We start from the raw sequence: 141675 nt of genomic DNA, 5'->3' as shown, positions 1-141675 counted from the left end.
CTTCAATCCCTGCACTGTGGGTTTTTAACTGCATTGTGTCTCTAGCCTGTCCTCACATTTCAGAGTTCATGTCAACATATTTTTGAGCATCTACTGTATGCCAAGCACTGGTTTAGGACTTGTTTCCTGATTTTTAAGGATCTGGGTGACCCAGTACTTGGTGGGGAAGGGGGAGTTCCGAAGATGGAGGTCTAGTCTCAGGGCACACACGTTCTAATAGGTGGGAAACACAGGTGCTATCCCCAGTGGGCCCCAGTCTGAGGGAGTGAAAAGATCCACAGCTGAGGGGTGAGCAGGAAAAAGATACCTCCTTCCTCTAGGAAAGGTTGGTAATAAGCCAACAAGAGATGCTCTGAGGGGTGGGGCTCCCTGGGAGGATGGTAAACCGGCAGTCCCTCACCCCTCCCCGCAGACGTTTCTATGACTCGGGAGCCATCATGCTGCGGGAGGAAGCCACGGTCCTCACCGGGATGCTGATCGGACTGAGCGCCATAGACTTCAGGTGGGGCCTGGGTGGCCGTGGCCATGGTGGGGGGTTGAGGTTGTTTCTCTGCGAAGGTCCGCACTCCCATCCCCTCATACCCGCCCCCAACCCTGTGGCTGCTCTGCCCCCAGCTTCTGCCTAAAGGGCGAAGTGCTGGACGGGAAGACCCCCGTAGTCATCGATTACACGCCCTACCTAAAGTTCACCCAGAGGTGAGCAGCCCGATTGCGGCGGGGGTTGCTGGGTGCGGACAGACGACGGCCCTGAGGGGCGGGGATTGCGGGAGACGGGCGGGCTGGGCGGCATCCTGGTCGCCCTGCCCAAGGGGGTGCCCACTGCGCCCTCCTTCCAAGCTACGACTACCTGACCGACGAGGAGGAGCGGCACAGCGCCGAGAGCAGCACGAGCGAGGACAACTCGCCCGAGCACCCGTACCTTCCTCTCGTCACCGACGAGGACAGCTGGTACAGCAAGTGGCACAAGATGGAACAGAAGTTTCGCATTGTCTACGCGCAGAAGGTGCGCGGTGCGCGGCGCGCGGTGCGCGGCGGGGGCGGGGCGGGGGGGGTGCTTAGAGCCCGGCAGAAGGCGGGCGGCCGCTGGGACCCCCTCCTCTCGCCGCCGGGGCTGAGCCGGCGCCCCCGCAGGGCTACCTGGAGGAGCTGGTGCGTCTGCGCGAGTCGCAGCTGAAGGACCTGGAGGCGGAGAACCGGCGGCTGCAGCTGCAGCTGGAGGAGGCGGCGGCGCAGAACCAGCGGGAGAAGCGGGAGCTGGAAGGCGTGATCCTGGAGCTGCAGGAGCAGCTGTGAGTGCCGCCGCGGCCCTGACCCCGGTCCTCGGCCACCCCGACCACATCACCCCAGGGAACCCCCGCCATCGCCCCCATTGAGTCTAACGCCACCTTTCCTTATACCAAGCACCAGCATCAACCCCCCGAGTCCGTCACTGCCACCCGGAGGTCCAGCCCCCTCCCCGCCACCGCGACCTAACATCATGCTCGACATAAGGCCCCCCACCAACCGGCTCCCCACTTCACCCTCAACTACCCGACATAAGCTAGAATGGCCATTGAACAGTACTCCTGGGACCCCAAGATTACAATTAAGGACCTCTAATGTGACTCAACGACCTTCAACATGACTGCATTATTCCCTCTGTTCACCACTCCTCTGGTCTGCAGTGTAGGTCCACTGACCATCGTCACCCACCGTGACCCCTGACCTCACCCCTACCCATCCCTCTAACCGTTCCCCTTGAAACGCTTTCATCACTGTGACCTCCCAGCATGATTGTGGCACCCCACCCTGACTGAGCCCTGCAACATCTCATTATCCCCCTAGCCCCCAGCACGAGTGCACTCATTCCTGTCACCACCGTGGCCCCCCCAGTACCCTCCACTGACTCCCAGGATCTGCCCCACTGAGCCTCAGCGTTCATACCCATTTCTGCTACCCAGGTTTCAATCCTAACCCCTCCCCTCACCTCTTGCTGAGCCCCTCTTCCCCACTTCTGCTCCCTCTTCCAGCCAGGCCTGACCCCCCCTCCCCATCCCAGGACAGGTCTGATCCCCGGTGACCATGCTCCCCTGGCCCAGGGTTCCAAGGACGTCACCACACGCCTGGTCAACCAATGGCCGTCACTGGGAACACTCAATGGGGCCGAGGGCGCCAACAACCCTAAGCTCTACCGGAGGTAAGCCCCAGGCAGGCTTGCCTTGGCCTTAGTGCCACTCCCTCCTCTACCAGGGAAGAGGGGCACTGGGGCTGTGGGCCTCTGCCCGCACACCAGCTCTCTGCTTTGCTACAGACACAGTTTCATGAGCACGGAGCCGCTGTCGGCTGAAGCCAGTCTGAGCTCAGACTCCCAGCGCCTGGGAGAGGGCAAGCGGGACGAGGAGCCCTGGGGCCCCATTGGTGAGCCCCCCAATCCAGCACCCATCCCGGAAGGGCTGAGGCCAGGCCTTGGGGCTTGTAGTCAGGCCCTGGCCACTTCCCTCATTCATTCAACTCTTCCCAAGAACCTAGCACAGCAACTGAGAGCTTGGTTTGGGGCGTCAGGCAAATCCCAGCTGCGCCTCTCTGTGCGAGCTCGGTCACTGATTCCACCTTGCTGAGTCCTTCTCATCTGTAAAACGGGGATGTTGTGTAAAATGATCACCAGTGTTGGCATATGGTGAGGGCTCCGTGGATTTGGCATCATGGCGTCCTCGAGAGCCCCGCATGTCCTCAGGGAGTTCTTCGCCTAACTAGTTTGCTCTTAACTCAGGCGCTCTGTGAACCAGTCGCCTGATCGTTGTTTCCCCCTTTTCTTTGGCTGCCAGGAAGCTCAGAGCCAAATTAGTGGCTCCCTTCAAGAGAATGTCCAGGACTTCAACGCATGCATTTTGTGTTGCCCTCCCCCCTCTGGCTTCACCTTGGTTTCCCACCCTAGTTTTCCCGGTGCCTGGACTACCTGTCTTTTCTTTCTAAAAACCACACTGTACTGGATGACCCTAGATCTTCTTTGACACAAGGCAGGCTATGGACATGGAACCCCGCCACACTGTGTTTGTGATTGTCCGTGTGTCTGTCTCCCCACCAGACTGTGAGCTCCGTGAGGGCAGGGACTGTCTCGTCCGTTCTCTGTATCCCCCGTGCTTGGAACGGAACAAGTGCTCACCGTGTGTTTAATAAATGGACAAAGAGAGAGGATGAACCCTCGGGGGGAGACAGAGACATAAACTGACGATTACAATACAGTGTCCCAAGCTCTGTGCATGGAAACGGGCAGGAGCTTACCAGGGCTTAACTGAAAAAGGCAAGCGCTCCAGAAACGAGGAAGGTCTCCGGATGGGTGACCTGAGGGCTGTCCCTTCACCGCCTGCACCTGTGCACACCCCTCACACACGCAACTCGCACACACAGACCAGTTGGCCCCGCCTCACCCGCCCTCTCTCCCCAGGGAAGGACCCCACGCCCTCCATGCTGGGCCTCTGCGGCTCCCTGGCTTCCATCCCCAGCTGCAAGTCCCTGGCGAGCTTCAAATCCAACGAGTGCCTGGTGAGCGACAGTCCCGAGGGCAGCCCGGCACTGAGCCCCAGCTGAGGAGCGGCATGGGTGGTGCCGGCCCCCCTGCCACCTTTCCTCACAGTCCCCCAATCCAGGCCACCCTCCAGAGAATGCTACCCACTCAGCCAGGCGTCTCGGGAGACACCCTTTGCTTCTAGCCCGGTTCAGCTTCTTGCCCGTGGAGGCAGGAGCTGCCAAGGGAGGCAGCTTGGGCCAAGAGGCAGGGGCACCGGGGCCACAGGGAGCCCTCAGGAAGCTTATTCTTCTGGCGACCCTGCTGCCTGGCTAGCTCCCTACCGGACTCTCCTTCGCTCATCTCCCCGCCCTTCTCAGGAGCTGGTGGCCCAGCCTGGCACTGCCGCCTCCCTTGCCTCTCCTGTCTGTCCCTGTGTATGCCCCCGAGTCATTCCTTCCTCAGCCCCCAGGCTGGGGCGGGGGCGGGGGGCAGCTATGAGGGTAGCAGGCAAATAAAAACCAGAGGACTGCGAGCAGCCTTGTCTGTGGGGGGACTGGGACAGGGCCCTGTTCTGAGGTTGGCAGGATGCAGCGGGGCTAGTGCTGGGCCCGTAACCAAGGTGATGCTAGACCAGATAAAATCAGGTGTGCCCCCTGGGAGCAGACTGGTCGGAATAATTCAAGAAGTGGGGGGCTTCTGTATCAAGTGTCCTAAATATTCGGTCAGCCCAGGGAAGGATAAAAACATGTAAGGACCCTTCAACTGATACTCTTTGGTAACTCATTTACCCCAGGCAGAGAAGATGCTGGACATCCTGGGTGGCAGGATGGAGAAGGCAAGGCCTGGCAGGGCCCCGTTTCCCTTCCATCATCCTGAGCAATACAGCTTCGGCCTAGAGATCCAGACCCTTCCATTAGGCCAAAGCCTGGCAGTGAAGCCACCCTCCCTCCTGGGTTGTCGCTTAAGTGTACCCTTGGGGAGAGGTCTCACCACCCTCTCAGCTGAGGGTCCTTATCCCCACCTGCTCTCACTACACTGTGGGAGGGGTCCTCTACATGGGTGCCACTTGGGCAGCCAAAGTCAACATCAAGGTCCCTTCCAGCCCTCTTCTGTGCAAATCACTCACCAAATCCTGCTTCCCACCCGCCCCAGAGACCCCCACAATCAGAGGCAGTGGAAAGAAGTTTATCATCTTTACACTCAAGGAATTAACAAGGGTGGGTGCAAACTATGCCGGGCGCAAGGTTTCGCGGCTCCTGGGGGCAGGCCCAGCTACAGCAAACCCACAGGGAAAAGAAGGGGGGGAGAAGTTAGCAAATTTGGTCTTGAACTTGAGAGGAGGGCGTGATGATTCCTGGGGCTGGGGAATGGGGAGCAGCAGGAAGAACGTGGTCTGAGAGAGGAGGGGTCGGCGTGGGCCCAGAGGGGCAGCCGCCTACCCCTGGGGCTCAGAGTGGGGAGGAAAGAGAAATGAGGCCCCTCCCCGCAGTGTTGAGGAAAAGGCACTTGGCTCAGTCTCCTCCTGCCCCACTCCCACCACGGAAGAGGTCGGGTCCTTGTCCCCTCGTTCCTTTCAAGGGCCCAGAAACTGTTCCTGGTTGAGCCTCTGGAAGAAGCTTTTACCGAACTCATAAGTGCTGATCATGATGGCACAGGACGGGGCGGCCTTGATGATCCTTGGGAGGAAGCCTGCGGTGGGAGGGGGAGGCTGGGGTCAGAGGGTGGGTCCCCGGGAGCCCCACCTCCACCAGGGAGTGGACACACACACAGCCGCTCACCTGCAAAGAGGCCCCTGGTGCCCGACTCGGCCCGGATTCTCCGCAGCAGCAGCCAGGTGGAGTCCGCGTGCGGGGGTGTCACTGCAAACCAAGGCGAGGCCCTGTAAGACCCCGCTGGGACCCCGCCTGCCCTGCCCCGCACCAGCCAGGGCCCCTCACCTCTCACAGCCTCCACCGCTCCTAGCGCGACCTGGCGCTGAGTCTTCACCACATCGAAGGGTAGAGTCAGGATGGCCGCCACCTGGTGGGGTGGGGAGAGGGCTGGTCTCCGTTCCCAGGACCCCCATCCCCTGCACGCGGCCAGGGTCTGCCAGCCCCAGCTAGAGCTTCAGAAGGGCAGGGGGAGCGCACTCCTTGACAGGCAAGCAAGGACTCTTTTCCGGAGCATCTGCAACGGCCCTCAGGTCACCCCAAGGACACCTCTACTGGCCACACTCCCAGCCTGGTCAACTCACCGTCCCTGAGATGCCGCCAGCCACAAAGCTGATGCCCACGGAGGTCTGGTCCTTCGGCCTGAGCCCATGCAGCCAGCTCTTCACCAACTCATAGTTGAACCAGTACAGAGCTTGGGGACACAGGGGTTCACGCGTTAGAGATGGGAAGGGCAGTGGGACAGGCCACGAACCTCCCACCTTTCACAGACCTATATCACAACCACTCCCTCCCAGCTACGAAGCCTGCCTGCCACGTGCCAGTTCCCGTAACAGGCCCTCTGCAAGAAGTATCTTGTGGAAACCTTGCTGAATATCCCGCCCGCTGGGGCCACTTCACAGATGAGACGTTCTCGGCTCCGAGAATTTACGTGACTTCAAGGTCAGTAGTAGCAAAGCTGGGACTCGGCTGTGGACCTCTTGGGCTCCCTTACCCCAATCCCTGCACTCCTGGTGCCTACCTGAGAAGGGCACATCCCGAAGGGCAGTGGGACCCCAGCCCAGCCACAGTGAGCGCCAGCCGCCTTGAGCCACAGCTGCTCGGACGCAGGTGCCCAGCTCCCGGTATGACAAATGCTGAGCCTGCAGCTTCGTCCGCACCAGCTCCAGGGGACTGATCACAGTCACGGTGCCCACTGCGGGGACCAGTGAGGAGGGGTCAGTTTACAGGTCCCAGGGGCAGCCTGCCCAGAGTCTGGGGGCCTTGAACGTCCCCCCCCACCCCTAGGCTGGCAGAGGTTGGAGCTGGGAGTCCAGACTGGGCTCCAGCACAGGTGGGGTCAAAGGAAGGTGGAAAGCCCAGGGCTGTGCTCACAGCGGGCCAGTGCGCCAGCCACCATGGGTGCGTAGAGATCAGAGGTCAGGGCTCGACCACACAGGAAGGCCTTGAGTTGGTCGTAGGCGGTGAAATAGATGGCAGTGGCTGGCACAGTCATCACCCTAGGGGTGTGAACAGGTTAGCCAAGACTCCCCGAAGTTCCCAAACCTCCCAAGCTTCCCCTGCCCCACCCAGCCAGCCAACAGGGGAGTAAGGGGTCAGTGGGGTATCAGGGGAAAGCAATACGCAGAACTGGGGTACTCACAGGGTGGCTGGGAGGCCGCTCCACAGGGTCCTCGTGCCCTCATGTCTCACAATCTTCACAAAGGCATCCTGGCCAAGCAGACACCAGCCCAGGAGGAGGGAGGATGAACATGAACAAGGCTTGTGGTGGGGCTGGCCCAGGCTGGGCCCTAGCCTGATGCCCTCGCTCCTACCCAGTAGCCCCTCAGGCCTCTACACATGGAATTCCCTATTTGGCTCCAAACAGACTTCTATTCACCCTTCAAAATCTTGTGATGGCCCCACCTCCTCAGGAAAAACCTTCCCGAACTGAACTGGCCACCCCTACGTGCTTTGCGCTACCCGTTCTTTCCTGGGTCTGCTGCCCACCAGTCTGAACCCCTCAGGAATGCCAGCAGACCCGGCTAAGGGCACAGCTGCTCCTCACCACGGTGCCGGTGAAGCGACTGGGGTCCTGAAACCAGGTGGCACAGCGGGCACCATCTGGGCACAGGTACAGGGGCTCTAGGACACCACTGCAGTACAGGAGGCATTTCCCTGTGGATTGGAGAGAGGAGGGCACTGGGGAAGGGGAGGCACGTTAGCATGACAGAGCCCTGGAACCTCACAGGGAGGTGGTGAGCTCCCATCCCTGGAGGGCCAGCAGAGCCTGGGGTCCCTGGGTGGACGTTCTTGTGTAGGACAGAGAGCTAGCTAATACGATCTAGAAACGTGTACCAGTCCGTGGCTGTGAGGCCCCCGTGTGCCCTGGGGAGACTGGGACATCCCTCCCCAGGACACTTACAGGTTCCCCGTGGCGTGGGGCACTCACATTTGGCGTAGGAGAAGCTCCAGAGTCTGGAGGAAGACATCAGCTCTAAAACACAAGGCACTACCTCAAGTCACAAATGTTCCCCACCTGCCCCAGGGACCTCATCTCTGGGGACCCCTGACACCACTCTCTATTGGCTTCAGGGTCAGACACTCACCACTGGCCACCGAGGGGCGCTGAGACTGCAAGCGTACCTTCACCACGTCCAGGGGGGTCACTGGGGGAGGAGGGCAGGTCTGAAAGCTCCTTTCAGGACCCTGCCCCGAACCCCTCTTCCAGAGACAAGTCATTTCTAATCTCTGGTCTGCCCCAGTCCCAAGCTGCCCTCACCCCACCATCCCAGGTCTTACTGAAGAGAGAGGTGACCACGGCCCCAGTGCCGGATGCCACCATTTGCTGGAGGGGACTAATGCCCCCAGGGTCCTGGTCAGCCATCTCGTAGCTTCAGTTCTGAAAAACAAACGTCAGTCAATTGGAGCACAAAACCGGAGTCAGGGGGAGGGAGAGAAAGGAGGCAGAGGCTCTTGGGGACACTAGCTGGATCCTCACCCCACTCACTCACTATGAGTTTCGCATAACCACTTTATAGCAGTTACTGTCAACTCCACCTTGCCAAAGGGGAAAGAGGCTCAGAGATGAGGTGACCTGCCCAAGGTCACCGTGAGAGTAGTTAGGAAGGAAACTGGGAGAGTCATCCATCAGTTAATGGACGGTAATGACCCACCGCCATTCCTCACCCTCGCCATACTGGCTTACTGTGCACCTCTTCAGTGCAGGTGCCCGGGTTGGCCTGGGGGACCCAAAGATCAAAACGCCTGAGCCGCCCCCCTACGCCCCCCACTCCAGCACCCAGCCCCAAGGCAGGCGCATGCGAGCCTCGAGTCACCGGACGTGGAGAGGTAGAGCCCGGCCGGGAGAGAAAGGTAACAAACCTGAGGGCGGCGAAGGGTCCGTCCACTCTCTGGGACTGCAGGCGGGGGTGCCCGGCCCTCCCCCGCGCCCGTCCTCCCGAGGCCGGAGGGCCAAGCCCCAAGCCTGGATGGGAAGGATAATCTTTCTGCTCCCTCTCCCTCAAAATCTCTTTCTCGGGGGAGCCGGTCGAGAGTGCGGGAAGTAGGGATGGGGAGACAAGATCGCTCTTCGCCCCTCGGCGACACTCTCTGTCCTGGCCCCGCGCGCAAGGGGCGCCCGGTGGGGCCGACTAGGTCGGCCCGCGACTCCCGGCCCCCATCCAGCCCCGGCTCAGGCTCCCGGGACCCCCAGAGACCCGACTCCCGCCTCCGCCCCCCCCTCAGCCCAGGTCCAGCCCCGCCCACCTGGCTCTAGGCCGGTGCTTGCGCGGCGCGGCGCCCGGGGCCGAGCGGGCCCATAGCGGCTCCGCGGCCGGGACCAGCTCCGCGCCCGCTCGCTAGGCACCAAGGCCGACTCGGAAACTGGACGAGCCCGTCCCGCCCCTGGACGGCGGCGCGAGGCCCCGCCCCCCACGGGCCGACCGGCCGCCTGCCCGGAGTGAGGCCGGCCCGCCCACTCGCGGCCTCCTCTGGGTCCCGCGCTAACGCGGCCCCGCGCCGCGGGTGCCCCGCCGGGCCCGCGCGCCAAGGTCGCGAGTCTCCACGCCGCGCTTGACCTGGCGGCAGCACCATACTGGACAGCGTATTGTCGCCAACACCACCCCACCAGCATCCCGGCCGAGCGCTGCTCCCGCAAACTTTCGAGACGAACGTGGGTAAAGCACTCTTCCCATTTCCCTCATTTGTTTGGTGGCGGGGGTTTGAATCAGTTCTTCCAAGGCCATGGGGGGCGATGAAATAGTGCTGGCAAACATTAACCCATCGGGCTCGTTGCTGAGGTTTTACATCTTTACGGCGACCGTATCGAACAGGGTCGTCCCTGTTTAACAATCCATCGAGACTGCAACTGCAAAACCACTTGACAAAACTGAGGGGTACCCTGCGGGTGTGGGTAGTGAAGTTGACGAGTAAGTAACCCGGGCCAGGCAGGCTGGACAGAGAGGAAAGCCTGGCCCGGGAGCCGGGAGAAGTGGGTTCAACCGGGTTTAACTTGGGCTTCGTCCCACCTCCCTGTGACCCTGGGCAAGTTACAACACCGCTCTGGGTCTCGGATTCTTCCTTCGCACAGGAATAGGATTGAGTAGGGGAGAAGGAGACCGACATTTCTGTGTTGGTTACTCTCACGAAACCTATTTCTTCTACGTCTCAGAACTTCTAGTAGATCATTATTAACCCCGTTTTACAGACGACGAAACGGAGGCTTAAAGTTAAGAACTGGACAAGTACCTCCCCCGCACCACATTGCCTCCCCGAGCGACAAGTGGGCGTTAATCCTGGACGTCTCTGATCCCGCTTCTCAGGAGCCGCATTTCTGTCCCGGGCCAGCCCCGCACCCGAAACCCCATAAGCTGCCTCGCTTTTAAAACTTCCGTGCGGCGAAGAGTGTCCTAAGAGAAAAAGAAACACCGGCCGCGAGCCTGCGCCTTTAAGAAGGGTAGGCTGTGATTTTGACGTCACCAGCTCTTCCGCCCCTCACCCCGAGAATGGTCGCGTCCGGGCCTGGAGTCGCCCGCCAGCCGGTGCACGCCGGGTTAGCACGTGGGTTCTAAGGGGCCAACCGTGTGCTTTCCCTGAGAAAAGACTTTGCGGCTCTCCACCGCTAGGAAGCCCGAAATGGGGGGCGGGGAGTGACCCGTGAAATGCTGCTGATCAAAAGGGCCCTGAGAGAAGGCGCCCTTTACATGCCCTTCCCATACCAACCGAATTCTGAAATGACACAAAATAATTTTATAAACTGACAGGGCGAGAACCCAGCCCCTATTAGGGTCCTTTACTCCCTCAAAGTTATGACTTACACAGTTTCACAGCCATCAGCCAAGAGATAACTCCCCCCCATTTTACAGAGGAGGAAACTGAGGCCCTTGTGTGTAATGACTCCTGGTGTGGAGTAGAATCCAGACTTCTCCTACGCACTCTCCCATTTTTCACATGAGAAAATGGGGACCCCAGAGGTCAAGTTGCACCAAGACCACACAAATGAAAGAGCTAGAATTCAAACCCCCTCCTACCTGAGTCCAGAGGATCTCCCATCCCATCCCATTCTCAACCAGGGCTCTCTGCTCCCTGCAAATGTTTACTCAGGCCTCAGGCCCCAAAGAACTCTAAGATACAGCGTGGTGGGGCTGCACTACTTACCTGCCTCCAGATCGGAGCACTGGGAGGGCGGGACCTGGTTCCAATCTGGGCTGCCTGCTGCAGCAGCTGTGGGACCTCTAGCAAGTATCTAGAGTCCTTTAAGCCTTCGTTTCACCCATTTATAAATGAGCTGATGGGGATCAAAATACCCCTGCCTCATGGGAATTTGAGGATGTAATGAGTTAATAGCTCTAAAGTGCTTTAGAGCCCTGTCTGGCACTTGGCAAGCAGCTGGTGACCACTACTATTATTACTGATTGCCCCCCAGCCCCACTCCAGGACCTGTGGCACAGAAAGTTCTGGAAAGGGTCTTTAGAGCAACCAGGATTCTGGTCCCACCTCTGCCTCTAAATGCAGGCACAGATAGTGATAACTCCTTACACACCTTCTTCCCCAGAGCAAAGTAGCACAGCCAGGAATGAAACATGGTGACCTCTGAGCCTCAGTTTCCTTCACAATAGAATGAGGGGCTTGCACTCCATTTCTGGTTTTCTTCTTGCAATAGGATGCCTTTGAGATTCGTCACTACACCTCAGTTTCCTCAACTGAAAATAAGGATGAGTTACCCATCCTGCTAATTTACAGACTCTTAGCTAAAGTCATGTCTGTGAAAAGCTGAGTCGACAAACAGTTCTGCAGTCCCACCCAGAGCTGAGTAGATCTCACTCCCTGCCATCCCCTACCTGTAAATGCTTGGAGGCTGAGAAAACCTTGGTATAACCAAATGCCAGCATGCTGGCAACCGTCTGGGCAGAAGGGAGAAGTTATCCACCACTGGAGCTGGTGGAGGTGTCGTCCAAGGACGATCATAGCGACTGCAGGGTGGATCCAGAGCCTTGAGATGCCCGTGAACCTGTGGGGCTCCGGCTAGACTGGCCTGACCTGAGAAGCAAGCCTAGAGGCCTGAGGAGGAGGCGGCCACTGTCCTGGCTGTCTCAGCCGCGGTTCGCGCTGACCACACACCCAGTGGTCCTACTAGAGGCAGCGTGTGGCTCCATGTGGCCATCACCGGCCTCCTTGTCAGATGGAAAAACAGAAACTCCTTCCAACTGTAAAAGGGGAGAAAATAGTACCAGCCCCAGGGATTATCTCAGGGACTGATGGACAAGTCCTTGCCTGGCAAGTGAGGTAAACAGAAGATGGTTTATTGTAAGGCTGAATTCTTCCAGGGCAAGCCCCAGCTTGCACCCCCAGGGCCTAGGAAGACATTTATGGGGCTGAAGTAGGGCTCAGGTCCCTCCCGTGGACGCTACCAAGAACCTCTGAGTTCAGGGCCTGAACCGTTCCCCCCTAGAGGTGCCTTCCTGTAGGCAAGGCCCCAGGCTGCAGGACCACTGAACAGGAGAAGAGAAATCCAAACTCTAGGCCTCACGTTAAATGCCAAGTCAGATCTCTGATTGGGCCCTGGGGGCAGGGAGGGGTGGGGAAGTTATAGAGGACTTTATTGTGACAACTGGAGAAAACTGAATAAAGCCTGTAGAGTTGATATTACTTTATCAATGTTACATTTCTTGAGTGTGGTAACCATACAGTGGTTTTGTAGGAGAATGTCCTTGTTCTTAGGAAATGCACACTGAGTGTTTAGTGGCACATGTCTGCAACTGTCTCAAATGGTTCAGCAAAAATAAAAAGATAAAGCCAACGTAGCAAAACGTGAACAACTGTAGATCAAAGTGAAGGGTACATGGTGCTCGTTGTACCATTCTTGCAATTTTTCTGAAGTTTTAAAAGGTTTAAAAATAAAAAGTTGGTGGGGAAGGGGATTTCTCCCTCTGAAATACATATATATTATGTATAGAATCAGAAAGCAACAAAGCTGGGGATTCCCTGGTGGTCCAGTGGTTAGGAATCGGGGCTTTCACTTCGGTGGCCTGGATTCAATCCCTGGTCGGGGGAACTGGGAGCACGGAGTCTTACCCACTGGACCACCAGGGAGGTCCCTGTGCTTTTTTTAATTTTTTTTTTGAAGGTTAAAAAAAGAAATAAATGTAATAGCTAGAATCAGCCCACCCAGGGAAAGGCCTCTCTTGTCTCCCCCCAGCCCCTCCCTGGCTTAAGAAGATGAGCTGGGAAGTTTCTGGACACCCAAGTCTTCATTGGGAGCACCCTGGGTGTGGTCTGAGGAGGTGGCCTCCAGAGGTGAAGGGTCCTGGCGAAGACTGCAGAACTGCCTTCCCCCCAGCCCCCCGCCGGATGCCTGGAACTCTCTACTCTGCTGGGGAGTGTGGATTAATCTGCCCCCGAGGAAGGAGTTTTGGGCCACAGCCATCAAAATTCCAAATGCCCAACCCTGTGACTCAGCCAGGCCACTTGTAAGCATTCCTCCCTGATTGGCTTGCTCATGTGCGAAATGACCCGCCCTTACCGTAGCCCTGTTTGTAACAGCAGAATGCCATGCAAAGGGACTGCCTGACAATATCCCCATATAACAAATACCACCTTGAAAGGGATGCTGACTTCCACTTCCGAGTGTTAAATTAAACAGCGGGGCGGGGAGTTGTTCTCGATCTGAGCTCTACCGCCCCCTAGGGGAAATTTGGGGAATCTATGAGGCCATTTGTGATTGTCACAAGATCAGAGCCCCTGGCATTTGATAGAGGTCAGGGCAGGGATGCTCAATGTCCTATCAAGTGTAGGACAGTCTGACATTAACAGGGATTTATCCCCGTACACCTCGCGGCTTTCCTCTGTCTTTCTGGACAACCACATACAGTCGTCCCTCGGTATTCATGGCAAATCGGTTCCAGGAGCCCCTGCAGATACCAAAATCCGGGGATGCTCAAGTCCCTTACATAAAATGGCCTAGTACGGGGAATACAGTCGGCCCCTCTGTATCCGTGGGTTCCACATCTGCAGATTCGAGAAATCTGTTCATAATTATCCGACCTCGAAGCCAGCTCTATTTCACCCATATCTTTTTAAATGGTTTTATATTGATAATCTATAGAATTTCCCAGGAATAAAACTACCATGCAGTCTTCAGGAAGATGTGGCTTTGTCTCCGTTAGAACTTTACCAAGGATCATTCACCATTCAGAACATCTCATCCTGTTGGCCACCTGGCTGGTGTGAGCTGAGTTACTAACAAAATACTCCAGCGCTGAGCCTCCATTTCCGGTTCTCCATCGCCAGTGATTCATGGGCATCTGCAAGCTTCTGTTCTCTCGTGGAGTCAAGCCTGAGCTTTCACACACAGAAATACATATTATTTCATTCTAAATTACTTTCTTTTATTTTTCCTATTACAGTTTGAATTTAATACAGATTTTTAAAAACGTGCATAGGAAATTACACTCTCTGTGAATTTCACTTCGGAAAATTTATTGAAGGAGAGTTACAAACTATATTACCAAAAGAAGACTTTGGATCTGATTCTGTTGAGAACCTCATGAGCTCACCAAGCACCAGGGGTCCCATGTAGTGTCACTGCCTTCTGGGGCTGCAGGTTCTGCTTCTCAGTGTGCCTGAGGCTGCCTGGAGCATGTCAGCCTCCAGAAAAGCGTGGCCGTGCCAGGGCTGAGCCCGTGTCTCAGTGACCCAAACTGAGGAGGAGCCATCCCAGCTGGGCCTGGACCAAAGGCCTGACCTGTGTTCGTCTCCCTCTCTCTCTCTCTCTCTCTCTCTTTTCGATTTACTGTTTCCCTCTCTTTTTCTCTTTTTAAAAATGTTTGAGTGTTGTATGCTAAATACCGTTGTAGGTACTGGGATATAGCAGGGAACAAGCCACACTGGGTCCCTGCTCACACTTTTTAGTGCAGGAGACACACACAAACAAGTAAATAAGACAATTGCAGACAGGAAGGACATCTGTGAAGGCACTAAAACAGGTCACGTGATGGAGAGGGCCTAAGACGGCCTAGAACAAGGGGGATGTGGGGGGGGGGGGGTCAGGAAACATTGATGGAGATTAACCCATAGTGAAGGCCAAGGGAGGGCCGAGCAGGCTGGGATGAAGGAAAGTGCTCAGATGAGAGCTGGGCACTCACACTGAAAGAAAATCTGGCATCGAAAAGAACAACTATGATGGTTACGAACACAGGCTCTGGACCAGGCCTGTATTCAACTTCTGGCTTCTCACCTTTCCAACTGCACAACCCCAGGAAAGTTGCTTAACCTCTTCCTTTCATTGTAAGATGGGGATGATAACTGTACCTACCTCGCAAGCCTGTGTTAAAGATTAAAGGAGCGCTTAGTACAGAACCTGGCACGATGTGAGTCTCAATAAACATTAGCCAGACCTACTTTTTAAAACCATGGAAATCAAGTATACCAGCAACCATCCTAACGTAAGAAATTGAATTAAAGTCCCCTGATGTGCATTTGAGTACAGATTTCTCTGCTAACTTGTTGGGGGAATTTGCCTCTTTTCTGGGCCTTGCTCTCCTCATTTTTGATGTCCAGGACTGCTGAGAGGTTTAAGATGACAGATGAGGCGTGTGAAGGAGGTTTGCGACCCGGAAAGCGTGCCCCCGGGTTGGGGGGGGGGAGTCCCCTCCTCCTGTCCCGCCCTACATGTAGCTGCTTCCTCTCTCTGTTTCTCCTTGGGCTCCTGGAGATGACTCTGACCTGACCTCTCTGAATTTTCTGGAGAAGACAGCTTCCTCACCTAAGCCCTGGCCCAGTGCTTCAGAGACAGATCATCAGATTAACAAGAGGAACCTCTTTGATGTCCTAAAAAGAACTCCTCCCATTTTATGTGCCACCTTACAAGATCTCTTTACATCCATCATCCCATGTGAACCTCTCATGACTGTGTAAGACGGCATGTGGGGGTTATCGTGGACCCATTTTACAGATGAGGAAACAATCTCAGAGGAGTTAAGTGACCTGTCCAAGTGATTCGAAGCGGGTGTCTCCTGACCCCTAGCGGGCCTGCCTGGAGAGGGGACAGGAGAGCTCAGGTGGGCTGGAAGGGCTGGGAGGGAGGACAAGGTGAGCTGGCGTCAGCGTCCAGTGGAGCCTGGCGATGTGGGCAAGCTCTGATCTACTGGGACTCAGATACTGACGCCACTGCCTAGTAGCCGGATGACCCTGGACAAGACCCTCAGTGTCTCATACATCGCGAGGCGGAGCTAACACTCCGCAGTGTTGTTAGAAGGACTCAGTGACGTGCAACAGAGGAGGCTGGCAAAACATGGTCCTGATTCTTCTCCTTTCCACTCCACGCCCTGCCCCCAAGTTCATTAACATTCCAGCCCTAACAGTCAACGAGACAACAGTGCCCACAGCCCAAGCTGTCCTCCCATTTCCGTGACCCAACCTGTCCACTTGCTGCCCTTGACAACGGCTAGGCTCCAACTCCTGGAGTCCACAGGCAATGCAGCAACCACTGAGGGGGCACAGCTGCCCCCAGGGCATTCCCAAGTTCAGAAAAAGGCACAGGATGGGGAAAGTTTCTCCCTGTACCCACAGGGAGGTATGACACTGGCCAGACCACCATCGGGGCTTAGCCCCTCCCACGCCTTCCAGGGGGCGGACGGGGTGTTCTTAGATGTGGTGCAGGGCCAGCACCCTGAAGGACCTTCAGAAGGGTTTGGAGGATCTGAGCCCCTGTCTTGGGTTTGGCTGGATGTTTTCTTTTCCATTTGAGTGGCGTCAGATTTTACATCATTGATCTTGTAAATTTTAATAGGAAAATGAATTTTAGTCCTGAATAAATGTAGTTTAGTTGTCAAAATTCTCTCGATCGTAGGAGTAGTGGAGAAGGAGGTGACAGCTTATGAGGATCGACTATGAGCCTGGTACTCCTTTTTTTCTTGGCCGTGTGTGGCGTGTGGAATCTTAGCTCCCCAACCAGGGATCGAACCCGCGCCCCCTGCATTGGAAGTGTGGAGTCTTAACTACTGGACCGCCAGGGAAGTCCCCTGAGCTTGGTACTTTACATACGTGTGCAAGCACATTCCATCCTCCTGAAACCCTGGCAGGTAATTATAATACAGCTACTCTATTTCACAGATCAAAAAAATAAGGCAGAGTCACCCAGCTGGGAAGAGGCCGAGCTGGAATTTGAGATCAACAGGCAAAGATGAGGTCCCACCGCCCAGATGCCAGCCCACTGCCCAGGTTTCCAGGAAGGAGCTGGCTGCTGTCCTCCAGCGCCTGCCACCTGCCTGTCCCAGAGGCCCATTGGGCTTTCTGGAGACTCGCTGGGGTCAGTCCTTGCCTCTACCAGGAAGTTCTCCTCTGGATCACCCCACTGCTCTTAGAATGTAAGAAACTGAAAGTCTGATCTGGGAATGTGCCTTCCTCTCCCACAGAAGGCAGATGCTGACTCCACGTCTGGATGGGAGGAGAATTCAACCCAGCTCACCCTACCCTGTGTCTCCCTGCCCCGACCCCATCCCTGAGGGGTTGAGTCTTCCTCTGCCCCCTCTGCCCTGGTCTGGCTGAGGGGTCCTGATGTTTTCGGTCTGATGGGGTGCCCTTCTCAGGAGTCTGAAATGGACCAGGTGCAAATAGACCCTTCTGGACAGGGTTCTGGACCCTGGGCCAGAAGGATGCCATGGGGTGCAGCCACGTGGGGGGTCCAGGTGGACTTCTGGGAAGAGAGATACATGGGCCACGGCTCGAGAGGAGAGGGTGAGGTGGGCTGAGGGGTGGGTGGGCAGTCTCCCAGGCTAAGGTATGTGTGAGGGGGAGCTGGGGAGGGCCCAAGGGGAGGAATCACCACAACCAACGGTGGCAGCTTCGTTAATTGAGCTTAGGCCCTGAGCTGAGGGCTCTGCGGGCATCATCTCATTCCCGAGGGAAGCGCCTTATTGTCGTGTCCTCAACGTAAAGACCAGGACGCTGAGGCAGAGAGGTGTCAAGTCACACAGCTTGTAAGAGGGAAGGGGACCGGAGAGGAGTTTCCTCGCTGGGCGCTAGGTTCCTCGTTGCATAGAAAGGGGGTTCAGCGAGATGAGGGGCTCTCAGACCTGCACATCAGGATCCCTGAAGCTCCCTCCATGACAGGGCAAAGCCAAGTAATCCACTTCCCCTACCTGCCTTCCCCCTTCTCCCCTCTCTTCCCTCTCGCTGAACCCCTACCCTGCATCCTGCACCCCACAGTTGGATTTAAAGATACCATCCAGCATCAGTCTACCTGCACCCGGGGCCAGGTGGAGTCGCCACAGCTCAGTGTAGACTCTGAATCTCCCAGCGGACAGACAGCAGGGCAGTGCTCACCCACTGGATGAACACACTGAGGCCAAAGGCGAATTAAGAATTCACATACAAGCACACAAGGGAAAGTCACAGAAGAAACGGTTAAAGGGTTTGGAAGTGGAAGCCTGGTGCAGGAAAAGAGAGAGGATGAGTGCTGCTTTGTGTTGGGACTTCCCTGGAGGTCCAGTGGTTAGGACTCCGAGCTTCCACTGCAGGGGGCACAGATTCCATCCCTGGTCAGGGAACTAAGATCCCGCATGCCATGCAGCACAGCCAAAAAAAAAAGAAAGAGTGCTGCTTTGTGTTATAACTTGACTAAAATTTATTTGCACGGTATACTTTGTTAAAAATAGTAATTGATTAAAAAACAACAAGGGAAGTGGCCTGCCCACTGGCACTGGGCAAGTTCACGGCCTATGCTAGGTCAGGAATCCAGGTCTGGTGCCTCTGTTGCCAAATATCCCACCACAGCCTCGGGCCTGGGTACTGGCCTGCTCCTGCCTCCCCTCCCCCACACCTATCCAGGCAGGCTGGAGGGCCAAGCAGAGCCCCACAGACACCAGTCAGGTGCCCGATGAGGAGGGCAGGCGCCTGAGCAAGTGGGGCAACAATTACTCACCCTAAGGTGACTCAGGCAGGATGGGGAAGGAAGGAGTAGGTGTGTTTGAGGCAGGGGCTGTTTCTGTGCCCTCACTCCAACCTTAGTGTTCAGGGCTGCCAGATTTAGGAAATAAAAATATAAGATGCCCTGTTAAATTTGAGTTTCAGATACACAAGGAATAATTTTTTTTTTTCTTTTTGGCCACACTGCACAGCTTGAGGAGATGATCTCAGTTCCCCAACCAGGGATTGAACCCGGGCCCTGGCAGTGAGAGTCCGGATCCTAACCACTAGGTCACCAGGGAACTCCCAGGGATTAATTTTTAATTGAAGGTATGTGTCAAATATTGCATGGGACATAATTATGCTTTAAAAATTTGTCTTTATTTGAAATTCAAATTTAACTGGGCATCTGATGTTTTATCGGGCAATTCAAGATCTTGGGGGGAAAGGCCCCTGGCCCTGGGGCAGCTGTGACTCTTCTATGAGAGCAGGACTGGAAGACTGAATGAAGAAAACCCTGAAGGGGTGATGGGAAGAACTGGGGAGAGGCTGAAAGAAGCAGAAAGAGGGAGAGAGAGGGAAGCTGTCCAACCCTGACCTTGAGGAACCTCTTAGCCAGTCACATCCGGGGTTCTCTTCATGTCAGGCCTCTCAGTGGAATCTCCTATCACTGTGGTACCTTAGTCCAGGGTAGTGCTGGCATCCGAGGTGGGACCACAGCAGGAATTGTCACAGACCAGGAAGAACATATTTCTAACTTCTTAAGCAAGTGTGGGCTGCGGGAAGGCAGAAGCCACAAAGGAAAAGATCGATTGCTAGATTTCAGATGACATAACCACACAACTTCTGACCACAAAAGATACCATTAACAAAGATAAAAGACAGATGACAGATTGGGAGGAAATATCTGCAACACATATAATATCCAGACTATATAAAGAGCTCCCGCAGTTCAACAAGAAAAAGAAACATGGGAGAAAAATGAACAAGGGATAATGTGATGGTTAGTTGTTTTTGTTATTGAACTATAGTTGAATGTACTATATCAACTATACAATATCATGTAAGTTACAGGTGTACAACGTAGTTTTTAGAAGTTATACTTCACTTATAGTTATTATAAAACATTGGCTATATTTCCCGTGTTTTACAATATATTCTTGTAGCTTATTGTATATATAATAGCCTGTACCTCTTAATCCCCTATATTGCCCCTCCCCCATTCCTCTCTCCACTCATAACCACTAGTTTGTTCTCTACATCTGTGAGTTTGTTGTGTGATGATTAGTTTTACGTGTCAACTTGGCAGGTGTTTTTGGATGAGATTAACATCTAAATCACTGAATTCTGGCTAAAGCAAATTGACCTCCATAATGCAGGTGGGCCTCATCTAATCAGTTGAAGGCCTGAATTGAACAAAAAGACTGGCCTCTCCGGGCAAGAGGAAATTCTCTGGCAACTGTCTTTGGACTTTCATCTGCACCATCAGCTCTCCTAAATCTCCAGCCTGCTGGCTCACACTGCAGATTTTGGACTTACTAGCTTCCACAGTCATGTGAGCCAATCCTTTTTAATAAATCTTTTTCTATATACACATTACCAGGTTCTGTTTCTTTGGAGAACCCTGACTAATACGGATAAGAACAGGCATTTCACAGAAGAAATACATATGCAGAATAAACGTACACAAAAATGCTCAGCTTCCCTTGAGATCAAGGAAATGCAGATAAAACAACCATGAAATATCTTCCGTCATTCGAATGGCAAAAATTTTTTGAACTGGCATATCCAACGTTAGTGAGTATATGGGAAATAAATTCCCCCAAATATTGAGCCTGGGAGTGTAAAATGGAAAAATGTTAAGGCAATTTGGTATTAATATTTCAACATACCTTTTACCCAGCAATGTTACTTTCAGGAATTTAACCCCCATATGTGCACTCAGAGACATGTTCAGAAATATTCGTTGCCTAATTATTTGTAACTGCAAAAACTGGAAACACATAAAAGTCCATTAAATGAGACTGGTAAAGGGAATTCCCTGGTGGTCCAGTGGTTAGGACTCTGAGCTTCCATTGCAGGGGGCACGGGTTTGATCGCTGGTAGGGAAACTAAGATCCCACAAGCTGCACAGCGTGGCCAAAAAAAAAAAAAAAGAGACTGGTTAAGTAAACATGTAACACCTATAGTGTGGAATACTTGGCAACTGTCAAAAAGAAACTGATAAATAAATCAAGACAGCCCATATTCATGAATAGGAAGACAATATTGTTAAGAAGGTAATCCACCCCAAATATTGATTCAGTGCATTCTCTATCAAACCGTCAGCTGTCTTTGCAGAAACTGATCCTAAAATTCACGTAGAAATTCAGGGGACCTAGAATAGCCAAAACAATCCTGAAAAAGAAATTAGAGGACTCCCACTTCCCCTATTTCAAAATTTGCTAAAAAGCTATAGTAATTAAGACAGTGTGATACTGGCCTTAAGAATGGACACATATATCAGTGGAATAGAATTGAGAGTCCAGAGTCCAGTCCTCACATTTACAGTCAGTTGATTCTATCAAAATCTTCTCTACCCAGACTCCCACCACCCTTGAGTTTGGCTATTTGTCCCCAACCCCAGCCTCACCCCCAGCTCAAGCTCTTTGTTTAACCTGCAGTGCTCCCCAGCCACTCGGCACAACCAAACGCGGCCCTTCCTCCAAGACCCGGCACCAGGCTTCCTCTGGGCCTCTCATCTCTCCTGGTGCATCTCCCATCAACCATCTCTGCCAGGGAAAGACCACTTGGCACTGAGCAGTCTAGCTCCTGCTGCTGGTGAATCTGTTCCGTGTGGTATATTTTCTCTCTTCACCGGCATGTCAATTCCAGAAAGGTAGGGCCAACCGAAACTAGGAAGCCATTTGTGCTATGCACGCACAGCCAGCCCAGCCTGGTGCCACACACCCAGCAGCTCCTCAAGTCCACTCCATTGAACCTGGCACTCAATCCCTGCCCAAGGCTGCCTTTCCCATCTGGTTTCCTAATGCTCTTCTCATTACCCCCTATCTAGCCACTTCTCCAACCCCTCCCCACTTGACAGTTTAAATCCTCCCAGCCTCAGCTCAAAAAAGTGCCCCCACGGGGCTTCCCTGGTGGCGCAGTGGTTGAGAGTCCGCCTGCCGATGCAAGGGACACGGGTTCGTGCCCCCGTCTGGGAGGATCCCACATGCCGCGGAGCGGCTGGGCCCGTGAGCCATGGCCGCTGAGCCTGCGCGTCCGGAGCCTGTGCTCCGCAACGGGAGAGGCCACAACAGTGAGAGGCCCGCGTACCACAAAAAAAAAAAAAAAAAAAAGGGGCCCCCAAGGTTGAATTAAACCTCTTTTTCCCTGCCTAGAGCCAACCTACTACGTCTTCCCTACACACACCTAGAGCACCTGGCCCCCGATTCTCCAACCCCACCCCACCCCCTGCTGTGAGCCCCTTGAGGAAGGGGCTTGAGGGCTGTTTATCCTTGCCCTCACTACTCCTTCACTCCCCTTTGGGGCCCGGCTGCCCAGCATTAAATCTGAGTTGGTTGACTAGAACAGAAATAGGATGCACAAATGTTCCAAATCCAAGAGACATCCTGTAAATGCTCTTGTACGCACCCTCTAAGGGACAGCTCTTGGCTCTCAATGTCCCCTGACAGGAGCTGGCCCATCTCGGGATGGGGCTGCAGGAGGCAGCGAGGCGGGCACCAGCAGGCAGGCTTAGCCGGCGACGGCATCACATGATTGCCTAATCACATGATCCCTAGAAATGGGGGGTTGGGGAGAGAGAGGAAGGGAGGGAGGAGAGTGAATTGAGTAGGAAAAGCAGCACAGCCTCCCAGGTTGGCCCCGCCTTTACGTCGACGAGGAGCCAATGGGAGTGCGACAGCCCGGACACCTGGCCAATGGAAACAGAGGTGGGTGGGCCAACGCGCCGAGGGGGCCAAGTTGGTGAGCTGCCCGGTTGCTGCTCCCCAGGGATCGCCGACCCCGACGCAGGTAAGGAGGGTGGCTGCGTAGACCTCTCGCTTGCTCCTTCCCAGGGGCCCAGCCGGGAGGAGGTGGGGGCTTCAGGCTCCTCTGTAGTTTCATCAGGGAGACAATAAAAGACTCCCTTAGAGAAACTCCGATGCACTGGCAGGGGTTTTATGGGTGGTGGGAATAAGCAGTAACTACAGTGACCCCCATTAGGGGCTTTCTCCCTCTCCAGCACCCCTGGGGCCTGCAGCCCCTTCCCCCAGAACAGAGACTACTCCGTTCTGGAGCCGACTCCGCCCCCGTCGGCAGGTGCTGGTGGTGGTGCTGGTGGGTAGTCCCCGCGGCTGCCGGGAGCCGGCGAGGCGCCCGCCCATGGTCCCCGGGCTCGGAGGGCTGGGAGCGGGGCTTGAGACGCTGGCCTCCTCGAAGACAGTAGGGACTTGGGAGTGGTGACTGAACCCCTGGGTTGTGTCTGCCTCTCTCTCACTTCCTCTCGCGGGGGTGGGGGTGGGACGAGCTAACTTCCGCCTCCCCCTGCCACTTTTTCCTGCTCTCTCGCTGCTGGGTTGGCTCACCTTTTGGGAATCTCTCTCTCCTGACACTCGGAGTTGGGGGCTGCCCCCTAGTGGAAGATGACGGAGCTGGGGCCTTGAAGAGGTTCCTGTCCCTCTCTGCGGTGGCAGTGTAGGGTGGGGAGGAGGAGAGAGGCCACCACTTGGAACCCTGCTGAGAGGACCTGGGTCCCCTCCTCCCCCATCCCTGGTCCTGAGTGTGTTTGGGCGCGTGCATGCACGTATATTCGGTAGAAGCATACACTCTACTCCTGAACCTCAGGACACACAGGAAGGAGGATATATGTAAATGAATCACTAGGGCGCTGAGCAGTCTGAGATGTGTGCAGACAGGCACTCCTACAGCGGCCAGCTGTAGATGCCTTGCAGGGTGGGGGGCTGTGGGCATCGGTGTAGAGGGTGAAAGGGGCCGCAGTCCAGGACCAGTCTTCTTCAGCCTTACCTGGCCAGGAGGTGGCCTCCTGGGGATGGTCTTTGAGCTGGAGAGGGGGCACTGAGGAAAACCAGGTGAGGGAGAGAGGATGTGAGTGACTGGGTGTGTGCGATTCCCTGCCATACAAAGTGTGCAGTGTCCACACACAGACTAATGGGGAACTGAGGCCCAAAGACAGGGAGCAACTTTTGGGGCTCTCATAGTCAACGGTGGCAGTTCTAGGACTAGGACCCATGTGCAGTATCCAGGCAGCCCCGTACTCTGTGTTTCTGTCCTGGCCTGGTCCACCTGTCCAGGAAGCGCTTCTGTCCCTCTTCTCAGCTTGGACCCCAGGCCTCTGTCCTCCTGGGGTTTGGGGTCCCATTCCCAGGCACTACCCATGGTCCACTTGTGAAATGAACCCAGGTCCAGTGTAGTCTGGAGCCATCAAAGCCTGTCATCTCTATGTCTTGATATATGACAGGGGGGAGTTACTTCACATCTCTGAGCCTCAGTCTCCTCCTTTGAAAAGTAAAGGTAATAATTTCTACTTTGGACAGTTGTTGCAAAGAAGAAAGAAAATAATGTAGAGTGTTGTCACTGGCTCCTAAGAGGCTCAACGAACACGACTGTTTTGGCCCCTCTAGGCAGAGTAACATCTCCCGGGCCCACCCCATTGAGCTAGCAGGGCTGGCTGAGCTTGGGGGAAGTTGTTGAAGAAGTGAAAGCCTGCTCCCTTCCAGAGACCGAGGCTTACTTCCCTCTAATGATGCAGATCGGCAGCCCAGTGGGCACACGTGGTCTCCCCACATGCAGCTGGGTTTCGGCTCCAGGGCAGGGAGAGGTGGGGGGAAGGGAAGGGGGTATGTTTGGGGATTCTGAAAGGGCCTGGTGGTACTGGGGGGGCCCTTAGAACACAGGTGTCCCAAAGGTTGACTCAGCCTGTGTATCCCCTTCCTTGGGTGGGGAGGCGACAGTCAGTGGGCAGGTGGTGGCTGGCCTCTGGGGAAGGCAGCCCAGACTCCACCGGCACCCTACTTCCTTTTTCACAACTTTCTCAACCCCGTGGTTGCCAATGTCATCAAGTGTCCTCCCCTCCCCTTCCCCCGCCAACAGGCCTTAGCAGGGTGCAGGTGTGAGCACAGCATCGGGCATCTAGAGGGGCTGGCTCGGGAAGTGGAACCCTGGCTTTTCTTCAAGGAGAGACTCCCTCCTTGCACCCCATCCCTGTCCTCTCATGGCTACTGATGCCTTCCGCACCCCTCGGAGGTGGTCCACGTCCCCACAGATCAGACCCACAAAACCTCCTGACTCTCACATACCCACGTCTCTACACACTCAGCCACAGAGACTCAGGTGTTAGGCCGCATGTGGGGACACAGATTCACACCCATGCTCATGCCAGCATTCATGCTCATGGGTGTACACGCGCCGGTGCACGTGTGACACACACACAGGACACACGTAGGAAACTGAATCTCAGGCCCCGCATCCTTCTTCCTGTCTGGACAGGGTGTGGCTGGGGAGGCTCAGCTAGGCCTGGGCCTGGGGCGGGGGGAGTGACTGGGCCCAGAATCGAGGGTGGCCTGGGCTTCAGCTGGTTGCCGAATGCCTCTAGGGATTTTGCAGGTGGACCATGTGGACTCTGGTGAGCTGGGTGGCCTTAGTGACAGGGCTGGTGGCTGGAACACAGTGCCCAGACGGTCAGCTCTGCCCTGTGGCCTGCTGCCTGGACCTGAGAAGAGCTACCTACAGCTGCTGCAATCCCGTTCCGGTGAGTGCCCTTCGGCCCAGGCAAGAGCTAGCAGCCTGGGATTTCCCAAAGGTTCATCTTGGATTGGCCAGAGGAGGGGGCCGGGCTCGGGTCCTTCGGTTTATCCCTTCCTCTCGCTTCCCAGGACAAGTGGCCCACGGCGCTGAGCCGGCATCTGGGCACACCGTGCCAGACCGACGCCCATTGCTCGCCTGGCTACTCCTGCGTCCTCACTGTCTCGGGGACCTCCAGCTGCTGCCCGTTCCCAGAGGTGAGGGTGCCATTAGGTCGATGGAGGGCTTGGGTCTGCGTTTACACTTTTCCTGCACCCTCTTCCCACCCTCAGGGAAATGGGCCTAGCCAACGAAGGCATCTCTGTGACCCACAGGCCGTGTCATGCGGGGATGGCCACCACTGCTGCCCCCAGGGCTTCCACTGCAGTGCTGACGGGCGGTCCTGCTTCCAAAGATCAGGTGAGCCAGATGGGCAGCACATAGAGCCCGGAGCACCCAGGAGTGCAGCCAGCTGGGTGACCTTGATTCCTGCCCTTGTGTCCTCATTCACGTGACATCTATACTAAGCAGCCCCCCTGCTCTGGAGAGAGGGGCAGCACGGGGCCGAGGAGGGGTCAGGAGAGAATGTAAGACTCCAGACCCACGGCCAAGCATTGTGTGGGTGGGGAGAGGCCAAGCTGGCCTGGTTTAAGGCCTACCCAGTCAGTGGATGCCTCTGCCCTGTGCCATATTGCTGGGGCAAGGACTGGCTTGGGGGACAGTGGGTTAGGAAAGCCTGGGGGAGCCCTGAGCCCTAGTGCCAGCCCCCGAATCCTCCTGTAGCTGGGCCTGCAGGATCTGGTGCCAGCAGCTCCTTGAGTGGTGGGAGGAATGACCTTCACTGACTGGGTGGAATCCTGGGTCATCCCGTCCACAGATACCAAGCCCTTGGGTGCCGTCCAGTGCCCCGACAGACAGTTCGAATGCCCCAACTCCTCCACATGCTGCAGTATGCCTGATGGCTCGTGGGGATGCTGCCCCATGCCCCAGGTACAAGTTTGGGAAGATGGGGGGAGGGAGGAGGGCAGTGGGGGCAGAGGAAGGGCTGGAGGGAGCAAAGACATAGTCAGGGCCATCTCTTCTCAGGCTTCTTGCTGTGAAGACAAGGTGCACTGCTGCCCTCATGGCACCTCCTGTGACCTGGCTCGTGGCCTCTGCCTCACGGCCACAGGCACCCACCCCCTGGCAAAGAAGATCCCTGCCCAAAAGACTAAAAGGCCAGGTAAGGAGGTGGGAGAGTGTCGGGGTGTGAGCTGGGAGCGAGGAGAGGCCTCATCTAACTCCTAGCTGGGGAGACATTCCCCTCCACCCTGGCTGCCCCTCACCTTTCTCTCTCCTTCCAGTGGTCTTGTGCCCAGATGCACAGTCCCAGTGCCCTGATGGTTCTACCTGCTGCAAGCTGCCCAGTGGAAAGTATGGCTGCTGCCCGATGCCCAGTGTGAGTGAGGGGCTGTAGCCAGTTGGGCTGTGCGTCCACAGCCATCTGGCCTGGACACCTACCTACCAGGCAGGGACTCCAAGGGGTGGGGCTAGCTGGCTGGTGGCTGGCTGGGAGCCTGGCTGCTCAGGACTCATGCCACCCCCTAGTGGGGGATTGGGGCAGTGCCAGCTGTCGGCCTGGCTGCTCCCTGAGCTCTAGGGAGACTGGAAATCCCAAAGACCACTTCGCCCTCACCCAGGCCATCTGCTGCTCCGACCACCTGCACTGCTGCCCCCAGGACACTGTGTGTGACCTGATCCAGAGTAAGTGCCTCTCCAAGGAGAACGCTACGGACCTCCTCATCAAGCTGCCCGCACACACAGGTACCGGGGGAGGCGGCAGACGCCGCCATTCCACCTGCACCATGAGGAGTGAGCAGAAATGGGGCTGGGGACTGATGGCCGCACGGAGGGGCCAGGGCAGGGACAGCCCCCTTTTGTCCACATTGGGCCTCGCCTTAGGATCACTGCCGGGGTGGCCTGAGCGGTACCCTCCATCCTTCACATCCGGTTCTAGCTGTGGGACTGACAAAGGGAGGGCACCCCCGAGGGTTCCCAGCACCACTGCCGACCCATCCTCCTTGCCTGCCTCACAGTCCGGGAGGTGAAGTGTGACATGGAGGTGAGCTGCCCCGACGACTACACCTGCTGCCGCCTGCTGTCCGGGGCCTGGGGCTGCTGCCCTTTTGCCCAGGTACCGAGGAGCGGTGAGTGGCCTGGGCTGAGCAGAGGGTGGCAGCCAGCTAGGCCCCCCAGGCCCACCGTCCCCTCTCCCTCCACCCTAGGCTGTGTGCTGTGAGGACCACGTGCACTGCTGCCCGGCTGGGTTTAGGTGTGACACAGAGAAGGGTACCTGTGAACAGGGGGCCCGCCGGGTGCCCTGGATGAGGAAGGCCCCAGCCCACGTCAGCCTGCCGGACCCCCGAGCCGTGGAGAATGATGTCCCCTGTGATAACGTCACCAGCTGTCCCTCCTCCAGTACCTGTTGTCGACTCACGTCTGGGGAGTGGGGCTGCTGTCCTGTCCCAGAGGTGCACGGAAAGGGGGAGAGTATTGGGGGGAGGGACGGTGTCTTGGCCTGAGCACATGGCCAGGCTCCTGTTGCCTCGCTCTCCTGCCCTCTGCCTGGCCCACGGGTGGCACCAGCTCAGTCAGTCATTCCCAGCTGGAGGAGCTGTGAGCAGGAGAGGCAGAGTGGAGGCAGCGGCGGCTCAGCGCTCCGTCCCATAGTGGCTTCCTAGACCACCCTTTTCTGCCACCTCCCCAGGCTGTCTGCTGCCGCCAGGGCTACACGTGTTTGGCTGGGGGGCACTGTAAGAGAGGGAACAAGGTGGTGACCGGACTGGCCAAGTTGCCTGCCCGCCGGGCTTCCCTGTCCCACTCCAGAGACATGGGCTGTGACCAGCACACCAGCTGCCCGGTGGGGCAGACGTGCTGCCCGAGCCTGAGCGGGGCCTGGGCCTGCTGCCAGTTGCCACACGTGAGTGCCCACCTGCCTGCTTCCAGACAGGACAGGGGAGTCCAGTCCCAGGTGGGGGGACGTTAGGTGGTCGAGAGTGTAATGCCCCTTTGTCCCCCAGGCCGTGTGCTGTGAGGACCGCCAGCACTGCTGCCCGGCTGGGTACACCTGCAACGTGAAGGCCCGATCCTGCGAGAAGGAGGTGGACTCTTCCCGCCCTGCTGCCCACCTGGACCGCGGCCGGCACGTGGGTGTGGGGAACGTGGACTGTGGGGAGAGGCACTTCTGCCACGATAACCAAACCTGCTGCCGAGACAGCCGAGGGGGCTGGGCCTGCTGTCCCTACCGCCAGGTCAGTGCCACCCCCCGCCCTGGGGCCGGGTGTGGGCCTGGGCCGGGTCCTGCCACGCGCAACTCTTACCCCCCCACTCCCACCATCCAGGGCACGTGTTGTGCGGACAGGCGTCACTGCTGTCCCTCTGGCTTCCGCTGTGGGGCCAAGGGCACCAAGTGTTTGCTCCGGGAAGCCCTCCGCTGGGACGCTCCTCAGAGGGACCCGGCCCCGAGGCAGCTGCTGTGAGGAGGGACTGAGGACTGAAGACACTCCGCGGCCTTTGAGACCCTGCTCAGAGGGTGCCCACTGCTCAGGCCTCCCCAGCACCTCTCCGCCGCCACAGTCTCCCAGACCCCCATTTCTGAGTACCCCTGTCACCCTGGGAGGCGGGGCCTCAGTCTAAGGCCCTCCCTATCCCAACGAGGGCTGTGGCAAAAGCCACGTTTCCAGCTGCCATCCCCTCCCCCCATTTCCGTGGACCCTGTGACCAGGTGCTGTTCCCTATCCACAGGTGTGCGTGTGTGTGTGTGTGTGTGCGCGCGCGCGTGCGCGCTGCAGTAAAGTTTGTACACTTTCTTAACAGTGTCTGATTTGGCCACCCTGCCTGCCCTCCCCAGGGGGCCCTGGAGCCAGGGCCCCCATCCAGTGTCCACATTTCCCCCCCCTCACAGAAAGACACACAGAAGTTTATCTCACCAGTTTTATATTTGCTGTTGCCCACAGCGATCCCATCACATTATCCCCTAGTCCCCAGAGCCACCCCAGCCTCCAGCCCTGTGACATCGTAGCCCAGAGGTGGGCTAGTCCGCAAGCGGCACCCCCTCCCCTCCCAGGGGTCCACTAGAACGCCCCTCCCTTCCCAGCCCTCACACTAGCAGCTGAGGCCCAGGTGCCCCTCCTGCTTTCCCACAATAGAGCTTTCTATGTACAGCCACGTTTATACAGGCACTGCTTCCCCCCCCCACCCAGCCCTCCTTCCCAGCACCTCCCGTCGGGGGTCTGGACTCTCACCTCCCACTCGGAGGCAGACACGGGTCCCTCCCAAGACATTACCCAGCACATACCAGCGGACAGCTCCGCAGGCCCCCGGGCATCTTTCCAGGCCGGGGCTGGGGGCTAAGGGCGAGGGGCCCCGCGGCCCCCCGGAGCACGCACCCTGGGGGCGGGCCCGGGCGGAGGAGGCGGCGCCAGGCCGGGTGCTACTTGACGTTGAACACCATGAGCGGCCGCTCCTCCCGCCGCTGCCACGGGCTCTTCTTGTCGCCCGCCTCGTCGCTCACTTCCGCCCCCAGCTCGTCCTCCGGGCTGGTGAGCGAGTCGCGCCGTAACTCGCTGGCGCTGCTGCGGGAACTGTCCCCGCGGCTGCGGCCCCGCCCCCGGGGTACCGTGGCCGCCCGGCCCTCGGGCGCCGCCACCTCGTCCAGCAGCGGTGTCAGCGAGTTGTCCTCCGGGGAGCAGAGGCCCGTGCGGCTCTCGCTGCTGCTCGGCTCCGTGTCCTCGCTGAGCGCCAGGCGCGGGGGCGCGGGCGGCGGCGGCGGCGGAGGCGGCGGTGGCGGCGGCGGGGCGGCAGCAGGAGTGCGCTCCCGCTCCTCCCGCAGGGGCCGCCGGCGCGGCGGCCGCGCCTCGTGCACGTCGACGCCCGAGTCCAGGCTGGCATCGGTGCTGCGGCCGCCGCCGCCCGCCTGCAGGTCGATGTAGGAGTGGCGCACTTGCGAGTTGGAGCGCCCGTCGAGGGACACGAACCAGGCGCGCGGGTGAGGCTTCACGCCCAGTTCGAGCAGCTTCTTCTCGGTCAGCGCCTGCAGCTCCCCGTTGAGCTGCGCCATGGTCGACTCGTTGAACAGCACCGGGATGGTGACCGAGCCGCTGACCGGTGCCGAGCGCCCACTCCCCCAGCCCTCGCTGCCGCCACCCCCGCCGCCCTCGCCCCCCGCGCCCGAGTGGCCCGGCATCAGCGGGCGCTGGGGGTCGGGCTGGGGAAAAGGGCGCGCCGGGCCGGGGGCCGCGCCCTCGGGCGGGGCCGGCTCATCGCTCGCCCCCGTTGCGCCCGCCTCGCCGCCGAGGCGCACGTAGTGCGCGGGGATCACCAGGGTGGGCATGACGTTGCGGTAGACGCTGTCCTTAAGGTGGTCGATGGAGCCACAGAAGATGAGCTGCCCCGCCTGGCTGAGCGACGGCGGCCGCGCCAGCTGGTCCACCGACTGAGACAGCAGGAAGTCGGGGGTCTTGCTCTCGGCCGCCCCCTTGTGGCCCAGGTAGTGCTCGAAGGGCGGTGGCGGCGAGGGCGGCTCCTGCAGGAAGGCCGCGGTCCCCGGGGGGCCCCGCCGGTACTCCTCCAGGCCTGGCTCCAGCCCGCCGGGACCCTCGACGGAGCGGGCGCCCTTGAGCCCGGCGCCCTCGCCCCCGCGGGCACCCGCAGGCTCGGCGGCTGGGCGGCCGGCGGAGCGCGGCTTGGCACGGAAGAAGTCGTCCCGGGAGGCGGCCAAGTCATGGGAGCTGGAGAAGGCTGAGTGGAGGGGGCCTGGAGGCGGAGCCTCGGGATCCCCCGACGGGGCTGGCTCCAGGGGTCCCCCACAGATGAGATGCAGCTGGGACATAGAGGTGGCCTGGTCTCGTCTGTTACCGTCAGAGGGCCCGGAGAGCTGCAGCTTGCGGTGCTGTTGCCTCGGCTTCAGGCAGCGCCTCCTGGAGACAGGGGGCAGAGCGGGACCGTCAGGAAAGGGTGGAGGCCAGAGCAGCTCCCTAAACCCGCAGTTGGAAGATGGGGGATGGATATAGTTGGAGGGGTGGGGACAGTGCCTGGGACTCAAGAGAGAGGTTGGGGGGCCCAGATGGGTTCTGGGAGAGGTGTGCGGAAAGAGCTTGAGAGTCTGGGGGGGGAGCAGCCAGCAGCTGTGCCCATTTGGGCCTCCCTCGGCATAAGCTGCACTCCTTGGGACATAGCAGGTGCAGTGAGAGCCGGGGAGAAGCACCTAAGCTTACCCAGGGGCATGTGTGGCCTGAGGACCCCTGAAAGTGAGGGCTGGGCGGTAGAAGCAGCTGCAGAGTGTCCCTGGAGGGGCCTGGCCTGCAGCTCCTGCTTCCTCTCTCCCGTCTTTCGGTCTTTGCATGTGCATATGCAGTGCTTTCCTGTCGGGCCTTGAGGATCGAAGTTGTGTTTTATGCATCTCTGGGGCCTCGAGCACCCAGCACAAGACCAGGCATGGAGCTGGCCTCAGTCAGTGCCTGGGATGAGAGGAGGCTGGGGGATTGGGAAGCAGTCGGAGGGGATGCGGGGCACTCACCGGCAGTAGTAGATGAGCAGACACAGCAGAATGAGCACCAGCAGGGCCAGGGCCGCCAGGATGGTGAGCAGGAAGATGGTGTGGTAGGTGCCGACGTCCTGGAGGCCCGACGTGATGGTGACCAGCCCTGTGCGGGGCAAGAGCTTAGCATTCCCAGGTGTGGATGTCCCTCCTGCCGTTCAGAAGGAGGCCACTCTCCCAGCCTCCCTTTCTACCACCCACCACCCCTGCTGTCCCCCCACTCTCACCAGCCGTGGGGGAGGCCATGGCAGCCGCCCAGTACCCCAGCTGAGGGGAGATGAAGGTCCAGTAGAGCTGCCGGCCTTCCTTCCGGATCACACCAGTGCCATTGCGTACCCACAGCCCTGGGAGAGGCAAGGGTTTCATCAAACTCAGTGTCCCCCCAACTTAAGTCCTACTTTCTTTCCCCAAACTCTAGCACCTGCACCTCCTTGAGGCACTCACCACTCTTGGGGTCGAACCTCCAGGCTGGAATGCTGGTGCCCACGGTGAGGGCACGAGGCCCCGAGGGCACAGGCAGGGACAGGTGAATGGGGCCTGAGAGCGGCACCTCTGTCCCATTACCTGCCAGCAGGTGCACGCTCACAGCAGCCACGGGCATCAGCTCCAGCCAGGAGCCATTGCCTGCAGGAAGGGGACACAAGGGATGAGGGCTAAATCCTGGTGGGGGGAACATCCCTTCCATGGCTGGCACCCAGCATACCTGAGCTGGAGGCCTCCGTGCCCAGGAAGGCAGGGAAAGCCCACATTTCATGCTGGGTGCTGGCAGGCGTGAGCGAGGCCCAGAGCTGGCTGTAGGTAGAGCTGACAGGTAGGCGGGCAGCCCGGCGCTGGAACTGCACCCAGGGCTGGGAGCGGGCACCTGGATGGAAAGAGGGGCTGCAGTGGCCTGGCCAGGGACAAGGGTCCCCAGGGACCAGAGCAGAAAGCAATTATCTAAAGAGAAGGGGAGCCAATGGGTTAGGCCACTTGGGAAGGCCACGAAGGGTGGTGACTTGGGGAGAGAACTGGGCAGGCTTAGAATGATAACCTAGAAGGGACATGGACCTGTAATCTTCTGGTCCTGGCTGTGTGACCCCCGAGCAAGTTACTTGCTCTCTCGGAAACACTCTTTCCATGTTAATTTATAAAATGACGAGGTTCAGGTCCTCAAACAACTATTATCGCCTCCTGCGTGGCAGGCACCGTGTTAGGTGCTGAGGATACAAAGAGGAATAAGATGCAACTTACAATTCCCTGCCTTCAAGTTCACAGTCCGGTGCGTCACTGTTCATTACGGTACCCGTTAGAGCTTCCTGCTACGGATGGAAGTGTTCTGTGTCCTGCTGCCTGTAACAGTACCCACTAGACACGCAGGGCTGTTGAGCACTTGACACGTAGCTAGTGCGACTGGGGAACTGCATTTATTTTTAATTCTAAAAAGTTTAATGAACTTTTAATTTATTCAAATGTAAACAGCCACATGTGGCTACTGCATTTGACAACTTAGGGTGTGTGTGTGTGTGTGTGTGTCTGTCTGTCTGTCTGGCTTGGAGCAGAGCGGATGTATAAACAGTATTCCAATATAATATGGTAATAGCTAACATTTATTAAGCTTTAAGATATGCTGGCACTGTTCTAAGCAGGTTACTTATATTAACCCCTGAAATTAGCACAACAGTCCCTGAGGTAGGTGCCTTTATTATCAGCCCCATTTTATAGATGCAGAAATGGAGGCGGGAGAAGTTCAGTAACCTGCCCAAGGTCACTGGAGCCTGATTGAAGCCCAGGCAGTCTGGTGCCAGGGCCCCTCCTCTCACCCACCGTTCCATCCTGCCTCGGTGGTAAAATAGCGTGGTGCAAGGGGAGCTTGGCCTGCCCAGCTTGGGAATGCCCTGTGGAGCCCTGCAGTGTGAGTAAGAGTCAGCCGGGAAAGAAAGCGGAAAGGGACTTCCAGGAGAAAGGCCCAGGGGCACGAGGCGGCTTGCTGGTCGGGGCACTGCAGGTGACTGCGCCAGGCCCTGGAGGGCGCTGCCAGCTTTGTGAAAGAGTCTAGGCTTTCTGCCAAAAGCAGTGGGAGCCGTGGGAGGGTTTAAGCTCGGGTTCGTTTGGCATTTTAGAAACCTCCAAAGACATCTTAGAAGCCTCTGGTTCAGGATCAGAGAGAGGAAGAGCAGCAAACCAGAAAAGTAATTGGGGACAAGGGCTCAAGATAAGAATATAAATTGGGGAGGGGAGGCTCTCCCTCCAGAACCCACAGTGGCTCCCTAGTACTAGCCAGATGGAATTTACCCTCTGCCTGGCTTCGTCAACCAGTCTGCACCACGTCCCCATCCTGCATAGCCAGACCAGAGCATCCCCTGCACCCTCACGGTCCCCTTCTGCCCCTGCATCTTGATTCCTCTCCAGCAAAGGTGCCTTTGCTCCGCCTTCAACTCCCGAGTTCCCGCGTCCCACAGCTCCCTTCGCCAAATCCCCTCACCCTGCTATTCTCCCACGTGAGGGTCCTCTCAGTATTGAAAGCAGCTGCCCTCCGCCCCCCTGCGCTGCCTGATCTGTAATTATCTCAGCGTTTGCAATGCTCTGTCTGTCTTCCTAGTCGTCGGGGAACTCCACCAGGTGGGGGGCCGCTCTGCTCTTCCTTACCATTATTCCCCAGCACCGGAGACAATGCCTGGCACAGCACAGGTGCTGCAGGAAGTATTGGTTGGGTGAGACCAAAAGCCTGGTGGGTGGACAAGGGCCACTGTGGGATTGCTCCAGTCCTTGCACTTGATAGGTGTTCTATGCCTGTGGAATGACCCTGGCTTCTGACATAGCCAGGCACCCAGTAGGTGCACAAGAAATACGTGTGGATCCACTGAAGATAAGGCGGCAGGAAATGGGAATTCTAATGGTAGGAGTAGAGGGAGAATAGAAACCACGAGAAGCCCCAGTAACAATCAACATTTATTGACCACCTTCTATGAAGTTTTTCACATGCTTGATGATATTTAATCCTCACCTAAATTTGACGATGTAGATACTATCAATTGTTCACATCTTACAGACGAACAAACTAAGGCTCAGAGAGGTTAAGTGATTTGCCCAAGGGTACCCAGCTAACATGTGGCAGGCGAAGTTCTCTATACCCAGTCAGGGAGAGGGAAGAGGAGCTGGTGTGGGCGGAGGGGTGGGGGAGTGGAGAGCGGGGAGTCTTACCAGGAGAGCCCAAGAGGATGTGCACCAGGTCCTCATAGAGGATGAGGGTGGCCGGCCGCTCGGGCAGCAGGTAGAGGCTGACTGACGCGTACACTGCAGGAGGGATGGTCTGTCAGCTCCAGAGAAAGCCCCCCCCTCCCCTAGGCTGGCACTCCCACCATCTGAATCCCAGTGGCTTCATCCTCCCTCAGCCCCCTGTGCATACCCCAGCCCAGGCAGCAGCTGCTGGAAAGCCTGCCCTCTCCGCCCCCAAGGACTATTTTGGGAAGGGGCTGATGAGGTCAGCTGCTCCCCACCCCCTCCAGCTGCCCCTGCACTCACGGGGCAGCTTGTCAACACGCCAGGGCACAGAGTTGGTGAGGAAGCCAGGGCGGGCAGCAGTGACCAGCACCCAGGTGCCCAAGCGGTAGCTGAGGGGCACTGTGGCCACGCCCTCTGAATCCGTGGTGCTGGCGGCCAGCAGCATCCGGTTCCCAAATACATCCACTGAGGCCCGGGCCAAGGGCACAAGCTCCCCGCTCACGTACACCTGCACCTTGATCAGAATCTCTGTGGGCAAGATGGGGTGAGGGGAGTGAGGAGGAAGGAGGAGGCATGAGAGAACTGGGCGGAGCCTCGAGATCAGAGGAGGGGGCTGTGGGTTGGGCGTGGCCTTGGGGCCCAGGCTAGACAAGGTATTATAAGAGCCAGCATTTAAAGAGCCCTCATTTAAACCTCACATCAGCCTGTGAGGTAGGTGGTACTATTAGCATATTTCATCAAGTCTGACACATGCACATTTTGACATTTTAACACTTCTGGACTCAGGCTACACCTATGATCGATATGTCATAATCATAATTGGCAGCATTTTTTTCCCTCTTTTACTGGCACATGAAATAAATAATGGTGTAACTTACAGTCAGTGATGTATTAGACTCGATGTCTTAGCCCATACGGAAACTGAGGCTCAAAGAGTTTAGATACTTGTACTACAGTAAAGTGGGAGATCTGGGATCCAAACCAGGGAGTCTGTCTCTAGACCCAAATTCTTAACCACTGGACCCTGTGGGGCTGGTGTCAGGGAGAGGAGAGGGAAGGAGGGCTGAGAAAGGCTGAATAACCGGAGAACCAGGGATCTGCAAGTGGAGAGGAGAGCGGTCAAGTTTCAGCCATTTGGAAGGGAGGAAGGGGGGTTGGGTCAGAGTTTGGGTTCTCAAGAAAAAACTGAGAAGGGGACACCAGCAGGTTGGCCATTCCTATCATTCATCCTCTGCCCAGAATCCTTTGCACACACCTGTTTCCCTTCGGATTTAGGGACTCACACAACCCCTAAGGCCAAACAAGTACCTCCTGACCCCTCCCCCTCACATGGACTGCCAGCCCCCTCCCAGCTGGTCAGCTACAGTCAGTCACCATGGCAACGCCCTCATTCCTCCCAGGAGATGGGCAGAGAGCTGGGGCCCTGGCAAGGGGAAGGAGATCTGGGGGGGCCGACCCAGGCCCAAGGGTAACCAGTGTGGAGGAGGCTGGGAAGGGAAGTCCAAGTCTTTCTTTCCAGCCACCCCTACCCCTGGCCTCAAGATGGTCTGGCCAGGTTGGCCTGCAGGTGTCCCGAGCTCAGATGGGATGACAGGGTAGGGACCAGCCTTGAGTTGTTCTCATGGATTCTGCAGGCAGCCTCTCTGATCCACAGCACCATCTACCTCTTCTCACTCAGCACAGCCCCTCCTCAAGAATGTGACTCACCCCTACCTTGCTGCCAATAATGGGAGTGGGTGTCGTGCCTGGAAAGGTACAGAGGCCTCAGTGTGGGGCCCAGGAGGGAGGTGGGGAGTGGGCTGGGTGCTAGACACAAACCTAGGAGAGGCCAGGTACAGGAGGAAGACCCCGGAGCCGAGGGCAGCAGGGCATGTGGAGGTCACGGGGCCTCACGGGTGGACATTCAACAGCGACAGGTGTCTTGTCTCAGGCTTTCAACCAACCCCAGGGCCAGCACCACGCCTGCCCTTGGCATCCCATCCAGCTGTTCGCCTGAGCCCACCTCCCTGTCGCTTCCCAGGCCAGAGCCCAACTTGGCGGGTGGCTGCACACACTCGAACCTTTCCTGCTTTCTGGTTCTCCAGGGAACCGGTAGCCTCCCCGCACCACCACCCCCTCTCCCGGCCACCCAGCAGGAATTTTGAGAAGCTAGAGGGGCCTGCCGACTCCCCACTCCTACCCCAGGCTAGGAGCAGCTGTATAGAGCAGCTGGGAAGACGGGACCCAGGAGTCTGGAATATGGTCATTTGAAGGAATGCCTTGGGTTCAAGGGCCAGAGCATTAGCAAAGGGGAGGGGGCTTAGGGAATAACACAGGGGTGGGCAGGTAAGGCCTGAGGAGGCATCAGTGCCAAGCTGGGGAGGGGGTGGGCAGGTGCCCTTCCCCCTTTCCCTCAACTTGGGCCCCCAGCTAGCGGCCTGGGAGAACCCCCTCTCCTGGCTCTATTCCAGCCAATTCCCTGGGCCACCTCCCCTGAGGTGCAGGTCATGAGGGAGAGGTTTCCTGAAAAAACAGGGCCTCTTCCTACCCATCAAAGCCTCCTCTCCTGCAGAGAGCAGGGAAGACTGAAGCCGAGGAGATCCTTCCCCATTCCTCAAAGCCTGACATTCCATACAGGATCCGCCTGTCCAGGCTTCAGCCCTGCCTCATTCCAGGAGGAAATCCGACCCCCTCCCTTCATCCGGACCCCACTTCCCTCATCCAACCTCCCCCCCCCCCCCCCCCCCCGGCTTTTCCTGTCAGCTCCTTGGTGGAAAGGCGAAGAGTGGAGAGCAGGGATGGGGCTAAGAGGCAGGAGTGGGGAGAACAGTGCCTGGGGTGCGTGGCCAGGGGCTGGGAGGCAGGCGCGGGCTGGAGTGGGTGGAGGCCCCTGAGAACCCAGGCGTCGGCAGGGAGTCACGGTCCGGCTCTCCCACCTCTCCCGCTACAGGAGCCCGCCCTGCTCCCACCTCACACACCCACCTGGGCCCGTGAGGCGCTGGGAGGGTCTCCTCCACTGCGATGCAGAGGTGAGATGAGGAGGGGGTGACCTGGGGGGGGGGCTGCGGACAGGAGTGGCTGGAGGCCTGCTGGACGGGGACCCAGGCACCTGCCCTCCCAGCCGGCACTGTCCACGGCCAGTTAGCCAGCTCAGCATGGCTCCGCCACCACAGCCCTGCCATGCGCCTTGAGCTGGGAATCACAACGTACCTCTTTTTCCAGACAGCCCCCCAACTGCAGCCCCTCCTCCATCATGGGCCCATCAGCGTTTCTTTGGTGCACCCCAAATTCTGAACCTGGGAGGCCGTCTGGGGGCTGTCAGACTCCGGGACGAAGAACCCCATTCGAGCAGCCGATCCGCCCACCGCCTCACCCACTCCCCCTCTCCCCTCCCCCCTTCAAACCCAGCTCTAGGCGCCCAGCCCCCGTCCGGGCCCAGGGTGGCAGCCGCTGCCTGGGCTCCCACCCAGCCGGGTCGGGAGCGAGGAACCCGCTGGGGGCTGCAGAGCGGGCGGCCGCCCCAGCCCGCCCCTGGGCGGGTGTCTTCGATAGACAATGGCTCAGGCAGCAGCGCCTCGCGGACCAGGAGGGAGAAAAACAAGGCGGGAGGGGGCGACGGCGCGGAGCCTGGGGACCCCCGCCCTCCCCATTGTGTCTCCCCGAGACCCCCGCCCGGCGGTCTCCCTCTCCCTCCCTCCTCTCCCCCGTAAGCGAGGACCCCAGGTCGCCTAGCTCCCCCCACCCAAATCCAGGGAATAGAACACCCCCCAATTCACGAGCGCCGCGAATAGGGGGCTGGCGGGCGGGGGCCCGATCGCGGGGGTGGGGGGCTCAGGCCCGCGATCACTGCCCCTCCCGGCCGACACTCACCCTGCGGGCTGGGGGACTCCGGCGGCGACTTGCCGGGAGCCCGGGAGGCGCCGCCGAGCAGCAGCCCCAGCAGCGGCAGCAGCCGCGCGAGGACGCTGGGGCCACTCGGCGGCGGCATCGCGGGGCTCGGCCCGGCCCTAACGGCCCATGGCTCCCGCCCGGCCCCGCTCGGCCGGCCCCGCTCAGCCCCAGTTCTGCGCCGCGCCGCGCGGCTCGGGCTCCCGCTCGCGTTCCAGCTCTTGCTGCGGCGGCCGCTCAGTGCGATTGTCTCCGCCAGGAGCCGCCGCCAGCGCCCCCTGCAGGCGGCGCCCCACCACGCGGGACTCCGGGCACCGCCCCCTCGCTGTCCACAGCCCACCCCGCAGCCCCCGCCGCGTGCCCAGAACCCCAGCTGCTAGGGAGTGTAGCGAATAGGGTCCAATCACAGGGGTTCTCAGAGTTCCTGAGCCCCGGAAATCTGTTGCAGAATTTTGAGAGGGAGAATGACTGTTGCTTACAACACAAAGGGTTGGTCGTAAGTGTCTCCTTAAACTGTAAGAACTACCCAGTTCTCTCCGCACAAACACCTGCTCAATGTTGGGGAGGTAGGGCGCAGCCCCCTTGGGAATCACCCAGTCTGGGTTCTCGTCTAGCTTCTGCCTCTTCTTGAGCCGTAAGCTAGTTACTTAATCTTCTGCTCCACAGCCTTCCTTTAAAATGAGAGTTGTAATAATCTCTACCTCGTGGGGTTATTGTACCAATTAAAAGAGATAATGACGTAAAGGGTCTAGCATGTGCTTGACTGGAGCAGGGGCACAATAAATGGTGCTACTGTTGGCCCAGCGTGAGGTGGGGGCTCACCACCGCCCAGGTAGTAGCAGATCCATCGCTGGGCAAACATAATGCTTGGAACCCCACGTTTGAATCCCACACTGGAAGCTTGCCCGGGCCCCAGCCAAGCGCTCTTTCTTCCCAGTTTCTGGTTGTCCTCATCATTCAACTTCTGGGTGGTCAAACCCTCATCTAATCTGGTTATCCCTCTCCCGGTTCTCTCTGGCTTGTCACCTCTTTCTCACAATATGGTGCCCTGTATAGGACTGGATGCTTAGGGCAAGGAACTCCGTCCCCCAGAGGTCAGGCTTTTCTCCTGGTTAGGTCCTGGTTGGGTCTCCTGACATAAGGACACATTGTTGTGAGCTTGTGAACAAAACCACCTTTCTTTCTTTCATTCTTTCTTTCTTTTCTTTTTCTTTCTTTCTTTCTTTCCTTTCCTTTCCTTCCTCCCTCCCTCCTTCTTTCCTTCCTTCCTTCCTTCCTCTCTCTCATTCTCTCTCCCTCCTTTTCTCTTTCTTTTATTCTTTCTCATAAATTTCCATCTTTTCAGATTTCCCAGTCTTATGTAACCAATTTTTTCACAACCTCAACGCAGGATTTAGCACTCATTCCTGGTGAATTTCATCTTGTTGGTTTCAACCCAACTTTACAATCTGTCAAGGCTGCCTTGAATCTGCTTCATCACCCATTGTATTGGAGCTGCCTCTCAGCCCCGAGCCATCTTGCAGGGTGAAGAGCAGCTTCGCTGCCTCCATTCAAGGGACTCATGACAATCACAGGCAGCGGAAGGATGGAGCTTTGGGACACCCCCATAGAGATCTCCTTCAGCTTTATCAAAATTGTTCGGTTTTAAATCTGAGTCTCTATCATTCAGCTCACATTTCTGTCTTGTTTATAAGGACAAATGCCAAATGCTTTGCTGGATCAAGATAAATTGCCTGGGGCCATCCAATTACAATGGTGGAGGGGAGAGGGAGTTTGGCTGGTGTTCAAGGATCACAGCTTACTCTTTTCCTAAATGGTCACAGTCACACAACTAGAAACCTGTTCTGGAACTTGCCATGCACGGATGTCAAATTGTTCTCTTCTTTTCAGAATTTACCTTTTACCCCTTTGGGTAAAGTCAAATACCAGCAGCTCTTGTGAGGTAAGTCTGTATACCAGTGGCTTCCCCCAACACTTAGCATCAAGTCCAAAGTCTTCCCCATGGCCACAGCCACCACCCCTGACCTCGTCTGGACCCCTCTCCTGCCTCCAGACCAGGGGCCTCCTTTCTTTTACTTGAATACATCAAGCCTGCTCCCACTTCAGGCCTCTTCATTGGCTGCTCTTTCTGTCTAGAACACTTTATTCCCTCCAGCTGCCTGCGTCATTCATTCATCTCTCTGCTCACCTCATTAGAGAGACCTTCCCTGACTACTCTCCCTAAAATGTCAGCCCTCTCCCAACACCCACTGAATTCGATCACTATCTCCTTATCTTTATTTCAACTCCCAGCATTGACTGCCACTGACCATACATTAATTTGTTTATTCTTTACTCCTGGTTGAATGTAAATTCCATGAGCTCAGGGACCTTGTTTTGTCCACTGCTCCACCCCAGCACTGGAACAGTACCAGGTCCATGGTGCTCAATAAATATTGAACTCATGAACCAACAACCTCTCAGGACTCCAAGAGGACCCCCCACCTCTATCCGCTGACTCCAGTCTCTGCGGTGGGACAGCTGTCTTCCACTCCCAGCCCTCCTGTGAGCTCCCCACCTGTGCCCTTGTTCCTAACTGAAGACCCTTCCCCTTGGCGGGGAAGAAGGAACAGCAAACAGCAGGTGGCCGGAGAGCAATGCCTGCTCTCCGTCCCTGCCGTGACTCTGCCTTCCTCAGACTGAGGGCTACTCAGTCTCCTTCTGCCCCTCCTCCCTCTGAGCACAGCTTTAGGCACCTTCTTTTATGAGTGGGGACAGTGTGTTATTTCTCCAAATCTCAGATCATCTTGAGGTTTGATTCCCTCAAAATCATGGAAAAAATATTGTTTAAAGCCACCCACCAGGGACGCAGCCTGCCTTCTCGATGCTCCCAACCCCCATCCCACCCAGTCACCCTCAGACACCCCATCCCCCTCCAGTCTCACTTGGAGGCTCTGCCACCCTTTCTCCCTTGTTCCACCCCCACTCTCTACTCCCTGACACTCCCCCAAAGACAGTAAATCGCACCCTTTGCCCTGGCAGAGGCCCTCTCTGCTCACAGTTCTGCCAGCCCTAGATTCCCCATCCCAACGTCCCCTCAGGCCCCCTCTCCTCCTCTGACCCCAAGAGGAGGCATCATGCTGGCGGTTGGGACTCAACCTCTTTATTAGGCAGCAGGAAAGGGGGTGACCTGGCTCTGATGGGTGGGCAAGGACATCAGGAGCCCGCCATGAAACAGCTCCAACCCATGGGTGACCAGAGCTGGGGGCACTTGCTGGAGAAGACGGGACAGAGCAGGCATCACCCCCAGCCTTCCTGCTAGGACAGAGATGCATGGGCTCATCACTCCTCTTCGTCATCTTCTTGTAAGGGTGGCCGATTCCGCTTGAAGAAGCCAACCTGGGGGTGCACAGGGGCCGGAGACAGGGTGTAAAGGTGATCTCTAGGCCCCAGAGCAGCAGTGGAGGATGTATGCTGGAAACCAGCCCGTCACGAGGTCCTCGTCCTGGACCAGCACAGAACACAAACCCCACTATACGATCAAATGGAGGCCTTTCCCCATTTAGAGATAATGCATGTAACAAATTTTTTTTTAATGTTTTGTTTCTTCTTGCCTGAATTTTTCTTAAGTACTGATGATTATGTCTCTATATGACTCAAGCATGTGATGGTATATATTTGATTATTATAAGTCTAATGTGTGGTTTTCCCTAAAAGCACTATGGCTTTCCAGGGTTTGGACACGTGAGTTTGAGAAAGGCTCACATGTTGTCCGGGCGCAGAGGAGGGAGTGACCCAGCAGGGCCTCACAAGGAGCAGGAAGCGGGGTCTGGATCAGACCTGGGTCTCCCACCTCAGTCGGGGGGGTGGGCAGGGGGTGGGGGGAGGACAGAGCAGGGAGGAGGTGAACCTGTCTTTCTCGGTGGCCAATGGATTCCTGAAGGCAGGGCTCATTCCCCGGGACTCCTGCCCTCAGAGGGAATGGGTCTAAAGGCCTTAGAGTTTTTTCAGGTGCCACCTCACCCGGGGATCTGTGCCCTAGAAGAGGTCCTCTAGAGAGTGACATTCTAATAGTGGAGATGGAGATCAGATGGACGCTGGGTCACCTACTTGGGCCACCATCTCCCTCTGCCTCCCTGCGGGGTTCCCCCCCCACCCCGAAACCCACCCTCCCTTCCCGCCTCACCTTCCACATGGCCAGGACCAGGACCGAGAGCAACAGCAGGCCACCCAGCACGCCTAGCAGCACCCACCAGATTGGAACGTCTCTCTCCTCCAAGACCCGAAGCAGCTGTGTCTGCACCTGAGGGGAGACCCGTGGGTCTCCTCAGTCACCGGGATGCTGACCTTCCCAAAGGCTCAGACTTGCAGGGCTGGTGACCCCCAGCTAAGCCACCTACTTGTCCCACCCCGCAGACCCAGGGAGGCCCCGCCCCCATCCTGCTGGGCAGGGACACAGGGGAAGGCCAACGGGAGACCCGCGGGACCCCTTTCTGCCACCATCCTTCCACACTCACCAGAGCTTCCCCGCTGGGCAGGCTGAGGGCGGGCACGGCGTAGGGAAGGGAGGAGACGTTGAACCAAGCGTGCGACTGCAGCACAAACTGATCCAGGGGCCTCTGGATGGGGTGGCGGTGAAAGCCATTTACACGAGGCCTATTGGTTGCGGGAGTACCGGCCCCAGACTCCCCTCTGGGGAGACCTGACCCCATCCCCTCCAAAGTAAACTCTGCCCTCACTCTCTCCCGCCCCCGAAGCCCCGCCCTCCCCCAACACACTCAGTGCCCGCCTCCAGAGGGCCCCGCCCGCCCGCATCCCGGCCCACCTGGCGGAGGCTGGGCAACGACAGGAAGGCCAGCACCGTGACCATGACCCGCTGCCCGCGCGCCATCTCCTGCAGCTCACACTGCACCACAGTACAGGGCGCCGAATCGCAGCTCTGAGGGGATGTGTCATTGGTCCCCAGCCCCTCCTGACCCATCACCCTCTCACCGTAGGACCCAAGACAGAGGGGGCTGGGGGGTCAGGGAGCTCAGGCCGGGCCTCCTCCTCGGGAAGGGACTCAGATTCAAGCTTGGGACGTTATCTCTGAATGAGATTGCTCCCACAGTCCCGGAGATGCAGGGAGAGGGAGGAAAGAAGTGGGTCAATCACACAGCGTTCAATACCCAGCCTTTTTGTAAACCTGCTTTGGCGTTTATTCATTTTCTTCAATGTACTGGAAACCTTAAAATATGCAAGTGCCCCCCACCCTGCCCCAGACACAAGACCAGCACAATCCTTCCTATTCACTTGGAGGACTCTGTGGGACCACGGTGGCCCACACGAGGCCTACATCACACCCCCCGCCCCTCTCCGTCCCTGCCTCCCATCCTCTCTGCCCCTGGGCGCCAGGGAGGCCGCAGCTGGAGACCACAGGGCCTGCTCACCACAAAAACTGGGCCTTGAAGCCTCGAGGGCTGTTCCTGCTCCGGCAGGAGCGCCTGTCTGCGGTCCCGCTTGTGATAGGCCTGGGAAGGGCTGGAGGTGGGCAGCCCCCAGTCCAGCTGAGGAAGTAAAGAGGCCATCAGGTCCGACACTCTGCCCATCTCCCAGCCCTCCTAGAGTAGAGGGGCCCTGTTTGTTGGGCTGGGGAACTCACCCAGGCTCTCACCTTAAGGGGGTTGGGAGATGGTTGTGGGGAGCACTGAAGGCCTCCCCGGGGCTGTATATCCAGGATGTAGAGAAGGTCGGAGGGCTGGGACTGGCCGGGGAGGCGGAGGTTGAGGCGGAGGCCGTTTACAGCACCAGGGCCATTGTTGTGGAGCTGGCGGGTGGCGGCGGCAGGATGTTAGGAGGCTCGGCACCCAGCCCAGCCCCTGGGGCCCGCCCACTCCAGCCTGGGGCGCGGAGGCTCCTCCGTACCTCGTAGGTGTGCTCCACTTTGGGGCCCCAGCTGTCCGAGCTGTTCTCCCTCTTGCTTTCTTCAGCTGCCACCACCAGGGAGGCTGGGAAGGAGTTCCTGCAGGGGCCCGACACGCCCAGAGTGAGCTTGATCCCCTGACTTGGTGGGGGGCTTTGCCCAGGACCCCGGAACCTTAGGGCTGTGCCTACCAACTCCCTTTTCCATCCCTGGCCTCTCACCCCCTCAGCTCCACATGGGCCTCTGCCCGAACTGGCACATCCAGCATCACCATCTCACTGTTTGGATTCTGGCTGTTCTTGCTGTAAGGGAGGGGGATGAGGAGAGACAGATCAGGGACACCAGGCCAGTGAACATGAGGACTCTCTGGGGCTGGGCCAGAGTTTCAGAGGTCTCAGGAAGAGCTAACTCCACAAACAGCGTGCCACACTAAAGTCAGACCTAGACAAGAACTTCCTCTAGGGCTCCAAAACTCAGAAACAAGTCTCTGAGGAAGAAAGGGAAGAGGGAAGTCTAAAGAGCAGGCATCCCAGAAGACCCTTATGTATGGAGGGTGTCTGAGGATCTCTGTGTGGAGATCAGATAGGGAAACGGAGTGCTTCCCAGTCTAGTACCTCCTGATCTGCAGCCGGAAGGACACGTGCTCCCCAGCCTCTTCCAGGTCCCCCACACTCACCAACATCGTGATTCCTATCTGAGACATGGGGAGAGCCAAAGTCACTGCCCAAATGCCCACTCTGAATGTGGCCTGTGGACCTCATCCTCCAAGGTCACCATTATTACCTCCATTTTATTCAGAAGCCCACTCAGAAAGGGTATTACTCACCCAAGAACACACAGGGAGTGGGAGGACCAGGATTCTAGCCTGGAGCCATCTGACTCTAAACCCAGCCCCTAAAACCCAGCTGTCTATGAACCCCTGGTGGAGGAGATCCAGCACCCAGGACTGGGCGGCCTCACCTGGGCGTTCCTCTTCATGGGGTTGCCCAGCTCACACAGTACCACCTTGGTCTCATTCTCCCTCTTCTGGTTACAGATGATCCTCTCAAAGCCCTTCAGAGAGGCAGTTCCGAGCAAGAAGATGGTTACAGAGCATCCCATATATAGTTAAGCTCCCTTGGAAAGTCAGGGAGAGGAGGATGCCAGGGTGGGAGTTCAAGGACTGTCACATTCCACTCTATGTACTACTGCAGCACCTTATTCTTTTTAATGATTTTTTGTTTTTTGGAAATAAAACCCACAGAACATTACATGGAGCATAACCCCATTATTATAAACTACGTCAATAAAATAAATAAATAAATAAAGTGTTGATGCTGAGAAAAAAGACTGGAAGGAAATTCACCAAATGTTAACAGAGGTTCCTGTTAACATTTATTTGCTGAGCCGTTTTTGGTTTGCGTTTTATAATTGAGTTCTTGAATTTTTTGCCATTAGCAAATGTTCTCTTCCAAAGAAAAAAGAGATCACAGCTTTTAAAGGAAGGCATAAGAGAAGTGGGAGCTCTCAGGTGGGAGATGAGAATCAAGGCTCCTGCACCTTCCAGGTCCCCGACTGTGCCCTGGGGTGGGGCCTCACCTCGATGTTGCTGAGGGCCCGCATGTAGTGTGCGCCTGGAGGCAGGTGCACAGCCAGCTCGGCCTCGTAGGCTCCCTCCCCGTCGTTGGCCGCTTCCATCTGGAGCCGCAGCATGTTATCGGCTCCAATGAGGAGCGGGGAGCCTGTCCTGTGGGGAGAAAGGAGTAAAGCCGAGGAGGCCGGGTCCAAGCCCAGGGTCTGGGAGGAGGAGAGGGGCTGAGGACAGAGTATCAGGAGCCAGGTGGGGAGGAGGTGTCATAGGGGTAGACAGGGCCAGGGTTGGGTAGAGCGGGCGGTCTCCTCACACGCTGGCAGTGAGCTGGAGCTGTGGCACACACAGGTCGTCTTCCCCACAGTCCAGAATGATGCGGGTCTAGAGGGGGCACATCAGGTGTGTGGGTAAGTTTGGGGGCACATCAGGGCTTAGGGAATTAGAAGGTCTGAGAAGGAAAAGGAGGTTGGAGATGATGTCAGAGCTTTGGGGTTTGCATCAGGGTTTGGGATGATGTCAGGGCTTTGATAATGACATCAGGGTTTATGGGTTTATATCAGAGTTTAGAGGTGACATCGACATTTGGGGTTTACATGAGGGTATAGGGGATATTGAGATTTGGGGGTTTTCAGCAGGGTTGAGAGTAACATCAGAGATTAGAGGTGACATCTAGGTTTGGGGGTTCACAATACGATTTGGACACTAACCCTAACCCTGACTTTCTGGGTGGAGGGGTCCTCCACCTCCCTTGCCTGCACCTGCCCACCCCTACCTGTTCCTGGATGTGGGTGTCCCCATGCAACACGAGAGCAGGGGCTAGTCCATCCTTCTCAGGCTGCAGGGACACATTGAGGCTGAGCACGATGGGGCTCAGCTTGTCCCGGAAGTCGGCCTCATCCTAGTGAGGGGGCAAGAGTCAGGCCATCTTGCTACCATGTACCCTAATACGTGTGTCCCCCTGACCACCCCGTGCAGCACCCAGCCCAATGCCCCAGGGCTGGATGAACAGGCTCTGCACACCCAGCCCTGCCCATTCCCAGCCAGGCATACTCGGAGGAAGGCCTTGGTGGTGTGGCAGGTGGGGCCGTGCCTTCCGCTCAGATCCAGGCCCAGGATGGTGCTCGCCTGTTGAGAGGCCAGCAGTAGCACCCGCCGGCCCTGGCGGGGCTTCTGCCGGTCCAGCTGCAGCTCAGCATTTAGGTCTGGCCGGGCAAGCAGGGAGTGTCAGGGTCTCCCCGGCCAGCCTCCAGGGGAGCCCAGGCCCACCTCCCTCCTGTCCCCATGGTGCCACTCACGCAGCTTCTTGGGAACGCTGTGTCCAGTGGCTCCCACACACATCTGGATGTTAAAGCTGCAAAGATGTGAATGGGGCTCAGGGGCTACAGGGTCCCCACACTGAGGTCCCAGATCCTGCCTGGCCCACGCCCTCTGTCTCCTCACCAGCTCACTGGTGTCTCGGTCAGGGGCAGGACACAATTCTTCACAGCAGGATTCAGCGAATCTTGCACCAGCAGCTGGACAGTGGCCATCACCACCGGCTGAGCCCTGGTGGGATGCAGGAAGCTTGCCTTGTGGCCCCGCCTGGCCTAGTCTCCTCTGATGGTGTGGGTCCTCCCTCTCCCCACCCCTGGAGTCAGTGCTCACCTGTACACAACAACCTTGTTGGCCCCGTAAGCTCCCACCAGCAGGTCTATAGACATTGTGGGAAGGAAAGGAGGTGTCAGAATTGTTAGTTAGAGGGGGTATGGCGTCCTCACCTCATCTTCCCAGCACTTCCCCACACTACCACCCCCATAGAAGGTTTGTTCTGTTCCCCCCAGCCCCACAGACAGGTCAGAGCTCTCAGTCGGGCACCAGGTCAGGTTCAAGCCCCCGGCTGTGTCTCAGCATCTCCAGCTAATGCCCAAGAGCCCTTCCTGTCTAGCTGGAGGCAGTCCAGGGGCACCTGGGTATCCATTGTCATCGATGTCTGTGGCACCTCGAAGGGAGAAGCCAAAGCCAGAGCCTGTGGGGAAGGGGCTGTCCAGGACCTGGGAAGGGTGTGAGTTAAGTCCCTCACTCTGACCCAGGAACACCAACACTTGGCCTCGACCGCTGGGACCCCCATAGGGGGCGGCCACAGCAACATCTGGAAGGAGCAACAGAAAGGGGGTGGCTGTTTGTTATCCAGTCTCTCCAGATGTAAAACTTTCCTGAGCTCCTTCTCTAGGCAGACTCCAGGGGACCAGGAGAGGAATGCAGAGGTCTGGGTCAAGGGGAGAGCTGCCCCGCCCTCCAGGAGTTTACAATTGGGTAGGAGGGAGACCCATCAAGTCCGATTACTGTAAAAACAATAACAGCCCTCACTATCTATTGAGGAAAATATAATGACATGATTTCACTTAATCCTGAAAATCAGGCATTATTATTCCCATTTTAGATGAGAAAATAGAGTCCCAGAAGATTAAGTAACCAAGACCTATTAAATATTTGCCCCTTCTTCACCTGGGGGTCTTCACCCCATTCCACTCCCACCATGCAAATCCAGAGTCATACCATGGGCTCGTCATCACTAATAACTTTTAAGATCACTCTTGAAAATTTAATAATGATCATAATCTTATTAATCTGGAAGAGTTCTTTGCATGTGATAGCAATGAAAATCTTTGATATATATGTTGTAATTGTCTTTCCTTTGTCTTCTGACTTTATGCTATATTTCCTGTGCAGTTGTTTTCTTTTAAAAATCTTTATTGATTTTTCTGATCGAGGTACACAGAATTCATCCAAATAGACCATCAGACCAGTCTCGTCCTCAGGCCCTGGGCCTCCACTGTCTCCTGACCTTTGGCTTCCTCAACTCTTCATTGATTTTCTGATCATTCAGTCACCCTCGCTGTATCCTCAGCCATCCTGCCCCATTGCCAGTCCTGGGCAAGCCTGGCCAGACCCCACCATATGGAGCACCATGAATTCCTGACCTCCAGCCTTCACTAGGGACCTTGGTGCTGCCCAGCAGTCCCTTGGCGTTTTCTGCTCAGCACCCATTTCAAACCTTCTCCACTCAGTCAAGCTCCTAGCCCCCCACTTCATTCACAAAGAGAAGCAGCCCGACTGTTGTGTTATAACTCCACACCCACTTCTTCCTCCTCTCCCCATTTGACCCTGGAATAGGTGTCCCTCCTACACCTGCCACTGGGCTGAGCCTCCCACCCCTGCATCCCTCAGGCATTGCAGGGACCCTCCTCCAGCTCACTGCATGCCCCCATTTCCCCATAAGATCATTTTCCTCCACATTCAACTTACTCCATATTCTTTGAAATTAAAATAACCTTCCCTCGACCCTCATCTCCTTTCAGTAATCCACTTTTCTCTTTTTCTGTTCACAGACTGGTTGAAAGAGTGGTCTACCCTGGCTGCCATCAGTTCTTCCCCTCCATTCATACCTTGTCTCCTGGCATTCTGGCTTTGGTCCCTACCCAGCCCTGAATTGGTTCTTGTCACTGTCACCAATGACCTCCTTCTTGTTAAAGCCCATGAATACTTCTCCAGCCCCATCTAATTGTACCTCTCAGCAGCATCTGGAGCCACTGACCCAACTTCCTCCGGCTTAAAGCACTCTTCCTTTGGGTTCTGGGCTATCAGATCTCCTGGTTTCCCTCCTACCTCTCTGAACATTCCTCTGTCTCCTTTCCAGACTCACTTCCTCTGGGAGTCCCCTAAATGCTCTTGCTCCCCAGGGCTCTGTCCTGGGCCTCTTCACACTTCGCAAGCTCCCAGGACCTCATTGACTCTCCCCAATCCCCTATCTCCCGCTCAGACCTCTCTGCTGGAAGTGGGGGAAGCCACACCCAGATGTTCTCTGGATTCGTCTGCCTAATGCTCCCATGCCCTTCAAGATCAAACAAGTACAGAGAATTCCCTGGCAGTCCAGTGGTTAGGACCTGATGCTCTCACTGCCAGGGGCCCGGGTTCAATCCCTGGTCAGGGAACTAAGATCCCGCAAGCCACACGGCACAGCCAAAAAAAAAAAAAAAAAAAAATCAAGCAAGTTCAGAGCTGAGTTGCTGATCTCACCCCAGACTTGTTGCATGGCTTGAGTTCCAGGCAGTGAAGAGAACTGTCACCCACCCAACTTCTCTCTCTCTTAGCCCCACATCCATTCACCCATCAAGTCCTAATAATCTAAGTAGTAAATATCTTGAAATCACCTTCATCTATAACTCTGCTGCCAAAGCCCACATCTGGGCGGTCACCACCTTTTGCCTGGACTAATGCAAACAAACCCCAATGAGTCTCCTTTAACTCTCTCCTGCTCAAAGCCCTTCCTGGCTCCTGCTGCCCTCGGGTCAAATCCATGATCACTGTGGCTGTAAACCCCTGTGTAGCAAGTGGGGCTCCTCTCATCCCTTACCGTTGTAGCCATCCCGGTTGAGGTCGCCCAGAGGCGCAATGGCTGAGCCAAATCGCCCATAAAGCTGCGTGCCGGTCAGCAGGAGGCTGGGGGCGCCCAGCGCGTGAGGGCCTCGAGTCTGCAGGAACAAGTACACGCGCCCCACCTCGGCCAGCTTGCGGTCAGCACGGCTCTCCATGTACAGTGGCGCGCCCACCAAGAGGTCATGCCTCCTGCAGGCCCGACGGGTGGTTATGTGGGGAGGGGGGCTAGGGGGACGCTGCGGGCCAGAGCCCAATCTCGCCCACCCTCGCCTTCCCGCTGCCCTCGGTGGTCACGTGGGAGTGAGGGCTAGGAAAGGAGGAGACCGAGGGCAGTCAACGCCTCTGGTAATTTGGGACCCAACTGGGTAGGGGTGGGGGCGCCCAGCTTCTCACCCGTCCCTGTTGACGTCAGTGACGGCCACTGAGTGCCCGAAATACGAAGCCATCTGCAGGAAGCCCGGCCGCACCTTACTTTCTGTCCCCGGACTCGGTACCCTCTCTTGGACTTTGCCCCCACCATGTCCCGCGGAATATTCTAGGGTCGCAATCCCCCAGCCTTGGCCACCCCCCAAGGGGACCCGACCCCCACCTGCTCTCCATGCAGCCGGTGCAGCGTCTGGTGGTACGAGCTCAAAATTTCCACCTGCGCGGACAACGCACAGGAGCGCGTCATTGTCGCCCCCGCCGCAGAAGGGCAGGAGGTTTAGGTTGGGGGTATCAGGCTGAAGAGTAAAGTCAGTGCCTTCGGGACACTGAGGGGTGGGCAGAGGGCACTCACCGCTCCCAGGGTCCAGCTCCAGGTAGGGGCACCGAAGACAAACTCTGGGGAGAGCCAGGCCCAGCCAGGGAGGTCCTTAGAATCTCTACCAGCCTCCCGCCCGCCATTCCTCATCCCAGGGAGATTTCGGCGCGGGTCTTGGAGGTGCTCCTTCCCGGGCTTCCCCAACCCCCGCCCCTAAGTGAATTCCTTGCCTGTAGTGTTTGGATTCCCGTCGAAGTCGCCTACAGCCACCGAGTACCCTGAAGACACAGCGCGAATTAGCCTTTCCGGGAGGGTGAAGCAGGGAGGGGGCCGGGAGGGAGGAGACTCTCTAAATCCTGCATTGTGTAGACGGGAAAATCGAGGCCACCGAGACCTGCCCTAGGCCGTGAAGCGAATCCAGGGCGGGAGGTCGAGGTGGGGTGTATGGGAGCTGGGCGGTCTGCAGAGGGTGGGGAAGGGGAGCTGCGGGAGCAGAGGATGGGGACGCCTTAGCGCTGGAGCTGGCCAGCCAGGGTTGGCAAGGGGTAGTTCCCACAGGGGCAGGACGTGACCGGCGGTGACACGAGTGCTGGGAAGCCTCGAAGGGAGGTGCCAGGGTTACCCCGGTAGCCGTCGAAGTACTCTGGGTGGCTGTAGTCGAAGGTGAGCTGCTGGGTGGGCACGTGCCACAAGAGGGTGCCCGGGCGGTAACTCGAGATGATATCGGCAATTGGAGCCCGCGCCAGGAGACCTAGGGAGCGAGGGACAGCTGGTGTGGGGCCCCAGACGCCTGGGGTCTACCCAGGCCGAGAGAAGGGAGGGAGGTGTACGGATGGGCACGTACCTAGGAAATAGTAGCCGCCAGGGGCCCCAAGCACCAGCTCCCCAGCCTGAAAAGGAAGCCCTGGAGGTGAGAGGGGTTCCTGTTTGGGAGCCTCCCCCACGCCGTTTATGATCCTTACTCGCCTGAGTGACCACGGAGCTGAAGCCGGCTTCACAGTAGCGCTTGTCTCCGCCTAGAGGAGGCAAGAAGGAAGGGTCTGTGAAGAAGCAGGCCCTGGGGCCTGGGCGGGGCCGGGAGGTGGAGTCATATGGGGGCGGGGCCCCGGGGTAATACGGTGGCGTGGCCTTTAAGCGGCTCCCGGGCCGGGGGCGTGCGGGGTGGAGCCAGGAGCTGGGTCACTGGGCGATGCCAGAATGAAAGCAGGGTTTGGGGGAGCTGGTGAGAGGGAAGGATCAGATTAAGGGCGGGGCTAAACCACCGCGAGTGGGCGGAGCCAAAACGGAGAGCGGAGCTCACTGAAGTAATTTTTCTGGTAAACCCGGCTCATGGTGTTGGCCCGGCAGGGTGAGTACTCTGCGCGGCCGCTGTTCTGCAGCTGAGCCACGAAGCATCCACCTACGGGCGTCTTCTCAGCCTCCTCGGCCTTTTCCAGGACGTTCCAGTGCTGCCAGGGGGCGCAGGCCTGAAGCAGGGCCACAGGAGAGTGGGGAAGGGGCGGGACTCGGGTTCCCCCCCTCCACGTGTCCCCGCCCTCTGTCTGCTCCCTGAGCCCAGTCCCGTAGCGCCCACCACAACGATGTCGCTCCAACTAACGACCGACGCCCCTAGTCCTTGACGGGCCTTGAAGGTTTGGAAAGTTTGGGTGCCTACGCTTCGCGTCTCATCATCTGGAGGGCACAAGAAGGGGTGGGGTGCTGAAGCCCAGCTGTCCGCTCTCCCTGTAGCCCCTCCCTTTCCCTCCTAGTGCGAGACTCACTGAGGTCGAAGGGCAGCGAGGTACACTGGTCGCCCTCGGCCTTCCAGGGGCACAGGAAAACGCCGCCTGTCTCCTCCTGGCTGCGGCCCAGGGTCCGTGGGGCGCCCACCACGATGGACACGCTGCATAAGAAAGCTAGGTGAGCGCCGCGCGGATTCCGGCGTACCGCATTCCCCAGTGCCCGCGCTGGGAGCACTGCCCGGGAGGGCAGTGTGCCTTGCGGGGGCGGGGTCCCTGGGTCATCTTTTCCTCATTGAAACCTCACAGACCATAGAGGCCAGTCTTTTCACTTTATGGTCAGTGAAACTGACTTCCAGCGAGGGAAATCATATGCCCACAGCAACCCGCGGAATTAAGGGTAAAGCTGAGGCTATAACCATCTGGTTCCATTTGAACACCAGGGGTTTGATATCCTTGCCTTTAGAGACCTCCTAAACTCTTTACACATCTACATTCCCCAACACCTGCCGCCAAAAGTCATGGGTTTATATGCACCCTAATATGTCTGTCTGAACTGTTATCAGATCCCTTCCTGAGGGTGAGTTTTAACGGCGAAGAATTAAGCTAGTGGTCACCTCTAAAGTGGGTGGTGGGGTGCTGACACCTCTGAGGACTCTAGTAGAGCTAGGTTCAAATCACAGCTGTACCGTATATAAAAGGTGGACAATACCAACCAATAAATGCTGTCAGAAGTAAATGAAATAAACGTAAGAGGAACATTCAGCACAGTGCCACCCAAATAATACATAACGAGTGCTCCAAAAAATGCTATAATTTTTTTTTTTTTAGTCTGCAGAATGTTTAAGTAATGCCCATGAGACCAATATCTGTGGAAAGGAGGGGAAAGAAGCGCGAGTGGGCAGAGGAGGGAGCGGAGCTGAGATTCAGGCCCAATAACAGCCATGGGCTAATGCCTTGGGAACTCTGGAGCTAGAAGGACCCTTCTGAGCTGTCTGGAGTTGAGGTGAGAGAGCCGGACCGTTAACCTTTCCCCTCTCTCCACACTCCTCATCGATCAGTCATTGTTCCTAGGCCACATTTGGAAGTGGGGGAGCTTTGGGGGAGGTGGCTCTCTTCAGCAGAGGAAATTTCCCAAGGGGCTGATACTTGAAGGCCATCTGCCATTGCCGCTCCCTGAAGCTGGACATTAGTGTCCACTTCAATAAGTAACTAGCTCAGGGTAGTTCCTATCAAGAGGAAGAGCCAGGACTCTAATCTTAGCTGTCTGATTTTGCAGCCTGATCCATCCCAACCATGAATGCCCTATTGCTTCTTTTCAAATATCTATAATTTTTATGGGGATGAGGGGGTTGGAATAGAAAAGCAAGGTGCGGGGGTGGGGGGTGGTGGATAGACAATTTCATAGTTCTGCAAGTCAATTTAAGACATGTGCTCCTCTCTGTATTTCAAAAGGATGAGGGTGGAGTGGGTCATAAAACTAACCCTTGGGGAAAAAATAAAGCATCAACTTTTGTCTTCCCTTTGTCCTTGCTCTGCCCAGCTCCCCAGTGCTGCCTCTCGTTGACACCTTCACCTGAGCTAGTCCCTCCCCAGTATTCCTAACAAGAACTCAGCCCGAATAGACCCTAGAAATCGCTTTGCTCAACTTCTATCACAAATGGGGAACTCAAGACCCAGAGATGCAGTGATGGTGGGGGAGTCCCCCAGGGCTCACCTCCCACGGCTGTCCTTGTAGAAGTCCAGTGAAAACCCAAAGTAGCTGCCATTGGGGCCTGTGTAGAAGGTGAGTCGCACCGGGTCCAGGTTCAAGGCCCAGGTTGGAGGTGCAGCACCGGGTCCCAAGAGCAGCTGCACCCACTCCAGAAGCCAGAGGGCATGAAGTGGGCACAAAGCTCCGGCCATCTTCCTTCTCCCACAGCCTCCTAGGCAGGAATGGGTTAGCTCCTTCCTCTTCCTTTCAGTTCCACCACAGGAAGTCTTTTCTTATCAAACTGAAACCCACTTGCTGAGTAGTAGACAGAGTAAAGGGCTCTAGGTCCTGGACCCATACGGTTTCTAGGATTGCCAGGAAGGGGGTGAGGCCACTCTGGGGGGTGGATGCTTATGGCTGAAAGTCGACTCCTCCCTTTTTTTGAGAGTATTTTATCATCAGGTCCTGTTGGTTCTGCCTTTCAACTATGTCTCTTGAATCTTCACCCCATCTCCACTACCACCACGCTAGTCTAAGCCACCATTGCTTCCTGCTTGGGATACCAGCTGGTCTGTACACCTCCAATCTAGCCCCCAGTTCTATAGTTCCTCCTCCCCCCACACAGCTGCCTGCACTGCCAAGGCACATTGTGACTTGGTCAGAGGTGGGGGAAGGAGTGAGGAAACTCCTGCCCCCTGATAAGACCCGAGGCTGCTGTATCCTTTTGGATAAGGCACTTATCCACTTCCTCCTTCTAGGGCCTTCGGCAGCTTCACTCAGCCATATTGGTACAACAGCTTCCTCACTCATCGTCCATCTGGCGCCAAGTCTTAATGTGGCCACAGCAATGCAGCCAGTGCTGGGGGAGGGGTGGCAAATGGATCTTGGCTGAAGGGGAAAGGAGATGGGGATAAAGTGGAGTCATTCCAGGGTGTTCTGGCTCACAAGCTCTGAGATTTGCACCAGTTGTTCAATTGAGGACAGGCCTCACTCTTTCTTGGGTGACAAGAGCTTTTGTCCAATCATTAAGGCTTGATTCTAGTGGGGTCATTGCCTAGGGGATGCCTCCCCCAACTCCTCAGGCTGGTACTCTGCGGTTAACACACATGGGCACAGCACCGATCACACCGTTTAGTCATGGTCTGTTCACTGGATTTTGTCCATGAATCCCTTGAGAGTGAGGTTCCTTTCTGCAGCCCCTAGCCAAGAGCCCAACATATTGTAGGCGTTGCTGACAGACAGACTGAATAGAAGCAGGCACTGAGGATGGAAGAAGCAAACGCAGGCTCACATAGTGGAAAGAAAAGAAATAATTTTGAGCAGAAAGATCATTTTCTATGGATGCTCAGAGGAGGAGGAGTGCCAAGTCTTATTGGCATCTCATGTCTTCCCCAAAAAGCATGTTGTCAGGAAGGAAATTCAAGAGATCTGCTAGGGGTAAAGAACACAGTCACATTTCCTTTTGCTCTATATTTTCTGATCAAACTTAACCATCATCTTACCCTGCCCAACTACCCGGGCCATTCTGGAACCCCTTCGGCACCTCCCTTGCCCTCATAATTCACCACCTTAGCACACAGCACAAAATCTTATCCCTTTCTAGGTTAGAAGCTCCTTGAACTTTAGTCTGGGCCTTCTTCACTGCTGAATTCCTAGTGCCAAGCTCATGGCAGGCACATAATACTCAACTCAGTCATATACTTAACCTTCCACCCTCCTACTGTCCTCATCTGAGTGGTATTGTATTACTGGTGTATAGCCCCAAATTAACTCACATTTCACTAACATTTTTAATAAATTCTCATTCTGTTCAAGGCATTGAGTGGTAAGAGATACAAAGATAACTGTCAAGGATCCTTAAAAAACTTAGTCCAGAGGGAGTTAAGACATGAACACATATAACTGCAGCGGAGGGATAGTAAAGGATGCCTTGAAAAAGGTAGAGATGATGCCTAGCTGAAGTCATTTATTTGCTCCATCATAACAACCCTATGAAATAAGTACTATTATGCCCATTTTATAAATGCAAAAACTGTGGCACAGAGTTTTAGGTAAATAGCCCAAGTTTACACAGCCAATGGGTGGCAAAACTAGGAGTCAAAGACATTCGTGTCTGAATTCATGTTCTTAACCATTGCACTACATGGCCTTTTGTCAGAGAATGAAGAGGGGGACTTCCCTGGTGGTCCAGTGGTTAAGAATCCGTCTTGCAATGCAGGGGACGCCGGCTCGATCCCTGGTGGGGGAACTAAGATCCTACATGCTGCGGGGCAACTAAGCCCGAGTGCCACAACTACTGAGCCCACGTGGGCCACAACTAGAGTCCACACGCTCTGGAGCCCACAAGCCACAGCTAGAGAGAAGGCCGAGTGCCGCAAGGAAAGATCCAGAGTGCCGCAACTAAGACCCGACTCAGCCAATAAAGAAATAAGAGAATGAAGGGGTTTTTAGACATAGGAAATAACATAAGCAAAGAGAGCAGCAGGAGGACATAGAGGTCAGTTATAGAGAAAGGCAAGTAGTCAACATAGGGTGTCTAAAGGGGAGGACTGGGGCATGAGAGTGGAATGGAAGGCTGGGGTCTAATCACTGGAGGTCCTTGAATATCTTAAGGAATTTGAACTTTAATACATAGGAGATGGAGAATCATAAAGATTTTTAAAGTCAGGGAATAAGATACATGATCAATTGTGCACCAGTCTGGATTACACTAGCTGTCTATGGATAGAAGGAACTGGAAAAGGCAGGACTTAGTGGGAAGATCAGATGGGTGGCATCTACCATCCTCTCAGTTAAAGGTGATGAGGCCTGAACCAGGGTACTGGTGGCAGGAACAAAGGAGAGAGCAGAGATAACACATCCAGTTACATCAGTAACTGGATGTGTAATCTCTGCTCTCTCCTTTGTGTAGTAGGGAGGTGTCAAAAGTAATTCAAAGCTTTGGTGGCTGGCTGGTAGGACTGTAGTATCATTAACTGAAATTGGAAACAGGTAGGATCAGATTTGGGAAGGGAGAGTTTGGTATTTAATAAAGATTCTATTCCTTGTTGGGTGTTCCTTTGGGGTCAGAGCTGGGTTGATAGTAGGCAGAGGAGTGCTGACACATTGCTGTCACTTTCCCGTTCCATCAGCCTGAGTCCTAGAATTTCTCAATGAATGCTACGGCTTCATAAAGTCAAAAATTATTGAACTTCTACTATGTGCCTGGCACTGAGGAGGATATACAGAAAAATCTTCATCTTTGATGTTTCCTTGCTAAATCCTGATGCATAATCCTGTTACTAGTGGTATTTTACTTTGCTTTTCTTTCTTGAACACATAATCAAAATGTTTACTATGTGTTCAACTCTATATACAACACTCTAAGGGATTAAGGGAAAAAAGGAAGTATAAGAATCAGTCCCTCCCTCTCAGAGCTTACAATTTTACTGGGAAGCAATGAGTACAAAATCAACTGCACTCTGATTCTGAAAAGCCAGTAAGCTTACATGGGACAGGGACTTAGATCCTAGAGTCAGGGAGGCCAGCCAGGAAAATGCTGCAATAATTCAGACACGAGGTAAGGGGGAGGTGAAGGTACCCCTGGCAAACAAGAATGCAAAGGGTTCACAAGGCCTGAATTAGTCACTGAGGGTGTTGAAGGCCCAGGCAGCTGAGACAGACAGACCCCTACTGGAATCAGGCAGCTGCACATACCTCCACACAGCATACTCTCCACATGTGTCTGCATCTTTCGCTGACACCTTGCCTGCTCAAAAAATCACTTTTCATTTTCTTTATTTTGGCCGTGCCACGTGGCCTGCGGGATTTTAGTTCCCTGACCAGGGACTGAACCTGGGCCACCACAGTGAAAGCGCCGAGTCCTCAACACTGGACCTCCCGGGAATTCCCACTTTTCATCTTTTTAGGGCAGGGATTTTTCTATTTTAGAGAAATAGATCTGAGCATCCAACCCAAGGTTCAAGTTGAATAGCTACTCTTTTGTCAAGGGGAGAAAACAGCTGTATGAGAGTAGGAAAGAAATAGACCATGTACTGTTCCTTCCTGAAAGGTTGAGGAAGAGAGGAAACTAATTTATCACTACAGATCTATGGTTAGCTTTTAATGCTGAACTTTCCCTGCCTTTTGAGACTTTTCCATACAGAAAAGTAGATAGAGGCTTTTATCTGCTCAGTAACAATTAGGACATACTTCCTTTTACCAGGTAGCTCTCAAGCACTGTAGTGGTATTAAAGGGTTGAGGAGAATAATTCAGGACTGGTTCTGGTATACAAAACTCCATCTGGAGGGCAAAGGCCAGGCAGGTGACTCATCTCAATTGCCCTGAAGTCCATCCAAAATCCCAAAAATCAAAGCTAGAAATTCCAAACACATTTAGTGAGCACCTATTTGCCATACATTCTACTACACACAGATTGTACATCTAAAATGAGCAAAAGGATAGAAATAGAAGAGAATCTGGGGGACTTCCCTGGTGGTCCAGTGGTTATGACTCCTCGCTTCCACTGCAGGGGGCACGGGTTCAATCCCTGGTCCAGGAACTAAGATTCCGCATGCAGCTCAGCAAGGCAAAAAAAAAAAAAAAAAAAAAAAAAAAAAAATCTGGGGAAGGGTGGAACGGAGGTGCACATTCCAAGACACCTCCATAAGACTGAGAAACTTAACCCTTACTTCCTCCCACAGCATAAGCTTTCCCCTCTACTTGGGCAGGCTGAGCTTTGAGAAGCACAGTCTAAACATCATATGGTTCATAAGAATCTATGATCACTTCAAACAAGATGTTATTTGTAAACCATAACTCCCTCCATCCCTTCCCCACTTGAGTGGATGGTGCAACAATCACGACAGACTCTAAGTTTCCACAAATCATTGGTTTATTAGAAAGTTCCTTTCCCTAATTTTACAGCATATATATCTCTATCATATGTGATAAAGTTAAATACAATCTGTTATGCTTGTAAGTAAGGATAGGTTATTTTTATTTTTTAGTTTTAAAATCACTATTCTGGAAATTAAAGGAAACTGCCTCCAGGAAGGCAGAGAGGCAGCCAGAGTATGGCTCAATCTACAAGCTAATGGGAAGCAGCACAAAAATGTTAATACTGTATTATTTAAATATTTACATGGGCTGAAAGCAAAGAAAAATGAGTCCCTTCACTTCGAACAGATGATTTCATTTTCCAGTGCTAGTTATCAAAAAAGCGATGCTTCTGAATCAGATGAGGAAGCACTGAACAGGCAGAAGGCTCAGTCAAGAGTCTTGTTTGCCCAGCACTTGCTTGTCATTAACTCAAAGCCTTTCTCTTTTGGAAATTGAAGAAAGGCAGAACAGAGCCCTGGCCCACGTAAGAAGGGCTTGTTTTTCCTGTCAGGTGACCACCCAACCAATTCTAGCCACAGGAATAGGCAGGGATATGCCAAACAGGGAAGTACTAACTACACCAAAGAAGATGAGACCTACAATATAAACACCTTTGGGTCAGTGTTAACTAGGTCTGAGAGCCGGGTGAAACGCAAGAAGAGGAGGAAGAGGAATTGAGGTGGTACTTCCCCTGATAAGTGTCATGGGAGAAAAGAAAAAAGGTATCTTTACTGCTTAAACTAAGCTGGGTAGAAGGCATGGAAACAATGAAGCAAAACAATCTGCAGAATCTATAAATGTGCTCACCTCCCAGTAAGTGGAGGAGGAAAAACTGTCCCAACTCTATCATCCTCCAGTCTACTTCTACTTCAGTTTCTAGCCAACCCAAAAGGCACATTAAAAAATTTTGTCAGAGGGGGCTAAGTACTAGGAAGGCAAACGGACTGCCTGGGACAGGCACCCCTGAAACCCAGGAATCCCCCAGGACAATCATACTGAATCTCACCACTTCCAGAGAATAAAGCTCTTGAATCTCTCTCTCCTCCTCTGTGGGGTGCACCTGTTTCTCTGTATAAAACAGCAAAGCACGTGAGGGAGACTCTGTCGTAACTGAGTATCCCTCTGGCACCCCCAGCTGACTGCTGCCCATTAGTTCAAAAATTCTAGTGCTGGGGGCACCACTTACTGCAAATTTTGTCTCTGCAAAGAATGTTAAACAACGTTCCTTTTTCTGTTTTAACGTTTTTATAGTTCGTAACTTCAAAAAATACATGAGCTTGATAAAATATACATGCTTAGTCATTTTTGCATCTAGCAGAAAACAAATACTTTATTTTTTTGTTTTCATTTTATAACCTTTAAAGTTTCTTAATTCAACTAGGGCAAACATATTTACACAAAGCCACCAGAACAAGGATCACTTAAAGAGCTGGATGTAAAAAATATTATTGCAGTATACTACAAATATGGAACCTTTTTTATATGAGCTACAAAAAGCAGCATTTACGTTTATAGAGTTCAGTGCAATTTTTTACATTAAAAAATCCTATAAATTAAGAAGGAAACATCAACATGACAGAAGAAAATACACCCTTCAGACACATGAGCTCCTCTCTGGGGAAGCACATGGGTGACTATGTTCCGCATAGCTTCTATTCACGGTAGGATCTTCTTTTCTGGGATATGCAGATGTCTCTTCTGGGATGAGGAACACGAGGACAACAGTGCCAAATGTGTGGCTGTTTGTGTGGGAAGTGGATCGAATGACAGCCTGAGTGGCACCTGGTTCCAGGTCAGACTCCCTTTCCACTTCACCCGGGATAAATAAGGTCACCAAGGTCAAAGACACTGATAAGGCAGGACCAGATGGAAAACCCGCCAGCCAGAGAGGAGGAAAATGTTTTAAAATTTATAGACAAGTGCAGAGGATAGAAAGTAGAGAGAGGAGGAGAGTATCTAAACTCAACAGTTTGGAGATGTTGCCAAAGAGGGGTGGGTAGCACTTACTGGTGTCCCCAAGCTTAGAAACACAGGAGAGGGAGGGACAAACAGAAAGGGGAAAAGGGAAAAAAATCCCTGATAGTGAACCCAAAGCAAACCTCAAATCTAAAACCACCCCTGCAAGCCAAAACTCAATTCTTTGGCTGTCAGACACTGCCCATTCCAGCTTCTACTTGCTGGTATTAATGGCTCAACACCCCAAGGGAAGATTTATGGGTCACCTTCCCTGGCCCTACCTGGGCTCGTATCCCCCAACTCATGTTCCATGGCTGGGGGGGTGCTGCAGGTCCTGACCTGAGAAGATGGGGTGAAGTAGTGGGTGAAGGTGGAGGGCAGTGGCAGCTGCTGCAGCAGGCCGGGGGGCAAGTAGGGTAGGGTAGAGGGCAGCATGTGGAACAGGGTGGAAGGTAAAGGGCCCAGGATGGATGGCTGACGCGGGAATGATATGGATGGGATGGCTAGCTAGAAAGGTGGCAGGATGGCCAGGGATGATCGAGTGAGTGAGGTGGGACAAGGAAATGGGGGTCAGGTGGGGCTGGGGAATATGATGTACTTGGGCAAGTGGCTGGGGATGAGGGTGGGGGTGAATGCCAATGGCAGCAGCAGCTGCTGCGGCATGATGCTGTAGGATGGCATGCTGAACAGTTGTGATGGAGGTGGCAGAGGCTGTGGCCGGCTGCTGAATGTGGATGGGCTGCAAGGCTGGAGTGGCTGGGGCCAGGGCAGCCGAGGCGGGAAAGGCCTTTACTTGCTTGGCCAGAAGCTGCTGCTGGATGTGTTGCTGTGCGGCCTGCTGGAGCTTGCTGTACTTCTCCATCTCCTCGGGAGTGAAGGTGATGGGCTGGCTTTCCAGTGGGGCTAGGGAAGCATCCTCAACCCCATCAGCTGACTCAATACTAGGCTCCCCACTGGGAGGTGCATAACTGGGGAAGTGCTCAAGGTCTGACGCTATAGGCAGCAAGCTGGATTCCACAGGGCCTGGTTGACTGCCACTATCCAGGGACTCGAGGGTGTCCCCATCACTGGGGTCAGGGAGGTAGTTATGGGAGATGGATGGGTCCCCAGGATAGCAGTCAGAGTGCACTGGGGTGCCTAACGGAGCCACAGGGTGATCAGCAGTAGCTTCTTCAGACTTTGGCTCTTCTGGGGGTGGGTCTGATAAGGGGCCAGCTGTTTCCTCTGAGGAGAACTGATGTCCAAATGGGGCATCACTATTCCCTGGAGGCCCTTCTTCCGTCTCTGACTGCTCTTGCTCTTCCCCCCTTTCTAAGCCAGACTCTTCACATTTCTTGGTGTTGGGCTTTCGGGTAGCTGGGAGCTTCCCTATCAGTGGAAGGACAGGCTTATTGCCAAGAGAAGGGGGGAGCTTGGGCCCAAAATAACCTTGTGGAGGATCCTTGAGCTTGAGCCCAGCTTTATTAGGGGTGGCCAGCACCTCCTCACTCACACTGGGTTTCCTCTCCACTTTCCTTGACTGGATCTTCTCCAGTAGCAGTTTGGCAGTGACAGAGTTCTTGTCTTCAGGGCTGCAGTCACCTTCTGACCCTCTTCCTGGGCCAGTGTTGCTGTTCTGGGAGGGTGGGCCTATCCCTTTACCATCATCTCCTCTGCCATCTTCTTTCTTCTTCTCCCCGGAACCTTCTCCCCGGCCTGATCGGAAATAGTGGGGAGACTGGGAGCGGTAGATCTTAGAGCGAATGAAGTCTCGACGACCAGAACGCCTCTCCTCAGGGCTCTCGTGACCCCACGATCCCTTCCTGGAGCCTGATCTCTGCGAAGGGCTCCGGGTGCTGCAGCTGCGGTCCCGGCTATAGCTCCGACTCCGCTGCCAGCTGTGGGCTGTGGTGCTGCGGCTTCTCCGTTTGCTCCGGCTGCGACTACAACTGCTGCTGCGGCTGCGGCCCCTGGATCTTGAGCGCTCCCTAGTATGACTCCGAGATCGGCTTCGGGACTGGCTGCAACTGAGGCTATAGTCGTCATCAGAAGATGAATATTTGTGCCGCTTGGACCGGTGCTTGGAACTGGTATAGTCTGAGTCATCAGAGTCGTGGGAGCGCTTGGAGTGCCTTCGTGATCGGTCACTATAATCACTATAGCTGTCATCAGAGTAACTGTGTTGTCTACTATAGCAGCTCTGGTCTGAAGAAGCATCTGAGCTACTTGAGTAAGAACGCCGGGAGGAACGGCGAGAGGAATGGTGCCGGCCAGACCGTGAGCGGCTACGGGAATGCTCACTGCCCGACTCTTCTTCCTCCTCTTCCTCCTCCTCCTCCTCACTGTACTGGGATGGAGACTTCTGGTGCAGCCGGCGTGATGAAGCATCATCACTATCCTCATCTCCACTACTGGGTCGACTTCGATGGCTAGACCGGCTGCTCCGTTTGCTGCTAGCTCTTTGCTGGCAGGATGAAGTTGGAGGCTCACCTTTGTGTTTCCTCCCACCATGATCTTGGGAGCTGCCACCGCCTCCACCTTCATCCTTCTTGCCACTGCTCCCTTCTTCAGCTGGAATGGATCTCCGCTGGGAATCATCTTGGGCTCGCCGCCGTCTTCTTGGTGGTGCAGGGCTACCACTACCAGGGGGTTCTGGTTTGGGCCCCCGTTCAGAATCTGCTGGGGCTGATGACTTATTCTTCTTTCGTTTTCGCTTCTTGCGCTTCTTAGACTTCTCCCCAGACTCTGCCTTAGAGCTTTTCTCTTCTGGGTCAGGCTTGTGTTTCCGTTTGTGTTTGCTGGATTTTTTGTGTTTCTTCTTCTTTTTGTGTCGGTGGGACTTCCCAGATCGTTCTTTCTTGCTAGGAAGGCTTCTCCCTGTGTCTTCTGTCTCTGACCCATGGCTACCCCCAGGCTCCTGCTTATTCAGGCCGCTACAGGCAGACCCTGGAGCAGGTGCATCTATTCTGCCTCCTGAAGAATGTTCTACATTCTCTCCCTCCTCTTTGCTTTTATTTGGCTCACTAGGATCAAGGCTTTGGAGATGGTCCTTTGAGGAGCCTCCTATATCCTTTGGTTTTTCTGTCCCTTTAGCTCTGGCATCTTTGTTCCTTGAAAGCTTGAAGTCAAAGTACAAAGGATTACAACTGTAAGAAATGGAGGGTTCTGCCTTCGTGAAAATTAATAGTTCTGATGGCCACTGGAGGGCAGTGCTTTCATCTTTGCTTAAAACTGGAAAGAAGGGACCAGTAGGATGTCTGGGTCCCTCTTGGCTTTCTTTCCCTGCTGGAGTGGCCTGAGAGATTTCTTTAGGAGGATTAGACTCACACATTTGGATCTCTGAATCCTTCTGACTCTGACTCTCTAAACTATGCTCACTTACATCGCCTCCTGAGGCCTTCTTTGTCTCAGCTTTGCTTTCAGGCTCTGAGGGCTCAGCCACACTGGTTTCCATCTGCTGTTCAGAGACTTCACCAACTGTCTTTTCTGCTCCTTGGCTTGCTGCCACCTTGATGCAGCCTTTAGGCTTGGGAGAACTACTTTTTTTGCTGTCTAGGGCATTCTTTGGGTGTGTACTACTATCACCTTCCATTTGTTCACTGGCTCTCATAAAGAGTAGGAAAGGAAAATTAGGTTTTACTTTGCAGTGTGCTGGGGGGATGTAGTGGTAATACTCTGGCTCTGTAGCCCCAGCTCCTTCTTCTCGCTTCATTCTTTTTAACTTAGATAATGTTGAGGCAAGGGACCCTCCATCCTGAGGGTCTTCATCCTCTTTTTTACCATCGAGATTACTGCTACCATCGGAGTCTCCCACCTTCTGCAGCCCTTGGTCTGTACCCTTCTCATCAGCTTTTGTTCCATCTTCAGAGGTCCCTTCCTCTGCATGGTCCTTGAAAACTGATGCTATTGATTCGAGTTTGACAGGAGCCTTCTTGGCAAAGGAAAATGACACTCCCAGTTTTTGCAATGGGGTCCCCAGATTATTCTTAATGCCAAAGCTGACGCCTTGAGAGGCTAGCCCAGGAGACTGTGCCAGTCCAGTGGTATTAGTGATTTGTACTGCAGTGAAAGGGCCTCCTTTATCTGTGGAGAATTCAGATCCCAGGCCACAAGTGGCAGTGGCACTTGTGCCACTGTTTGTCGCTGATTCTTCTTTATCATCATCTCCACCTTCTTCATCTACAGCCACTGTGGTTGGTCTGAACATGGGACCACTTCCAGGTGCACTACACAATGGTTTAGAAAAATGAAAAACAAAAAAAAACAGGTTTAGGGAACATTTCATACTTCTTTTTTTATTTTTGGCCTCCCCACGCAGCATGTAGGATCTTAGTTCCCTGACCAGGGATCAAATCCGCACCCCCTGCAGAGGAAGCATGGAGTCTTAACCACTGGACCACCAGGGAAGTCCCTCATACTTCTTATATGATACTAATCCCTTATGCTTGACCATTCATCACAGGCAGATCTTAAAAGACATTGAGTGGTGGTCATTCCCCAGCCCTGTGCTAACAAAAGGAACTTCCTCAGTGAGGTTAGGCAAAGTCTCACACTACTAATCTACCAAGCTACATTCGCAAGGATAGCCAGCTACTGCTGTTCCTTCCCTAGCTGTCGAAAGTATAAAAGCTGAGGTTTACCTCTCAATTCGAATACACTATCATTACCGTCTGGTACAGCCCACCTGTCCTGTATCCACTCTCAATTCTTATTGTATCATCCTACTATCAAACATATGGCCGAACATCTATTCACAAAGGTTGCACAGTTCACCCTTGAATACAGGTTTGCAGGTTTGAACTGCGAGGGCCCACTTATGCACAGATTGTTTTTTCAATACATATCACACAATCTGCGGTTGGTTGAATCCGTGGATGTGGAAATACGGAGGGTTGACTACAAAGTTATACACAGATCTTTGACTGTGTGGATGTGTGAGTGTGTGTGGGGGCTGGGGGTCACTGGCACCCCTAACCTCATTGTTCAAGGATCAACTGTATTTCATACAGCTAAAAAACAAAACAAAAAACCCCTCAATTTCTTCTGTGCTTTCAAATTTCAGTTTTTAAATACGTGCCTAGGGATTCCCTGGTGGCGCAGTGGTTGAGAGTCCGCCTGCCGATACAGGGGACACGGGTTCGTGCCCCGGTCCAGGAAGATCCCACATGCCGTGGAGCGGCTAGGCCCGTGAGCCATGGCCGCTGAGCCTGTGCGTCCGGAGCCTGTGCTCCACAACAGGAGAGGCCACAACAGTGAGAGGCTCGCGTACTGCAAACAAACAAACAACAACAACAAAAAAAGTGCCTATTCCCTGAGTTGAACACAGTCAGAAACCTCCACTGTGCTATACTATGATGGTTTGTGGTTAGGTTAGTATGTCTGTTATAGAAACTAAGAGCCTGTGCCTACCTCCTGGCACCATGCCCAAGCATTAGCTTTGGTTTTGTGATACTTTCTGGGCATTCCATACAATGATCATAATTCTACCAAGGACCTTCTCAGCTTTGAAAACAGGAGCACCAAGGAACCTGAAAGCCAGTGTTTTAAACTCCTGTCACGTCTGAAATTTTTACAGTGTGTGGATTATACAGGTATCTCTCATGCCAAACTCAAGAACTGAAGAGAATTATTTGGATGAAGTCTTTTTAATCTAAAGCCTAGCTACTAGCTGCCCTAAACTCAGGGACCAAATATATTTGGATAATATGGTATCCCCTTTGCTATATGAACTCTTGTTATTGCAGGATGGAACCCACAAGATTTGGGTAGCAAGAGATACTCTCACTGTGTCACAAAACCTATCCCACGGGCTTAGTTGCTCCGCGGCATGTGGGATCTTCCTGGACCAGGGCTCGAACCCATGTCCCCTGCATTGGCAGGCGGATTCTTAACCACTGTGCCACCAGGGAAGTCCGAGGTAGTATATATATTTTTAAGGAGGTACCCTTGCTACAAGTCCAAGAGGAATGTGTTTATTACATAAAGAGTTGCCAAAGAAGGAATCAGAACCAGTTTAATAGGCATTTTAACTCAACATTAGAGCTCATGGGTTAATTCTGTTTTAAAACTTACACTATATGTGTTCTTTCCCTTCTTCCTTCCTCCAAAACAAAAGAAAAGTAAATAAGTAAAAGGATCCAGAGACAAAAATCCAGAGAGTCTATGACCTTGGAAACTCTGGCCCCAACTTGGCTGTAAAGTTTTAAAAGCCACAATCACAGTTTCTCCTTCCACTGTAACCAGTTCCTCCTTTGTTACTGGCCAGCCATTAAAAACAAACATAGGGACGTTAAGTCCTTCGGATTGAGGCACATACCTCACAAATTCTCAGATGCTCAAAGACTGGGTCCCCAAAGTCTAGTCGCTTGGAAATTCAGCCCTAGGTGGGATAAATTCCACCTAAGGCTAAACACCAGCCCCAAATTTATCATCAAGAACCATGAAGGAACATTAAAAACAACATTCAAGAAGGCAGGAATCTGCAGAGAAATAAATGGATAGAATTTCCTAGGTTTTAATGTTTAGTACTAACTCTACTCTATAGTACTTAAAAGGCAGTTACAACACTTGAATCTGTGCCCCAGTAGAATACTGTGATGTATATGCTTTTCTACATAAGAATAATACTGGAGGGGAATTCCCTGGTCTAGTGGTTAAGATTTGGCGCTTTCACTGCCATGGCCCAGGGTTCAATCCCTGGTCAGGGAACTGACATCCCACAAGCCGTGCAGGGCAGTCAAAAAGAAAAAAAAACGATAAAAGAAAAAATAAGCTGGAGAATGGGAATAATAATTGTTGCATAATTTACTGATTTACTGAGCATCTTCTATGTGCTAGGAACTCTTTTATAAGCACTTTGATATAACAACTTAATGACTTCTCACAACAACTATAAGAAATAAATTGTTATCATTTCATCTTACAGATAAGGAAACCGAGGCAAGGAGCTTGGATAACTAAGGTCACAAAGATCATAGGATACGGCCTCAGGAGTGCATATTCTTAATATGTTATACTCCAAGTATAGATACGCTTTTAGTTTAAAAGAAGGATCTATTAAAAACTGAAGGATTGTATGTCAATTATACCTCAATTTTTAAAAAAAGGATTATAATTCTTAAATCTTAAGGGTTATAATTATTTGTAGAATCCTCGGAGAGAAAATGTCCTCACCATTCAGCTTGTTTTCTTTGCTCTGCCAACTCGTGGAGCCGCCGTAGGGCTTTCTCTTGCTTCTTCTCATCTTTGCGGGATCTTGAAGAGACATTTCGAGCAAACTCTCTCTGCTTGAGATCTTTCAATCTCTGGGTAACAAAAGAAAGGAACAGGGAGTGGGTGATTTAGAATAACCTGGGGATCCTGAAAGCAAGGCTTTCAGAATATTTACCCATAATCAATGGTTATAGCGCTAGTGTAGAATACATTGTTATACTCTCATGGTAATTGAAAACACAATGGCTGATTACTTTGGGTAAAGCACTTGGAGTATCTGCATTCATAATTAGGACAGCATACCATTTGCTTTATTGGGTAAAATTAAATAATTTCAGAAGCAACAAGCAACATTAGGAGAAAAGAACACTAGGAGAAAAGAAAAGGGACTATTTAATCACCTGCTCTTCCAGGATGCAAAACTAGACAAATAGAACATGAGTTAAATTGTAGTAACACAAGCCAAAGAGAACAGAAAGGGGTTAAGCTAGTATAGAAAATTACCCAGGTGTAAGATCTTAAAAAGCAATGTACAGCTTACATGGGGAGGTTATCTGAATCATTCAGACTAATAGAAAGCATACTTTTATTTCACCATAAAAAGGTGCTATTCTTTTCATCATGAACCGTTTTCTTGCTAACTAATCAAACAAACCATCTTCCAATGCTTGCATGTTCAGAGCTCACCAGTCTGACCACTTTCATCTGGTCAGTCTGCTGAAATTAGAGAGTAATACGTGTGGCTTTTCATTCTTTCACGGCCCTGAGAGGAACATCCAGGGAATGAGATGGGAGAGTAGAGACAAGTCAAAGTATTACTTAAAATCCTGATAAAAGAATGGGTCTTTTATTCTCAGAGGCTACTATATATAATTTTCCTTAAAACAAAACAAAAACAACGTTATGACACACTGATGACAGACTCCAGACATATCTATCTGCAATGAAGACGTAACTAAAATTATTTTCAATATACTAGATAAGATAAAAGCAAACAAACCAAAACACATATATTAACCTATGCTTTTACAATAGCATTGGGAAAAGGAATCTGACCCAACATAAAGTGGACATTGCTTTGTTTGAAAGGCATGATGTGCAACAGACAGAGGAATTTTCTTATCTAATATTTATGAAATGTGTTTTGAATCTTTTTGAATTGGGAGGGGAAAAGGGTAGAAAGACACACACAAAAAAAGATACACAGCTAAAGACACTAGTAGAAAAACTCACTCTTGTGATCTGGGCTCCCAAATTAGAAGGATTTGCTTTCAATACATCAGCTGAAAATGTCACATCACAAAGAAAAAAAAAAAAGTAAAAAATAAAAACAAGAATGGAAGAGAAAAAAAAAATAAAGCAAGCATTACTACACAAGCTCTCTTAGTGAATGTGCAAACTATTATACTGAACAATCAGGGATAAAGCCATCAACTCTAAAAGGGTTGGGGAGAAGGGAAGCACCTATACAAAACATGTATGTGTACGTACACACAGACTGACACAGTAATAATCCCTTCTAGATAAATGGAACCATCTCCATTCCTTTAGGAAAAATGGTTACAGAACTTTAGGAAAGACCACAGTGGTCTAAAAGCAGTTAGTCTTATTTTCATTTACCTTTATTTTGGGTTCGTTCAAGTAACCAAGAGATGGCAAAATTGTTTTACTGAGGCTGGCTGCTCAGAATTAAGATTTTTATAAAAATCACTTCAAGATGGAGGAGCAACTATTTTAAATAAATATGAACTCCAATTTCCTCCTTCCAAGGAGAATGGGGCAGAGAGAAAGAGCCTATCAGGACTATTGTATGATTATTTTAGGCCACAAACCTAGTTTTTTCCTGCTCCAAACACTTAACAGGCTCTCTAGCCAAGATTTAAACAGAATGATATGTTTTTCTCTAGCCACCTCATAAGCCTGGAAAATCTCCCCATGCCCAGTCATTCCCTTCCCTCTTATACTTTTAGGAGTTATTCCCCAAACTACAGGACACTGTCTAAAAGTATGAGCATTTTATCAAAGTCTGGAGTCTCCAAGCTAAGTCAATGACTTCCAATCATTCAGCAGCCACCTGGTACAAATTTGAAGTTGAAGGGATAGAATTATTTCCACATCAGCCTGAAGACACCCTATCTCAAATTCCCACCACAATATAATTAAAGGTAGGGAGGGAAGAAAATGGGATGATGTCAATAAAACAAGTTCAAATCGTGGTCCTATATAGGGTGTAGCAAACACTCCTGTATCACCTTTACAAACTTTATAGTTAAGACTGGGGTCTTAAAAACAGAATTGGGGGCTTCCCTGGTGGCGCAGTGGTTGATAGTCCACCTGCCGATGCAGGGGACATGGGTTCGCGCCCCGGTCTGGGAGGATCCCACATGCCGCGCAGCGGCTGGGCCCGTGAGCCATGGCCGCTGAGCCTGCGCGTCCGGAGCCTGTGCTCCGCAATGAGAGAGGCCACAACAGTGAGAGGCCCGCATACCGCAAAAAAAAAAAAAAAGAAAAAAAGAATTGGGAGCCCTAGAATTCTAACCCAAACGTTAAAGACAGGGCTTGGCAACTCTCTCAAACCCAAAATGTATATTTGGGGTCTCTCTCAGATAAGGGTGTTCTGATGATAAAAATGGATTCCTAACTCCAAGTCTCTCCTTTCTTCTCAGGGTCAAACTAAATTCCCCTCACAAAGTCTCTACTGATCCCTCACAAAAGATAGGATTTTTCTTCTTTGTGAACTGTTTTATTAACACTTTGTTATAGCAGTGATCTAGCAATCATCATATTTAGCCTGACTATACTTATTCCTGTCTTTCAGAAGGGCAGTTTGTGTAAAATTTCAGAGTGAGAAAGACTTGGGTTCAAATCCATTAATTACTGGCCAAGTGGTTTCACCTCTCTGAGCTGCAATTCCCCCATTAGAAAAACAGGGCTATCTAGCAATAGATTTACGAGATTAAGTGTCAAAATAAATACGAGTAAAGCATTTAGTATGTCCAAATTGTTCAATACTGCCCCTTCCCCTTTATTTGGGGCAGGGACTACAGCTTATCTTTATAATCAACCCTGCAGCGTAAGGAGCAGCGCCAAGGCTACAGAACTCATCTGGTAAATGGCTGGTGAATAATCTGGCTTAAACACTGGATCCTTGATTTTTGACAAATCCTCGTTACCACCTGTAGGAAAGTTTGATATGCAATAGTTTCATGTATCAATATTTACTAGGGACATATTCAAGCTAAATAATGTTTTTCCTAGTTATTACTCTCATACAGTAAGGAAGTCTCTCTCTCTCTCTCTTTTTTTTTTTTTGGCCATGCTGTATGGCATGCAGGATCTCAGTTCCCCAACCAGGGACTGAACCCAGGCACCGACAGTGAAAACAAGTCCTAGCCACTGGATCATGAGGGAATTCCTGCAAGTCTCATTCCTTAGAGAACCAAAAAGCCTATAAATTTAAACCCCTTACTCCTGAACAGAATTGGGCCAATGGCAAAAAAGATACTGACCAGAAACTTCTCAATTTCCCATCTAAAAAGTAATTTTCATAAAGGTACAAGGCCCTCAATTCAGAATCAGATTTTCCAGTTGCCTATTTTATTCCAAAAGGCTACCAAGCTTGGCTCATATGCCACTGAATACCCGTATGAAATTCTCTCTGTGTGTGACCTGTACTTTTTACTTTCCACTTAAATTCTGAAGAGGAACTCAACTTCAGATAGCTTTTTCAAGGCAAGAATAGAGGAGCAACATAACTGTCAGAGAAGAGACAGAGTTCAAGTAAGGAAACCAAAAAGTACAGATGTGTCATCAATCCAGAAACTACTTTCAAAGGCTGAGCAAATTCCATACTGTACACACAAATTCAAGTTAGACTCCAAACTAGCACACAGTCTAATCTGAATGGATCTAATTAATCATTTAAGGTGACTCCAAGGTTACTATGTCCTTATGTCTGAAAATTATAAAGTATGCTTTCTGAAGAGTTACTAATAAATTTGCTTATTTATTAATACTTATTAATATAAATTTGAGCCACATAACACATTTTTAGCTGAAAAATATTTGATTCAAGGGAAAGGAGACCAAACCCCATTCATAATGAAAGGGTTTGAAGATCTTGTTTTCCTGAAAACGCATAGTATATTTCCAAAAAAGTATACATTTGTGACAGAGAACATAATTTCTCACTGATTTTCACTCACATGGTAGCTGGGGTTTCTATTAAATTTCCCAAAAGACCAGTAGAGGGAAGAACTTAACAAATAACCCAGCACTTGAAATACCCATCCACAGTTGGGCTAAAGACCACTTCAAATGTAAATGACATTCTAGTTCTAAAAACCAGCTAAACAGCACTGTGTTGGCAGAAAAATATCTACTCCAGGCCCAAAATCCTGCTCCACTATTCATCTGCAAACAAATTAAACCAGAGAAATGAGAATCTGGTAAATCTCACCAGGTTTTCAGTGTAGGTGATATATTTGTCCACATTATCAATAATGTGGAGTGTCAATAGCAAGAAGTGGCACTGTGTTTGAGCTGGGAATGAATGAGACAGTTTTCCCTATCAACAAAAGATAACAAGGATCTCAGTCTAATAAAATACTTATATCTTTTGATGCTACTCTTCTCTCTTGAATCACAACAAAATTTTATGTTAGAAGCTTATATTTGATTGAGTATACTTTACTAGGAATAAATCTATTATCTTTCTCAAGTATTTTAAATCTATTATTGCAATTTAAAGAATAAAAACATTGTTTCCATGTGAAGGGAATTTCAGGCACCAGAAAATAGGCAGAGAGTATTTTCTATTGCCACTAAAAATCCTATGTTCTAATATTTACTCAATTCTAAAGAGAAACCTAATTCTGTCTCTTCAGGGTCAGATTATCTGTGATTTCTTTTTCTCACCAGATAGCAATCTCACTCTCCCAGAGATTGTTCTTAGTTTTCCTTTATAACTAACCCTGCAATGCACACACCATTGTCTATGGCACAAAAGAGATGTTCAATAAACATTTATCAAACTTGTTTCAGTTTTAAAATCAGTTATTGGGAAAGGGAACACATAAATACTTTTACGTATTATTTGTTGGTTACGAACAGAGATGGAAAATGGTGATCAAAGAAGCAGTGGTTGCTTGCAACTCAATCTGTTTTTCTGCCTAAACATGATCCAGCCCTTTCTGAACTCAACTACTCCCTTTCCATTATGTCAACAACCCCACATACCCTAAATCCCCGGCCTCTTCTTCCCACTGTTTCCTGCCTCTCTCCAATGACATAACATTAATGAGGAACTCCTTTTCCCTCCAAAATTGGAGTAGTCATGCTGTAGTTGCCTGGCCAGGTTACCCACTTCAAGTCTCAGTGTTTGATGCCTCTGGATGAGACCAGCCAGAACATTGCCATGTGATGAGGGAGGGAAAAGACCAGTGGAGAACACAGAAAGCCTCAGCGTTAAACTACTCACAGAAAAAAGATTATAGTTGAAAGGTTAAGGAAATCCAAGTTACTGGGCATTGAGGTGTAAATTCTTCTTTTAGCACATGCATATCAGTAAGTGATGAAAATGAGTTTTATTCAGTAACAGAGAAAACCAAATGTTTGGTAACAGAGAAAACTAAACACTAATGATGATTACAGATACTGAAAAAACTCAGAGGAGAAAAAGAGAAGTATACATTCTTTTGGCTAGGTAACAGTAGTTCTAATAGTCATTTATGGCAATACCATTTGTGCCCCATTACTCTGAAACACAATGACTTAGTATCATTTGGTTAATATCAAATTAATTTGTCATAAAATCACTGTTATATTTGCTTTATGTTCAGAAATACAGCAAAAAGCCTTAAAAGTATGTTATATTCTTTAATAGCACCAGGTGTATACTGCTTTAAGGTATTTTCACACACACACACACACACACACGTATTCAATATATGAAGTCACCATCATCACTACCAAAATTTAAGTTTGATAATGAAGTTGTTAAAAATAATTTTATTGATATGTAATTCATGTATCATAAAATTCACCCATTTAAAGTGTAAAATTTAGTGGGTTTAGCATATTCTCAGAGTTGTGCAACCATCAGCACTATCTAATTTTAGAATATTTCCATTATCCCCCAAGGAAAACCCATCCATTAGCATTCATTCCTCACTGCCCCTTTCTACCCAGTCCCTGGAAACCTGAACTATATTATCCATAGATCTGCTTATTCTAAACTTTTCGTATAAATAAAATCATACAACATAAGGGTCTTTTGTGATTGGCTTCTTCCACTTAGCATAATATTTTCAAGATTCGTGCATGTTGTATTTATCAGTAAGTCATTCTATTTTATTGCTGAATAGCATTCCATTGTATAGTTGTACCACATTTTGTATATCTATCCATCAGCTGATGGATATTTCGGTTGCTTCCACTTTTTGGCTATGATGAATAGTGCTGCTGTGAACAATCTTGTACAAGTTTTTGTGTGGACATATTTTCATTTCTCTTAGGTATGTGTTGGTCATGTGGTAGCTCTATATTTAACATTTTGAGGAACTGTCAAACTGTTTTCCAGAGGGGCTGCGCCACTTTACAACCCCACTAGCAGTGTAGGAGAGTTCCAATTTCTCCATATCTTCTCCGGCACTTACTGTGTCTTTTTCATTTTAGCCATCTGAGTAGGTGTGAAATAGTATATACCACTGTGGTTTTGTGGATAACAAGTTTTAAGTATATCTACATAATCCTCTAGAGATCATATCTGGAGGCAAAGATTTGCCCTCTAGGTAAAATCTGAAGGAGCATAATTCGTTAAGAGTTGCTTAGGTCCAAAGCAAATGGAACAGCAGCATCCTAGTTCAGAGTTCTCTTTTCAGTACTGTCGCTCACAAACTTATCATTATTCCTTAAGTTGCTTTAACTTTTCAGACTACAATAGAACATACAGGCTCATCCCAGAATCTCTGCCACAGTGCATCACTGTGATGAATGCATGTGCATAGAAGCAGAAAACCAGTTGAAAGCTACAAAACATAAATTAGGTAGAATCATTTTTATTCACTTTGGAATTGTGTGTCAAGATAAAGAACAGAGTTAGAAATACATAGTATGAGAATACAGGGTTTACCAGCAACCTTAGCTCCCAAAGGGTCTGTTTAGAGTTACCTCGGCTCACAAAAGCAGACAGCTTCCCTAAACAGATGCAGAGTTTTCCAAGGTAAACTAGGTTGTGACAGCAGGGTGTAAGGAATCTATTCTCAACAAAAGCAGAGGTGGTGGGTATATAAGATTTAACAGGTGAAAGGGCTCGAATCATGCTCAGTTGTTGGAAGACTGGCCAAATGATGTCAATTCTCTTATTAGACAAAACAGTCCCAAAGAAAATGGTATCCACAGTGTACAAAATATCACTGAACCTAAAATTTTCACCTCTCTGATACAGGTTATTAAAATACAACTATAATATGCTTTAGTTCTGAGATACATTCCTCTCTTCACACTTGCTTTTGCTTCTCAAAGAATAATCTCTTCAGAAGTGAACTGTGCTATTTAAGTCAACATTTATGAAGCTTTGGGATTCATAAATACTTTATGATTTTCCTAACCTGTTTCACATCTTTACAATAATCAATTTATGGTTTTCTAAGTATAAACATTCTATAAACACCCAAAATATACAGCACCTATGAAATATCTTCATTGGTATCTGATCTTAGGGATTTCACTTCTTAGAAAGGTCCTTTTCTTTTAGCCCTAGAATTATCTTTTCTCACCTTGCCTTTTTAATTTTGTTTTTACTTCTGCGCTGCCCCCCCAACACCTGCACTGAATATCAAAGTTGCACTGAAAAAGGAATACAGTTACATTTCATCAGATCTGCAGTGGCTTCCCAGAGGTTCAACTGGCTTTGGTGTGCTTACTGTCCTGATGTTACATGTGCCAAGCATACAAAGGATCAAATGCATCGAGAGGCAAAAAAATCTGACCAGTCAATAGTGAACCTTCAAGTGGAAAGTAGTCCAAACTTGAATGAAGTTTATGTGAAGTCCAAAAATGATCATTCCTTCTATCACCAAAGAATTTCTCAGAAAATACTTCAATTCAGAAGTATTAGACAAAGTTTAGACAAAGTTAACTAAACCATGTAGTAGTTATAGATTCTATTCTGTACAATTCAGAATAGAGAAATCACTAATGGCTGCTACAGGATTGATTTGTTTTAGTTCAGTCATTTATAAAGCTCAGGAAACCACGACTTTTACAGATAAAACAGACCTTCGTATTTCTTTTTTTAAAAAATGTATTGAGGTACAGGGGTTTTCATACTGAAGCTACCTTAGCAAAAAGAAGAGGCAGGCTGAAAGCATTCTTTCCTCTGATGGAGATACTGATTCTTTGTACAAGTTAAAGGAATTTCTCAAAGCTGCTTTACAGTAGCAGATTTTGATATTGGATTGGACTACCACAGATGGTTTTGAAATTGCAAGGAAGTTGTACCCAACACTAAGGAGGAGTAAGAAGGCATCTTTTCAATGTGCTACTTCCCTAGTGTCAATGAGAACCTGTGGGAGCCTGTGTGGAAAAGAAGGAAAGGTACAGGCCTGGGTCACAAATTCAAATGTTTAGAGGGATCTGGTAGGTAATGTAATGAGTCTCACAGGCTTATGTAAGAGAAGAGATGAAGTGGAAACCATATCTAATTGGAGAATGAGAACATGCCTTTCTAAAGAGAAGGCAACTAATCAGCTTTACCCAACTGTTATGTTGATATGCAAGCCCAATGTTCTCAGATGTTTCAATTTTTCAAGATAAGCCAAAGCCTGAATGATATAATATCTCATTTTAAAAAGTTGGGAACCAACTGAAATTAAAGGAGAAAAAAACTGACACCACAAAGACCAGGCAAAATACAGCTGACCCTTGAATAACACGAGTGTGAATTGTGCCGATCCACTGATATGTGGATATTTTTCAACAGTAAATACTATAGTACTATATGATCTGGGGTTGGTTGAATCCACAGATATGGAACCACAGATAGGGAGGAACCTCAGATATGGAGGGCCAACTATAAATCATAGACAGATTTTCGACTGCCTGGAAGGGTTGGCACCACTAACCCCCGTGTGGTTCAAGGGTCAATTGTACATCTCTGGGACAATTTGTGATCTCTAGTTTATGTACTGGAGGCTAGTGAGGAGAGCCCCTTAGTGGCACAAATAAAAGAGAGTAAGACTGGAAGAATCCTGAGTGGGTAATAAGGCACCAAGAAAGCAAAAGCAAAACCAAAACACACCATCATTAAAATAAGGCACCGACTACTGTGCTGCTACAGATTTACCTCTGGGAAAGAGAATTTTCTTTGGAGTTTGAAATTTAAACCTTGCAAGACTAAAGAAATGGTTTCCATTGTTATATTCATTAGCAGATATGTTCTTTAAAAAGATATGCAAAATAAAGAGGCACGAAGGTAGAGACGGAAAAATGTTTAGTTTCAAAGTCAACTTTAACTTATAACTAAGCCAACAAAGGTAGAAGATGAATACTAATGTTTATTGAGCACTCAGGCATATCAGAACTAACGTATATAAAAATGAATCATACATTGGGGTCATCCCTTGAGGAATGGAAGGCTTACCCTTGAAGATTTCAAAATGTATGAAATTATCACTTTTAAAGAGGATTAAACTGCTAAAAAGAGCCAAAATGTCTAATTAGGTTTTTCATCTCTGAAAATCAAGCTGGGTCTTAATATCTGTGTATTAATGACTCTCTTCACAAAATATCTTAGAAAAGTTGAGAAAAACGAGCGAATAGTGAGATGTACACAGCACCAAAGGGCAGGGGGATAAAAAATCACCACAAATAAGGGTGACCACATAGCTCCTTTTTGAGAGATTACTTGTGCTTAATAAAGATAAGGGCATGTTCAGGATCCTGCCTACACTAGTAAGTTTACCACTAACATAATATATATTATTTCTCTGGAAAATTTTAATGGTGAAAATTTGATGAAATATGCAAACTAGGGATTACTAATATAGGGTTGAATGTACTTACCTATTATCTCAGATTCATAATAATCCTGTGTGCCTTCCTGGAAGACAAGACAGGGTGTCTTTATGATTTTAGAGCATAAATTTGGAAAATGGTAGGTCCATTTGTATGGTAAGTTCATGTCCGTCAAAGAGGAATGAAAAATAGGACCTACCTCCTCCTCTTAGGGATTACTTAGCTGTGTTGTATGTACCAAGGTCAGTTAAAGTCTCCTTAGAAATTCTAAGGGCAGGGAAAAGTAACTATAAAAAATTCAGTACTGTGCATTTTTTTTGTTTATATATTTATAGCATTCTGTTTCAAGATTCTACCACTTGCATTGAGAACAGTATAAAGAAAGATGAAACGCCTACATTTTAACCAAATAGAGAACACTACCAAAAAACAAACAAAATAACAAACTTACACCACATCTGTTCTTTGTTTAAGAACAGCCCACCTAAGATGGGCTTTTGATCAAGGTGAACAAATAAGCTTACATGCATTCATTAATCACACCAGCTAAAGACTTTTTTCCCAGACCAGGGATCACAGATATATTCTATATTAATGGATAAGGCAGTTCAATATAAGAAATCCTTAATTTTGTATTTTCATTTTGATGATAATCTAAAAAAGAGTAATAATAATAAATATTTGAGATCATTTAGATGAGAACATAGAAATGTTTACAACATAACTGGGGACTTAAAATGAAACTGACTGGTTTGTACCAAACAAAGGCCAAACAATACCACAATATCATATGTATTTGAAAGTTTTTCAGTAGTCTTAAGAGAACAGTTTCTCAACCTCAGCGCTACTGATCAACATTTTGGGCCAGGTAATTCTTTGTTGCAAGGAGCTTTTCTGTGAATTGTAGGATGTTTAGCGGCACACTTAGTCTCTACCCACTAGGTGCCAGTAGCACCATCTCCCTAGTTGTGATAATCAAAAATGTCTCCAGACATTGCCAAGTGTCCCCTGGGGGACAAAATCTCCCCAGATGGAGAATCACTGCAAAAGAGAAAAGTGATGAGAGAACAGAGGCAACACAAGGTGCACGGGAGAATAAACATGTCAAATTCAAATGAATCAGTTGTAATAATTTCTACTACTCTCAAACTGAGAGCAATATCACTAAAACATTACCATCCATCACATTAATGTTGTCAATGCGAATTTTATTAGTTCCGTATTTTTGCTCAGATTTAATTTGTAAATCTGTTTTGCTCTGATAGAATTTTTTCCCCTTAAAAAGTAAGTCTATACATGATTCAAGTTTGAATCACACTTTTCCTGGTTCATTTTTTTCTAATTGAAAGGGAAGTCAAGAAACTTCTTTCAACTAAAAATGTAACCTTTCTAATTGTTCTTTTTTGGTGCCTAAAGTTTCCTCTGGAATCTTTTCATTTTTTAAAAAAATTTTATTTTATATTGGAGTATAGTTGATTTATAATGTGTTAGTTTCAGGTGTACAGCAAAGTGATTTAGTTATACATATATCAATTCTTTTAATTTATCATACACAATTCTTAACTGAAGAAATTCTCAAGAGCCCAAAATGGTAGATATGTATTTAGATGTTAAATATCTTTGTTAATTCCTCCAAACAAACAAAACAAAACCAAAACCCCAAATCTGAACTACACACACACCAAAAAGCTGGAAAAGTTACTGGATGAGCAATATTCACTGTTGCATTTGTCTTTCTTGACAGATGATTCTTTGAAGTAGTAAGGTAATTGCTAATATATCTTGTCCATATATATGCTCTCTAGATTTCTCTTCCTCAAATCAAGTAGAGCTGACAATATATTAAAACAATGTCCAAAGTTGTATAAAAAGTTGAAAAGCTGTCTTCAATATAACTCTATCAGTGGAAGAATCTTAAACGGGTTAGGTGTGGTTAAACGTGGAAAAAGTATAAGACCACAACCAGCTTACAAACTATTCCTGTGCCAGTAAAAGAAAACTTAGTCAAAGCTCGCCTTTTATGTGCACTAAAATCTTATGGTTGGTTGGAAGATGAAACAAAGGTTAAAAAAAAAAAAAAAAAAAAGTTGGTTTGACAGGTCCAGCTTACGAGAGCATTCCAGTAATGCTCATAAATCTTACAAATTTAACAACTACAACCATTGTATCCCCAAAGACTTAGCAAGTTCTGCTAAAGTCACCTAAGATCAAATGGCTCAAAATTCTTTAATAAGTTAGAATTGTTCTATAGATGTAAAGATTCATTTCCTCCTTCTAAAATCCCCCAAGGGAATTATTGCCGCCTTCTTTATGCCAGTACTAGTTAGGAATAAGTTTCTTTTCTAAATCAGTGAAAGAAAGAAAAAAAAAGAAAGAAAGAAAAGAATAGAATAGAAAAGAAAAGAAAAGAAAAAGACCATAAAGAAGGTGTAATTCATTTTTCAGCAAGCTCTTCAACATGCAGCATCAGAATTTTCTGTTGAAGTTAAAATAGCATCTAACTTGATTTTCCTCCTCAAAATTTATCTATCCTCCAAGGTATACCAAGTAACAAAATGACTTACTGCTAGGAAATAACCAATACAGCATGAATTCTTAGATACAGAAGAGGAAATGACCACAGTCTGAGATAACTATTCAAAGTTTAACAAGTTCAGAAAGGGGGAGAAAGGGAAACAAAGCTCCCAGTGATCCTTAGTTGAAAAATACAAATTTAGAAACCACTCAAAGCCAAAAATTTTATGCACGATTTATGAAGCTCACAATTCTTCACTCTACATACAATCTTGGAAGGATGAGGTCAATGTCAGGACTCTGTCACTGGAGAAAAGTCAAGTCAGTCAGATGACCTCAGATAAAGACAGGCAGATACAAGAAACCATAGTCAACAAGTTTTTTGGGGTACACTCATAAAATGCAATAGTTATAACAAATAAAGTATCTTTTTCTTTGTTAGAAATTAACCGTTCCTCACCTGCTTGTGTGCATGATCATAGGAGTTGATATGGTTGTCAAATTCCTGATGTTTCTGATACTGCTTATCACAGAGTTCACAGTAAAAGTTGGCTCTGAGGTCTTCCAACGCTTTGGCAATTGCCTTCTCTTTATCAACATAATCCTGTAAGAACCACAAAATAAAACAAAAAATGACTTGGTAGAGTTTTAAGTGAATGTTATAAAAAAGCAGTCTTCCCTGAAGAGGGAAAAAGGGCTTTTCATAACATTTAATGGTACCAGTTAAAGTCAGATAGAGCAGAAGTAGCAATATGGTGGGGTAATTAGCGTGTGGTTATACTAACGGTTGTCTTCAAACAAAGTTCAGAGTTTAATTTTACTTTCTCTTCTGGCAGTGTGGTGGACTAGATACTGTGGCATTCCCTACTCCTATCCCTGGCTAAAAACCCCTCAACTAACCAGATATATAAAACACAATTTTCACTGCACTGCAGAAACCACAGAGAGAAAAGTAAATCCCCAAGAAGGGCAATCGGAGAAGAAAAAACAAAACAAAATTTAAAAATCAGCTATGACCTGAAACTGACATCAGAGCTGTGATGGGCAAGGGCTCTCCTTAGGACATGTGGGTGACACTCGTGCTTGAGGTTTGAGCAAGGTGGGGGAACTAAACTTGAGAAGCCTCACTAGTAAGGAAAAGAACCTGGAAGTAGGCTGGAAATCCCAGGATCTCTGGGTTTTGGCAGTGGGAATAAAATATATTCTCAGAAAGCATCCTCAATTTTGGTCCCAAATTTTTTCCTAGATTAGGATCAATAAAATATGAGTTACAATCAAAGATTACTATACACACAAAAGGAAATAAATCTATCACAAGCAAGAGTCACAAAAAATAAGCAATAGATTTAGTTCCCAAGAACTCAGATTTTGGAATAGTCTGTTACAGAATATAAAGTAACTATAAAATGTTTAAAATATAAAATGGAATTACAAAAATTAGCAAACATAAAACACTAAAAAATCAAAACCAAAAGAATAGGCAGATTGCAGAAAGAACCAAATGAGATTTTTACAACTGAAAAACCTAATTGTAAAAAATAAACAAAAAAATTCACCAACTATCTAGAGGATGGGTTAAAAGACAGTCAAGATATAGCTCAAAAAAATGTAGCAGGGTGGTGAAAACGTTCTGGAATTAGATTGTAACAATGGTTGCACGACCTTGTGGAATATACTAAAAACCACTGAACTGTACACTTTAAAAGGGTGAGTTTTATAGTAAGTGAATTATATTTCTATTGATAGAAATGGCTGAGAATTTTTCAGAACTGATGAAAGACATGACTCCGGAGGTACAGGAAGCACAGGTATACCACACAGGCTAAATAAAAATAAGCACCTAGAAACACTCATTGAGTCCCATAACTATGGGAGCAAAGACAATGAAATCATACTACTACCCAGAAAAAAATTAAGGATCACCCACAATCAGATTGACAGAAGATTCAAAAGCAACATCAAAAGATGGAAGATAGTATGCTTTGGTGTGTGAGAGAAAACATTTTCATCTGTATACCAAATGAAAATATTTTTCAGAAATGATGAAATAAAGGTACTTCCAGATAAAAAGAGAATTTCCCACCTATAGATCCATTAAAAAGGAACTTCCTAAAGCAGTATTTCTGAAATCATAGATTGTGACCCACTAGTGGGTCATGACATTGATTTCGTAGATTGTAACAGGCAGAAAAAAAGGAAAAAAAAAAAAAGAGTAGAAAAATACAGAGGATATTTCACATAATAAAGGTAAATACTGTCTTCTAAAACTTCTGTTTCAGTTGTGTTTGTGTGGTTGTAATATTAAAAATATTCTTACTGAGGACTTGAAAGTCACTGTTTTAAGGAAGGAAAATGATGCCAGACAAAAAGTCTGAAATACTAAAAGTAAGTGGTAAGAAATGAAATTAATATACAGATTAATAATCACAACAGTAACAACACCACCTAGCTTGCAGGATGGAAAAGAGTTAAAAAAAAATGCTAGCAGACACAGCCATATATAATAGGAAAGGGTGTTTGAAATTAAAGCGTTCTAGAGTCCTTCTACTGATTGAGATGGAGTTAACTTTAGACTTTGTTAAATTAAGCATAATTTGTATTAGAATTCCAAGGGTTGTTATCAGAAAAATAGGAGTAGCAAAGGGGGAAAGATTAAGATAACTTCAATTTTATAAAGGTAAGACAGACAACAAAAAAACAGGAAAATAGAAAGTAAAAAGATGTAAGAAACAGATTTATAAGTAATCACTAGAAATGTAAAGTATTAAAATAAAAAACTGTCAGAAAAACAAATTCAACTACATGCTGATTATAAGAGATATCCCTAAAACGTGAGGACTTAGAAAGTTGAAAGTTAAAGGACAGAAAACAATATGCCAGGCAAGTTACTAACCAAAAGAAGCTGGAGTAACTATTAACGTTCAACTTTTTAGACTTTATAGCAAAAAGCATTACTTGAGACTGTGGCCAGCTATGGGGTTAAACGTTACAAGATTATTCTTCAAATAAGATGCACTGCCAACACAGATCTGTTGGTCATCCATTAGTCTTAATGAGGTTTTGGCTCAAAACTGTGGGACTGATCCAAAGAAGTGGTCCAATTTGCCTCAGCAGTTCCACTTAAAAACTAGACATCTCAAAGCAAGTTGAGAATATTCATTTGCTATAAAGCAGCACAGAAGAATGAGAAGGGGAAAGGAATGATAAATGATTCCTTGCTAGCCTTCTACAGCAGGGTAGATAAGTAGCTCCTTCTAGTTAACAGACCTAAAGATAAATCTCATTTCAAAGGCTCTACAATCAGCCTTTCTTTTATTCAGTTTAGTATCTTTTGGATACACTTTCAAAGCATCTCTATCATCTAACATCTCTCCACTATTTCTCACATGAGCTATTTAATCAGTATGCAAGAGAAGGCTAATGTATTTTGTGGAATGCCAGTATTGAACTCATTTGGATAAATTAGTTAAAATTGAGAAGTGAATATATAACACATTATGATTTTTTTCCCTATTCGATCCTTCTCAATAGTTTTCTCTCAGCATCCTGGGCAATTTCATGTTGTCTGGCTATTAAGCTCCGCAATGGGAGAGGCCACAACAGTGAGAGGCCCGCGTACCGCAAAAACAGAAAACAAAAAAACCACATACAATCCAATTAAATATTGATTGTAAGAGATTCTTTATTGCATCTCAAGTCTTTCAAAGGGAATCACATTCCTTCTTTCTTAAATACTTTCTTTGAAATTTCTTTTAGAAGAGTCTTCTGGTGGCAAATTGATTTTTTTATCCAAAAATTTATCTATTTTTAATCTCTACTCTTTTTTTTTTTTTTTTTTGCGGTATGCAGGCCTCTCACCGTTGTGGCCTCTCCCATTGCGGAGCACAGGCTCCGGACACGCAGGCTGAGCGGCCATGGCTCACGGGCCCAGCCGCTCTGTGGCATGTGGGATCTTCCCGGACCAGGGCACGAACCTGTGTCCCCTGCATCGGCAGGTGGACTCTCAACCACTGCGCCACCAGGGAAGCCCTAATCTCTACTCTTAAAAGATATTTTTGCTGGGTGTGCAATTCTAGGTTGATGGTTGTTTGCTCTGAGCACATTCAACATTCCATTAGATTATAACAGAATTGACACTGTATTCTGACTTCCATGTTACTACAACAGTTCTTCTAAGATTGTGTATTTTTCTATGGTATTGTACAGTTTTACTAGGATGTGTCTACACGTAGACTTCTTTTTTATCTTGCTCGAGATTCATTAGGCTTCCTGAATTTGTGAGTTGTGTCTTTCATCAAATTCTGGGATCTCCTCTTTGAACACTGCCTCTGCCCTATTCTTTTTTTTTCTTTCGTTCTGGAACTCTGTCTAGACACATTAGAGCTTCTCATTCTTTATCATCTAACTCTTAATCTCTTCACGTATTTTCCATTTCTCTCTCTTTCTTTCTTGCCCTCCCTCTCTCCATTTTTTCCTGCATCCTGATACTTCTTCAGATGTGTTACAATTTAATATTCAACTTTGTGCAAAATGCTATTAAATCCTCTCATTGAGTTTTTATATGGTCTCTTGCCCTTTACTCATGATCTCAATCCCTTTTTATTCTTAAACATATTAAATATTCTTGTTTTATGCACTGTAATCTGAGCTGACAACTCCAATATCTTAAGTCTTAAGGGGTCTGACTCTACTCTTCTTTTTTCTCCATTAACTCTAGCCCATAGTGTCTAGTTTCTCAGTTGGATTTGTGATATGACTATGATCTTCTGTTTTGGGGAGCTTTATCTATGATTTCTTTTTTTTTTTTGGCTGCATGGCTTAGTTCGCCAACCAGGGTGTGAACCCAGGCCACGGCAGTGAAAGCACTGAGTCCTAACCACTGGCCCACCAGGGAAATCCCTAGCTAGGAGTTTTTTGAAGCCTAACTTGTTCTAAAGAAGTTTGAATTTTCTTCTTCCCAAGGGCCTGAGACCACTTCACCATATATTTCATTTACTCTTAAAATGTCATAATTAAAAAAAAAAAAAAAAGTCATAATTTTATGTCCCACTAAAAAAAGAAAAGAGAAAACTTCTCAGCCATCATCTCTTGGAATCTATCCCATTTCTCTCTCCTGTTGGGACTTTAGTAATATTGTATTAAACTGTCTGGATATTACCCCATTGATCTTGGATAGTCTGTTCTGTTTTTTTACTTTTTCTTTCAACTTCAGTTTGGATAATTTATATTGATTTGTCTTCAAATTTACTGATTCTATCTTCTGCTGTGTCTAGTCTGCTGATAAGCTCATGGAGAGAATTCTTCATCTCTGATACTGTGTTTTTCCTTTCTCCCTGGGTGATTTAATCCATTTCCGTGACTTCATCAATATGCTAGACATCTCCCAGTCCAATATTTCTTGCTGAGACCAACAAAAGAATGCAGAAATAAAGAGGAAAAGAAGTGGGGAAAAGGGAGGTGGAAAAAATAGAAAGGACAAAATGAGATGGCAGATTTAAATCCAAATATACTGGAAATGACATTACCTATATTTAGATTAAATACTCCAATTAAGAGAGACTGGGGTGGGGGGAAAGATATTGGAAGACTAGATAAAACACCTACAAATAATCCAACTGAATGTTGATTATAAAAGCTAAAAGAAAAATGGTGGAAAAAGACATCAGAAAATACACTAACCAAAATAAAGCTATCAAAATTGATATCAGACAAAAGAAACTTTAAGGCAAAAATATCACTTTATAATAACAGGCTCAATCTATTAATTATAAAGTTGTATGCAGCTTCAAAATATATAAGCAAAAATGCCAAAGCTATAAGAAGAAATGGAAAAATCCACCATCAGTGGGAGATTAACATTCCTCTCTCAGTAACTGATAGTTCAAGCAAGCAAAAAAATTTAGTAAGAGTATAGCTGATTCAAGGAATACAATTAACAGTCTCAAAACAAATAGGATATGTGTAAAACTGCAGCCAACAACTAGAGGATACATATTCTTTTCAAGTAAACACAGAGCATTTAAGAAAACTGACCACTTTAACACATTTCAAACAACTGGTATTATTCTCTGTATTACAATTAAATTAGAAGTCAGTAATACAATAATCAGGGGAAAAAACAGTCACATATTTGAAAATTAAGAAATACTTTTAAATAACTTAGTAAAGAAGAAATCATCATCAAGTAGAAAATATTTCAAACTGAGAGATAAAAATGACACACCTCAACTCCTAAGATGTAGCTGAAATGGTAACACTGAAGTGAAATGGGAGGGGAGGGGGAAAGGGAGGTAGAGGGTGGAAGCAAGGAAAAGGAAGGAAGGGAAGGAGGGAGGCAAGGACGGTGTAAAACCTGGAAAAGATGATGCTGAAATGTCACTATCTGCAGACATTATGTACAAAATCCAACAAACTCTTCAGATAATAAACTCTTACCAAACACTAGTAATGGAAGCTTGCTGGATACATAAAAAACAAACAAACTAACAGAAAACAACAATACCAGGATTTCTGGTATGAATGTGGCAACACAGGAAAACAACTTTCTTTTTCTCTTGAATACCACACAAAAGCAAAATAGTGATATGATCTGGAGAATGAAAAAATGCATAAGAGAAAAAGGCTTAAGAGAAGTATGTGAGGAGAAATGAAGCAGAAGCCATTCAAGGCCAAGTGAGCAGTGAAAAAAGGCCAGCAGTAGCAGATTTTCAGAAAATGACAGCAAAAACATACTTCAATTATGATAAACGGCTCACTTGAAGTGATATACCTACATCTCTTGCACTCATCAAGAATTTCTGAGATCTAGAAAAAGCAGAGGGAAGAACTTGGATTGGAGCAATGGGAGACATCCCTTCAAACATACAAATATCCAAATCCCTTCAAATATACAGGCCAAAAACCCAAAACCAAAACAAAAAACCCCCACCACATGCCTTGATCTACATGTTGAAGGGGCACATTTTGTGCCAATGAAAACAGTCCCAAAACAGTGGTCATAATCAACACTGCAGTAAAGTTATTGAATCTTAAAGGTAAAGAAAGACTCCTCTGAGCAGCTAGGTAAAACCATCAAAGGGAGAAATTAGCCCAGCCTTCAATTTCTTCAGGATTATATTCAATTCCAGAAGCCAGTGGTACAACACTACAAGATATCTAAGGAAAGAAAGTATTAACCAAGGATTTTATAATGTACATATATTTATATATGTGATTGAATTATTTTTATAGGTTCATATAACATATGAGATTATATAACCTCATATTATAAATATATAATATAAAATATAATCTCATATATATTATATATATATAAATAATTCAGGAAATATTGTTTGTACAACCCCCTTTAAAGAAGTTACTAGGAAATAAACAGCAGAAGTGATGAGGAAAAACTCAACAGAAGGACTGGAAGGCTGCTTTGAATACATTTACACGTAGAATTGAGGTTAAAAGAAGTGGGGCTACTAGGGTGTCAGATTACAATGTACATGTTATATGCCCTCATAAGAAAGAAATGGTATAACTAATGTAAGATGGGGAGGGTGGTAGAGATAAGTAAATGGGAATTAGAATTTGCCTTTTGTTACAACTATAATAGACGTAAAAAAGAACTCCATTTAAAACTGAAAATTATGTAAGTATTATACAACCATATTTAATTGTATGCTACATACACACTAAGTTTACTGTTATTAGGTGGTAGACGAAATGAAAGGGAGGAAAAAGAGGAAACAAGGAAACTTTCCCCTGCTTACAGTATGAAAATGATGGATACTCTCTAAAAGAAATAAAGAACGAAAGGTAATTTTATTAAGTTATATAGGTAATTACAACAAAAATATAATCCAACCTATATCCACCTATCTATATCTATCCATCTATCTATAGCTTTATCTACCTTACACTCAGAGAAGAAAAACAGAGTCAGCGATTTAAAAAGATAAATATGAACTAAACATATCTGTCACATAAAATATAAAAAATTAACTCAAAAAAAATTTTTCATACTGTAACACAAAGCAAAACCCAACTCTATGATGATCATAAGAGGCACATTCAAAACAGGGTGATTCAGAAAGATTCAAAAGGATGGAGACATACTAAGCAATACATATACAAAAAATGAAAGCAGGAGTCAGGGTTTTTCAATCAAGGTAGAATTTACATTAAAAGCTTTAAACAAGATAAAGGTACTTATAATGTCAATGAGGTCAACTCATGGTATCTAAAAATCTTAATATCTAACTATCATAATCTAGCAGCAACATCCATAAAACAGAAATTAGAGGAGATTCAAGGGAAACACATGAATATACTAAAGTAAGGAGACTCAAATCATCTCATTACATGACAGGTCAAAGAGATAAAAAATAAACAAGGATACAGAACACCTTAAGGATATTTTAACACAGTTATGTGCCTGAAAATAGGGCATACATCTTTTATAAAAGTACTCATAGAACACTCACCCCAAAAGACCCTACTAGGCTACAGAGGAAACCATAATAAATCCCCCAAAGAAGAAATAATATGAGCAACATATATGAACACAGTACAATGAAACTGGGAATTAACATTTTTAAAAAGGCCTTTCTACAAATCTGAAACTAGAATATCTAGGGAAAAAATGATAACGACAACATTATATATCAATATACACAGGCTACAGGTGAAGCAGTGTTTAGGAAAAACACACAGGTTTAACTACTTTAAAGCAATCAAATAATAACAAATAAAAGCCATACCCTGGATAAACTCTCATACGTGTATACCAGGAAATATATGAATCCATTTATATAGAAGTCAAAAACAGTTACATTAAACAATACACATTTAGGGATATGAAACACATGGTAAAACCATCTTAAAAAGGAAGAGAAAATAAAAGAGTTGATAACACTTTCTAATTCATTCCATGAAACCAGTATTACCCTGATACAAAGACATCACAAGAAAACTACAGACTAACATCTCTTATATATAGATGCAAAAATCCTGAACAAATTGCTAGCAAACCAAATCCAGCAGCATACTAAAAAGATTATACACCATGACCAAGACCAAGTAGGATCTATCCCAGGAATGCAAAGATGGTTCAACATATAAAAATGAAATCTATATAATATACCACATTAATGGGGGTGGGGGGAACCTCATGTTATTTTTTTCATAGATGCAAAAACAGCATTTGACAAAATGTATCACCCTTTCATGAGAAAAACACTCAACAAACTACAAATAGAAGGGAACTTCCTCAATCTGATAAGGGCATCTAGGAAAACCCCCCAGCTAACATCATACTTAAAAGTTAAAGACCCCCCTTTTCACGAAGATGGCGCCGAAAGCGAAGAAGGAAGTCCCTGCCCCTCCCAAAGCCGAAGCCAAAGCAAAGGCTTTGAAGGCCAAGAAAGCAGTGTTGAAAGGCGTCCACAGCCACAAAAAAAAGATCTGGACGTCACCCACCTTCCGACGGCCCAAAACACTGCGGCTCAGGAGGCAGCCCAAATATCCTCCGAAGAGCGCCCCTAGGGGAAACAAGCTTGACCACTATGCCATCATCAAGTTCCCCCTCACCACCGAGTCAGCCATGAAGAAAACAGAAGACAACAACACACTGGTGTTCATTGTGGATGTCAAGGCTAACAAGCACCAAATTAAACAGGCTGTGAAGAAGCTCTATGACATTGACGTGGCTAAGGTCAACACCCTGATCAGGCCTGATGGAGAGAAGAAGGCATATGTTCGACTGGCTCCTGACTATGACGCTTTGGATGTTGCCAACAAAATTGGGATCATCTAAACTGAGTCCTGCTGACTAATTCAAAATATAAAAGTTTTCACTTAAAAAAAAAAAAAGTTAAAGACTGAAAGCTTGCCCATTAAAATCAGAACAAAGATGTCTCTTCCCCTCTACGACAGAGCTATCTGCTCTTGTCATTTCTACTCAACATCATATTGGAAGTTCTAAGCAGGGCGATTAGACATGTTAAAAAAAAAAAAAAAAAAGGCATCCAGATGGGAAAGCAGACGGGAGAAAGAAGAAGTAAAGCTATCTTTTTTCACAGATGATATGGTATTATATGTAATAAACCCTAAAGAATCCACAAAAAAAACCTACTAGAGCTGCTAAATGAGTTTAGCAAAGTTGTAGGATACAAGATCAATATAAAAATATCACAGTAGCATAAAAAATGAGAATTCTTAGGATTAAATTTAACAAAAGAAATAGAGCTTAAAAAAACATTATTGAAAGAAATAAAGAAGATGTAAATAAATGAAAAAACATCCTATGTTCATGGACTGGAAGACTTAACATTGTTAAGATGGCAATACTCCCCGAACTGATCTACTGATTCAACATAATCTTTATCAGAATCCCAGCTGACTTCTTTATAGAAACTGACAAGCTGATTCTAAAATTCACATAGGATTACAAGGGACCAAGAACAGCCAAAACAATCCTGAAAATGAATAAAGTAGAAGGGCTCACACTTCTCAATTGCAAAACTTGTTACAAAGCAACAGTAATCAAGAGAGTGTGTTACTGCAAAGACATAAAGATCAATGGAATATACCAATAATTGAGAGAAAAAACCCTATATATCTATGGTCAACTGATTTTCGAATGGCCAAGACCATTCAATGGGGATAAAATAGTCTTTTCAACAAATAGTGTTGGGACAACTGGGTAGGCACATGCAGAAGACTGAATTTGGACCCCCTACCAAACATGACATATAAAATTTTTAAAAATAAATTTATTTATTTATGGCTATGTTGGGTCTTCGTTGCTGTGCGCGGCCTTTCTCTAGTTGTGGTGAGCGGGGGCTACTCTTCGTTGTGGTGCGCAGGCTTCTCATTGTCGTGGCTTTTCTTGTTGCAGAGCACAGGCTCTAGGCACGCAGGCTTCAGTAGTTGTGGCACATGGGCTCAGCAGTTGTGGCTTGCAGGCTCTAGAGCTCAGGCTCAGTAGTTGTGGCACACGGGCTTAGTTGCTCCGCCACATGTGGGATCTTCCCGGACCAGGGCTCAAACCTGTGTCCCTTGCATTGGCAGGCAGATTCTTAACCACTCCGCCAACAGGGAAGCCCACATGACATATAAAAATTAATTCAAAATATATCAAAGACCTAAATGTTAAGAGCTAAAACTATAAAACTCTTAGAAGGAAGCAGAGGTGTAACTTTTCATGGCCTTGGATTAGGCAATGGGTTCTTAAATATGACATCAAAAACACCGGCAACAAAAGAAACAAAGATAAAATGGACTTCATCAAATTTTTAAACTCTGAGCACCAAAGGGCATTATCAAGTGAAATGACAACAAAAAGTGGAAGAAAATATTTGCAAGTCATACACCTGACAAGGGACTCGTTCCAGAATTCATATAGAATTCTTGTAACTCAACAATAAAAGGACAGCCCAATTTAAAAAATGGGCAAAAGATCTGAAGACATTTCTCCAAAGAACATAGTTAAAAAGGCCAATAAGGGGCTTCCCTGGTGGCGCAGTGGTTGAGAGTCCGCCTGCCGATGCAGGGGACATGGGTTCGTGCCCTGGTCCGGGAAGATCCCACATGCCGCGGAGCGGCTAGGCCCGTGAGCCATGGCTGATGAGCCTGCGCGTCCGGAGCCTGTGCTCTGCAACGGGAGAGGCCACAACAGTGAGAGGCCCGTGTACCGCAAAAAAAAAAAAAAAAAAAAAAAAAGGCCAATAAGCACATGAAAAGATGCTCAACCAAAACCACAAGAAGGTACTACTACTTCACACCTACTAGGATGGCTATAATAGAAAAGACAGAAAAGAATAAGTGTTGATGAGAATGTAGAGAAATTGTAACTCTCATATAGTACGAGTGAGAAAACAAAATGGTGCAACCATTTGTGGAAAAGAGTCTGGCGGTTCCTTAAAAGTTAAACACTGAGTTACCATATAACTAGCAATGCCATTCCTAGGTATATACAAAAGAGAATTGAAAAATATATTCACACAAAAACTTGTACAAGATATTCAAAGCAGCATTATTCATAACAGCCAAAAAGTGGAAACAACTCATATGTCCATTAACTGATGAATAATTAAACAAACTAGTATATTCATACAATGCAATATTATTCAGCCCTAAAAAGGAGTAAAGTACTGATATATGCTATTTATATGGATGAACTTTGAAAACATTATGCTAAGTAAAAGAAGTCAGATACAAAAGGCCACATATTGAATGATTTAATTTATATGAAATGTCCAGAATAGGCAAACGTATAGAGACAGAAAGTGGTTGCTGGGGGAGGGAGAAGAGGGGGAATGAGGAATGACTGCTAAAGGGTACAAGGTTTCTTCTTGGGATGATGTAAATGTTCTGGAATTAGTGGTGACAGTTGTACAACATTGTGAATATGCTAAGTCACTAAACTCTATATTATATAATGGTTAAAACGGTGAATTTTATCTCAGCAACAGCAAAAACCTACCTGAAAAATTGTAAGTGAATGATAAACACAGAATCCAGGACAGTGCTTACCTCTGAAGGAGGAAGAAATGGGACGGGATCATAAAGTTATGGATAATGTTCTTCTTAAACTGAGCAGAAGACACAGAGTGTCTGTAGTTACTCTTCATATCTTACACATATTTTTAAAATATCTTATCAATATTTAACAAGATACTAAGGGTATCAAAATGGGACTGCAATTTTTGTTTTTGTTTTCAGTTAAAAGCATGGGTAAAGCTATTTGCTTTAAAACTATGTACAACTTTCATAAAAATGAAAATTAAAAAAAAAAAGAATAGAAGGCAGTGAGTGTAGAGACTATTCTTTCAGAATTTTGGTTCTAAAGACAAGTAAAAAGAAAAGATGGCAGTTACAGAGAGTAAGAGTCAACAGAGTAAGGGGTTTTTTTTTTGTAATTTTAGTGGTTCTTTTCCCCCAAGAATGTGTGAGCATGTTTATTGGTGATAGGAAATGAATGAGTGCAAAGTGAGTTTGCCAAGATAGGAAAAAAGATGTAAGGTCCTTGATAATACAGAGAGGATTAGGATCCAGAATTCAGATGTAGTTAGGAATTTTCATTTGACAGATTATGAAACAAGGGAGAAATATTTAAGGATGGGAAGAGGTAGACCCAAGTTTGATGGCAGATATTACAGGTACAGATAATACAGATATTACCATTTGATAGTCCAAATTTTCTTTAAGTTTTCTGCTAGGAGTAAGGGAAGATGGAGGAAGGACAAGGGTAGCTGAGGGAAGATGAGGGCTTAAAGATCAATGTTTGAGAATGACAGCTGAAGAGACTAAGAGGGAGTTGATGCGTAAAAGGATTCCTTGGCAGTTCTGGGAGTCCAGTGAGTTGGCACCAGTCCTACACTGCACTATAGTAAAGACGTAGAAATGAAGAATGCAAATATTTCTGAGTGGGGATAGGTTCTTGGTGAGTAGGTATGACAAAAAAAGGATTAGGAAGGGGGCTTCCCTGGTGGCGCAGTGGTTGAGAGCCTGCCTGCCGATGCAGGGGACACGGGTTTGTGCCCCGGTCTGGGAAGATCCCACATGCCGCGGAGCGGCTGAGCCTGCGTGTCCGGAGCCTGTGCTCCGCAACAGTGAGAGGCCCGCGTACCGAAAAAAAAGGATTAGGAAGAAAAGAAGTTGGAATCAAAGTGTTGAGAGAAGTAAAAAATCAATTTGTGGCGCTCAAGAAGTATAAATTAAGGAGGGGCTAAGTTACTAAAGTCAAGGTTCCGAGGTCATGTGAAGGTGAAGAACAAATATGAAATAAAGGAGTGACATCAAGAAGGGGAGAGGGTTTCGCAGGCTGTATAATTCAAAGTTGACAAGATTTCTGAGTAAATAGTCTGATCAATAAAATGGGAGTAAGTAATTCTTGTTGTACCTACCACAAAGAGTTCAAAAGTGAAATAATTTCTTGGTCGGAGGAGAAAGGGCCTCAAAATATAATGTGTAATCTAATGAGGTTGTGAATTAGCCACTTCATGTATTTATTATTTACTTGATAGTGTAACTTTTACTTGAAAAACAATAAAAATGTATTCTCTAAAATGTTTATATTTCTGATAGTATACCAAATAGACCTGGTTTTCCCCATCATTTCCAAGAATTTATTTGTTCGACTCGTATTTACTGAGTACTTATGTGCCAGGCACTATACTGGATGCAGTATACATATTGCCAGACAAATAGACAGTTTCTCTCCTCAAGGCCCTTTCTTTCCAGTACCACAGTCAGCCTATAAATAAGGTTACAAGCAAAAATTTATAATTATAAATTATATATGAGAGTGTTGCAAGAGAGTAAAGTAGAGGATTTATTTAAATTGGGTGGTTAGGGAAGATTTCTTGTGAAGTAATATTTAAGCTAAGACCTAAAGGATAAAAGCCAACCACGTGAAAAATTTCTAAACAGTGGCATGATGATTCTATGCTTAAGGACAGTGGTTAGACAGAAGAAGACGGCCCAGGTCCTAACCTGAAGAACTCCAACACCTAAAGTTTAGGCAGCTCTTTTTTGTGGTGCCTCGGAGGCAATCAGCCACTTCAGGATAAAGCGGAACATCTCTTTCCCAGCTACTGGCTGCCAGAAACTCATTGAAGTGAATGATGAACGAAAACTTCATACCTTTTATGAGAAGCGTATGGCCACAGAAGTTGCTGCTGACGCTCTGGGTGAAGAATGGAAGGGTTATGTGGTCCGAATCAGTGGTGGGAACGACAAACAAGGTTTCCCCATGAAGCAGGGTGTCTTGACCCATGGCCGAGTCCGCCTGCTACTGAGTAAGGGGCATTCCTGCTACAGACCAAGGAGGACTGGAGAAAGAAAGCATAAATCTGTACGGGGTTGCATTGTGAATGCAAATCTGAGTGTTCTCAATTTGGTCATCGTAAAAAAAGGGGAGAAGGATATTCCTGACTCACTGATACTATTGTGCCTTGTCGCCAAAAGAGCTAGCAGAATCCGCAAACTTCTCAATCTCTCTAAAGATGATGTCCGACAGAGTGAAATAAGTCAGAAAGAGAAAAACAAATACTGTATGCTAATACATATATATGGAATCTAAAAGACAAACAAAAAAATGGTCATGAAGAACCCAAGGGCAAGATGGGAATAAAGACGCAGACTTACTAGAGAATGGACTTGAGGATACGGGGATGGGGAAGGGTAAGTTGGGACAAAGTGAGAGAGTGGCATGGACATATATACACTACCAAATGTAAAACAGATAGCTGCTGGGAAGCAGCCGCATAGCACAGGGTGATCAGCTCGGTGCTTTGTGACCACCTAGAGGGGTGGGATAGGGAGGGTGGGAGGGAGAGAGACGCAAGAGGGAAGCGATATGGGGATATATGTATAACTGATTCACTTTGTTATAAAGCAGAAACTAACACACCATTGTAAAGCAATTATACTCCGATAAAGATGTTAAAAAAAAATAAAGATGATGTCCGCCAGTATGTTGTGAGAAAGCCCCTAAACAAAGGTAAGAAACCTAGGACCAAAGCACCCAAGATTCACCATCTTGTTACTCCGTGTGTTCTGCAACACAAATGTCAGCGTATTGCTCTGAAGAAACAGCGTACTAAGAAAAATAAGGAAGAGGCTGCAGAATATGCTAAACTTCTGGCAACAGAATAAAGAAGGCCAAAGAAAAACGCCAGGAACAGACTGCCAATAGACAGAGGCTGTCTTCTCTGAGAGCTTCTACTTCTAAGTCTGAGTCCAATAAAAAATGAGATGTTCTAAGCATAACAAATAAATAAGAAGAGACAAAAAAAAGTTCAGGCAGAAGAGAAGGAGTCAACAAAGGAATCTATACAGAAGCAGCAAGAGAGATAAGGAGGAAGAATCTATAAAATCTTCAAAAGCAAGAGAAAAGAAATTGTTTTAAAGAGAAAAGAGTGGTCAATTGTATTGAATGATGCAAAGAAGCAGGACGTGGAAGAAAATAAGAACTTTAAAAGGTCTACTGGATTTAGCAAATAAAGGTATTTTGCAGCCTTGAATAAACTGGTTCAGTGAAAAGTGCTAAAGCCAGTCTAAATGGGTTGAAGAGTGCATAAAGAAAGGGGTAGGGAAAAGAGAACAGGGAAAGAAAAAAGGAAGAGAAGGAAGAGAGAGATTTCACCATATTGTAACTCTGGATAAAATAAAACACACAGGGCTTCCCTGGTGGTGCAGTGGTTGAGAGTCCGCCTGCCGATGCAGGGGACACGGGTTCGTGCCCTGGTCCGGGAAGATCCCACATGCCGCGGAGCGGCTGCGCCCGTGAGCCATGGCCGCTGAGCCTGTGCGTCCAGAGCCTGTGCTCCGCAACGGGAGAGGCCACAACAGTGAGAGGCCCGCGTACCGCAAAATAAAATAAAATAAAATAAAAATTAATACATAGCTGAGCTCAACATGACAGGGCAATCCCTAGGCACCTAAAGATGAGGCCTCAGGACCTTGATGGTAGAAGGCCTACTAAGCTCTCCCTGTGAAACGCTCAGAGAGATGAATGGCTGTCTCCATCCTTGAAACAGGGACTAGAAAAACGGCACTACATCATCACTTGCTATCCCCTGAACTCATCAAAAAACTCACCATCTACCAAGGTATAAATGGAAAAGGTCATGCATAGAAGGTTGGAATTTCAGACCACAGTCATTGGTGGACCTAAAGAATGTACACCTTTCATCCAAAGCAGGAACCCTTAGCTTAGGTAATAACGTTTTAAAACCAGTCCATATAAAGTTCTCAGGTCTTCAGTTAAAGACTTGAGTCTCTAGCAAAAGCACATATGGAACTGCCCCATAAGAACCCCTCTAAAATCCAGGATACGAAAAACATCCAGAGAACGAGATGACAATCAAAACTGCAAACCACACAAGGAAACAAACCACTGCAACAAAGTCAGAAGCAGCAAACTACGAAAACACTTACAAAGTACTACAGATAATAGAAGATTTGAAAGAAATTATAAAATAAGAACATTTAGAATGTTTTTTTAAAAAAGGCAGAAATAGTAACCAAAAGGCAAAAAATTTTGTTTTTGTTTAAAAAAATAGCAAATTTTGGGGAAAAGAATCAAAAAGATATTTTAGGAACTGAAAAAAGGGACTTTAAAAAGTGACTGATATATAACAATATTTATATAAGTGTTAATTGTAGAATATAGGTGGTAGGTATATAGGTATTCACTATATAGATCTTTCATTTTTTCTATATGCTCAACAATTTTCATTATAAAATATCACTAAAATAAAAAATAAGTAAATAACGTCAGGTGCGGTGAAAAGAGAAAATCCTCTATAATATCTTCTAAGCTCTATGTTTTTTCCTTTTACATTTAAATCTTTAATCCACCTGCAATTGATTATTATATGGTATGGGGTAGAAGTTCAAATTCACCATTTCCCATATGGATAACCAACTGTCTCAGAACCTTTTACTGAAAAATTCATTCTTTCCCCACTTCTCTGCAATACCATCTTTGTCTTATCAAGTGGTCAAATATGTAAGGGTCTGCAACTGGGCTCTCTTTTCTGTTCCACTGGTCTATCCTTATGCCAATATCACATGTCTTAATTACTGTAGCTTTCTATCTTATACTTTAAGAATGTTTTGACTATTCTTGGCCCTTTATACTTCCATACAAAATTCCATATAAAATCCTGTTGGGATTTTTATATGATTGATTTGAATATATAGAAAAATTGGGGGAAAACAGATACCTTTATAATATTGAGTCCTCTAATTCATGATCATAAAAAAAAATCTCATTTTTAAAATTCATTGTTCTTTAATGCCTCTAAATAATGCTTCAGAATTTTTGCCTTAAGTCTCCCGCATCTCCATACCCAAGTGTTTCATATGTTTTTTTTTGCTATTACAGTTGGTGACATTTTTGTTATATCCATTTTCTAATATGATAATTTAAATGTATGATTTTGAAAAAAATGTATGATTTTGTATCTAGCATCCTGCTAAACTGTTATTTGTGTAATTAATCTGTAAATTTTCTTGGATATCATGAACATAATCATACCTGCAAACAATGACAGTTCTGTCTCTCCCTTTCACCTCTTGTATCTTTGTTTGTTTTTGCCTGTCTGCCTTACTGTGCTGCTTAAGACCACCAGCACACTATTTAATACAAACAATGACAGCAGGTATCCCTGTTATGTTTCCCCAACTCAAGAGGAAAGCTTTCGACTTTTCAATATTAACTATGATGTCTCCTATATAGTTTTTGTAGGCATTCCACCTGGTTAAAAAAGGTCCTTTCTTTGTCAAGTTGGACAAGACTTTTCATCATGAATGAATGTTGAATTTTATATAATGCTCTTGGTTTTTTTGCATCTATTGAGATGATCATATAATTTTTTTCCTTTAATCATCTAATATGGTTGACTACATGAATTGATTTTAACATTATATCAATCTTGCATTCGTGGGATAACTTGGTCATGGTATATCCTAAATTGGTTATGGTGTTTTAAGATCTGCATCTGTGTTATACATCATATAATTATTCTTATCATACTGTCCTTGTCAGGAGTTACCATCTAGTCTCTAATTAAATGAGCTGGGAGTTTTTCTTCATTTTCAATTCTCTGGAAGATCAGAAATTGTTGGTCAAGACTGAAGTTACTTCTTTTATGAATTGTGATAGAACTCACTATGAAATTATTTGGGCTGTATGGAAAGATTTTTCACCACAGATTCAATTTATATAATTTATATATGTTATAGGATTACCAAGGTTTTCTATTCTCTTCAAGTCTATTTTAGCAAGTTACATTTTTTAGGAATTTGTCCACTTAAACCTATCTTTGCATTCAAAGCATAAAGTTATCCATACTATGTTTACCTTTTAGTGCCTGCTGCATCTGCAATGATATCCTCTGTTTTTCATTATTGACATTGGTTTTCTATGTTCTTTTCTTTCTTAATATCACAAGTATGTCAAAGAACTAACTTATGGATTTGTTGTATGTTTGTTTTCTGTTTCATTCTTTTGTGTTCTTATCTTTATCTTATCTTCATTATTTCTTTTCTTTAACATTCTTTGGGTTTATTTTGCTATTCTTTTGCTAACTTCCCAAGAGGAACGTTTACTTCATTTATTTCCTGCCTTTTTTTCCCTAAGATAAGCATTTAAGGACATGTATTTGCTATCAATACCTAAATAGACATTTCTCCAAAGAAGATATACAGACTGCCAACAAACACATGAAAGGGCGCTGAACATCACTAATCATTAGAGAAATGCAAATCAAAACTACAATGAGGTATCACCTCACTCCGTCAGAAGAGCCAGAATGGCCATCGTCAAAAAAATCTACAAACAGGGCTTCCCTGGTGGCGCAGTGGTTGAGAGTCCGCCTGCCGATGCAGTGGACACGGGTTCATGCCCCGGTCCAGGAAGATCCCACATGCCGTAGAGCGGCTAGGCCCGTGAGCCTTGGCCGTTGAGCCTGTGCGTCTGGAGCCTGTGCTCCGCAACGGGAGAGGCCACAACAGTGAGAGGCCCGCATACTGGAAAAAAAAAAAAAAAAAATCTACAAACAATACACGCCAGAGAGGGTGTAGAGAAAAGGGAACCCTCTTGCACCGTTGGTGGGAATGTACGCTAATACAGCCACTATGAAGAACAATATGGAGGTCCCTCAGGAAACTAAAAATGGAACTACTATACAACCCAGCAATCCCACTACTGGGCATATACCCTGAGAAAACCATAATTCAAAAAGAGCCATGTACCACAATGTTCACTGCAGCTCTATTTACAATAGCCAGGACATGGAAGCAACCTAAGTGTCCATAGACAGATGAATGGATAAAGAAGATGTGGCACATATACGATGGAATATTATTACTCAGCCATAAAAAGAAATGAAATTGAGTTATTTGTAGGGAGGTGGATGGACCTAGAGTCTGTCATACAGAGTGAAGTAAGTCAGAAAGAGAAAAACAAATACCGTGTGCTAACGCATATATATGGAATCTAAAAAAAAAAAAGTTCTGAAGAACCCAGGGGCAGGACAGGAATAAAGACGCAGATGTAGAGAATGGACTTGAGGACACGGGGAGGGGGAAGGGTAAGCTGGGACAAAGTGAGAGAGTGACATGGACATATATACACTACCAAATGTAAAATAGATAGCTAGTGAGAAGCAGCTGCATAGCACAGGGAAATCAGCTTTGTGTGCACCTAGAGGCGTGGGATAGGGAGGGTGGGAGGGAGACGAAAGAGGAAGGAGATAAGGGGATGTATGTATATGTATAGCTGACTCACTTTGTTATACAGCAGAAACTAACACAGCACTGTAAAGCAATTATACTACAATAAAGATGTTAAAAAAAAAGGACATGTATTTGCTATCATATATCATATTGCTTTAGCTTATCTTACAAGTTTTGATGTGTAGCATTTTTATCTTTCAGTCCAAAATATTTTCCAATTACCATTGTGATTTCTTCTTTTACTGACAGGTTACATGTAAAAATGTGCTTCTTAATTTTGAAACAGAGATTTTTAAAAATCTTTTTAAAAAATTGTTTTATGGCTTGATAACTTGATTTCAGTTCTTTGAAATCTGTTGATACTTTGTTTATGACACAGAACATGGTAAAATATTTGTTTAAATAAATGTTTCATATATATTTGAAATTTATCACTTTCAAAGTGATTGGGTGTATAGTTCTATATAATCATTAGGTGAAATTTGTTAAATGAGATGTTCCAGTCTTCCAAACATCCTTGCTGATTGTTTTCTTCTACTTTTATCAATTACTGAGAGGTATATTAAAATCTCCAACAACTATGGTAGGTATAACATTGCTCCTTGTAGTTCTGTCAGTTTTTGCTTTATATATTTTTTTTACGGTAGAACAGATTTTTAAAAATGAATCCCTTTTCTCTCTTCTCACCTTAAGTATCATGACCAAAATCAGCTTCTATATGATAATCTTCACTAATTCTCTTTCTTATCTTCAAATTTACCTATTTTATGGTAGAAACTGGGCTTACTAAAACATCTTGAAAGGCATGCACCCTTGTCAGTCTTTTCGAAAGCTAACTTATAACATGTTTTAAGCTGCAGTTTTCTATAACAACCTGCTTAAAAAGGAAGATACTGAAGTTCTCAATTGTTTGTCATTCGTCAGACACCTCATCCATTAAAAAAGAAAAGGCTTATCAACAGGTATCAAGCTCTCAAAGGACTCACCAATTTTTACTGCTATTACTACCTAATGTATACCTGGCACTGCATTTTCAAACACTAATGCACTCTCCCCAACAGATAATAATACAAAGTGGTTATTATTATCTCTATAGTTTTTACAGAAGCAATAAATAAGAAAGTAACAGAAACCCGAGGTCTAAGTCTAATCACCAGCAAAGGTCAAACAAATGTTGCTGTCAACAGATTCTTTTCACCAAAATGAATATCTCAGTGTGAACACCCCACATGCAAGAATGGCTTCATTTAAGTACCTTGTACTTCTGTCTCAGTTCTTCCGTGTCTTCTTTTTCTACTTCTAGGACACGGCGCCGTTCGGTAGCATCTTCGGCATAATCAAGCTTAACAAAAACAGATATAATTAGTCTTAATTCCTAAAGTACGCCCAATTAGCCATAAAAAAGTCATTTACACAACTACAGTATTGTATGAAAATAAGAAACTTCTAACTTTTTGCTCAGCTACCTCTTGCTTTATTGTCACCCCACAGAGAAAATAGCATGCAAAATAGTTCATTAATCTTTTCATGCTGGTGGTTCCCAACAGGCACATGTGTTGATGATAACAGACTTTACTTCAATGTTCAATGCCAAAGAATTAGGAGTAAATGGAGAAAAATATTTCAGGCAATGAAAAGAAGGTATCACAGATGACAGCTGTACACAGCTCTACAGGGGCAAAGCTTCTACCACAGCAATTATTTTAAGGGTTGAGCAACACTGCCTATGGAAATGAGCACCGGGGTCTGGGTTTAAATCTGACCTTGCCTTGTGGCATAACCCTCGGGAAACCACTCAACTTCTTTATAACAGGGGCATTATTTGCCACCTACCTGCCTCAAAGGCAGCACTAAATGAGAATGTAAAATACATTTAAAAATTTCCCCTCAAAAACATTAAAACTACATCTGAATTTGGAATTAGTATCAATTTTAAATATCCCCAAAACAAGTGAACCAATGAGATCAACTTACCTCCATTTCCATGCGACCCATGCCCATGACATCATACTTGACAACGATTGGAATGGGATCTGTTCTCCCTGTAACAGGAACATATAATTAAGGTTAGATGCAAAGCTAAGTCAACAGTTCGCTTTACACATTGGGTTTGGGTGGTTAGAGATCTTGCCTTGGAGTGCAGAGACCAGAAAGCTACAGTGAACCAAACACAAGCCATTCTCACAGCTTACAACCAAACCTACCTCTCCCAGTTCAAGCCCAACTAACCACCTTGGTTGACCTTCCAGTTGGGGATGATTCCAGATTACTATGGCAAAATTAAATAAGTAATGCAAAAGCACTTCTAAGCAATGGCACCAGGAAGTTTAAAATCAAAAACATTAGAAATTCCTTTTTAAAAATACCTCCAAATAACTTTCCACCAAAAATCACTTCAGTCTTACTGTCCACTGACATCTTCCCACACACACTTTTAAAACTGGTAATAAATATCTCAACTGACATGTTTAAATCGGAAGAGCACAGTTTCAAACATGATACAGGAAAATTCAATAACAGCAACTCAGCATGTTTAATATATTTTTTGTATTCAAAAGATGCTTTACAATTAAATGAGGTGGTGAAAAAAATTAAATAGAAAGCAACAGTTAGTTGCCCTTAGGAACAAAAAATAGTTTCACTTTTAAACTGGTGCTCTGAGGTCCCATTTTCCAGAGTGGATTTAACACTGGCTGTGGCAATCAGTAAGCTGTGAAAAGGACTAGTTGCGAAGAAAATTGACTTTAAACTAATTGATCTATGCTGGAGATTTTAAAAAATGTATATTTAATCCACTCATAACCAGCCAAACAAAGCAAAATGGGGCAGACAAGCACTTTACTACCACAGCTGTTTTACATCACAACTTGCGCTGTTTATTGTGATGTAAGCCCACTGAAAAGAGGACTTACCTTATCCGTTGTATACCTTTAGTGAAAAAACACAATGTTTACTTCCCTCATCACTTCACTCAGGCTGGTGTAAACAACTGTTTTTTTATTTTTGTTTTTTTGTTATACACACATATATATTATACCTTTGGGCTAAAAGTTGAGTTTTGTCAGTCTAAATCTGAGATATTACCAAAAACAAATTTGGAAAAAAAAAAAAAGCAATAAAAGCCATGATCATGACTAGGATTAGTCCAGGAGGAAAAAAAAAAGAAACTGTTTCCAAAGTGACCAGCAACCACTTGTATCCAGTTGCTCTGTATTTGTGGGATTAATTTGTGTTTCAAAAAGTAATGAAAAACAAATTCAGAAGTTCAATTACTTATCACCAATATCCCATTATTGCTTGTAAACAATAAGAAGGTAATTAGGAACAGTGAAAAAAATGTTGAATAAAGAACATCTCATGCCAGAAAAGAGAACCAAGTTCTAAAATACAGCCTTCTTTTAGATACTATCAAATACTGTCAGTTAAACAAAATAAAAATGCATTATTACCTGATGCCCAATGGTATAATAAATAAGCAGTGACTGCAATCTTTAGCAAAAGGACCAAATTAAAGACAGGTTATAAAAATGACTTCCTAGGTGCAATATCACTTTCATAACGTCTCAATCAGGGATTTACTGGTAAAAAGAAATGGTCCAATGAAAGAATTGAAAACAAATGTCAAAGTAATTTTACTTTTCTTTTGATTTGATAACTTTCTATTTGTCAGAATTTGCTTTGTAAGAATCAAGAAAATTTAGGTATAAATTCATTACCTCTGTAAACCCCTGTTATAAACTCTGCATTAGTACTTTTGCCTTCTAAGGCAGTCAAAGTTTGTTTTAATTTATTTATAGATTGCAGTAGCAAGTGCTAGTGCCCGTTATATTGTGGGGAAATCAAGTTTTTACAGTATTAGAATTTAATGTTTTAACTGATTTTTTTTTTTTGGCAGTTCTAACACAAACAGATATATCCCTTCTTAACATTACCCTTTAATGAACAAGGATCAGACAAGTTGCATAAGGAAAGGAAAGGAAAATGAAAAAGACCAAGCAGAAGGATGAAGGCTACAACAGAGAAATTAAGCCTAACATATTGGTGCACTGATGACAAAAGGAGTAATTCAGTCTGAAAATAAAAAATTACCACTGCTAAGTTTACCATCACCACAACAAGTCCAGGATCATAATGCTGTAAAAAAGAAACACCATTTGTTAGGCAGAAACCATTAGGGTAGGAAACAGGCCTTCTAGCAGGCAGACAGGATGGGGTAAGTAACAATTGGGCTTTGTCCCTCCCCCAATTTCAGCTGGGGACACGGGAAGGACACTTTGTGCTACAACGGTTGTTTTCATACTGGTTGGGTCAGGGTGTGAGATTTTTGTACGGCTACTTGAGAACATGAACAACCTCCTCTAAAATAATGCAGGGGGAGGGGAGAAGGTGAGAGAAAGTGAAAAAACTAGCTCTACCTTCCGATCTCTTATTTAACTACTCATTCCAGTAAATCAGTACTCAGGGCCCAAGGTGGGACTTTTTCCTTAAAGAAATAACAGCAAAGACAGATCAACTGGACAGTGATCATCAAGTCATCTGCTACACTAAAAGAACGCTAAGAGGATTTGGGGGGTGGAGGGGTTCATCAAGACCTTATTGAAAATATATAATAAGTAAAAGGTCTGGAAAATAACCTTAGATCTTCAGTGCTTGGAAAACTTATGTGCATTTGAGTTCTGTTATGAACGAATAAAACTCTTGAAGGAGCTTAGAACTTTTGTTTCCTTTTAATGACGTTTTCCCAAGTTCGCCAACATCTCTCTTTCTGCACACAACAAAGCCAAGCTTTGAAGAACACCAGTAACTCCAGAGAAAGTGGCATCAAAAGGGCTGTCGCATTTACAATTAGTCCACTCAGAGGTAACTCACAGAAAACAGTCTGGCTTTAAAAACAATCTGAAGGCAACATTACTGCCTGGGCCAAATAGTAATTTCTTTCATTAGAGGCTCCTGACCAAGGAAAAATCTCACTGGGAAAAGACACTGAACAATACATACAGGAAGAGGTTGCAGCATTTAAAAAAAAGAAGAAAATCCCCTTAATTTATTCATTTGTGATCAATGATAAATCCTATCATAGAGCACATCACTGTGGAACATCTGAATAACAACCTATAGTTATGACTTTTCAAAGGGTAGGTAGCAACAGAATGTTTGCTATTATAATATTCTCTAGAAAACTCAACTTCTTTTTAAAACACATTGAATGAAATCCAGGTTCCCTATTTCTTGGTTTCTCTTAACAGGGACAAATATTTCTTAAAATCCATTAAAATAAGAACATTTTGTTGTTTACTTCATTTCAAAGGAGGCAACTTCAACCATAACACTTACTTTCCTTAAAAGAAACTGTCCTCTTCAGCCAAAGATCTATATATAGATACTATGACTGTGATCTAGCCAACTGGACAAGAGGGGAAAAAGGAAAGAAAACATACCACATCTAGAATGTTTCAATACCAATGTATTCATGTGATCGGGGAAAAAAATTGATATTCATATTTTCTAAATCAAAACTGTAAATCTATATACAAATATCGAATCATTATGTTGTACACCTGAAACTAAAATAATATTGTATGTCATTCGTACCTCAATTAAAAAACTTTTTTAAGGGCTTCCCTGGTGGCATAGTGGTTAATACACCTGCCAACGCAGGGGAGACGGGTTCGAGCCCTGGTCCGGGAAGATCCCACATGCCACAGAGCAACCAAGCCTGTGCACCACAGCTACTGAGCCTGCGCGCTCTAGAGCCTGCGAGCCACAACTAAACTACTGAAGCCCACGTGCCTAGAGCCTGTGCTCTGCAATAAGAGAAGCCACTGCAATGAGAAGCCCGTGCACTGCAACGAAGAGTAGCCCCCGCTCTCAACAACTAGGGAAAGCCTGCGCACAGCAATGAAGACCCAACACAGCCCCCCAAAATCAATTAATTAATTAATTTAAAAAAATTTTTTAAAGAGATGGGAAAAACTTTAAATGATGTTTCATTAACCAAACAGTATTGTACATTCTATATTTTAGAAGGTGGGCTTACTTCTACAATGACAAACATGCTAAAATGTTCACATATTCATCTCTTGCTAAAATGTGATGGTATTATGACTTATCATAACTGAAGAGAGAATAAAGCTAAATACCAAAATCCACTGATTGCTTATAGCCACACAGTTTCTGAGAATAATCCCTCACATTAATCAGTTTTGATTTTGAAACACTTACGGATATACCAATCTACAAAACTGGCCCAAAGAACTGGACTGTGAAGAAATAATTTTTTTTTCTACAAACACTATTTTTTTATTTTATTTATTTATTTTTGGCTGTGTTGGGTCTTCGTTTCTGTGTGAGGGCTTTCTCTAGTTGCGGCAAGCAGGGGCCACTCTTCATCGCAGTGCGCGGGCCTTTCACCGTCGCGGCCTCTCCTGTTGCGGGGCACAGGCTCCAGATGCGCAGGCTCAGTAGTTGTGGCTCATGGGCCCTGCTGCTCTGTGGCATGTGGGATCTTCCCAGACCAGGGCTCAAACCCGTGTCCCCTGCATTGGCAGGCAGACTCTCAACCACTGCCACCAGGGAAGCCCTATTTTTAAATTTTTTTTAAGATTTTTTTTTTTGATGTGGACCATTTTTAAAGTCTTCATTGAATTTGTTACAATATTGCTTCTGTTTTATGTTTTTTGGCCGTGAGGCATGTGGGATCTTAGCTCCCCCACCAGGGATAGAACCCGCACCCTGTGCAGTGGAAGGTGAAGTCTTAACTACTGGACCACCAGGGAAGGCCCACAAACACTATTTTTAAACAAACTAACTCCAGGAATAGAACAACTGGGAAGAAAATATTAAAGGACAACCATAATCTGGTAATCAGCACACTTCAGAAACAGAAGACACGTGACTTCTCCACAGAAATAAATTAGAAATGAAGAAGCTTCTGAAGTGATTAAAACACTAGTTGGATATCAACAGAGGTAAGAACACCCAATTTACCTCAGCTGCCTTTTCCTTTACTGAGATTCACTCAACAACACTTACTGAGTTGCTACTATATACCAAGTACTCTTGGGAGGCTTTGGGCATATGGCAGTGATTGAAATAAAGTCCCACACCCCATGAATTACCTGTAATTAGGCAAAATAATCTTACCAATATAAACTTCTGGCATGGGGGGGTGGGTGGCGGGATGAACACTTGTGGAGCCAATGCACATATGGTTCAAAAAGTTTTTAAATGTCTAATGTCTTTTAAAGATGTCTAAAACTGTTTTTAAAGACTGACCCCAATAAAGCAGAAGTAAATATAAATGCCATCAAAAATAACACAACATTGTAAAGCAACTATACTTCAATAAAAATTTAAAAAAAAAAAGCCATCAGAAAGTCACAAAATCTACTTCCAAAAGGCCACTCAACTAATAAAAGCCAAGAACCTCACCTGACATCTTTAAATCTATTTCATACTTTAAGCAACTCAAATACATATGTGAAAATCAAGAATAATACAAAATTAGGAGGGTGACTATTCTCTGATTTGCAAAACTATTCAAAATAAGACTCTATAGTAAGCTATGTTAGTGTGTTTAAATATAATTTCATTTACTAAAACATTAGATTAGATACTACTTTCAGAAATACTTCCTGGGTAAAAAGTGGTACATTTATTTCCAAATCAAAGCTTCACTTTTGCATATTTCTCCTGAAAATAACAGTCTTCAGTAGCATAAGAACAATGATTACTTTCAGCATCATTTAGATATTTTTTCCTTAGGAAACATCAAGCATATTAATTATTCCCTATAGAGTTTCTAAGGTTGTTTTTTTTTTTTAAAAGGCTTCCTACTCAAAAGAGAATCCAAATTTCCTAGCACTACAAAAAATAACTATATTCTTGTCACAGCCTGTTTAATGATCTATACAACAACCAGGTTATTTTGATTTTCAAACACAGGTGTTTTTCTAAAAGCACAGAAGTTTAACTGTGACCAAAAGATCCTTCCATCTTCCCAAAGTATCAGAGCTGCTTTCTAGGATAAAATAGTTCAATTTTAATCATATAATCTAATATATTAATAAACAGGGACAGAAAAGGGGCAAAATAAATTATAAATTAAAATAAAGTGTTAGAATCAGAATGTTAAGCCTGGAAAAGATATCTCATTCAGGGGTGACATGAGATACTCAAGCCCTCAGGAGAGGTAATAAAGGGAATGCCTGATGTACCATAAATTTAAAAAAAAAAAAAGGCACCTAAAGAAAATCATACTTTCACTCAAAATTTAGCTTAAATCACATCAACTCACTGAACACTGCCTGCTTCACGCTAACCATTTGGTAAGATAAAAATAAATTTATTTTTTAAAGGAGAAAACCAATTTAGTAAATAAATTTCAGGGTAAAATAATCTAAAATATGAGGCATGGGGGAGAAGACAAAACAATTTTAGGTCCTTAGTTTTTAAAAAATGGGGAACACTTTTGTGCCCTGAGTTTTACTTATGTTTATATCCTGAATAACTGATACAGTATCTGGGACATAATTTGATATAACAAATTAAAAAGCATTTGTTGACTCAAGAGAATGAACATGTTCATAGTGGGTCTCACCTTGTTCAGGTATAAATAAATATTTAGTCATCGCAGTGCTTTCTGCTTCATGCCACAAGATACTGATGATTTAACTGTCTTGTAATCAAGGAATTATTTTATCAAACAGAAGATATATGCTATATTATACAGGTCTCCATATCTCAAAAAATATATACGCTAATATAAAGAAATAGTTGAGTTTTGCATTACTATTCATTACAACCTTGTTCAATTTCTTTTACCTATCATCACTCATTAGCAGACAAGAAGAAGCAGGCACCAAATGCTTAAGGAGTTAGACAGACTTAATGGTCTCTAAGGTTCACTTCAATTCTTAAGTTTGAAGAGTAGAAAATATTTGGGGGAGTTATGCAGATAGTAGCCAGTCCTATGGTATTGTAATAATCCAACAATCCAATGCGTTCTTAGAGCTGTATCCTCTTACTATTGGTTAAGTACTTCCATTAACTACACTGAGAATTTCTTAATATTCCAGGATCACTCTATAACCCCAAAAGACCTTCCAGCTTCATTTAGATTGTTCTTCCTTTACTCTACACATCAACCCCCTCCTCAACTCATCTTTAATTATTTTCTTTCTATATTTTCCTAGGTAGCCCCTAAAAACGCTGGCTACAAAAACTCAGTTCTCCAATAAGAGAATTTCTAAACACTTGTGTGACTTTTGACAATCAGCACATGAGTCTCAGCAGCCTCTCCTGCAAAATGGAGATATTATCCTCACTTTCAGGACTGGCATGTAGATCAAAAGAAACAACAAACAGAAGATGCTTTGTAAACCCTAACGTTTCACTATAAATCACTATACAGGATGCTGTTGAACTCTTAACACTGTCATCTTCTTAAGGCCTCAGAAAATTTAAAAATCAGTTTGTTCTTTCATTTCCAAAACTGGCAATAAGTACCTTAAAATTAAAGACCTTAAAAGGTCTTTAATTTCTTAAGGCCTCAGAAAATTTAAAAATCAGTTTGTTCTTTCATTTCCAAAACTGGCAATAAGTACCTTAAAATTAAAGACACTCTAAGAAACTGTGATAAATTTTAATGTTCTACCTACAATTTGGTGATAATGAAACAACCCTATTTACAGATGGAGAAAATTATTACCAAAGTATTACCCTCAAATCCTTCCCATGTTATCATTCCATTAACAAAAGAGTGACTACTGAGTTTGAAAAGCAAGGTTATACAAATGTTAAATCCAAGCCAAAAGAATGAAGCATACTTTAGCAAGACCTTCTCCAAATTAAACATATAGTACAAATTGTCTAAGAAAATTAATTAAGCCTAAGCAAAACAGAATAAATTAAAATGCTTACTATTTTACTATTACTGTCATCTGAAGGAAGACAATAGCACCTATGTAAGTGTACTGAACAGCAACTTATTAATCCATAGTATGTCAAATTTGTAACAGATGAAGTCCACGTGGAATGTAGGAGTAAATTCAGAAAGTCAAGCAGATTGAAATTACTCAAAAATCCTCCTTATTTCCTCTGAAGTCTCTGCTAAAAAGCTCAGAGATCCTAGGTCATCCAGAGAAATTTTCTTTTCCAGTTCTGAAGTCTATGATTCCATACAACTTTGAGGGCATTTTTGTCTCCTCTTAGTTCCTACTTATCAAATATTGGTTTAACTAGTGAAAGTTTATATTTTCAACTATTTCCACCTTATTGGACTACTCTAATTACAATGAAATCACTGTCACTCTATACTCTGTATTTCTAATTTTAAGTTTCTTGGACACTCCACTTTCTTGTCAAAGTAAGAAACCAGTTTCCACACAAACCAATTTCATTTTGATCATGCAAATTAACCTAGGGCAAGAAGTCCATAAGTAATAATGTAGGAAACAGTGCAAATCAGGCTAAGATAAGACTATAAGAAAAATAAATAGCATTATACTAATTCAGACTAAAAATTAATATATTTTGTATGAGCAAAAGAACCAACTGTCTACCCTACTTACTACAGTCAAGGTAACATTCTTAGAAGCTTATTTTATTCGTATGGTCCAAAGCAAATTATTTAGGGAGCTTGTTTAAAATGTTACTTCCTGAACCCCACCCCAGACCTGCTGAGTTGTGCTGGTTGGGAATCCACATTTACAAAAATATATATATACATATATTTTTTTGGGGGGGGGTGCTGCGTTGGGTCTTCGTTGCTGCACGCAGGCTTTCTCTAGTTGCAGCAAGCGGGTGCTATTCCTCATTGCAGTGCGCAGGCTTCTCACTTGCGATGGCTTCTCTTGTTGCGGAGCATGGGCTCTAGGCTCACAGGCTTCAGTAGTTGCAGCACATGGGCTCAGTAGCTGCAGCACATGGGCTCAGTAGCTGTGGAATGCAGACTCTAGGGCACGCAGGCTCAGTAGTTGTGGCTTGCGGGCTCTAGAGCGCAGGTTCAGTAGTTACGGCACATGGGCTTCGCTGCTCCACAGCATGTGGGATCTTCTGGGACCAGGGATCGAACCCATGTCCCCTGCACTGGCAGGCGGATTCTTAACCACTGCGCCACCAGGGAAGTCCTAGGAATCTACATTTTTATCAAGCACCCAAGGTGATTCTGCTACACACTAACGCTTGAGAATCATAAGTCTAATGGAAAAAGTACTGGTGTAGAGGTCAGAAGACTTACAAACATAGCTACTATCCTCAGCAGTTTGACCATGGATAAACACTTATGTTTTTCAATCTATTAAGTGGCATTATCTCCGCTCCATGTATTAGAGAGGAAAATGAGATAGGATACAGGTATAAAACTTATATACCATCATGTTTAATTTCCCCAAACAACTCCCAAATCTTTTAAAAATTTGGGTATATTGAGGTTATAACAAGGTCACACCACTTACTAGTTGCAGAGCTTGAATTTAAACCCAGGTCAAATTTCAAATGAGGTCATAAAGTGGTAACCTGTGGATCAAACATGGGCCTTGAACATGTTTTGTTTATCTCAGATTATTTTAAACTTTGAGCCAACGTTTATCAACTAGTAAATGTCACCAAAATATCTGGATTTCTGGTTTCTTTTTTAAAAAATTCACGTCTGGCAATACCTGAGACTATATTCTTACATGGTAACAATGAGCATGAGCTAGCTGAGTGGCAGTTATTCCTCTCTAGACATGGCACAACTCACACTACTTCCTACTGTCTCACACTCAGTGGGCTTCAATTGTGTATGTTACCACCTGGCCCCAACAGGCACCACAGTTTGCAATTCCTACTCCTGAGACTGTCCTTTGTTCTTTCTGAGCTCCCGCTAGATTTTCTCTGTAACTCTCAATTGGTAGCTATCTACTTCACAGGTTTGGAAAGACTCAGAGAGATAGAAAAGACTGAATTTAAAACTAATAAACCACATTTATAAATGAAAGATAATATTATTTTGTTCCCTTTTCTAAATGTACAATCCCATTACTTCAAACTTTGGTAGCCATTTTTAATAAACAATTTTTAGCTTTTTTCTTTATTAAAATATATTTCTCACAAAACATACTTTTAACTTTGTGTTCTTATCATGTTTACATTTGATCCTACTTTTAAATACCAGTGTTTCTTATGGAAGAATGTGGAGATTCCATGTATCAACTAACAAGTATAGTTGGGCAAATATTGATATAGTTGTTTGCTTCCTTATTCGCACAATATGAGATTTTTCACTTGTTAAATCATTCAAGAAATCAGTTGAAATTCTAAGTTAGGGTGTTCAATTCTCTATTAAGCCCCCACTGTACCTTTAACTTCACGATTATGATATTATACTGCATTGCATTACATTTATTTGTTACATTTGTGTCTATATTAGACATGAGCCTCTGGAGGGCAGAGGCTCTATCTTACTCATTCTTCAACTCTTTAAGACTTACTACAGATCTGCACATTCTAAGGATTCAATAACTGTGTGCAGAATAAAAAACATGAAAAGCAACAGAGAACACATAAATGCCTAGCAATTATTATCATTTAGGAGTTTATAGTCTAATGAGAGTTAAGAGACACATAAACACAAATTATACAAGGTAGAATATATAAAATGCCACAGGAGAGAAATATAAAGTGTAAGAAAAAATAAACGAGGAAATTATAGTATGAGACAGAAATTACAGTATTTTCTTTTCCCCTGGAGATCAATTACCAACTATCCTTAAAAATGTGGCCAAAGTTCTTACCACTCAACCTAGTCTCAAGTTTCTAGCGAATTTATACAAATTTATATTTATCATAAACATATAAGACCACTTCAAGTGCCCTAAGAAAAAATATCACATTCAAAGCTATCTCCAATTTTTGCAGCCAGAATAACTATTGTATATTTTAATTCTGCAGTACTTTATTTCTCACCACCATCACATTTCTCCAGGAGACAGAAGTAACCCACCGCACAGCACTGAAGTACATTATAGATAGCATACTGATTAAAAGCATAGGTTTTGGCAACATGATTCTACCACTTATGCTGTAAGATCCTGGGCAAAGTATTCCTTAGAATGTCCCTTTCCTCGTCTGTAAAGCAGGAATACCTACCGCAGAGAGGATTTAAATTAGATTATACATGTGCAAGCACTCTGTAAACACTTAATAAATGCTAGCTATTATAAAGATTAATACTAAACCCAGTGAACAAAGGCTTGCTAGTAAGACACATGCATGAATTGACTGTACTTTATGCTTCGTAGTTGATTTATCATCCTTCATAACTATACTTTCCTTTCCAGTTCCATTGCTATCCCTCTATTCTATGCCCTTATCAACTCATACCTAGACAGCTTTCTAAATAGTTTTACATCTTCATCTTCAGACATACTTTGGCTACACCAGTATTTAACTTCTACCACCAACGTCCTCATTGCTATAATGGAAAGAACAACAGATCACAAATCAGAGAATTGGGGACTGGGTTTCAGCACTTTGGAACCCTAAACCTAAATTTCTTCATCTGTAAAATGAATTTCAGATTAAATTAGCTTTAATATTTCTTCTTGCTATAAAACTCTATACCTCTCTTCTAATCAAAAACTGCCTTTGGCTTACAAAATAAAGTTCCAAATTGGAGCAGCATTAAAGCCCTCCACATTCAGTGTGGTAGTTAGGAGCATGGGTTTTGGAGTCAGAAAGACCAAGGTTTGTATTTTGATACTGTCATTTACTGGTAGCTTATTCTTGAGCAATTTGTCTCTAAGCCTCAGTTTCTTCCTCTGCAAAATGGGATTAACAATAATTATCTCATAGACTTGCTTTAAGAATTAAATGAGATATCTGTTAAGTGCCTAGGACATAAATAGTCAGTAATATTAGATTTGTGCCTATTTGAACCAATTTCCCATTACTGCCTTCTAGTTATGGTTTTCAGACTGCTCCTGGAGACCTAGAACCCTGCTTCAAACAAACAATTGTGGATTTTTTCCACCCTCTCTTTTATACATTAAGGTTCGACATTTAAAAAATATGTAATTTGAGAGGTTCTTCTGCTTTTAAAATGTATGAAATGCACTGCCCTACGGGCATTCTCTGCTCCAGCCAGCTAGGCCTACTCTTTGCCAACTGTAATCACTTTGTACACAACAGTTATCTCCTTTCTTCCGTAATACCTATTCCTCCCTCCTCAAGACTTCATTGCGAAGTCTTCCCTAGTCATTCACCCTTACAGAATTTATTCTTCAGCTTTCTTCCACTTATCTCCTAAAATAAATGGCAAACTCTATGAGAGTAAGGGCGGTATCTTATAATGTCATGTATATTCTTTATTATGGTCTCTTGAACATAGTATTTAATAAAAGTGCAACTAATTCCATTTAATTCTTCACCAGCGATTGCCTCTTTTAAAGTAATCTACCTTGATAATGTGCAAACTGCTTCTATAACTAGTTCACCCTTTTCTTAGAAAAAAGTACTAGAACAATAAAATAGCCTTTTATACTTATCTGTTCTAAATCTTCATTAGTAAAATTTGCTACTTCCTTTCTGGTTATTTTGCTGTGAACTTAACATATATTTAATGCCTTCTGATTAAATAACATCTTAACATATAGTTAATGTCTGTCTTTTTTTTTTTTTTTGCAGTATGTGGGCCTCTCACTGTTGTGGCCTCTCCCGTTGCAGAGCACAGGCTCCGGACACGCAGGCTCAGCGGCCATGGCTCACGGGCCCAGCCGCTCCGCGGCATATGGGATCTTCCCAGACCGGGGCACGAACCCCTGTCCACTGCATCAGCAGGCGGACTCTCAACCACTGCGCCACCAGGGAAGCCCGTTAATGTCTGTCTTTAAATGTGACGATCCCTATGCTGAGAAACAAGTAGTCTATATGGCATCTGAATTCACCATTTCCCCTTCTCCATTCCCCCAATCCCTTTTCCTTTCTAGTCTAGCCCTAAAACCTAGACTTCTTACTACAGACTGACAATTCTGACGAATTTTGTTTACTAACTGGGTTCATCTCTTTTGTTTATATTAACTAAATTCCATTAAGATAGTCAGAGGTTGTATAGAATCTGTATCTTACTAAATTTGATACATGAATTATTAAAATTATGCTTACCTTTGGCAATGTATAAAGACTGCATAGCTCATTTAATTAGCAGGGAACAGAGGCCATTATAGCTACAGGTTCCTTCAGCTAGACCAGCAACAAGTATAACTAAGCCTTTCTGACAATCCATACTCTTTTGATTTCGGGGAACTACATGTCTGCTGTCCCCCTCAAACCTACTCTTATTTTCAGCTATCAGCTTTTTCTGAGAAGGGAAAAGATATAAATGTATTAGGTTGGCCAAAAAGTTCCTTGGCTTTTAAAGTAAAAATAAACGACAAATTTTTCATTTTCACCAAGAACTATATTGAACAACGTATTCACCCTTCTGTTCTGCTACCTTCTGCCATTTCCCAGGCAACTTCATAATTCCATCTTCCCAAAACTTTTTTTTTAATTAATTAATTTTTTATTTATCTTTGGCTGCATTGGGTCTCCACTGCTGCACACAGGCTCTCTCTAGCTGTGGCGAGCGGGGGGCCACTCCTTGTTGCGGTGCACGGGCTCTAGGCTTGCAGGCTTCAGCAGTTGTGGCACGCGGCTCAGTAGCTGTGGCTCACGGGCTCCAGAGCGCAGGCTCAGTAGCTGCGGCGCACAGGCCCAAGCCGCTCCACAGCACGTGGGATCTCCCCAGACCAGGGCCCGAACCCATGTCCCCCACACAGGCAGGCGGATTCCCAACCACTGCACCACCAGGGAAACCCTTCCCAAAACGTTTTATCTTTTTGAGCAAAGAACTGTTCCAGGTGTCTTTTACAGTTTTCCAGGGAAATCAAATTTTTTCCATTAAGAGAATTTTGTAAAGACCAAAATAAATGGAAATCCGAAGGTGCAATGTCTGGTGAATAAGGCAGATGAATCAGAACTTCCCAGCCAAGCTGTAACAGTTTTTGCCTGGTCATGAAAGAAACACGTGGTCTTGTGTTATCCTGATGGAAGATTATGAGTTTTCTGTTGACCAATGCTGGACACTTTTCGTTGAGTGCTGCTTTCAGTTGGTTTAACTGGGAGCAGTAGTTGCTGGAATTAATTGTGTGGTTTTGCAGAAAGAGCTCATAATAGAGGACTCCCTTCCAATCCCACCATATACACAACATCACCTTCTCTGGATGAAGACCGGCCTTTGGTGTGGTTCGTGGTGGTTCATTTCCCTTGCCCCACAATCTCTTCCATCCCACATTATTGTACAGCCACTTTTCATCGCCTGTCACAGTTTGTTTTAAAAACGGTACATTTTCGTTACGTTTCAGTGGAGAATCGTATGTGGAAATATGGTCAATAACGTTTTTTTTGCTTAACTTATGTGGAACCCAAACATCAAAGCTATTAACATAACCAAGCTGCTGCAAATGATTTTCAATGCTTGATGTGGATATTTTGAGTATGTTGGCTATCTCCAGCATGGTATAATGTTGATTGTTCTCAATTAATGTCTCGATTTGATTGATATCAACTTCAACTGGTCTACCCAACCATGGAGCATCGTCCAGCGAGAAATCTCCAGCACGAAACTTCACAAACCACTTCTGACACATTTGATCAGTCACAGCACCTTCTCCATACACTGCACAGATCTTTTTTTGTGTTTCAGTTGCATTTCTACTTTTCTTGAAATAATAAAGCATAATATGCCAAAAATGTTGCTTTTTTTCCCATCTTCAATATTAAAATGGCTACACAAACATTCACCAATTTTGATAAGTTTTTTTTAAACGCACGCTGATATGACAGCTGTCACAATACAATCTAACAAAACTGTTTCAAATGAGGTTAAAGACAACTAAGCACTACTAGAGCCATCTTACGGAAAGAAATGAACGAACCTTTTGGCAAACCCAACAGAAACAGTGATTTCAAAGTTAGGCTTATATTCGAATGGCAGAGACTCAGTAGTTGTATGACCTTTCCAAAACTTCAGTTATAAAATGAGCATAGTAATATGTATTTCATTAAGTAGGACATGCAGAACATTTAGATTCTAGATTTGGCACATAATACTACTGAGTTAGGTGCTATTTCCTTTTCCCAAAGAAAAACAAATTTCAAAGGGAAACTAAGGTAGAAGGACAACTCAGCTTTTACAAAGATCCTATCCAGAAAATTTATCTATGTCATCAAAATATTAAAGGAAAGCTGTTTTCTCCTCAGCCAAAGAATGACTTTTCTTAGGAAGTTAGGTTTTAAAGATCAACATTCTAATTTAACAATAAAGTCTAAATTGTAACCACATATTTCTATTGTATTGAATTCAAATCTAGTTTTTCTTCAGTCAAAAAATGTAGTAGAAGCATTGTTGGGGCTTAACTAATGCAGGGTTTACCCAACTACATTAACCATTTGTTCGCTAACTGAAACTAGAGTGGGAGGAGGGACACGTACATAAAACCAAAGAAACCAACTCTACTCTGCTTTGATTCTGCCTATTCTAAGTCTTTTTCAAAATAATTATTTTCTATATTTTTAATAGTAATACAAGTATATCATATCAAATTTTAAAATACAGTAAAAAGCAACCCACTTTCCCTTCACAGTCTGCCTTAACAAAGATTTTTTTCTGCCTAGTCAAGCAAGTAAAAAATAAATATATAGGCATACCCCACAGAATGTACCCTTTTAATATCTCACAGTGAAATGCTTCAGTTCGTCTTTCTTGACACATTTTCCAGCCAATGGTTTCATACTGTAAAATTTTTATCTTTCAATCTCAAAAATCTAATTCAACATTTTAAGGAAAAGACAAGTAAGAAATCTGGAGTAAATCCACATACAACTTGTAGGACTTCGGGAAAGCTGCTTAAGTATCAACAAAAGGTATGGACATGTTACTACATAGAAAGCAACTGTTAACAACCATAGTAATTATCTGGTAATCAGGAAGAAATGTTTAAGTATTTTATACCTTAATTTTTAAAAAAATTCATAAACAGCCAGCTATGTTTTAGAAATTGGTTAGGGGTTGGGTTGATGTGTAAGCCATTTAAAATAATGGTAAATAGGTTCCCAAGTAGGGTTTTCATACAAAAGGTCTGATTTTCAGGAACAAAATAGTGATTTTTAAGCAGTAGGTATATATCTATCTGCCCACGTATACATGTATATGATATATATCATTTAACACAAGTGGTAGTTTACTATAATACACACTATTCTGCACCTTGCTTCTTTACTTAATGTATCTTGGAAATTGTTCTATACATATTGAGTACATACGAAACTAACTCAATCCTTTTAAAGCTGCATGGTTTCCCTTTACCCATTTTAGTATCCTATTTCTTCAAATCTAAAATGCCATTAGGGCTCCCCTGGTGGCACAGTGGTTAAGAATCCACCTACCAGTGCAGGGGACATGGGTTTGAGCCCTGGTCTGGGAAGATCCCACATGCCGCTAAGCAACTGGGCCCGTGTGCCACAACTACTGAACCTGTGCTCTACAGCCCACGAGCCACAACTACTGAGCCCACGCACCACAACTACTGAAGCCCATGTGCCTAGAGCCCATGCTCCGCAACAAGAGAAGCCACCGCGGTGAGAAGCCCGCGCACCGCAACAAAGAATAGCACCCACTCGCCACAACTAGAGAAAGCCTGCGCGCAGCAGTGAAGACCCAATGCAGCCAAAAATAATTTTCAAAATTTAAATGCCATTAACTGTAAAACAGTTTTATGTGCCACTAAGAAAGAAATTTAAAAAGCTGCCAATTGTAACTATAATGCCATTAATAAGGTGTATCTGGGGCTTCCCTGGTGGCACAGTGGTTGAGAGTCCACCTGCTGATGCAGGGTACACGGGTTCGTACCCCGGTCTGGGAAGATTCCACATGCCGCGGAGCGGCTAGGCCCGTGAGCCATGGCCGCTGAGCCTGCGCGTCCAGAGCCTGTGCTCTGCAACGGGAGAGGCCACAACAGTGAGAGGCCCGCGTACAGCAAAAAAAAAAAATTAATAAGGTGTATCTGATTTTATCTTTATTAAAATATGAAAAACGGTCTTAGAATCAAGGAAATATGGTAGACTATTTCTAATCTATCACAGTGATATAATATATAACTTCAATCATACATTATTTTGTGCATTTCATGAATAAGTTAAAGATAGATAGAAACAGAATTACTGGATCTAAGGATACATGTATTTTAATCTTTAATTGGATCTAAGGATACATGTATTTTAATCTTTAAGTAATTCAAATTGTTTTCCACAGTGGTTTTATCAGTTTATAGTTTCACTGGCTATAATGTAAGAACCTTTTCTCCAAAATCTGACCAGGCTACTCTTTTTTTTAAGCCTTATCCAAGCCAACAAGTGAAAAATGGTATCTCATAGTTTAATATGCATTATCTCTAATATGAAAAGGATTGAGAATATTTTCAAACACCTAAAGGTCATTTGCATTACTTTTCTGTAAACAGTGCTCATATCGTTTCTCCCTTTCTATTTAGGTTATAAGTCTTTTACAAACTGATGATAAATATATAAGGAAATCTGTCCTTTGTCTGTAATGAAATATTACAGATACTTCCCCCAGTTTGTTTTTTTCTTGTTGTTCTGGTTTTTTACCTTATTTATGATGAAATACAGTCAAATTTATCCTTTTTTTAAATGTCTTCTGGGTTTGGAGTTAAAGTTAGAAAAGTTTTCCTCATTCTAAGATTTTTTTTTTTTTTTTTTTTGCGGTATGCGGGCCTCTCACTGTTGTGGCCTCTCCCGTTGCAGAGCACAGGCTCCGGATACGCAGGCTCAGTGGCCATGGTTCACGGGCCTAGCCGCTCTGCAGCATGTGGGATCTTCCCGCACCGGGGCACGAACCCATGTCCCCTGCATCGGCAGGTGGACTCTCAACCACTGCGCCACCAGGGAAGCCCTAGGATTATTTTTAAAATAATAATTACCCCATTGTTCATCTTCATGATTTCATCTTTTACATTTAAATATTTTATTCATCTGGAATATATTTTGGGGTAAGGTATGACAGTGGGGATCCAATTTCTTTTTTCTGGGTTGCTATACAGTTGTCACAACACCATTGCTCAGTGACTGAGGCTCTTTTAGATGTTCTAACTAAGAGCTCAGAATTACTGAAACAAACACCAATATTAGGGGCTCAGGACCCTACAACATATACAGCATTAAAAGCACAGATCTGGGAGTCAGATATCTAGCTTATCATATTAAACTACTACTGTTACAAATTCTGGGAAATAGAGAGTAGCAAGACAGAGGCTTCTCTATTTCTGATTTTTATTATATTTAGGTTTTTGATGAAGACCTAAAGACGGATTATCTCAAATTCAGTTAAAATATCTAAATATACACTATACATCAGAGGTGTTAATAACAAGTAGCATTTATATAGTGTTTTACAGTTTGTATAAAGTGACTTCACTTAACGTTAATTTACTTTATCCTCATAATCACTCTGTGAGAACAGAGGCAGAGATTTTAATCCCCATTTATTGCTGAGAAAAATAATTCAGTTATGGCAACTTGTCCCTTAAAGTAAGTGGCAAAGCCAAACTCTAACCGAAATCTTACGTTTCCAAATGCTGCTCACACTGCCTCATACCCTACACCAAGTACTTTTAAACAAAAATAAAAGAGAATCCCTACTCTCAAGGAACTTGAAGCAATTTGTCAATTAAATATTCAATTGATCACATACTAAAAAATATAAAACATGGCCCCTGGCTTTAAAAAACCTTCAAAGGTATACAGTAAGTTTAAAAAGCAAGACTTGGGGGACTGGAAAATAAGCCTGAAGAGCAAGAACGATGTCTTATCTACTTTGCCCATGGCTTATGCTATTTACAACTGGTATAACTAGAATACATTATTAGCTCAGTAAATGTTGGTTGTCTGTTACTGACTGAACCCTCTAGACAGCATGAAATATGAAATAATACCACACCTCATTCATTTTTCTCAGGTGCTGAACTTTTCTTTGTGACCAAAAAATCAGCCAAATCAGCAAACGGCTTAGACAATATAACAAAGGAAGTTCAGGCACCACTTCTGGGCTACACCTACTTACCTATTTCATGGCAAAATAAAGATTCTGAGCTACATTCCATTCCATTTCAAAGCTGCCGGAAGGTTACAAAACAATTTCAAGAACCAAATCCAGCTCAACAGCCACAAAATACAACTATCATTTGCTGTTGCTTTATTCCAAATTAAACACATCCTCTGCCTCTATAATAAAAAACTGTCCATAACATTTCTCATCAACAGGCCTTTTTTTTTTTTTTTTTGCGGTACGCGGGCCTCTCACTCTTGTGGCCTCTCCTGTTGCGGAGCACAGGCTCCGGACGCACAGGCTCAGCGGCCATGGCTCACGGGCCCAGCCGCTCCGCGGCATGTGGGATCTTCCCAGACCGGGGCACGAAACTGTGTCCCCTGCATCGGCAGGTGGACTCTCAACCACTGCATCACCAGGGAAGCCCAGGCCTTTCTTTATGTTGTTTCCTTCAGACATCTTGTCAACATATCTTTTCTACAGGTCTTTTATTTTTTTAACACTAATAATCACTTACCTGACACACACACAAGTTCCTATTTTTTCTTAACTTTTGAAATATTTTAATAAATACTAGGGGAGAACAAAAGGTGAATAATAAGGGAAATTCAAGTACAAAATTAAACCCACTTTACAAAGTTTAATTTTCTATCGTACCACAGATAATTTTGCTTCAGAGTTAGCATGCCCTATTCTCCAACCTATCCAGTGACAAGTTATATACACTGTAGCCCCAGGGACTGGCACCCTTTGTGAAAATCTTGCATGGGTTGAAATAATTTTTAAACGTTAACAAAAAAATCCTAAAAAGATCAGGTTTAAATTTAGTGGATGGTTGCATGTTAAAAATGTTAGAGCCTTAAAATCAAATAAAAGGAACTAAAGGTTGACAATAAATGAGTAAATGCAAAGAACTTACAAAGCCATGAGCCTAGAAATTATTTGCAGTGACTGGTCTATACAATAGTAAGGAGGCATGATTTTCAGTGGAGCAACAGGGCTTTCTTCAGTGGTTATTTATAGAAAAGGTTTGGTACAATGAAAAAAATCGTCATGAATTACCTCAATATACCATAAAGGTGGCTGTATTCTAGATCAAATCATGTGGGTATTACAGAAAGAGCTATGTAAGAGAAACCAGCACAATACCTGCACAACGTTGAATGTGACACTAAAAAATAAAAGAGCCATTTACAAGACAATTAAAGTCACCCCTTAATACTGGCAATAAATAAGGTTCCATTCTTTTTGAAGGGTAAAGACTGTACTAGCTGTTCAAGGTAGATGGGCTTTTGCACAACAATGTGAATTTAGTAAACACTACTGAACTGTACACTTAAAAATGGTTAAGATGGCAATTTTATGTTATGTGGGTTTTGCCACAATTAAAAAGAAAAAAAAAGATGGGCTTCAAATTTCCCTGTTATTTTAAATAAATAATGGATTTATGAGTTACTGAGTGCTTATTATATTCCTATCACCATAGAGATGAAGGTGAAATATGGATAAAACCTAATTTCTCTTTTCAAGGAGCTCAAAGTTTAAAGAGAACCAAATTCAGAAGTGTTCTTAAAATGAAGCAATAATAATAATTTTCCATCACCCAAAAATAGGTGAGTATCCATTTACCTCACCTTTCTTAAACTCACCGTCTATATGTCCCTCACTCTCTTTCCCTCTGCAGGTTCTAGTTGTACTTTAAAGTCTCTGATGCTTACAATGAAAAATTCTAGGATTCAAACAGATTTGCTAGCCCCTATGAAATGCCCCCCAGTTCTACTCCCTTGTGTCCCTGAACAAAGAGAGTAACAATCAGCAATGCTCCTGGGAATCTCTGAATAGGAAGAGAGGTTTCAAATAGTAGGGAAAGATCAAATCCAATCTTCAGACCTTATTCTGAACTATCGCCTCCATTCAATTCAACCCAACACCTAACTATGCAAACCACTGGGACTAATCCTATCAAATAGTCATTTCTACTTTAGTCCTGATTACCTTTCTCTCTTCTGGACTCTTACAAAATCTATGGTCTATGCCATACTAATTGCTCTCAACTGTATTCTTTATATCGTGTGCAATAAGTTCTTACGCCACTGGAAAACAAGTTTAATGGTGATCAAATCTTTCTATCTGCCCAAAAGAATAGATGAATGCTTAGTAATAAATATTAATTTGAAATATATTTTTGAGCATTTCCTTTGTGTTACCACTGAATAGAATTTGTGGATGTAAAATATAAAAAGCAAAGGTTTTAAAGACTGAAACATCCTGCTTCATGCCCTGTCCTCTTGTGCCCCTTAATATACACATTTGAACTGATCAGACTTCCCGTTCAAATTGTGGAAATTCATTTCCCAAATTCAAAGAATTAGTCAACAGTAGCGCCCCTCTCCCCAAAGATCCCTTTATACAACAAGACCCTCCATGACCAGAAGTAGAAGTGCAATGATTTCCATCATTTCTGAGGTAGTGTTCACATCTGCAAAGAACAAACAGTAGCCCTTGAATATGAGGGAGCTAAAAAGTGAATGGAGTTGGTTGGTTGGTTTCCAACTAGCAAGAACTCAGAAGCAGAAATGTTAGTATTTTGTTATCCAAATGGTTAGTATAGTTAAAAGAAAAAATAAATGCAATGGAAACTTTAAGCCATACCTTTCCCAGAGACTGATCTGAACTTGAGAAATGGCCTCTCAGAGAACCCTAAGAAGCCTCTGCTTCCATCTTATGTTTCATATAGGTTAATTTTTCTCTCTACTACTACATGGATTCTGATTACAGAAAAAGAACCAGGGCAATCACCAGCTTCAGGGAGAATTTGGGAGGGCAAAAATTAAACTCTGCTGTTGAATGGTTTTCTTTATAATACTGAAGCCACAATACAACATCACTAAATAATACAAAGAAAGCACACTCCAATACTATGTACTTCATTTACTTCACCCACCCATCACCTCCACCCACCCATCACCTCCACCAAAAGAAACTTAAAACAGGTTGAGCCACACACAGTATGTCTGATCTGAAAGTATCTGTGACACAGCAGCTTACTCTTGCAAATTATTAGCTTAATAATGATTTAAAATATAGTCACAGGAAAAATAGACTATTCTGGGGAGTAAAAGGCAAGTGGGAAAACCCAAACACTTTTTAAAGAAAGACAACAAATATACTCAGGCATAAGATCTGCCATCAGAAACATTTTCTTTTTCTTTCTTTTTTTTTTTTGGTATATTTAAAAAACTTACCCTGAAGAGATTTTCCCAATCCCTGGCCCAGCTTCCACCCATGTTTCTGGAGTAAGCGATGTCCAATATTATCCTGACAGACAGAACAGAGAGACAAACCAAAAATATTCCAATAATATATTCTTCCCTTCCTAGTGATATTTAAACAGGTGATGAACAAGAGATAATTCTACATATATGCATGCAAAAAGGTGCTAATAATAGGGTAAATGTGCCCAATAAAGGGGGCATTAATGTAAAAAGAAATACTGGCTAGTATTTTATATGGGAAGAACATACAGGGTAAGGGTCCTTTCTGATGGTGTGCTGGGCAACTTTTGTACATAACACTTTTAAAAGGAGAAAAAAGGGAAGGGGAAAAGGGGAAGAATACACTTATGAAGTTTAAAACTAACATTAAAAAGCAAAAAATCAAGGTACTTATACAATCATATCCACCACCTAGACAGCACCACTTTATAAGTTTTTTAAAGAAAATCTACATTGTGTTTAGTTATTCTGTTTATGTGTCAGGCTTTCATGATACAAAGTAAGTTGTAAGTGTAAGACTGCCCCACCACTAGAAATGAAAACACAATCAGAGCAAAATCCAGGCTAGACTTGATTGGTTTTTTAATATATATATAAATATAAATATTTAACTAGCATGCAGCCAATATTAAACTGAAAAAAGTGAGGTTAGTAAAATAAGAAATTAAATTGATTAAACAGAAAAATAAAATGAGCTCAAGCACAGACTGAGTGATGCATTTCAACATGTAATCTAACAAAAATACTAAAATGTTAGAATGAAACAGGCCTAGCAGTAAGTTAACAGTAAAGAACCATTAGTGCATGTAGGGGAAAAAAACCAATATACATAATGTCTCATCTTCCTAGGAGCACAGTGGAAAAGATCTTTCAATGTAAACCACATGAAAAGACACCAGAAACAACAATTAAATGTCAGCTTTTGTGTAAGGGTTCAAGATCTTAGAAAACTCTGCAGACCTTTGTCCAATTCTTTGCTTTTTACAAATACTGCGAAGTACAGAGACAAAGCTAAAATAACCATTAACACTGTATGAGATAAAATGATGTTACTCATCCAAAAGAAAACATTTAAAAATTTTAAACAAAGTGTTCTGTATGCATTAAAATGTAATTTATAATATTAATTGGGTATCACCATTTGAAAATAATCTCGTATTTCCTGAAATCAAATTATTAAGTCAACTAAACCAATTAGTCTCTGAATTAGAATCAAATCTCATATTAAATTGCTTTTATCTTCCAGCTCCATATTCAACAGTAAAATGCTCTTCGGAGTTACAAAGGAAAGAAAAAAATTATTTCACTATTATATTCTCTGATAGTAAGTTACAAAAGGAAAATTAAGCCTCCCCAATGCTCTGTTTAAAAATTTTAAAAAAGGTCAACTTCCTTCTATGAGTTTATGACAGGATTCCAACTGGAAAACTGGGCTGAATTTCATTGATCAGAGGAACAAAGATCGGGATACTTTAAAAAAAAAACAAAAATGTGGCAAATGATAATGAGAAGTCTGTTTCTAAAACAAAACATGCAATTGTTTTAAACCTATATATACAAAATCATTACTGTGCACAAAAGGTCACTAGAGATTATTTTTTGCTAGCAACTGAGAGAATGAGAAAATGCGACGGCTATGTGTAATCCCAGTATAGAATGCCTAAGTATTTATAAATAACTTTATCGTTAAAAAAATTTTTGTAAGTCTTAATACAAGTAATGTTAGCAGAAAAGGAAGATAAAGAGGGCTTTATAATACTACTGTGGAAATAAACTTACCTGTACATAAAATCATTGTTTTACATCATCATAACTCCTACAACTGAATTAACTATGGGAAGGACAAGGATAGCAGAATGACTCTAAGATTATGTAGCTGACGGAAGTATTGTTTAATTTTTTAACAGACTAATTTTGTAACTATACTTGGCACAGATTTACGGTATTAAACCATGCTGACAAAAATTGTTGTCCCTTTTTTTAATTTAAGAAAACTCACTCTTTTGGCTAAGTGGAGATGAGACATTATGCTGTGTTATATTATGAATGCACTAAAATAAACAGACAGATGAAGCAGTATGCTATTTCCAAAAGCAGTGCAAGTGGAGTGAAAGCATTTCCATACGAACCTGGCTTTAAAAACTGGGCTGTCAAAAGAACAGTTAAATGTAACACAAAGTAAGAAACTGTCCAATCACTAACGGTCTTTTTTTTTTTTGTCTTGTTTTCAATTCACTGCTTGCAATTAATGTATTTATTAAAGAAGAGTGAAAGCATAAGTAAATTCACGAGTCAAGACCAGCTGAGAGATTCAAGAGCAGCGTGTTGTGACTGGCAACAGTGAAAGGAGAAGCAAATGTTAAAGGGAGAAGGAGGAAAAAGAAAAATTTAGGGTTATACACATTAGCACCACTTTTACAAAACCACTCAAGATGGCTGTCACCTTCTCAAAAAAACTATTGATACAAAATGGCAGTGGCATTTCTCTTCTAAAACTTTAGGTGAAAACTGTTCTTTAATTAAATCTACTTCCCCAAGTATGCACAGGGGATGAACTGTCAGGGGTTATATTAAAATTATTAACATGCCACTCTGTGTCCTTGCAGTTATAACAAATGCAACAAAAATAATAGGCGTATCTCCCAGAAAGTCTTCCCCTCACCAACCTCCTAGATTAAGTGAATGACTAATACAGAAAATCTAAACCTTTCCTACCATTTCAGCCTATCTGCTTTTGGAGGAAAAAAGGCAGTTCTGTGACTCTGGAGAAATGACTAGTATTCATTATGGTCCTTTTTCTTACCAAAAAAAGAAAAAATTTTTATAAACACTAGTCAAAACTCCAACAGGCTTAAGGATGATGGGTAACAAGAAAGGCACACCAAAATACCTTATAACAAAGTAGAACAAAGCAGACTTGTCTAATCTGAAGTGATCAAAATGTTCATTGAACTTTCACTGTGAAAGAGCAAGGGATTCAATGGCCAGCCTGTGAAAATCATTAATCTACTCTCTCTGGTTAGGTTGCCAATTCTTCCCGTGAATGTTATAACAGTAAACTGCAGTAAATAATTTGTAGTCCTAACAGGTAATCTAGACCTAACATGGGCAATGAGTACTATTTAACTTCTGAAATAGTAACAATTTACTATTTTGGTCACTGTAATAGTGACTAAAAAACTTTCAGTTTTTTATTTTTAAATAAAATATATAATTTGCGATTTAGTTATAATCTCATAGAAGCAAAAATAAATAATAGATTTTATTTTTTCTTTTTTAACACAGCCTGGTTTGTGACTAACAAAGGGGCATGTACAGTGACAGGCTGTTTATAATTTAAATGCACATGGAAGAAATGCAGGGAAATACACTATTAATAAAGCAACTGAACTTTGCCCAAGGGAAGTAGGCAAAAAGCTGGTTTTCCACATGATTCACAGAGCTCCCACAACCTATTTGTTTTTTTGTTTCAGGCCGTGTGGCATGGCCTGTGGGATCTTAGTTCCCCGACCAGGGATTGAACCCGGGCCCTCGGCAGTGAAAGTGCAGAGTCCTCATCACTGGACCGCCAGAGAATTCCTCCCACAACCTATTTGTTAGTCTCTGTGCTTGAGACTCCAAAAATGGTGGCAGTGCAGCATTTTCTTTGGCTAGGCATGAAGTTTTTCTTAATTTTGGTTAAACTATGAAGCTGACCTAAAAACTCAAACTTTTTTCACCTAGATTATCTAAATTGGCCTTTACATTTTTTTATATTTCTAAACTTAAATGTAAATTAAAGTGCCATATTTTAACCCTTTGTTCCTCTGTATTATATGTGTGAGAAAGAATATAATTTTTAAATGGGAACATCATTTATAGCAAGAAATGTATATTATAAACAACTACCAATATGCTGAAAACACAATACCAGCCAAAAAACAAAAACAAAAAACCAACTCATTATTGTTTCATCCATTCCTCGACATTTTTATGAATTAAATACCAAGCAGAAAACTTTCCCAGGAACTTTGCTCCATGAAGCTGTACACCACCAGAGTTACAATGATCATTTTGGCAACAGCACCACCAATCTGTATAATGGGAGCCTGCCAAAATACAGATTAAAATTTACTTCACCGTGTGGGGCTGATTCCACATTTTCAATAGGAAATAAAATATCATGTCTCAAGAGAAAACTATACTACAATTATGTCAGTGACTAGATGAATACTAATTCCACACTGAATTTTCTTTTAGTTGACAGCCACATTCAATTTATACCATTTAGCTCATTTTCAACAGTGACAAAAATGGCAAGTCTCTTGAGTGGATTGTAAGCTTTGCTGATTGTGTATTAAAGACTCTAAGCAAAAACCAAGTGCTACTAGGTGAACCCATGCAAACAACAAGTTGTAAAAATTCCCAAAACAAAAAAATCTATAGCTCACTACAGATGACACAATGAAGACTAGAGAGAAAAGCCATATAGTAATGCTACACCATTCAGCTCCAAGAAGCACATTATTTATAGTGCAGTCCACATATGGTCACTGCTAAATGTCAAATCAGCAGTCTTACGGAGTTACAGTTTGGAACTAGTGGAGTCCACAGATCTAAACAGATATGCAACATGACAAAACCCACTTATACATATACTTCTAAATCCCTAGATATGCAAAGGAAACATCAGCAACTGGAATTTGAAAACTTAACATAAATTTTTAAAACCTGCTCGGTTAACCTGACAACTATACAGACAGAATTTTAATCAGTCAGGTAGAGCAAAGACCAAGTAATGGCTGATGGGTAGTTTTACTTCCAGCTGCAACAATGACAACATATTTTAAGTCTATGGTGCAGGCATTTTAACTTTTGGATAGCTTATAATCACTCTCCCATCTGACTTCTCATCTTCTTTCTATGATAAAGATCATAAAGGACCATATATCCTAAATCACATCAACCACTTCTTGGATCTATGGTGGAATCCTAGACTGGCCTATGGTTTTAGATTAAGTTTTATTTGTTTTCTAAATATTTTATCTTTAAGTATATAGAGGTCATAATTATAGCTGGGACCTAAAAATCTCATAAAGCAATAACTTAAAATATAAGTTCTAAAAGTTTTTTGTAATGAGGGTAAAATATTAATACTTCCTACTTTCCTTTAATTCAGATAATCAAGTTGTCTGGCAATTCTTTAAAAATTTTCTTAGAACAGTGCTTTATTCTTGACCAGAAATTTCACTGAAAGATATCTGGTTGGCTGAAGTAAAGAAGGGAAAATAAAACTTTATAACAAAGATTATGAAATACTTTACAAATGCTGGATTCTGATGTGTTTTAAACATTTCCTGATTGAAACTGAAACACCTGTAATCATCTCAGGAACAAAGCTAAGCTTCAGAAGTTTACCAAAAGCATAATGCATTACCACATCTTTGTATCTCATTTCCCATCTTGCCGGTTCGCAACAAATTTACCCTATTACAAAACAAAAGGACCTTAATCCTATACTCACAATAACCCTTCACAAGGGCATATTCTTGGCACAAACCTGTGCAGAGACTTCCTTGGTTACCAGCTGCTGCAGATTACCTTTGTTAGAAAAAAAAATGACTAGACCTTTAGCTCCTGCAATGATCTGTAGACTCCCAAAGCTGCATATTTCCAGCCACTTTTGAGTTGCATGCTGTAGCAAAACAGTCAGCACCTCTCAATAGATATTGCTGCAGAGAAAGATTTTAATTCAGCAGAGACTCTTTCTGTGTGTTAGAAACAACGCCATTTCCCCCTAAAAACAAGATAGTTCAACAAGATAGCCAGCCAGCCAGACATATAACTAATATACACTTATTTGGTGAGCATTCCTAAGGTGATAGGGCACTTGGGGGTTACTACACTACCTATTTTGATGCCAATCATTTTAGGACTTTCTTTTAAAACTTTAAATTTATCCCCAAATGATTTGGTAACAGAAATAAAATCCCTCTCTTTTTGTCCCACTTCTATCTAACACCATGTCGGCTATGAAGCTCCTCTCCCCTACTACCTAAACTACCACATCACAAATAAAGCATATTTTAATGTGTTTCCGGAGTAAATTTTCATTGTAAGTATAATTTATTAATATACATCTCTGAACATGTAACTATTCATAAAAAAATAAATATCTAGTCTGAGTACTATATACCATTTGCTATTTTTAGTGGAGAAGATAATAACCATTTAATAAATAAGGCATATATCAATTCCACTCCTACTTGTTGAGATTACTCAGTCCGACTGAATTCTGATAGTGTTCTCCCTATGACATGTGCTGGAAAAATTCCTGGACAGTGTGAGAGGAAAAAGAGCACTAGTCCCACATGCCAAAGGAATGACTTTTCCAAAAATCTTTAAATGTAGCCCTAAAAGAAGGCTTTAAAAATGTTAAATATCATTTAATTTACTGCTTTTAAAAAAACTTTCTTGAGTATAATAATAATGACTACTAGGCTGCAAACTTAGTCTAGCTAAATTTCCTGCTACTGTTGAGTCAGAGTACCCACAGAATTATAGCTTGTATAATATTAACCAACCATGTACCTTGTAGAATATGGTACTTGGGCCTTTCTTCTAACAGCCATCTGTTCTTAAACTTTGACCCAAAGAAACATTTAAATAAAATGGAAAAATTAAATTATTTTTCAAGTACAAGGTATTGACCTAGCTAGCCTACAGATTTTATTGTAAAACTCTACCTTATGATAATTCCCAAGATGACATAGAACAAGGCAACAACTTCAGTGATTTTTAACTTAGCAAAGTGGGCTTGGCATTTTATCCTTAAATCAAAACAAGACTGGGCTTTCAGCACATCAGGTGTGAATTCTCCCTCTGCAGCATTATCACATGCGTCATCAATTACTGCCATGCCTAAGTCTAGCATCATGCCAGCACATTAAGACAGAGGTACTATATGCAGTGTTCACTGGACCAGAAGAACAGAAATAAGAAGGGGAGGTGGGGGAGAAAGAAACCCTAGAGAAGAAATTAAAAAAAGGCAGACCGTGCAATACAAACCAGATCATGGCTGCTTAGCTAATATGGGCCAACTGCTGTGGAAGAAAAATGTCGAACACCCCAAGTTGTGTAAATTTCTGTAAACATCTAAACACACACACAAACACACACAACACCAACCTAATTAGGAACATAAATATATGTTGATCCTTTACTATGGTACAGTTATGAAAATAAAAGCTAAAGTTAAAATATCTGCTCTCTAAATTGCCTTATTTTCCTGAGGGAGGAGGAGAAGCTAGTGTTTCTTAAAGGGAGAAGGGGGATGTCTTGACTGCTATAGAGATTCTCTCTTTGATGATTTTTCATTCAAGTTAACCAATAACTTCCTGAAACCCTTATTAAATACGTACACTTAAGCACAAATATTAAATACTGACAATACTGACAAGTTTAGACATTTTAACAATGGGCTGTGTAATCTGAAAATAAAGGGCTTTTCAAAATAAAAATAATGTTCAAAAGTTAAGAGTCAGGAAAATAAATCTCCTTGTTCTATTGCTTTGCATCAATATTTAAAATTAAGTTGTGTGAAAAGATACAATCAACTTTTGACAAACACCAGACATCTCAAGCCACAGAAACCAAAATTACCATGTTTCACAAGAGTCTGGTAAATAAAACATATTAGTCCTTAACTGTTCCTAATGGAACATTTCACACATGATTGTGTTGCCCAGGAAAGGTGAAGCTTTTTAAAGGATCAAAATACATTTTACTCCTTTATTCAATTTACAAAAACACTAAACTTCAACTTGCTATCTTTAACAGGATATCAGTATGGGCCAAAAATGATATTTTTCCATCGAAATTCTAAATTGTCTCTAGATTTTTCACTGATTTCCCAACATATTAAATATTAGATTACAACCCAAATTCTATTTGATTACTGTCGGGCATGCAAGACCTCTAAACTGTACTATAAGTTATTAATAAGTTTAACTTCATTCACATCAAGTGTCACACGAACACTACCTATCTGTGACCCAAAATTAAGCACTGATCTTACCGATTCTATAGGCTTGTCAAGTGATGCTTGTTCAATTTCCAAATGTCCTTCTTCATACTGATCAAAGTGATTACCCTGAAAAAACAAGACAACAGTTATTTTTTCTGAAAGCAATAAATGCCAAAATTATTAGTAAAACTAATCAAACTAGGGGTTATTTTAACTTTTCATTCTTTTTCCGTAAACAATCAAACTATGCCACAAATTCAGACTTTCTTAAATTTATAAAAACAATCAGAAGTCTAGATCTAATAATGTGAACTCGTCTTCCTATGACGAACATTGAAACTGCTAACTAAAGCATTATCAAACATTTGGGCTATCAACTCTTTCACAGACTGTATTAGGAAGACTGCAGAATCTTAAAAACAGAGGGTTGTATTGTGTTTCACTTTTCCTAAACAATCTTGTGCTACAGAAAATAAACCCTAACAGCAGAATGCAAATAAAATCTGTATTACAATACTGTTCAATGTTGACAACATTGCTTTTAACTAAAACTGCTAAAACATTCAACTTTAAATCATCAAGTTCTAACTCCAAAGTTTCAAGATATTCAGAAACAATCTCTTGACACAGTATCCCAAATACAGCTATTCCTCTAATGATCTGCCAAAAGAGATAAGCATGCCTGTATAATGCCATATTTGACCACAATCAAGCAAGCTGTCACTGCAATTAGAGTAAGTCAAAACAGCTCAATTGAGGATAGGTGCAGACAACTAGGAAATTCTCTCTAATCCTAGTTTTCTCTGCTCTATGAGAAAGGAAGAGCCCACAATTTGGCTTTAAATCAGAGTATCAATTTTCCGGTTTCCTTCGTGTTACAAAGTAGAGGGCATGAGGATTTGTGAGTCCTGAACTGACCTAAGTCAAAAGACTAAAGACCTCAGTCTAGCCTAAATTTAATTCAGGTGTGGAGTGGTATGACAACTTGAATGTTAACCTAACCAAAAATTACTTTGCTTTTTCAAAGTAAAATTTCAGTTGAAAGAATAAAGCTTAATGATAGCAAGCTCCAACATACAGTTTGCCACACTGTATCACAAACATTAGGTTACTTGTTTCCCTCACCAGAATGTGAAGTCCCTAAGGAGAAGAATGGTGGTCTTATAGTGAAGAAAAAGTTCTGCAACTAGACAGTGGTGATAATGGTCGTACAACACTGTTAATGTATTTAATGCCACTGAACTGTGCACTTTAATATAATTAAAATGAAAATTTTTATGTTATGTGTATTTTACCACATTAAAAATAATAAAACTGTGTGGTAGAGTCTATCCAAAAAAAGAAAGGAGTAATAAGACAGGAGTGGGGTTTCCAAAGACAAAAAGCTAATCTTAAAAGTGGAATAGGATTTAAGAGCAGGTATCCCTTCCAAGAATGAGAAAAAGCAATCATCAACAAACACTAAAATGTGAAAAAATAGCTATGGATCTTGAAAGTCTGTTTTAATCTTCAATATTTTGTCCAACGATCTCTTTAAAACAACACCTGCCTCTTGGCATTTTAACTTCTATTCCAACATTTAAAAGTTTAACAGTTACTTAAAAGGTGTTAATTGCAAAGTACAGCTAAATTCCTAAATAATAAATATCCAGATAATTAGATTAACTCAAACCTCACAGTATTATAGAACACCAATGTCCAGCCAAATCTCATAATTCTCTTTCATTCTATAGATTGATATGATCTAATTTTAAAAGAATAATCTCGGGCTTCCCTGGTGGCGCAGTGGTTGAGAGTCAGCCTGCCGACACAGGGGACGTGGGTTCGTGCCCCGGTCCGGGAGGATCCCACGTGCCGCGGAGCGGCTGGGCCCGTGGGCCATGGCCGCTGAGCCTGCGCTCCGCGGCGGGAGAGGCCACAGCAGTGAGAGGCCCGCGTACCGCAAAAAAAAAAAAAAAAAAAAAAAAAGAATAATCTCAAACTACCAACAATAATTGGGTACTATTTTTAAAATAATTAAATCTTTAGAGTAGTTAACTTAGCAGATTGTTTGTTTTTTTTTTTTTTTGTAGTATGCGGGCCTCTCACTGCCGTGGCCTCTCCCATTGCGGAGCAACAGGCTCCGGACGCGCAGGCTCAGCGGCCATGGCTCACGGGCCCAGCCGCTCCGCGGCATGTGGGATCTTCCTGGACCGGGGCATGAACCCGTGTCCCCTGCATCAGCAGGCAGACTCTCAACCACTGCACCACCAGGGAAGCCCTAGAGTAGTTAACTTAGAACAACCGTGTTTCAAATCAAAAAAGAACTGCTCCCAAATTTATCACTATCAAAAATGATATAACAAAAGCACAAACACTTAAACAGATATTATTAGTGAACTACCAAGTAATTCTACAAAAAAGAAAATGCCATCTGGGAAAACCCATTCCAGTTCATCCTTAGTACACGAGAAATAACTCGAGTTTTTCCAAATAGATCATGAATCATTAGCAAAATCTTTTTTTTGGTGGCCGAACCACACGGGATGTGGGATCTTAGATCCCCGACCAGGGATTGAACCCGGGGTGGCAGTGAAACCGCAAAGTCTTAAGCACTGGACCACCAGAGAATTCCCTACAAATTACTGTTCATAAATACCAGATTCTAAACACAGCTAAGTTTTCAAATCATTCTGCATCTATCTAACACAATACAAAAGAGCATTAATAATACAGTTTGAGTCCAGGAAAAGATCCACACATTTATGTTTTTTTGAAGTACAGTTGATTTACAATATTTATGATTAATTGATCAACAAAGGTTCAAAAACAGAGAAATACGTATTTTCAACATATGGTGCTAGAACTAGGTATTCATATGCAAAAAAATGAGCCTCAATCCATACCTCACACCATAATAAAAATATAACTCAAAATGTATCACAGACCTAAAAGTAGAACCTAAAATTATAAAATTTCTAGAAGAAATATATAGGAGAAAATCTTGGTGACCTCGGGCGAGACAAAGATTTCTTAAGATACAACCCCAAAAGCACAATCTATAAAAGAAAAAATTGAAAACCTGGACTGGGAGAAAATATTCACAAATCTCAAAAGACCTGTATCCAAAATACATAAAGAACTCTCAAAACACAATAATAAGAAAACTCAGTTTTAAAGTAGGCAAAGATTTAAACAGACATTTCACCAAAGAATATATATAGATGGCAAGCACTCAACATCATTAATCATTAGGGGAATACAAACTAAAATCACAAGGTGATACCACTATGCACCTATTAAAATAGCTTAAAAAAAAAAACAACCAATATCAAGTGCTGATGAAATTGCACAGAAACTCTCATAGATTGCTGGTGGGAATGTAAAATGGTACAGCCACATTAGAAAACAGTTTGGCAGTGTCTTATAAACTTAAACATACACTTAGCAAATAACCCATCAATACTGTCCCTAGGTATTTACACAAGTAAAAGGAAAAACCTACGTTCACACAAAACCTGCCTGTGAACGTCTGGAAACTACTTAAATGTCCCCCAACTGGGAAATGGATTTAAAAACTATGGTTCACCCGTACAATGGACTATTTTTCAGGAATATAAAGGAAAAAACTACTCATATAAGCAAAAACATGTATGAATTTCAAACACATTATGCTAAGTGAAAGAAACCATACTGAAGTTGTGTCATTTTGATTATATAGCATGTGGAAAAAGCAAAATTAGAGAAAATAAAACTGACTGGTGGTTGACAGGAGCTGTAGACTGTGGTGGTGACTACACTATGATACAGTTTTTTAAAATATTTATTTATTTATTTATCTATTTACCTATTTATTTATTTATTTTGGCTGTGCCGGGTCTTAGTTGCTGTACGGGACTTCTTAGATGCAGCATATGAACTCTTAGTTGCGGCATGCATGTGGGATCCAGTTCCCCAACCAGGGATTGAACCTGGGCCCCCTGCATTGGAAGGTGAAGTCTTACCCACTGGACCACCAGGGAAGTCCCCTACGACACATTTTGTTAAAACACAAACTATACACATTTAAAATGGGTAAATTTCACCTATAATGGAAAATAATCTGAAAAAGAATATTTATATGTATAACTGAATCACTTTGCTGTACACCTGAAACAACACTGTAAATTAACTATTCTTCAATTTTTTTTTTTTTTTTTTTTGCGGTACACAGGCCTCTCACTGTTGTGGCCTCTCCCATTGCGGAGCACAGGCTCCGGACGCACAGGCTCAGGGGCCATGGCTCACGGGCCCAGCCGCTCCGCGGCACGTGGGATCCTCCCGGACCCGGGCACGAACCCGCGTCCCCTGCATCGGCAGGCTGACTCTCAACCACTGCGCCACCGGGGAAGCCCCAACTATTCTTCAATTTTTAATAAATAAATAAATAAAATGGGCGAATTTCACTATATCTTAATTATACTTTAATTTTTTAAAAAAACTGAAAAAGGGTGGGAAAAGCCAGTATTTCTACATTTCCACCCTTAAAAAAATATTTTTTAAGCATTAAAAAAGCTTAAATCCTATTCTGTAAACACACTATAGTGGTAGTTACTTGCATCTATACATGTGTTAAAATAAAAATCAGTATTACTCTGATAGTTTTTAAAATTAAATAAAACAAAGTAAAAAACATGCATAGACAGCTCTAGAATACATACGAGGCTGATTCTAGAGGTTAACTCAGAAACCTAAGTGTCTAAGAGACAAGAGATGAGATGGAGGCCCCGTTTTTAACTGCATGTTTTTTTTCTTTTGAATTTTATACTTAAATACTCTAATACTCATACCCTAATAGAAATCATAATCATTTTATGTTTACCTCTCAATATTTAAAATGAAAGCTATATGTATTTTTGAATCAATACCACTTTAAAATAGATTTTAAAATATTTCCCCAGAAATGTATTTTAAATAGCGTTGATTCAAAAATACATATAGTTATAACACAGACGTAGAGAACAAACTTATGGACACTAAGGGGGAAGGGGGTGGTGGGAGGAATTGGGAGATTGGGACTGACGTATATACACTACTGATACTATGTATAAAGTAGACAACTGATGAGAGCCTCCTGTGTAGAGCAGGGAACTCTACTCAGTGCTCGTGGTGACCTACATGGGAGGGAAATCTGAGAAAGAGGGGATATATGTGTACGTATAGGTGATTCATTTTGCTGTACAGCAGAAACTAACACAACATTGTAAAGCAACTATACTCCAATAAAAAATAACTTTAAAAAATGTTTTTAAAATAAATAAATAAATATAGTTATGCATTATGCTGCGTTACTTTGTGACTTTTTTCCCAGAAGGAAAAGGTAAGAGGGGGAACACTGGGAGAAGAATATCACATTTTCCACAGCTATTACAAATTTAAATTGCAGATGATATTCACCGTAACACTTCTTTTATATTTTAAAAAGTAGAAACTAATGTCCAACAGGGGAAGAGCTTAATACTATTTTATTAATGCAACAATTAGGGAGTCATCACAAAAGTTTTAAAACTATATAGAAATATGTTAATTTGAAATTAAATGGAAGGGGGAAAAAAATCAAAAAGACTGTGTAAGACTATGTGGACAAGAATTAAGCAGTGTTAAGTAAATGTGACAGGAGCTGGTAAGTATACCTGAAGAAAAACATCTGACAAACATCTAAAGTTTAGTTTTTTGTTTTTTTTGTTTTTGTTTTTTTTTGCGGTACGCGGGCCTCTCACTGTTGTGGCCTCTCCCGTTGTGGAGCACAGGCTCCGGACGCGCACACTCAGTGGCCATGGCTCACGGGCCTAGCCGCTCCGCAGCATGTGGGATCTTCCCGGACCGGGGCATGAACCCGTGTCCCCTGCATCGGCAGGCGGACTCTCAATCACTGCGCCACCAGGGAAGCCCTAAGTCCTATTTTTATTACTAATTTGCTGTTTGATCTCATACAAATCATGTTATAGTTCTCATCCATTCTGTACTCATTTATAAAATGAAGAATTTGAACTAGACACTCTTTTATGTTGTTTCTTGGTCTAAAATTCCACGAATTTGCAGATTTAAACTGAATTAAATGTACCCTATAGGAAAAAAAAGGCTGACATTTAAAATTTGTTACTACAAAAACATAATTACCATCAATTTCCGCAAAAGCAAAATGTTAACCACAAAGCCAATAATCCCTGGTGGTGAAGCATAAAACATCTTTCATCTACCACCAAAATAAACGTGATGACATGAAAATCAAGTAAAAGCTAGCAATAATCTAGGTGACCCTGGGTTTGGTATTGACTTTCTACATACTACACCAAAGGCATGATACATGAAAGAAATAATTGATAAGTTTGGACTTTATTAAAATGTGTAACTTCTGCTCTGTGAAAGACACTGTCAAGAGAATAAGAAGACAAGGCACAAATCAGGACAAAATATTTGCAAAAAAACCACATCTGATAAAGGGCTATTACCCAAAATATACAAAGAACTCAAACAATAAGAAAACAACTCAATTAAAAACTGAGAAAAATATCTAAACTGATACCTCACCAACAATTAAAAACTGAGCAAAATATCTAAACTGATACCTCACCAAAGAAAATATACATAGAGCAAATAGTATATGAAAAGATGCTCAACATCTTATTTCGTTAGGGAATTGCAAGTTAAAATGAAATACCACTACATATTAGAATGGCTAACATCCAAGACACTGAAAACACCAAATGCTAGAAAGGATGTGGGAGCAACAGGAATTCTCATTCACGGCTGGTGGGAAAGCAAAATAATACTCTGGAAGATAGTTTGGCAGTTTCTTACAAAACTAAACATAGCCGCCTTACCACACGATCCAGCAATTGCATTCCTTGGTATCCAAATGCGTTTAAAACTTATATCAAACAAAATCCTGCACATGACAGTTATAGTAGTTTTATTCATAATTGCTATAACTTGGAAACAACCAAGATGTCAAATAGATGAACAGATTAACCGTGGTACATCCATGCAATAGATTATTCAGCGCTAAAAAGAAATGAACTATCAAGCCACAAAAAGATACAGAGGTATCTTGAATACATATTATTTATACTAAGTGAGAGACACCAACCTGAAAGGTTATAATACTGTTATGACTCCAAATATGTAACATTCTGGAAAAAGCAATACTATGGAAACAGTTAAAAAAAAACAAACAAAAAAAAACAAAACAAAACAGTGGTTGCCAGGGGCTTAAAGGGGAAGAAGGGATAAATAGATGGAGCACAGGAAATTTTTAGGACAGTGAAACTGTTCTGTATGATACTATAATGGTGGATACATGTCATTATACTACATTTGTCAAAACCACTGAACTACACCAAGAGTGAACCCTAATGTAAACTACAACCTTGGTTGATAACCATTTGTCAATGTTGGTTCACCTCTTGTAACAAATGTACCACTTTGGTGGGAATTGCTGATGACGGTTGATGTGAAGGGGGGAATGGATATATGGGAACTCTG

General features: G+C 45.4%; 7 protein-coding genes and 1 pseudogene across 12 annotated transcripts in view; 4 read left to right on the top strand and 4 right to left on the bottom strand.

Annotated features, from left to right (window-relative positions):
* Positions 1 to 4016, top strand: part of RUNDC3A (RUN domain containing 3A) — a 9360-nt gene extending 5344 nt beyond the window's left edge. The window contains exons 5-11 of one of the 4 annotated variants that reach the window (XM_065896522.1): positions 413 to 502; positions 616 to 696; positions 838 to 1003; positions 1132 to 1289; positions 2039 to 2176; positions 2291 to 2397; positions 3425 to 4016. In XM_065896522.1, the coding sequence (XP_065752594.1) occupies positions 413 to 502; positions 616 to 696; positions 838 to 1003; positions 1132 to 1289; positions 2039 to 2176; positions 2291 to 2397; positions 3425 to 3567 (883 nt within the window). In that variant the 3' untranslated portion in view covers positions 3568 to 4016. Of the gene's footprint in view, positions 1 to 412; positions 503 to 615; positions 697 to 837; positions 1004 to 1131; positions 1290 to 2038; positions 2177 to 2290; positions 2398 to 2804; positions 3179 to 3424 lie in introns of those variants that run through there. The other 3 variants (XM_065896525.1, XM_065896524.1, XM_065896523.1) reach the window with 3 other exon arrangements.
* A 642-nt stretch (positions 4017 to 4658) lies between these two features.
* Positions 4659 to 8984, bottom strand: SLC25A39 (solute carrier family 25 member 39). Of its 2 annotated transcripts, XM_065896634.1 has the most exons (12): positions 8884 to 8984; positions 7918 to 8017; positions 7725 to 7784; positions 7568 to 7612; positions 7184 to 7293; positions 6779 to 6846; positions 6511 to 6635; positions 6158 to 6331; positions 5721 to 5830; positions 5425 to 5506; positions 5266 to 5346; positions 4659 to 5176 (listed from the first exon to the last, which is right to left on the bottom strand). In XM_065896634.1, the coding sequence occupies exons 2-12, from the start codon at positions 8000 to 8002 to the stop codon at positions 5061 to 5063; spliced, it is 1056 nt and encodes a 351-aa protein (XP_065752706.1). In that variant the 5' UTR covers positions 8003 to 8017; positions 8884 to 8984; the 3' UTR covers positions 4659 to 5060. The 2 variants fall into 2 exon arrangements, with proteins under 2 accessions (XP_065752706.1, XP_065752705.1); XM_065896633.1 differs by lacking the exon at positions 8884 to 8984 and having other exon boundaries at positions 5061 to 5176; positions 7184 to 7317; positions 7918 to 8002.
* A 16150-nt stretch (positions 8985 to 25134) lies between these two features.
* Positions 25135 to 29153, top strand: GRN (granulin precursor). The gene is made up of 12 exons (XM_065896920.1): positions 25135 to 25273; positions 25398 to 25523; positions 25641 to 25725; positions 26183 to 26295; positions 26392 to 26527; positions 26649 to 26743; positions 26985 to 27108; positions 27381 to 27478; positions 27570 to 27815; positions 28052 to 28264; positions 28365 to 28595; positions 28686 to 29153. The coding sequence occupies exons 1-12, from the start codon at positions 25136 to 25138 to the stop codon at positions 28821 to 28823; spliced, it is 1743 nt and encodes a 580-aa protein (XP_065752992.1). The 5' UTR covers position 25135; the 3' UTR covers positions 28824 to 29153.
* Positions 29154 to 29776: 623 nt separating this feature from the next.
* Positions 29777 to 39050, bottom strand: FAM171A2 (family with sequence similarity 171 member A2). Its single transcript, XM_065897863.1, has 8 exons — positions 38933 to 39050; positions 35384 to 35611; positions 35063 to 35155; positions 32586 to 32744; positions 32327 to 32506; positions 32110 to 32226; positions 31862 to 31988; positions 29777 to 31262 (listed from the first exon to the last, which is right to left on the bottom strand). The coding sequence occupies exons 1-8, from the start codon at positions 39048 to 39050 to the stop codon at positions 29777 to 29779; spliced, it is 2508 nt and encodes an 835-aa protein (XP_065753935.1).
* A 3221-nt stretch (positions 39051 to 42271) lies between these two features.
* On the bottom strand, positions 42272 to 55182 carry ITGA2B (integrin subunit alpha 2b). Its single transcript, XM_065896417.1, has 30 exons — positions 54995 to 55182; positions 53320 to 53441; positions 53133 to 53230; positions 52860 to 53025; positions 52526 to 52575; positions 52404 to 52449; positions 52182 to 52310; positions 51790 to 51837; positions 51596 to 51639; positions 51407 to 51460; positions 51211 to 51263; positions 50795 to 51006; positions 48347 to 48529; positions 48046 to 48091; positions 47842 to 47946; positions 47697 to 47752; positions 47452 to 47603; positions 47174 to 47299; positions 46715 to 46782; positions 46410 to 46557; positions 45792 to 45884; positions 45446 to 45525; positions 45053 to 45133; positions 44834 to 44930; positions 44583 to 44735; positions 44359 to 44475; positions 43755 to 43868; positions 43447 to 43548; positions 43116 to 43232; positions 42272 to 42328 (listed from the first exon to the last, which is right to left on the bottom strand). The coding sequence occupies exons 1-30, from the start codon at positions 55180 to 55182 to the stop codon at positions 42272 to 42274; spliced, it is 3105 nt and encodes a 1034-aa protein (XP_065752489.1).
* A 5951-nt stretch (positions 55183 to 61133) lies between these two features.
* GPATCH8 (G-patch domain containing 8) lies at positions 61134 to 134298 on the bottom strand. Its single transcript, XM_065897645.1, has 7 exons — positions 134224 to 134298; positions 126138 to 126210; positions 103722 to 103789; positions 103003 to 103089; positions 81970 to 82113; positions 68940 to 69070; positions 61134 to 65992 (listed from the first exon to the last, which is right to left on the bottom strand). The coding sequence occupies exons 3-7, from the start codon at positions 103746 to 103748 to the stop codon at positions 62089 to 62091; spliced, it is 4293 nt and encodes a 1430-aa protein (XP_065753717.1). The 5' UTR covers positions 103749 to 103789; positions 126138 to 126210; positions 134224 to 134298; the 3' UTR covers positions 61134 to 62088.
* LOC136138475 (large ribosomal subunit protein uL23 pseudogene) lies at positions 90844 to 91356 on the top strand (annotated as a pseudogene). The gene has a single exon (XR_010656785.1). The product of XR_010656785.1 is annotated as a large ribosomal subunit protein uL23 pseudogene (transcript).
* Positions 96160 to 97157, top strand: LOC136138354 (small ribosomal subunit protein eS6-like). The gene is made up of 2 exons (XM_065896994.1): positions 96160 to 96520; positions 96961 to 97157. The coding sequence occupies exons 1-2, from the start codon at positions 96160 to 96162 to the stop codon at positions 97155 to 97157; spliced, it is 558 nt and encodes a 185-aa protein (XP_065753066.1).
* Positions 134299 to 141675: the final 7377 nt, after the last annotated feature.

Source organism: Phocoena phocoena, chromosome 19, assembly GCF_963924675.1.
Source record: "Phocoena phocoena chromosome 19, mPhoPho1.1, whole genome shotgun sequence".
Taxonomy (NCBI): domain Eukaryota; kingdom Metazoa; phylum Chordata; class Mammalia; order Artiodactyla; family Phocoenidae; genus Phocoena; species Phocoena phocoena.
The sequence above is the reverse complement of the archived record's forward strand: the minus strand, read 5'-3'. Positions and strand labels throughout refer to the sequence as shown.

Coding starts and splice junctions, on each gene's coding strand:
- SLC25A39 (XM_065896633.1), bottom strand. CDS start 8,002: ATGGCTGACCAGGACCCTGGGGGCATTAGTCCCCTCCAGCAAATGGTG. Junction 6,847..7,183: donor GTCGCTTCACCGGCACCGTG/GTGAGGAGCAGC, acceptor CTGCTTGGCCAG/GATGCCTTTGTGAAGATTGT. Junction 5,177..5,265: donor CACCAGGGGCCTCTTTGCAG/GTGAGCGGCTGT, acceptor CTCCCACCGCAG/GCTTCCTCCCAAGGATCATC.
- GRN (XM_065896920.1), top strand. CDS start 25,136: ATGTGGACTCTGGTGAGCTGGGTGGCCTTAGTGACAGGGCTGGTGGCT. Junction 25,274..25,397: donor GCTGCTGCAATCCCGTTCCG/GTGAGTGCCCTT, acceptor CTCGCTTCCCAG/GACAAGTGGCCCACGGCGCT. Junction 25,726..26,182: donor GTCCTGCTTCCAAAGATCAG/GTGAGCCAGATG, acceptor TCCCGTCCACAG/ATACCAAGCCCTTGGGTGCC.
- FAM171A2 (XM_065897863.1), bottom strand. CDS start 39,050: ATGCCGCCGCCGAGTGGCCCCAGCGTCCTCGCGCGGCTGCTGCCGCTG. Junction 35,612..38,932: donor GGAGTCCCCCAGCCCGCAGG/GTGAGTGTCGGC, acceptor TCTTGCCCACAG/AGATTCTGATCAAGGTGCAG. Junction 31,989..32,109: donor CATGGCCTCCCCCACGGCTG/GTGAGAGTGGGG, acceptor TGCCCCGCACAG/GGCTGGTCACCATCACGTCG.
- ITGA2B (XM_065896417.1), bottom strand. CDS start 55,182: ATGGCCGGAGCTTTGTGCCCACTTCATGCCCTCTGGCTTCTGGAGTGG. Junction 46,783..47,173: donor ACACCCACATCCAGGAACAG/GTAGGGGTGGGC, acceptor TGCCCCCTCTAG/ACCCGCATCATTCTGGACTG. Junction 43,549..43,754: donor CGTTGCCCAGCCTCCGCCAG/GTGGGCCGGGAT, acceptor CACCCCATCCAG/AGGCCCCTGGATCAGTTTGT.
- LOC136138354 (XM_065896994.1), top strand. CDS start 96,160: ATGGCCACAGAAGTTGCTGCTGACGCTCTGGGTGAAGAATGGAAGGGT. Junction 96,521..96,960: donor TAAAGATGATGTCCGACAGA/GTGAAATAAGTC, acceptor AAAAAAATAAAG/ATGATGTCCGCCAGTATGTT.
- GPATCH8 (XM_065897645.1), bottom strand. CDS start 103,748: ATGGGCATGGGTCGCATGGAAATGGAG. Junction 82,114..103,002: donor AACTGAGACAGAAGTACAAG/GTACTTAAATGA, acceptor TGGTTCTTACAG/GATTATGTTGATAAAGAGAA. Junction 69,071..81,969: donor ATGATCATGCACACAAGCAG/GTGAGGAACGGT, acceptor TTTGTTACCCAG/AGATTGAAAGATCTCAAGCA.